General features: G+C 46.5%; 2 protein-coding genes across 2 annotated transcripts; one reads left to right on the top strand and one right to left on the bottom strand.

The window, feature by feature from the left end:
* Positions 1-37,777: 37,777 nt before the first annotated feature.
* Positions 37,778-78,885, top strand: slc9a2 (solute carrier family 9 member 2). Its single transcript, XM_084313874.1, has 13 exons — positions 37,778-38,324; positions 39,205-39,419; positions 40,191-40,439; positions 49,386-49,636; positions 50,592-50,809; positions 59,809-60,008; positions 61,247-61,336; positions 61,422-61,492; positions 65,477-65,644; positions 65,778-65,880; positions 67,974-68,090; positions 68,622-68,715; positions 77,692-78,885. Exons 1-13 carry the CDS (start codon positions 38,051-38,053, stop codon positions 78,108-78,110), a joined length of 2,469 nt encoding a protein of 822 aa, XP_084170000.1. The 5' UTR covers positions 37,778-38,050; the 3' UTR covers positions 78,111-78,885.
* Positions 78,886-82,471: 3,586 nt separating this feature from the next.
* Positions 82,472-104,975, bottom strand: mfsd9 (major facilitator superfamily domain containing 9). The gene is made up of 6 exons (XM_084313982.1): positions 104,778-104,975; positions 103,101-103,188; positions 94,857-94,900; positions 92,873-93,002; positions 85,181-85,390; positions 82,472-84,152 (listed from the first exon to the last, which is right to left on the bottom strand). Exons 1-6 carry the CDS (start codon positions 104,871-104,873, stop codon positions 83,290-83,292), a joined length of 1,431 nt encoding a protein of 476 aa, XP_084170108.1. The 5' UTR covers positions 104,874-104,975; the 3' UTR covers positions 82,472-83,289.
* Positions 104,976-144,179: the final 39,204 nt, after the last annotated feature.

Raw genomic sequence — 144,179 nt, 5'->3', positions numbered from 1 at the left:
TGTGTAACTAAAATAGACCAGAGCAATTATTATACTGAAAAAAATTACTTTTTTTAACATTGGTATTTTCAGGACTCCATCACCATCCACCAGAAAATGACAAATAAAGGTTTGATGTTGATTCCTCCGGCTTTCTATTATTGAGACTAGCTACTGTATGAGTCATGTCCTATGAGTCATAATATAACATGGTCCCCACACACATACGCACACGCTTGCATGCACGTGGCTCGGGAGATAGAGCAGTCGTCTGGTAATCCGGAGGTTCCCGGTTAGATTCCCGCTCCTCCCGGGCAGCGTGTCGAAGTGTCCTTGAGCAAGACACTTAACCCCTAATTGCTCCCGATGAGCAGGTTGGCACCTTGCATGGTTGCCTCCGCCATCGGTGTGTGAATGTGTGAGTGAATGGGTAAAATGCGAGGAACAAATAGTAAAGCGCCTTGGATAAAAGCACTATATAAATGCAGCCATTTACGCACGCACGCACACACAAAGACAACATGTTTAAAGGGTCAAGAGTCAGGCCAGATTCTGTGTCAAATTGTGCTCTAGTCTTACCCAGTCCAGGTGCACTCGCTCCATCTCTCCCTCTCTCTATCCCTCCTCTGTCTCTGTCTCTCTCTCCATCCCTCCCTCTCTTTCTCCCTCTCTCTATCTCTCTCTCCCTCCCCCTCTCTCTCTCTCTCTCCCTCCCTCTCTCTATCTCTCTCCCTCCCTCTCTCTCTCCCCCTCTCTATCTCCCTCCCTCTATCTCTCTCCCTCCCTCTCTCTCCCCCTCCCTCCCTCCCTCCCTCCCTCCCTCCCTCCCTCCCTCTCTCTCTCCCTCAAAATATCTGTCATTCACAGTCACACGTCGTTATGTCACTTCTCACACATCACTTCTCACACACTTCTCACATTCAGCTGATCGATGCTTTTCAGTGGTGGAAAGTAACTATGAATTTTTTTTTTTACTCCTTGAGCAAGACACTTAACCCCTAATTGCTCCCGATGAGCAGGTTGGCACCTTGCATGGTTGCCTCCGCCGTCGGTGTGTGAGTGAATAGGTAAGATGTGATGAACAAATTGTAAAGCACTTTGGATAAAAGCAGTAAATAAATGCACCATTTACCATTACATACCACTTTAACATAACCTTACATCAGAGCAGCATAACTGGACCACATACCACTTTAACATAACCTTTAATCAGAGCAGCAGAACTGGACCACATACCATTTTAACAAAACCTTTAGAGGTCAATGGTTTGAGGGTTGAATGCTCGAAAGCACTGGAATACACAAACATCATGTATAATGCATACTTTTACTTGAGATACTTAAGTACATTCAATAACAAATACTTCTCTACTTTTACTTTGGTAAAAGTAAAAGTCATCCATTCAAATTCCTTTTACCAGAGTACTCATTTATCTGGGTATTTCTACTTTTACTTACCCCTTTCACTGCCGCGCTACCAAAACGGTTAACCCCCTTTCACTGCCACACGACAGCCGGTTAACCCTTTCACTGCCACACGACAGAAGGTTAACCCTTTACTATCACACAACCGACGGCGACTGCCATCATCACACCGGTAAACCATATAGATTTAGACAAGATCACACTAGTAAACCATATAGATTTAGACAAGAACACACTAGTAAACCATATAGATTTAGACAAGAACACACTAGTAAACCAAATAGATTTAGACAAGATCACACTAGTAAACCATATAGATTTAGACAAGATCACACTAGTAAACCATATAGATTTAGACAAGATCACACTAGTAAACCATATAGATTTAGACAAGAACACACTAGTAACCCATATAGATTTAGACAAGATCACACTAGTAAACCATATAGATTTAGACAAGATCACATTAGTAAACCATATAGATTTAGACAAGATCACACTAGTAAACCATATAGATTTAGACAAGAACACACCAAGTTTCAAGTTTCTTTAATAGTTGTCATACAGAAGTACAGAATACTTTCATACAAAATGCTTCTTACTGTTACGCTCCAGAGACTGTGCTAGACAAGATAGTATCAAATAACATAGTTGTAACTGAGGGGTACAATTCCCTGACTGTATTGTTAGATATGATACTTACTACCACTACCTCTTGTACTTTAGACTCTGGCCACCCAGTACTAGGCATAAATAATTATGGTAAACACTCCCACGTAGATGAAACGATCCAACACAAATGTACCAAGTCGAAAGTCTGCGTTTAATAATAATTAATACATAGCAAAAGGTATGTAGAGCAATCACTTAATTACATTTATGATTTGAAATAGGATGCACTTTTATGGCAAATGAGTATTCGTTGGTATATCAATAGAGAACGTCCAATCTCTGGTGGCGCAGGCGGTAAATATACAACCTGGAATATTTAAGGAATAATAGCAATGATACTTTAATGATTATAGAACTGGATACACTAGGGGGGAATTCCGGTCGCTTGTAAGACAACTGGAGAAGGGGGGGGGGGGTAGAGTCTGGCTGTATCCGTCTGGCCGAGGGTATCCTGGGAGAACCCACGGTTGTGCGGCTCGGTGCCTCAGCGATCCTCGATCCACAGATGAAAGCAGTTGGACTCTCTGTGGGCCGGCTTCCTCACAGTCACACGTCGTTATGTCACTTCTCACACATCACTTCTCACACACTTCTCACATTCAGCTGATCGATGCTTTTCAGTGGTGGAAAGTAACTATGAATTTTTTTTTTTACTCCTTGAGCAAGACACTTAACCCCTAATTGCTCCCGATGAGCAGGTTGGCACCTTGCATGGTTGCCTCCGCCGTCGGTGTGTGAGTGAATAGGTAAGATGTGATGAACAAATTGTAAAGCACTTTGGATAAAAGCAGTAAATAAATGCACCATTTACCATTACATACCACTTTAACATAACCTTACATCAGAGCAGCATAACTGGACCACATACCACTTTAACATAACCTTTAATCAGAGCAGCAGAACTGGACCACATACCATTTTAACAAAACCTTTAGAGGTCAATGGTTTGAGGGTTGAATGCTCGAAAGCACTGGAATACACAAACATCATGTATAATGCATACTTTTACTTGAGATACTTAAGTACATTCAATAACAAATACTTCTCTACTTTTACTTTGGTAAAAGTAAAAGTCATCCATTCAAATTCCTTTTACCAGAGTACTCATTTATCTGGGTATTTCTACTTTTACTTACCCCTTTCACTGCCGCGCTACCAAAACGGTTAACCCCCTTTCACTGCCACACGACAGCCGGTTAACCCTTTCACTGCCACACGACAGAAGGTTAACCCTTTACTATCACACAACCGACGGCGACTGCCATCATCACACCGGTAAACCATATAGATTTAGACAAGATCACACTAGTAAACCATATAGATTTAGACAAGAACACACTAGTAAACCATATAGATTTAGACAAGAACACACTAGTAAACCAAATAGATTTAGACAAGATCACACTAGTAAACCATATAGATTTAGACAAGATCACACTAGTAAACCATATAGATTTAGACAAGAACACACTAGTAAACCATATAGATTTAGACAAGAACACACTAGTAACCCATATAGATTTAGACAAGATCACACTAGTAAACCATATAGATTTAGACAAGATCACATTAGTAAACCATATAGATTTAGACAAGATCACACTAGTAAACCATATAGATTTAGACAAGAACACACCAAGTTTCAAGTTTCTTTAATAGTTGTCATACAGAAGTACAGAATACTTTCATACAAAATGCTTCTTACTGTTACGCTCCAGAGACTGTGCTAGACAAGATAGTATCAAATAACATAGTTGTAACTGAGGGGTACAATTCCCTGACTGTATTGTTAGATATGATACTTACTACCACTACCTCTTGTACTTTAGACTCTGGCCACCCAGTACTAGGCATAAATAATTATGGTAAACACTCCCACGTAGATGAAACGATCCAACACAAATGTACCAAGTCGAAAGTCTGCGTTTAATAATAATTAATACATAGCAAAAGGTATGTAGAGCAATCACTTAATTACATTTATGATTTGAAATAGGATGCACTTTTATGGCAAATGAGTATTCGTTGGTATATCAATAGAGAACGTCCAATCTCTGGTGGCGCAGGCGGTAAATATACAACCTGGAATATTTAAGGAATAATAGCAATGATACTTTAATGATTATAGAACTGGATACACTAGGGGGGAATTCCGGTCGCTTGTAAGACAACTGGAGAAGGGGGGGGGGGGTAGAGTCTGGCTGTATCCGTCTGGCCGAGGGTATCCTGGGAGAACCCACGGTTGTGCGGCTCGGTGCCTCAGCGATCCTCGATCCACAGATGAAAGCAGTTGGACTCTCTGTGGGCCGGCTTCCTCCGGTCCACGATGGAGAGACGTGAAGCGACCTCGTCGTGTAGAGCGTCTCCTCACCTGTCGTCCTCTCCGGGGGGGGGGTTTCCAACACACGGCAGTGTTGGTCTTTATCCATAGAATAATCACTGTATACAAAGCATAATCCGTGCCTGGGAAGGCGGGCTGTCGTCGGTAGAATAATCCGGTATGCAGGTCCACTCGCTCGTCGGCTCTGGGGCTCCTCGGGTGCAGCCTCACATGGGGTCGGCCACCCTGGATAAGCAGCCAGTTCTCTGCCCGAAACGATGGGGTACTGACTACGATAGTATTCTCACCGCACGAAGCACTACATATGAATAGACTATTATTAGCTTAATAGACTACGTCCAACTCGACGATATAGTGCCAAATATGACTATTCAAATATTAATATACACGATGTCTCAATACCGATGGTAGGCCGAACTTGGCCTTACTCCCACACGTGGCGTCGCGGGGAGGCTTTACGTCTGTCACTCTATTGGAGGGTAAGAAACTGGACTGAAAAGGAAGTCCTACTTTAGTAGCGCAGTATATATACGCACTATGAACAAATAGTACCGTTAGTGGTGCGGTAGCCAGATTCCTACGCGGAACTAGGACTTGTTCGTACATGTTGAGCGGTACGTTTGAACTGGGTCTGGGGGGTATGGCAGCCTGGCACCAAGGTCTCGACCAATAGTAGAATGGAGACTATATGGGATGTTCAGTAGGCTAGAATGGATATTCAATGCATATTGTACAAGGAATATACAAGGGATATCAGGGAATATTAGAGAATATACAAATATAATTAAATATATATATATAAATAAATATATATATTCGGTTTAATCTGGCCCTTCACAACAGCCACCCCCTGATTGGTCCCAGACCTAATCAGTTAAGCAGAGACAGATTAATCGTGTTGTCTATTTACACATAAGGGTTTGCTGTAGGGGTCAGTCAACTTCACAAAGTCATAGGGTTATAGGGTCATGGTCATCATCGATTGTGTCTGGGAGTCGGGGCAGTTCTATGAGCCTCGCCACGGGACGGGTGTAAGTGCGACCCTGGACAAGCACTTCAGCTGCTCGGACCTTGCCGTCGGCACCGGTGATCACTTTGCTTACGCGGCCGGCCGGCCACATAGCTCTGGGCAGTGATTGATCAATAATCATGACGACTGTTCCTTCTGTCAAATTGTCTCTCTCCTTTACCCACTTCTGGCGGGTCTGTAGAGACGGTAGGTAGTGCAGTAGGAAACTGCTCCAAAACTTGTCGGCTAATACTTGGCTGTACCTCCCCATTCGTCGGCCGTTCGCTTCTTCAGGCCGGTACATTGTCTGGGGTAACGCGGGATCTAGCCGCCCCATCAGGAGTGTGTTGGGGTCTGCGGAGATAACAGTGCTCAATCCACAGAACACAGGCTTCTTATTCTCAGCCTCCTCCTGACTGGCTTCCCTCGGGATAGGCGTGGGCCACTCTCCTTCCGGGAGCTTTAGGAATGCTGGGCCGTCACTGTAGACATTGCGACGGGTGAGGTCATCTAGGGGCATTCCCCGGGTGATGACGTCAGCTGGGTTCTGTTTTGTATCAACGTAGCGCCACTCTGTTTCTCCGGTTAACTCTTCGGTTAAGTCTTGAATCTCGGTGACTCTGACTCCCACGAAGACTTTGTACTTGCATGAGTCCGATTTGATCCAGGCGAGTACTGTCGTGGAATCTGACCACAGGATTGTTCTAGACACCGGTATGGTGAGCTCACGTTGGATGAGCGTGGCTAGGTGCGCTCCGGCTAGGGCTGCGCAGAGCTCTAGGCGTGGGATAGATTGTTGCTTGCGTGGGGCTATTCTCGAGCGGGCGAGGACAAATGCTGTGTAGATCTCTCCCCCCTCTTCTTGGGCCCGCAAGTAGGCTACTGATCCGTATGCGACCTCTGAGGCGTCACTGAAGACGTGTAAGTCCATTTTACATGTCTCTGGCCTCACCGTGGGTGGGAAGTAGCTTCGGCGCATATTAACGCCTGGGAGTGAGTGGAGCTCCATCTCCCACTCTCTCCAGGTGGATGCAAGGTGTGCGGGAATGGGGTCGTCCCAGCCCTGGTCCTTGTCCCACAATGCTCGTACAATCATTTTTGCCCTGGTGGTGTACGGTAGAATACATCCTAGCGGGTCATATTGTCGGGCGAGTGTTGTGTACACACTCCGTCTGGTGGTCGGCGCCGCCGCCGGCCTTCCCTGCTCCGTAGTCAGGGGCTTGTGTCTGTAGTGAAGCGAATCTGTTTTGAATCGCCACACCAATCCCAGGGTCATCTCCTGGGCTTCTCCCGGGATTGTAGCCATCCAGGTCTCGCTGCTGGCTGCCTTGTCCTCGGAGGAGAGGCTGCGCAGTACTTGCGGATCGCTGCTGGCCCACTGCCTGAGATCAAAGCCGCCTTTGATCAATGAGGCGCGGAGTTTAATCAGGAGAGCCTCGGCTTCTTCCTGGGTTGAAAGGCTTTGTAGACAGTTGTCTACGTAGAAGCTGTTCTTTACGCTGTGTCGGACCTCTTCGTCCGCTGCTGGGTCCTCTGCTACATGTTTCTGTAGTGCAAATGTAGCACAGCAGGGGCTGCACGTCGTTCCGAAGGGGAGGACTTCCCATTGGTAGATGGCTGGGTGCTCATCTCCTGGCTTCTCTCTCCATAGGAACCGTAACAGGGGCTTGTCCTCCTCTACTAATCTCACCTGCAGGAACATTCCTTTAATGTCCCCGCTGATGGCCACCTTTTCCTGGCGGAAGCGGAGTAGAACGCCGAGTAGGGAGGGGCCGAGTGTGGGACCGGGCAGTAACTCTTTATTCAGATTTTGGGATCCGATCTGGTAGCTGCAGTTAAATACTATGCGGTCTTTACCGTTGTGATGGACCTTGTGGTGAGGCACGTACCACGATTCAGTGGTCTGGTCAGCCTCTTTAATGTCCATCTTTGTGACGTGTCCCGCTGTGATGAGCTTCTCAATCTCAGCGCGGTATACACTCTCTTGGGCGGGGTTCTTGGCTAAGCGCCGCTCCGTGTTCAGCAGGTACCGTTCTGTGGCGTCTGTCTTGGCGTGGAAAGTAGGCATTCCTTCTCGCCGCAGGAGTGGCGTGGCGTATCTCAACACGCCGTTGACCGGGACTCTCTTGGTCCCTGTCTCGAGGAGGTGAATGGCGTAAATGTCATCTTTAGAGCGAATGTCTTTCTTTCCGTTCTTAAAGGGCATTTGTTCCAAGGTCCATAGCCGCTCTACGTGTTGCAGGAGTGCGGTTTCTCCCTCTGTGACTCGGGAGTGGAGACATCTAGTGGCTGTACTTCGGTTGAGAGATTTGGCGAGCGGGCCTTGGAGAGTCCATCCCAAACGGGTCTCGACTGCTGCAGGACAGCCTCGGGGTCCGGTATGAACCCGGTCTATCGGGACAATGAGGTCTGCATGGTCGGAGCCTATCAACAGGGTCGGCATAGCATTGTCTATGAGCGGGATCGGTAACTTGCGCAGATGTGCATATTTCTCCATCAGCTTGGCGACGGGGTATGTGTACCGCGACAGTCCTATTTCTTGGCTGGTGAAAGCGTCTGTAATCTGGTACCGTCGCTCAGGCTGGCCGCTTGCTGCGATAGAGAATGAGACATTCTCGCCCTTTATCGTCTTCAAATCTCGTCTTATTGTCAGAATTGTCATTTGGGTTTCGCTTCCCCGCAGCCCTAGCTGGGCCGCAGCGGAGGCGAGCAGAAGGGTCTTCTCTGACCCGTCATCGAGGACGGCGTAAGTGTCCAGGACTTTATTCTGGTAGCTTAGTGTCACACGCACTACTTTTAGGAGTACTCGGGCTCCACTGCTGCTGGCGGGATCGATGTACATGACGCTCGCTTTGCTGCTGGATGGTGCGGGTGAAGGGCGCCGTCTGTTACTGTCGTGAAGTATGTCCAGATGGGCTCCATCGCACTTGGTGCACCTTTTCTTTAAGCGGCATTCGGCTGCCATGTGTGAGCGCGCACAGCGAAAACAGCGCTTGTTGGACTTTATCCATTGACTTGCTTCCTCCGCGTTCAGCTTGGGGAAGGAGTCACATTGCGCTAGCCAGTGTTCTTTCTCACAGTAGGGGCACACTATCTTCCACTTCTCCGTTCTGGAGGGGGTACTGTGGCTCCTGCTGCTCGGTACTGACTCCGATTGGTGCATCACAGTCACCGATCTTCTTCCATCATTTAGTCGTCTGGTTCCTTCTCTGGAGCCAGGGGTGCTCCGTCCGAATGTATCTAGCCGTAGGCTGCTGACTTCTCTCGCCAGGAAGTCTGCTAGATCGAGGAGGTTCGGTTCGGGGCCTTTCGGGTCTCGGTGGTCTCTCTGCCGCCTAAAACGCTCCTGTCGAGCGGGCAGCAGCTTCTCCAAGATCCTTTCCACATTTGAGTTGGCGTAAAGTTCATGCCTCCCCTTCTCTCTCTGCGCTCCCAACATCCCTACCAGGGACTGCACTCTGATGGACAGGTCGTCCAGTGCTCGATTGTCTATTGCTGGGGGTAAGCGGTCGATGTGTCGGATCTCCTGGATCACGTAATCCCATATGCGCCCATACCTCTGGTCCAATGCTGTGTATGGGGTGGTGGAAGTCGCGTAGGCGAGCGCTATATTATGTGCGCGGGGTACCTTTAAGTGCTTCTGTAGGATGGCGTATTTATGGCGTTCATCCAATACATCCACCAACATGGTCTCCAGACACATGCGGAGTTCTGTATACTGGGCCCGGTTCTCTTGGGTGAAGTCGGGTACCATAGGCGTGCCAATGTATGACGCTGACTGTGGATACATCAGCGAGCGTTGGGGGAGAGGCCTCCTAGGCGAGTCTCCTCCCGCTCCTTGGTATGGGCTGGTACCGGCAGTGTACCATGGCCCGCTTGTCCAGGTGCTGTTCCTCGGTGCGGGTCGTGCGTCGTGCTCACCCGGGTATAGAGTCGGGGGTCTGTAGCGCAGCTCCGCGGGAGTATAGCCTGGGCTGTACCGGACCTCCTGGTCCGGTAGAGTACTGTGCTGTCGTCGGGCGTGGTTCTCCTCCTCTTCCTCTTCGTCTTCAGTTAGGTCATCCAGTGCTTGTAGTCTCTGGTTTAGCCTCTCCACAGGATATGCTGCTCCTTCCCGGTTGCTAGGTCTCGCTTGGACCGGTGGGGGGAGGTGGTCTGTGGGGGGTATAGACCTCGTCTGTTGGTCAAGTTCAGGGTTGTTTACTCGGCTAGGGGATGCCGCCCTGGAGGTGTGTCTAGACGAGTTCCTGGAGCCTCTGGCGGAGGGAGAGGGTGTTGTCCGTCTGATCAGCTGTTCTATTAGTTGCGCTTGCTGTCTGTCGCGCTCTGCGTCCCGTAGAGCACCAGCAGCTGCTCGCTGGCTGTCTGCTCGGTCTCGGGCCACATTCTCTTCCCTCTGAATGCGTCTTATTTCTAGACGTATATGCTCTTCTTCGCTCCGCTGCTGGATCTGCAGTCGGTCGCGTTCAGCAGCGGCGTTCAGGCTGATGAGGAAGGCCTGCTGTAGGGTCCTCTCTGCCTCGCTGGGAGAAGGCGGTTGTATAGGGGAGCCTTCCCTCGGGGTACTCCTTGCGGAGCCTTGGAGCTCTATCTCCACGGTGCTCTCCCCGTCTTCTTCCGTGCCGAGTTCTCTCTCGGTAGCGTTGTATTCCTCCCGGGACTCATCGGGGACTACTTCTTCAGTACTGGCGGGGTGTGAAGTCATGTCTGGTTCCCACTGGTCCCCACCGTGAACTTGGTCAGTTACATTAGAACCCGTAGGGGCCTCTATGGTCGGGGTAGTCTGGGCGTTGGGGTTAGACATACTTTTACTTTCTAGTTTTACCGCGTTTACTGTTAGTAGAAGACTAGGTTGTTGACTGACAGCGTAAGCCTCTAAGTACTGAGGGAGCCGTCGTTCGCGCTGCGGGCGTTGGTTAGGAGGATCGTTTCGTGGAGTGTTCATCATAGGCCATTTCAATATTAATAACACTATATTAATATTACACTAATTACCATCCGGCTCGAAGGACCAATTGTAACTGAGGGGTACAATTCCCTGACTGTATTGTTAGATATGATACTTACTACCACTACCTCTTGTACTTTAGACTCTGGCCACCCAGTACTAGGCATAAATAATTATGGTAAACACTCCCACGTAGATGAAACGATCCAACACAAATGTACCAAGTCGAAAGTCTGCGTTTAATAATAATTAATACATAGCAAAAGGTATGTAGAGCAATCACTTAATTACATTTATGATTTGAAATAGGATGCACTTTTATGGCAAATGAGTATTCGTTGGTATATCAATAGAGAACGTCCAATCTCTGGTGGCGCAGGCGGTAAATATACAACCTGGAATATTTAAGGAATAATAGCAATGATACTTTAATGATTATAGAACTGGATACACTAGGGGGGAATTCCGGTCGCTTGTAAGACAACTGGAGAAGGGGGGGGGGGGGGGGTAGAGTCTGGCTGTATCCGTCTGGCCGAGGGTATCCTGGGAGAACCCACGGTTGTGCGGCTCGGTGCCTCAGCGATCCTCGATCCACAGATGAAAGCAGTTGGACTCTCTGTGGGCCGGCTTCCTCCGGTCCACGATGGAGAGACGTGAAGCGACCTCGTCGTGTAGAGCGTCTCCTCACCTGTCGTCCTCTCCGGGGGGGGGGTTTCCAACACACGGCAGTGTTGGTCTTTATCCATAGAATAATCACTGTATACAAAGCATAATCCGTGCCTGGGAAGGCGGGCTGTCGTCGGTAGAATAATCCGGTATGCAGGTCCACTCGCTCGTCGGCTCTGGGGCTCCTCGGGTGCAGCCTCACATGGGGTCGGCCACCCTGGATAAGCAGCCAGTTCTCTGCCCGAAACGATGGGGTACTGACTACGATAGTATTCTCACCGCACGAAGCACTACATATGAATAGACTATTATTAGCTTAATAGACTACGTCCAACTCGACGATATAGTGCCAAATATGACTATTCAAATATTAATATACACGATGTCTCAATACCGATGGTAGGCCGAACTTGGCCTTACTCCCACACGTGGCGTCGCGGGGAGGCTTTACGTCTGTCACTCTATTGGAGGGTAAGAAACTGGACTGAAAAGGAAGTCCTACTTTAGTAGCGCAGTATATATACGCACTATGAACAAATAGTACCGTTAGTGGTGCGGTAGCCAGATTCCTACGCGGAACTAGGACTTGTTCGTACATGTTGAGCGGTACGTTTGAACTGGGTCTGGGGGGTATGGCAGCCTGGCACCAAGGTCTCGACCAATAGTAGAATGGAGACTATTATGGGATGTTCAGTAGGCTAGAATGGATATTCAATGCATATTGTACAAGGAATATACAAGGGATATCAGGGAATATTAGAGAATATACAAATATAATTAAATATATATATATAAATAAATATATATATTCGGTTTAATCTGGCCCTTCACAACAATAGTATAGCATGTAATTTAGAAGTAGAAAATGAGGTCACAGTGTTCAGTATAGACATATGTACAATGTTCGATGCAGAATAGACGTAACTGAGTTACCATATAATATACAATACTATGCAGTGTACTAATGTACAGTACTATATAGTGCAAAGCAGAAATGGGATGAGGTACAATTTAGGTACAATTTACAGTAAGGTGTACAAGTTGTAGTGCAATCCTTCATCAATAAATATAAAGTGTGGGGAGTGGGTGCTACAGTGTGTTTGTTTAAAGTGGGTGTGTGCTATAAAGTGTGTGGAGTGGGTGCTACAGTGTGTTTGTTTAAAGTGAGTGTGTGCGTGTGGATGTGTGTGCTATGTGCGTTTGGTGGTTGTTGTTGTGTAGTGTTCATTGTTCGTTTAGCAGCCTGATGGCCTGGGGATAGAAGCTTCTTCTGAGTCTTTCTGTGCTCGCCTTGAGACTCCGGTATCGCTTGCCTGACCGCAGCAGTTCAAAGAGGCAGTTGTTCGGGTGACTGGAGTTTTTAATGATTCTCTTAGCCTTGCCCTTGCAACGCTTGTTGTAAATGTTCTGGAGGGTGGGGAGCCCCCCTCCAATTGTGCGTTCGGCTGAACGTGTCACTCTTTGTAGTCTGCTTCGGTCTTGTGCAGTGCTATTCCCAAACCAGGAGGTGATGTTGCCAGTCAAGATGCTCTCTATTGTACATGAGTAGAAGTTCTTAAGGATCTTCTGACTGACTTGGAACTTCCTTAGGCGCCTGAGGAAGTAGAGGCGTTGTCGTGCCTTCTTCACAACACTGTCAATGTGTGTGGTCCATGAAGTCCTCGGATATGTAGGCTCCGAGGTACTTAAAGCTGTTGACTCTCTCAACCGGTGCCCCGTCGATGCTGAGGGGGCTGTAGTCCTTGACCCCCGACCTCCTGAAGTCCACAATCATCTCCTTTGTTTTGCTGACGTTCAGGGAGAGGCTGTTTTCCTGGCACCATCCCGCCAGGACGCGTGAATATTAAAGGCAACCAACTTGTGTTCGGCTTTTCTCTGATTGGCCGCGCCCCCCCGCCCCCACGCGCAAGCAAGCGCACGTCCCAAATGAAAACCAAGGAGCAAGCGAGCGGCAGCGCGGCAACCAACTACGCGTTGGGCTGCTGTTCCAAGTCCAACCAACTTGTGTTCAGCTGCGGTAGCAGTGGACATACAGTACACCTCCTATCTATGTTGGGATTATGTTTGGTCATGACAAAACAATAAAAATCGCTACTGTTAGTAATGCTGCCACCACCCACTTCAATGACAGAGCTCTCATATAGTTTATGCATTCGCAAAATATGAGAGCGCGCCGACGCCGCTGTCGTTGAAGGGCTTCTACAACAGAGCACCGCTGCTGCGCTGCTGCTGAAGCTGTATCAAGCCGGCGGCGGTGCACGGACGCCGGGGAAAAACCACCGCGTCGCCCCGCTGGCGCTTCAGGCTCAGCAGCCTCCACGGGCGAAATAACATATAACGTTACAGTTCCACACTGATGTACAGTGACTCGTGAGTGTCTAATATGGCTGTCGCGAAGTCATGCCTCTCCCTCTGAAAGCCGATCCACGCTGTGTATCATAGACTACCAGATTCACTCGTGTATAAAAGCCCACACAGTTATGAAATGCGCTGAACTAGAAAGCGTAACGTTATTATGTTTCGCGTTCCATTGATTAACGCCATTACCTGCTGTGCTGTAGGAAGCAGAGGTACAGTAAGTTACAGTAGGTGTAGGTTACATGTTTAATCAAAGCCCATACAATTTTTTAGATGAATGATTGTGGATATAATATAGAAAACACATCATTATGATATTGTCAGAGGGAGAGGCATGACTTCGCGACAGCCATATTAGACACTCACTGTACATCAGTGTGGAACTGTAACGTTATATGTTATTTCGCCCGTGGAGGCTGCTGAGCCTGAAGCGCCAGCGGGGCGACGCGGTGGTTTTTCCCCGGCGTCCGTGCACCGCCGCCGGCTTGATACAGCTTCAGCAGCAGCGCAGCGGCGGTGCTCTGTTGTAGAAGCCCTTCAATGACAGCGGCGCGCTCTCATATTTTGCGAATGCATAAACTATATGAGAGCTCTGTCATTGAAGTGGGTGGTGGCAGCATTACTAACAGTAGCGATTTTTATTGTTTTGTCATGACCAAACATAATCCCAACATAGATAGGAGGTGTACTGTATGTCAAATGTCGGTCATGTGGTGGAAGTGTTTAGTACAGTCACACAACAGAACACCGCTGTAGTACAGTCACACAACAGAACACCGCTGGTTCGACCAGCGCTTTTGCCGCGTCTCTCTTTGCGCGAGGGCGTGTGCTAGTGGATTGATTGATTGGCCGTGTGGCCAATCAGAGAAACGCTGAACGAAAAGCTGAACACAAGTTGGTTGCCTTTAATATTCACGCCGCCAGGACCTTGACCTCTTCCAGGTAGGCCCTCTCGTCGTTGGCAGAGATCAGGCCCACCACCACTGTGTCGTCAGCAAATTTGATGATTGTATTGCTTCTCTGCTGAGCCACACAGTCGTGTGTGTACAGGTAGTATAGGAGGGGACTCAGAACACAGCCCTGGGGGGCCCCTATGTTGAGGGTGATGGATGAGGAGGTGCAGTTGCCTGCTCTCACCACCTGGGGTCTGCCAGTCAGGAAGTCCAAGACCCACTGGCAGAGGTCATAGTTCAAGCCCAGGTCCCTGAGCTTGGCTATGAGTATGGAGGGGACTATGGTATTGAATGCCGAGCTGTAGTCGAGTAGACAGTAGACAGTATAGATCTAGCTAAATGCAAAGTACCGATGGGCATTCATTTGAAATGAACAGAGGGTAAACAAAGAAAGAGAGAGCGGACAATGTGAGGGTTAAGAGGAAGAGAAGCAGCAAGTGGTCTTGTGGCGACTGATCTAACCTGAAGGAAGCTTGAGAGCGGGGGAGGGAGAGAGAGCGCCCCGAGACGCAAACGCTTACATTTCCTGTAACCTGTCTGACATTTCCTCTTACACACACACGCACACACGCACGCACGCACGCACACACACACACACACACACACACACACACACACACACACACACACACACACACACACACACGCACGCACGCACACACACACACACACACGCACACGCACACACAGTAGCCTGCCTTCTAGGGCTGACCTTCGAATTTTTTTTGGCAATCGAAGCTTCGGGGCCGAGCTTCGATTTTAATTCGAAGCTTTGAATAAAAAATAATTAATAAATTTTTTTTATCTTATGTTGTGGGACTTGTACAGCACTTTGGTAAACTTTGTTGTTTTTAAATGTGCTCTATAAATAAAGTGGATTGGATTAATGAATTAAGTAGCCCCTTTCGTGACTGTGACGCAGCCAACACGGCTGTGTGATTTAATTCAAGGTGGATCGCTGTTGTCGTTTGAACAACTTCAGATTTCATGGGAACTACCAATCCCCCAAATCAAGAATGTTTAAGATGAATGAAGTAAGATTTTGATTATTTGAAATATGGCCTGTGTAGACTAAACTATGCACAGAATTATGTCAGTCTACAAGGTCCGGATTCTACATGGTCCGGCAATGTAGACCTTGTAGACTCCACTACAGACCAATTATCAGTGAATGTTCATGCATTTTTAAGAAGGGCTACTTCCACAAAAAAACAAAGAACTCACCAAAACATCTCAGTAGCACCTTATCTAAATGTTCTAATTCATATATGGATATCCATATTTATTTATGTATTGCATGCATTTCTACATTTTATTTCCTATTTTGTTTATTCATCCCAGTATCTTTCTTTCTTATGTGTGGAATTCTACAAGGCATTTACATTCACATTTACATTTAGTCATTTAGCTGACGCTTTTATCCAAAGCGACTTACAAGTTCTGTACGACAGGTCATCAGGAAGGATACAACTCTATCAGCTGAGTAACAATATTCATCAAAGTGTTGCGTGTTACAGTGTAGGTTAGTTTATTAGGACAAGTGCATGACAGTAAGGTTAGTCACGGTTAGATTTTTTAATTTTATTTTTTTAATTTTATTTCAGATAATGGTTGAAGAAGTGCGTCTTTAGTCGACGGCGAAAGATTGGACGGGATTCAGCTGTCCTAACTGGGGTGGGTAGTTCATTCCACCATTGTGGGGCAAGGACTGAGAATAGGCGTGTAGGTGGTGTATATGTGTTTGAGGATGATATCCTTCAAACAGGCAATAGTGATGATATAATTTGGGCAGTGCTGAACTGGGTTACTTTCCTCCAGTGTATTTGTCCCCCGGCCCCGGATTTTTTTTTTAATGTTCGAAGCTTGTGCCATCGAACGAAGCTTCGAAGTATTTAAGACAGCCCTACTGCCTTCACACACAGAAGGATAAACTTGAGTTCCTGTCCCTTTCCAACAGTGATGATATATTACTCACCATCTAAACACATCCGGTGGAGGGATGGTGCACCTGGGACTGTGTGTGTGCATAATGTGTGTGTGTGTGTGTGTGTGTGTGTGTGTGTGTGTGTGTGTGTGTGTGTGTGTGTGTGTGTGTGTGTGTGTGTGTGTGTGTGTGTGTGTGTGTGTGTGTGTGTGTGTGTGTGTTTATCTTTGGCAAATCCTGTTTGTTTATGTGGCATTGTGTGCGCGGAGGCACACTGATGAATAGCCTGCTGCGTGAATGCCTGTGCACTCATGCGTAAGGACCTCAGCAATGGAGGTCTATTTTTACACGTGTTCATCTGTGTTGACATCACGCACCACGCACTATGATGAAGTCATACTGTATGTACTGTACATGTTGATAAGGACACAGACACACGCCGCACGCTTCCATGAAGTTTTCTAGATTCCATTATGCTCGCTGCCAGTTTAATCTCTGCTTTGGCAGCTTCTGAGTGAAACCACACAGTAGACATTAATGCTCTGGCTCATTAAACTGTGTAGGAGTCGGTGACAGTGGGAACCGGCTTTAACATGCTATAATCCCCCTCTGTCTGGGGGGGGGGGGGGAGTGTGGGAATCTCTCTGGGAAGCCTATATTTGATCTGAGATGGAGCCATGGGGGGTCAGCCACTCAGCATCATCAACATCACTACATGCTTGTGGCCTTCAGCAGATATCATTGCGGTCTACACGGAGGGGCCACTGGTGAAGAGACGGTCGGTCTTGATGATGAGATTAAAGTTATAATAGCCAACCATTTCACCTCAGTCTGTAGTTGTTCTTTAATCGAATTACTTTTCTGTTTCTATATTGTTTTTGTATTATGTATTGTTCCTCACAACGTCATTGTAAATGAAAGCTTGCTCTCAATCTTTCGAGATTAAATACAAATGTATTGAATGAATGAATGAATGAATGAATGATGGGATTTTGGAGAAGACCAAGGAGATCCTGTTGTCCTTGTACCATGTGGATCAGTATGTACTGTAATCATCAATATGTCTCAGTCTATACCAAGAAGACTGAAATACACTTTAAACTTTTCATTTTCTCAAAGGGGAGGTGCCATGTTACCGTGCCCATGGTCAGACTGAGAAGAAGGGAACCATGGAGTATGTACAGAAGGAGGCTATGTAGTAAGTACAGAAGGAGGCTATGTAGTAAGTACAGAAGGAGGCTATGTAGTATGTACAGCAGGAGGCTGTGTAGTATGTAAAGAAGGAGGCTATGTAGTATGTACAGAAGGAGGCTATGTAGTAAGTACAGAAGGGGGCTATGTAGTAAGTACAGAAGGGGGCTATGTAGTATGTACAGAAGGAGGCTGTGTAGTATGTAAAGAAGGAGGCTATGTAGTATGTACAGCAGGAGGCTGTGTAGTATGTAAAGAAGGAGGCTATGTAGTATGTACAGCAGGAGGCTGTGTAGTATGTAAAGAAGGAGGCTATGTAGTATGTACAGCAGGAGGCTGTGTAGTATGTAAAGAAGGAGGCTATGTAGTAAGTACAGAAGGGGGCTATGTAGTATGTACAGAAGGAGGCTATGTAGTATGTACAGCAGGAGGCTGTGTAGTATGTAAAGAAGGAGGCTATGTAGTATGTACAGCAGGAGGCTATGTAGTAAGTACAGAAGGGGGCTATGTAGTATGTACAGAAGGAGGCTGTGTAGTATGTAAAGAAGGAGGCTATGTAGTATGTACAGCAGGAGGCTGTGTAGTATGTAAAGAAGGAGGCTATGTAGTATGTACAGCAGGAGGCTATGTAGTAAGTACAGAAGGGGGCTATGTAGTAAGTACAGAAGGAGGCTATGTAGTAAGTACAGAAGGGGGCTATGTAGTATGTACAGAAGGAGGCTATGTAGTATGTACAGCAGGAGGCTGTGTAGTACAGTATGTAAAGAAGGAGGCTATGTAGTATGTACAGCAGGAGGCTATGTAGTAAGTACAGAAGGGGGCTATGTAGTATGTACAGAAGGAGGCTATGTAGTAAGTACAGAAGGGGGCTATGTAGTATGTACAGAAGGAGGCTATGTAGTATGTACAGAAGGAGGCTATGTAGTATGTACAGAAGGAGGCTGTGTAGTATGTACAGAAGGAGGCTATGGAGTATGTACAGCAGGAGGCTATGTAGTATGTACAGAAGGGGGCTATGGAGTAAGAACAGAAGGAGGCTATGTAGTAAGTACAGAAGGAGGCTATGGAGTAAGTACAGACGGAGGCTATGTAGTAAGTACAGCAGGAGGCTATGGAGTATGTACAGAAGGAGGCTATGGAGTATGTACAGCAGGAGGCTATGTAGTATGTACAGAAGGAGGCTATGGAGTATGTACAGAAGGAGGCTATGTAGTAAGTACAGAAGGAGGCTATGTAGTATGTACAGCAGGAGGCTGTGTAGTAAGTACAGAAGGAGGCTATGGAGTAAGTACAGAAGGAGGCTATGTAGTAAGTACAGAAGGAGGCTGTGTAGTATGTACAGCAGGAGGCTATGGAGTATGTACAGAAGGAGGCTATGGAGTATGTACAGAAGGAGGCTATGGAGTATGTACAGAAGGAGGCTATGTAGTATGTACAGAAGGAGGCTATGTAGTATGTACAGAAGGAGGCTATGGAGTATGTACAGAAGGAGGCTATGGAGTATGTACAGCAGGAGGCTATGTAGTAAGTACAGAAGGAGGCTATGGAGTATGTACAGCAGGAGGCTATGTCGTAAGTACAGCAGGAGGCTATGGAGTATGTACAGAAGGAGGCTATGTAGTAAGTACAGAAGGAGGCTATGTAGTATGTACAGCAGGAGGCTATGTAGTAAGTACAGAAGGAGGCTATGTAGTAAGTACAGAAGGAGGCTATGTAGTATGTACAGCAGGAGGCTATGTAGTATGTACAGCAGGAGGCTATGTAGTAAGTACAGAAGGAGGCTATGTAGTAAGTACAGCAGGAGGCTATGGAGTAAGTACAGAAGGAGGCTATGTAGTATGTACAGAAGGAGGCTATGTAGTATGTACAGAAGGAGGCTATGGAGTAAGTACAGCAGGAGGCTATGTAGTATGTACAGCAGGAGGCTATGTAGTATGTACAGCAGGAGGCTATGTAGTATGTACAGCAGGAGGCTATGTAGTATGTACAGAAGGAGGCTATGGAGTATGTACAGCAGGAGGCTATGTAGTATGTACAGAACGAGGCTATGTAGTATGTACAGAACGAGGCTATGTAGTATGTACAGCAGGAGGCTATGTAGTATGTACAGCAGGAGGCTATGTAGTATGTACAGCAGGAGGCTATGTAGTATGTACAGCAGGAGGCTGTGTAGTATGTACAGAAGGAGGCTATGTAGTAAGTACAGAAGGAGGCTATGTAGTATGTACAGAAGGAGGCTATGGAGTAAGTACAGCAGGAGGCTATGTAGTATGTACAGCAGGAGGCTATGTAGTATGTACAGCAGGAGGCTATGTAGTATGTACAGCAGGAGGCTATGTAGTATGTACAGCAGGAGGCTATGGAGTATGTACAGAAGGAGGCTATGTAGTAAGTACAGAAGGAGGCTATGTAGTATGTACAGAAGGAGGCTATGGAGTAAGTACAGCAGGAGGCTATGTAGTATGTACAGCAGGAGGCTATGTAGTATGTACAGAAGGAGGCTATGTAGTAAGTACAGCAGGAGGCTATGGAGTAAGTACAGAAGGAGGCTATGTAGTATGTACAGAAGGAGGCTATGTAGTATGTACAGAAGGAGGCTATGGAGTAAGTACAGCAGGAGGCTATGTAGTATGTACAGCAGGAGGCTATGTAGTATGTACAGCAGGAGGCTATGTAGTATGTACAGCAGGAGGCTGTGTAGTATGTACAGAAGGAGGCTATGGAGTATGTACAGCAGGAGGCTATGTAGTATGTACAGAACGAGGCTATGTAGTATGTACAGCAGGAGGCTATGTAGTATGTACAGCAGGAGGCTATGTAGTATGTACAGCAGGATGCTATGTAGTATGTACAGCAGGAGGCTATGGAGTATGTACAGCAGGAGGCTGTGTAGTATGTACAGCAGGAGGCTGTGTAGTATGTACAGAAGGAGGCTATGTAGTAAGTACAGAAGGAGGCTGTGTAGTATGTACAGCAGGAGGCTGTGTAGTATGTACAGAAGGAGGCTATGTAGTAAGTACAGAAGGAGGCTGTTTAGTATGTACAGAAGGAGGCTATGTAGTATGTACAGAAGGAGGCTATGTAGTATGTACAGCAGGAGGCTATGTAGTATGTACAGAAGGAGGCTATGTAGTAAGTACAGAAGGAGGCTATGGAGTATGTACAGAAGGAGGCTATGTAGTAAGTACAGAAGGAGGCTATGGAGTATGTACAGCAGGAGGCTATGTAGTAAGTACAGAAGGGGGCTATGTAGTATGTACAGCAGGAGGCTATGTAGTAAGTACAGAACGAGGCTATGGAGTATGTACAGAAGGAGGCTATGTAGTATGTACAGAAGGAGGCTATGTAGTATGTACAGAAGGAGGCTATGGAGTAAGTACAGAAGGAGGCTATGTAGTATGTACAGAAGGAGGCTATGTAGTATGTACAGCAGGAGGCTATGTAGTATGTACAGCAGGAGGCTATGTAGTATGTACAGAAGGAGGCTATGTAGTATGTACAGAAGGAGGCTATGTAGTATGTACAGCAGGAGGCTGTGTAGTATGTACAGAAGGAGGCTATGGAGTATGTACAGCAGGAGGCTGTGTAGTATGTACAGCAGGAGGCTGTGTAGTATGTACAGAAGGAGGCTATGGAGTATGTACAGAAGGAGGCTATGTAGTATGTACAGAAGGAGGCTATGGAGTATGTACAGAAGGAGGCTATGTAGTATGTACAGAAGGGGGCTATGGAGTAAGAACAGAAGGAGGCTATGTAGTAAGTACAGAAGGAGGCTATGGAGTAAGTACAGACGGAGGCTATGTAGTAAGTACAGCAGGAGGCTATGGAGTAAGTACAGAAGGAGGCTATGTAGTATGTACAGAAGGAGGCTATGTAGTATGTACAGAAGGAGGCTATGGAGTAAGTACAGCAGGAGGCTATGTAGTATGTACAGCAGGAGGCTATGTAGTATGTACAGCAGGAGGCTATGTAGTATGTACAGCAGGAGGCTATGTAGTATGTACAGCAGGAGGCTGTGTAGTATGTACAGCAGGAGGCTGTGTAGTATGTACAGAAGGAGGCTATGGAGTAAGTACAGAAGGAGGCTATGTAGTAAGTACAGAAGGAGGCTATGTAGTATGTACAGCAGGAGGCTGTGTAGTATGTACAGAAGGAGGCTATGGAGTATGTACAGCAGGAGGCTATGTAGTATGTACAGAAGGGGGCTATGGAGTAAGAACAGAAGGAGGCTATGTAGTAAGTACAGAAGGAGGCTATGGAGTAAGTACAGACGGAGGCTATGTAGTAAGTACAGCAGGAGGCTATGGAGTAAGTACAGAAGGAGGCTATGTAGTATGTACAGAAGGAGGCTATGTAGTATGTACAGAAGGAGGCTATGGAGTAAGTACAGCAGGAGGCTATGTAGTATGTACAGCAGGAGGCTATGTAGTATGTACAGCAGGAGGCTATGTAGTATGTACAGCAGGAGGCTATGTAGTATGTACAGAAGGAGGCTATGGAGTATGTACAGAAGGAGGCTATGTAGTATGTACAGCAGGAGGCTATGTAGTATGTACAGAAGGAGGCTGTGGAGTATGTACAGCAGGAGGCTATGTAGTATGTACAGAACGAGGCTATGTAGTATGTACAGAACGAGGCTATGTAGTATGTACAGCAGGAGGCTATGTAGTATGTACAGCAGGAGGCTATGTAGTATGTACAGCAGGAGGCTATGTAGTATGTACAGCAGGAGGCTGTGTAGTATGTACAGCAGGAGGCTATGGAGTATGTACAGAAGGAGGCTATGTAGTAAGTACAGAAGGAGGCTATGTAGTATGTACAGAAGGAGGCTATGGAGTAAGTACAGCAGGAGGCTATGTAGTATGTACAGCAGGAGGCTATGTAGTATGTACAGAAGGAGGCTATGTAGTAAGTACAGCAGGAGGCTATGGAGTAAGTACAGAAGGAGGCTATGTAGTATGTACAGAAGGAGGCTATGTAGTATGTACAGAAGGAGGCTATGGAGTAAGTACAGCAGGAGGCTATGGAGTAAGTACAGAAGGAGGCTATGTAGTATGTACAGAAGGAGGCTATGTAGTATGTACAGAAGGAGGCTATGGAGTATGTACAGCAGGAGGCTGTGTAGTATGTACAGAAGGAGGCTGTGGAGTAAGTACAGAACGAGGCTATGTAGTATGTACAGCAGGAGGCTATGTAGTATGTACAGCAGGAGGCTATGTAGTATGTACAGAAGGAGGCTATGTAGTATGTACAGAAGGAGGCTGTGTAGTATGTACAGCAGGAGGCTATGGAGTATGTACAGAAGGAGGCTGTGGAGTATGTACAGAAGGAGGCTGTGTAGTATGTACAGCAGGAGGCTATGTAGTATGTACAGCAGGAGGCTGTGTAGTATGTACAGAAGGAGGCTATGTAGTAAGTACAGAAGGAGGCTGTTTAGTATGTACAGAAGGAGGCTATGTAGTATGTACAGAAGGAGGCTATGTAGTATGTACAGCAGGAGGCTATGTAGTATGTACAGAAGGAGGCTATGTAGTAAGTACAGAAGGAGGCTATGGAGTATGTACAGAAGGAGGCTATGTAGTAAGTACAGAAGGAGGCTATGGAGTATGTACAGCAGGAGGCTATGTAGTAAGTACAGAAGGGGGCTATGTAGTATGTACAGCAGGAGGCTATGTAGTAAGTACAGAACGAGGCTATGGAGTATGTACAGAAGGAGGCTATGTAGTATGTACAGAAGGAGGCTATGTAGTATGTACAGAAGGAGGCTATGGAGTAAGTACAGAAGGAGGCTATGTAGTATGTACAGAAGGAGGCTATGTATTATGTACAGAAGGAGGCTATGTAGTATGTACAGAAGGAGGCTATGTAGTATGTACAGCAGGAGGCTATGTAGTATGTACAGCAGGAGGCTATGTAGTATGTACAGAAGGAGGCTATGTAGTATGTACAGAAGGAGGCTATGTAGTATGTACAGCAGGAGGCTGTGTAGTATGTACAGCAGGAGGCTGTGTAGTATGTACAGAAGGAGGCTATGGAGTAAGTACAGAAGGAGGCTATGTAGTATGTACAGCAGGAGGCTATGTAGTAAGTACAGAAGGAGGCTATGTAGTATGTACAGCAGGAGGCTATGTAGTATGTACAGCAGGAGGCTATGTAGTAAGTACAGAACGAGGCTATGTAGTATGTACAGCAGGAGGCTATGTAGTAAGTACAGCAGGAGGCTATGTAGTATGTACAGCAGGAGGCTATGTAGTAAGTACAGAACGAGGCTATGTAGTATGTACAGCAGGAGGCTATGTAGTAAGTACAGAAGGAGGCTATGGAGTATGTACAGAAGGAGGCTATGTAGTAAGTACAGAAGGAGGCTATGGAGTATGTACAGCAGGAGGCTATGTAGTAAGTACAGAAGGGGGCTATGTAGTATGTACAGCAGGAGGCTATGTAGTAAGTACAGAACGAGGCTATGGAGTATGTACAGAAGGAGGCTATGTAGTATGTACAGAAGGAGGCTATGTAGTATGTACAGAAGGAGGCTATGGAGTAAGTACAGAAGGAGGCTATGTAGTATGTACAGAAGGAGGCTATGTAGTATGTACAGCAGGAGGCTATGTAGTATGTACAGCAGGAGGCTATGTAGTAAGTACAGAAGGAGGCTATGGAGTAAGTACAGAAGGAGGCTATGTAGTAAGTACAGAAGGAGGCTATGTAGTATGTACAGCAGGAGGCTGTGTAGTATGTACAGCAGGAGGCTGTGTAGTATGTACAGCAGGAGGCTATGTAGTAAGTACAGAACGAGGCTATGGAGTATGTACAGAAGGAGGCTATGTAGTATGTACAGCAGGAGGCTGTGTAGTATGTACAGCAGGAGGCTATGTAGTAAGTACAGAACGAGGCTATGTAGTATGTACAGAAGGAGGCTGTGGAGTATGTACAGCAGGAGGCTATGTAGTAAGTACAGAAGGAGGCTGTGTAGTATGTACAGCAGGATGCTATGTAGTATGTACAGCAGGAGGCTATGTAGTATGTACAGCAGGATGCTATGTAGTATGTACAGCAGGAGGCTATGTAGTATGTACAGAAGGAGGCTATGTAGTATGTACAGAAGGAGGCTGTGTAGTATGTACAGAAGGAGGCTGTGTAGTATGTACAGAAGGAGGCTGTGGAGTAAGTACAGAAGGAGGCTGTGTAGTATGTACAGCAGGAGGCTATGTAGTATGTACAGCAGGAGGCTGTGTAGTATGTACAGAAGGAGGCTGTGGAGTATGTACAGCAGGAGGCTATGTAGTAAGTACAGAACGAGGCTATGTAGTATGTACAGCAGGAGGCTATGTAGTATGTACAGCAGGAGGCTATGTAGTATGTACAGCAGGAGGCTATGTAGTATGTACAGCAGGAGGCTGTGGAGTATGTACAGAAGGAGGCTGTGGAGTATGTACAGCAGGAGGCTATGTAGTAAGTACAGAACGAGGCTATGTAGTATGTACAGCAGGAGGCTATGTAGTATGTACAGCAGGATGCTATGTAGTATGTACAGCAGGAGGCTATGTAGTATGTACAGAAGGAGGCTATGTAGTATGTACAGAAGGAGGCTGTGGAGTATGTACAGAAGGAGGCTGTGTAGTATGTACAGAAGGAGGCTATGTAGTATGTACAGAAGGAGGCTATGGAGTATGTACAGAAGGAGGCTATGTAGTATGTACAGCAGGAGGCTATGTAGTAAGTACAGAAGGGGGCTATGTAGTATGTACAGCAAGAGGCTATGTAGTATGTACAGCAGGAGGCTATGTAGTAAGTACAGAACGAGGCTGTGTAGTATGTACAGCAGGAGGCTATGTAGTATGTACAGAACGAGGCTATGGAGTATGTACAGAAGGAGGCTATGTAGTATGTACAGCAGGAGGCTATGTAGTATGTACAGAAGGAGGCTGTGGAGTATGTACAGAAGGAGGCTATGTAGTATGTACAGAACAGAAGGCAGCCTACTGTATATGTACACCGCACATCCCCCGGGTGTCAAACAGCTCGGTCCAGTCGGACATTTTATGTCTGCATCAATCAATCAATCAATCAATCAATCAATCAATAAAATGTATTTGTATAGCATATGACACTTGTCAACCAAAGTGCTTCACAGTAAGTCGCATAGCTAAAAACAAAGTGCTAAAGTATAGAATAAACTGAAAATATAAACAACCAAAGGACAGACAAAGAAACAAAACAACACGTCAACAAGCAAGGCAAGACAGAGTGAGTCAGGGAAGGCCAGGGAGTATAGATGGGTTTTGAGTTTAGATTTAAAAGACTCGATGGGCGGTCGGGTGGCGTAGCGGAGATTGCGCTCGTCACCAATGCAAGAGGCTGCGGTCTCGACTCCCGGAGTCAGCATTGCCTGCGGCTTGGCCCGATCGTCATACTAACTCATTTGGCTGAGTTAGCGGGAGGGAAGTCGTGGGTGGTAATCTGGCGTTGTGGACAGCGACGCCTACAGGTCAGGTCTGGGCGCCTGCTCAGCGAAAGGCAGGAAATGGTGAAGGCAGCATGACCTCCCACGCGTTACACTTCACCAATGAGAGTCCTCGCTGCCAGGTGAAAAGAGAGCCGCTGGCTGTCTCCGCATGTGTCGGAGGAAGCATGTGGTAGACTTCAGGGTTCCCTTGTACCGACCAGCAGGGGGAACATGCGCACAACGACCAGGTAGGGGAGGGGGGGAATTGGCATAACGACAAAAATTGGGATGGGGAGAAAAGCATAGAAAATCAGGCGGAGAAAAAGGATTAAAAAAATATATATAAAAAAAAAAAAGACTCGATGGAGGGGGCAGATTTGATGGACATGGGGATGCTGTTCCAGAGGTCAGGGGCTGCGACAGCAAAAGCACGCCCCACCCCTAGACTTGAAATTGGACCTTTTCCAGTTAGGAGACCCTTGTCAGCCGATCTGAGGGCCCTGATGTTGGTATAGGGGGTGAGGAGGTCTGCTAGTGCTAGGTAAACAGGGGCCTTACCATTTAGGGCTTTATAAACTAATAGGAGAACCTTGAATTCTATCCTGTAACGCACCGGGAACCAGTGAAGGGAGGCAAGAACAGGGGTGATGTGAGCTCTCTTCTGGGTACCTGTGAGCAGTCTAGCAGCAGCGTTTTGGGGTAGTTGTAGGCGGGCTATGGTTGACTTATTAAGCCCCAGGTACAGGGAGTTACAATAGTCTAAACGTGAGGATATGGAGGCATGAATTACTCTTTCAAGGTCTGAGGGGGAGAGAATGGCCTTGATCCTCCTAGCTATGGACCGGAGCTGGAAGAAACACCCCTTCACCACCGAGTTTACCTGCCTATTGAAAGTAAACTCGGGGTCAAAGAGCACGCCCAGGTTTTTCACAAAGGGCTGGACTAGGGCAGACAGGTTACCCAGGCTGCTGGCGATGACACTGGTTTGGTTTGGGAGGCTGAAAAGGAGGATTTCACATTTTGACTGGTTAAGCTGTAGGAAATTGTGTGCCATCCAGCATTTTATGTCGTCTAGACAGGATCGGAGACTGTCAAGATTGGATTTATTGTTAGGTTTCATGGGGAGATAGACCTGAGTGTCATCGGCATAAAATGGAAAGAGATATTGTGTTTTTTAATGATCAGACCAAGGGGCAGCATATAGGGAAAATAGAATAGGGCCAAGGATGGAGCCTTGTGGAACCCCGCAGGAGAGAGAGGCAGAGGGGGAGGAGCAGTTTCCGATGTTAACGGAGAAGCTTCTATCACTGAGGTAGGAGGTGAACCAGGATAGGGCTGTGCCACTGACACCAACTGCCTGGTGGAGACGATCAATAAACATAAACATAAACATAAACATATTGTGTCGAAAGCTGCACTAAGGTCTAAAAGCATAAGGACAGCACAGTCGCGATTGTCAGTGGTGAGAAGCAGGTCATTGGTGACCTTAACACTTTGTGCGCAAACAACAACGAGTATACTCGTTATTGCCCGCCAATCGTTGTGCGCCAACAACGAGGGAACTTGTTTTTGGGAGCAATATTACATTTTTTAGCCATCCAGCCTCCCTCCGGGACGCAGCTGGACCCTGGTCTGATATTGCAACGCCTCAATACCGCCCCCTGGTGGATTTCGGGCGAGTTACACTCCACGGCAAACTGGGAAGTGGCGCTCGGTGCATCGGGGAAATTCCTCTGCCAGAGATATATTGTAACGTGGGTCTAGATACACACTCGAGTGCATTGGATCGCTTTCGAAACGGAATAATCAATATGATTTCGGCGTTTATTGCGTCATACAAACGGGAAATGGATCTAGCAAGTTTCAAGTTTCTTTATTAGTTGTCATACAGAAGTACAGAATACTTTTATACAAAATGCTTCTTTCTGTTACGCTCCAGAGACTGTGCTAGACAAAAGGATAAGTATAAAATAAAATAAGTATAGCAAGTATAAAATTGAAGTCACGTATGTAGACACAAGTGTTCAGTATGTACATATGTACAATGTTCAATGCAGAGTAGAAGTAACTGAGTTACCATACAATATACTATACAATATACTAATTACAATCTACTATATAGTGCAAAGCAGAAATGGGATGAGGTACAATTTAGGCAGATCGACGTCAAATAATTGGAATATTTTTCCTCCAGTCTCATCGGCGAACGGTAAGAGGAATCTAACGTTATTTTCAGCCCGATTGTTTATTTATTTCACTGCAATCCATCTGATTAACCCATACTAAAGAAAGACATTACTGACAATCAAGGAATTATAAACGACCCTGCCCCCTTTCCTTCATGCATGATGAAGCATAATGTATACCGATCTAGGGCTGTCTTAAATGCTTCGAAGCTTCGAACGTTCGATTCGATGGCACAAGCTTCGAACATTAAAAAAAAAATCGAAGTTTAAAAAAAAAAAAAAAAAAAAAAATTAATTTCTTTTTTCAAAAATTTTTTTTTTCAATTTTTTTTTTTTACTTCGATTTGTGTGTGTGTGTGTGTGTGTGTGTGTGTGTGTGTGTGTGTGTGTGTGTGTGTGTGTGTGTGTGTGTGTGTGTGTGTGTGTGTGTGTGTGTGTGTGTGTGTGTGTGTGTGTGTGTGTGTGTGTGTGTGTGTGTGTGTGTGTGTGTGTGTGTGTGTGTGTGCTACCCATCCCAGTTAGGACAGCCGAATCCCGTCCAATCTTTCGCCGTCGACTAAAGACTCACTTCTTCAACCATTATCTGAAATGATAAAAAAAAAAAAAAATATCTAACCGTGACTAACCTTACTGTCATGCACTTGTCCTAATAAACTAACCTACACTGTAACACGCAACACTTTGATGAACATTGTTACTCAGCTGATAGAGTTGTACCCTTCTTGCTGTCTTGTCGTACAGAACTTGTAAGTCGCTTTGGATAAAAGCGTCAGCTAAATGACTAAATGTAAGTGTGTGTGTGTGTGTGTGTAGGTGTGTGTGTGTGTGTGTGTGCGCGCACCTTGTAGAATTCCACACATAAGAAAGAAAGATACTGGGATGAATAAACAAAATAGGAAATAAAATGTAGAAATGCATGCAATACATAAATAAATATGAATCTCCATATATGAAATATAACATTTAGATAAGGTGCTACTGAGATGTTTTGGTGAGTTCTTTGTTTTTTTGTGGAAGTTGCCCTTCTTAAAAATGCATGAACATTCACTGATAATTGGTCTGTAGTGGAGTCTACAAGGTCTACATTGCCGGACCATGTAGAATTCGGACCTTGTAGACTGACATAATTCTGTGCATAGTTTAGTCTACACAGGCCATATTTCAAATAATCAAAATCTTACTTCATTCATCTTAAACATTCTTGATTTGGGGGATTGGTAGTTCCCATGAAATCTGAAGTTGTTCAAACGACAACAGCGATCCACCTTGAATTAAATCACACAGCCGAGTGAAACCTTGTTGGATGCGTCAGTCACGAAAGGGGCTACTTAATTAATTAATCCAACCCACTTTATTTATAGAGCACATTTAAAAACAACAACGTTTACGAAAGTGCTGTACAAGTCCCACAACATAAGATAAAAAAAAAAAAAAAAATTAAAAAAAAAAAATTAAAAAAAAATATTTTTTTTAATTTTTTTTTAATTTTTTTTCGAAGCTTCGAATTAAAATCGAAGCTCGGCCCCGAAGCTTCGATTGCCAAAAAAAGCTTCGAAGGTCAGCCCTATACCGATCATATACATTTGAATTTTTTAATATAGCGTGTATATAGGAAAGAAACGCCCATCGATAATCTATCATAGCGTCGGGGCCTATAACTCGCGTTTTAGGAATTACTGCAGAAAACCTTAAAACATACTTATATTCTCGACAGTATTAACACGACAATGTATGAATGAAAAAATATAACGTTCCCACATCCGGAACGATAGATACCCGATGTTGAATGGGCCATAGTAATGTCGATATAGCTATAATATTTAAAAAGTTATAGCCCTAGGGGCGGCTAAGTGGCGCAGTGGGCGAGGCACTCGCCACCAACGCAGGAGACCCTGGGTTCGAGCCCAGCTCTCTGCGTTGCTTCCGGCTTGGCTGGTCGTTCATTCTAATACAATTGGCAGTATTAGGGGGTGGGAAAGCCGGTGGGTGAGGATCGGACGTTGTGGACAGCGACTCCCACAGGTCGTTGGTGCGCCTGTACAGCAGAATCAGGAAGTATCGGGGGCAGCGTGAGCCTCCCACGCCCTACTCCTCGCCACTGAGAGATCGCGCTGTGCAGGTGAAAAGATGCGATGGCTGCCTCCTCGTGTACCGGAGGGGACACGTGATGCAAGGCTTCGTCCACATTGCAGCCGACCTGTGGGAGGCATGGTCTAGCGACGTTCGAGACAGGGGAGGGAAGAATTGGATAATACGAAATTGGGATGGGAGAAAAATAGAAAATGGGGAGAAAAAGTAGATAAAAAAAATGATTATAGCCCTGCAAAGAAGGTAAACATCTCCATAGGGTTACAGCGCTGGCAGACTGGGCCCAAAGTTGGGTACAATGCATGGCGGCCAATGTGTTAGGCAGGGCAGATTCTGTGCTGTGGTTGGCTCTGAAACCTGACTGAAATGTGTCCATCCCACACCTCCCCTTGGTTCAAGTCACCTTAACCCCTACAGAATCACAACGTTTGACATTTCCCTTTTTTGCATCTTTTCTCCAGATTCCAGTGAGTTTTCACTCCCATCTGTTTTACGCTTGAAAATAAAACTTTCCAAAATGTGAGTACTGTTTGCTGATGAAATGAATGTACCCACAAGTGAACTTGACTCCAGAGTTATGGCTTGGTCACCTTTTTTTTATCCACTTTTTCTCCCATTTTCTATTTTTCTCCCATCCCAATTTCGTATCATCCAATTCAACCCTCCCCTGTCTCGAACGCTGTTTCTTGCCTCCCACAAGCTGGCTGCAATGTGGACTAAGTCATACATAGCACGAGTCCCCTCCGATACTCTAGGTAACAGCAGTCGCATTTTTTCACCTGCGCGGCGCGATCTTTCAGCGTCAGGGGTCTGCGCTTTGGAGGGGCGCCGCCCCCATCGCTTCCTGATTCTACTGCGCAGGCGCAACAACCGACCTGTAGGAGTCGCTGTCCACAACGCCCGATCCCCACCCATCAGTTTCCCACCCCCTAATACTGCCAATGTGTATTAGTACGGACGACCAGCTAAACTGAAAGCAATGTGGAGCGCTGGGCTCGAACAGGCGAACCCAGCATCTCCAGTATTCGTGGTGAGCGCCTTGCCCACTGCACCACGTAGCCGCCATGGCTCGGTCACCTTAAAGGGGAACTCCACTTTTTTTGGAAATTAGCTTATTTAACATCTTCCCTGGAGTTAGACAAGAAGATGCATACCTTTTTTGTCTCTGTGCGTGCATTTTAGCTTTGGGAATAGACGCTCCGTTAGCATAGCTTAGCTTCATCACTGGAAGTGAGGCAGGACAGTAGCCTTACAGTGCCTTACAGTGTATTGCAAGGTCTGACATTGACCAAACTTGATATGCATGACCTTGGTGGGCTCTAGGTCAACTCCTGAAAAGGGGCTCAATGTCAGACTTTGCAATCAAAAGTTAGGGGGCTAATAACCCTTGCCATAATTTCAGTGCGCCCCCTAACTTTTGATTGCAAGGTCTGACATTGACCCCCTTTTCAGGAGTTGACCTAGAGCCCACCAAGGTCATGCATATCAAGTTTGGTCAATGTCAGACCTTGCAATACACTGTAAGGCACTGTAAGGCTACTGTCCTGCCTCACTTCCAGTGATGAAGCTAAGCTATGCTAACGGAGCGTCTATTCCCAAAGCTAAAATGCACGCACAGAGACAAAAAAGGTATGCATCTTCTTGTCTAACTCCAGGGAAGATGTTAAATAAGCTAATTTCCAAAAAAAGTGGAGTTCCCCTTTAAGCACAAATGTTTTCTTGTCTCTGATTCACAACCGCTCAAAACCGCATAAAAAAAAAGTTGTTGCACACTGCTGCTCACCTTCCGTTGCATAGGAACGCTGCCTTGTTTGCTCTGTCAAAGTTCAAATGACTATTAGTTCAACTTTAACCTGCAAAATCGCATGACACAACTATGCTCAACCAATGAGAGGATTTGTGCTGATGAGCAGTGAATGTGATTGGTCCAATGCAACCTGCAAAAGCGCACAACACAATTATGCTCAACCAATGACACTATTTGGGCTGATGAGCAGTGAATGTGATTGGTCCAGTACAACCTGCTAAATTGCTCAACACAATTATGCTCAACCAATGAGAGGATTTGGGCTGATGAGCAGTGAATGTGATTGGTCCAGTACAGCCTGTAAAATCGCACGAGTCAACACAACTATGAGAGGATTTGGGCTGATGAGCAGTGAATGTGATTGGTCCAGTACAACCTGCTAAATTGCTCAACACAATTATGCTCAACCAATGAGAGGATTTGGGCTGATGAGCAGTGAATGTGATTGGTCCAGTACAGCCTGTAAAATCGCACGAGTCAACACAACTATGAGAGGATTTGTGCTGATGAGCAGTGAATGTGATTGGCCCAGTACAGCCCACTTTCACACCAGCATGCGGAGGAACTCGACATGGCCAGAAAACAGTGTGACTGCGCCGTGATTAAGACACAATTTGGCAGGCCATGAAGAGATGGTTCTTATTCATTTCCGCCGAATCTGCACATACTATTAGATTGTTCTATGCCCCAGGTTGTAAGTATCTTTTAAGTAGACATTTGTATTTAACTGTATTTGGACTATTCTGATTTATAGGTCTGTTGTCCTATAAATACAAGTACAAAACTTGTTTCTACTGTATTGGAAACATTAATTGCATCTATCCCATTTGATAAAGATATCTGTTGGACTTGATGACAGATTATTTTGCACCATATAAAAGTCATCCATGTTATCCATCCAAATGATGTGGGTGCACTGCAGATAGAGGCGAGGGGTTGGTGGGGGGAGACTGTATGGAAATTCTGAAGCCAAGAATAATAATAATCAGGACTCTAAAGGTGGTCCTCAGACATCTGTACGAGAACGGTAAGACAATCCCACGGGGCAAGGCGGAGGAGTGCGGAGCAGACTGACCCAGATAGGAGGCCTGCTGCCTGGCACCAGAAACCAGGCTCCCTGCAGACGCTGTCATCCCCGGCTGCACTGCAGTGACTCTCCTCGTATATTCTTTTCCAACCATCATCTGTCAACCTGCCCCCCCCCATCTCTCCTCCCCTCTCCTCCCCCTCCTCCTCACCCAGCTGATGTCTAACCCTCAACTCTTTCATCCTGCAAACCTCTCTCTTACCAAGTGTCTCATCATCATATATATCTCCATCCCTCCTCCTCTCTCTTCTGCTCTGTCATCTCTACCCTCTCCTCCCTATTCCTCTCCTCCTGTCTCCAGTGACCCCCGCCCCCCCCCCCCCCCCCCCACCCCCAACGCCCAACCCTGCTGTTCTGCTATATGACCCCCGTGGGTGCTCTTCTCCAGTTCCACCCATCGATCCCTCCTGTGTCCTGGTAGGGGGCTGATGCTCTGAGCCGATCCTATAAGGTTGTGAACCCCCATATAACTGACGATGTGATGGAGGAATGTTTGCTGTAACCATGGATACCAAGGCCGTCTGTCATTAGTTAGTCAGAGACCTGATTTCCCAGGAGGACTGGGATCAATCAATCACTTACATCGATCAGAAAGGGTGCAAAACGGTTAGTTCTAAAGCATTTGAACACGTTGTGCGCTAGTACACACACGTGCACATACACACTCACAGGCACAAAGTGTGGGGGAGGAGTCACGATGAAAACAAATAAGCTCTTGTTACCGTGACGACCGGGAAATTGTCAGTGTGAGAAATAAACCGTTGGTGGTGATGATGAACCCTTGGCAAGGAAGTTACAGAGTGTCACACACACACACACACACACACACACACACACACACACACATAGGAGGATATTTTAGTATCAAAAGATGGATTTGAGACATAGAGTTATCATAGAAAGACAGTAAACACAAGGAGCGAGAGTGAAGCCTCTCTCATGCTAAGATTCATATATAAGCCACCACTACACACACACACACAATGAATCATGGGATAGGAGGATTGTCATTAACCCTTTCACTAGCACACTACCAAAGGGTTAACCCTTTCTCTGCGACAATACAGACGGTCAACCCTTTCACTGCCACCCGACAAAGGGTTAACCTTTCACTACCACACTACAGACGGTTAACAGTCTGTAGTGTGGTAGAAAGGTTAACCGTCTGTAGTGTGGTAGTGAAAGGTTAACCTTCTGTAGTGTGGTAGTGAAAGGGTTAATGTAGCTCCCTCACCCTGTGACAACCAGCAAAAGGAGTGATTCAACAGATCAAACCTAATCCTCTATCTCCTACGCTGAACATCTGCCAGGCCTCCAGGCAGAGAGATGCTCGGCTGCTTGCCGAGTGCAACAGCAAACCTACAGTACGAGGTATTACAAATGATATGAAAACAAACGTAAATCATAGCCTAATAATCCCATGAAACATTGCACATCCCCATTATGCTTATGCCTGTCTGATTGAAGACTATACTGTAGGTGTCATCCTGTCTGTGAGTCTAGAAATAACAATACAATACATAAAGGATGGGCAAACACAACAGGCTGGGGCTTGGTTATTTGTGGACTTCGCTTTGGACAACATCCGTATAGTCTATGGCTCAGTTTGAATGCATGCTTATGGTTTGATTTGACCACACAGACAATAACAAAGATTGCGTCATGGTATCTATTTGCTGTCCTGTCGATGCTCATTCAATAAGAGCTGCTGATTTAAGCTGCCTTATCATCATAAATTCCCTCATCACAGAGGCAGACGCACAAGCTATTGGAATGCTTTGAACACAACACATATACAAACGGGTACTTGAAATCATGTAGCATAAATCAACGTCATAATATATGGAACCTGCTGCGAGATGCTATCTTCATGCATCCAATCCATATCATTGTAAACAAACAACCTCTAGTGTACAAGCCATATGAGACAAATGCACATGTCCACAGAGAAACACTTACAATTAGAGTCTTGCAATAGTCCGTCCCAGTGAAGGAAATGTAAAGGTCGAGGTTTATTTTGATAGTGATGCGCATCTCGATCAAATATTCGACGATGTCTGCAGTGGTAATAGGACTCGCCCTATAGCCCACTATCCCCAGTGACACATCTAGACGTAATAACGCGCTCCTAAGCACCGCCTTCTCTCTCCATTGAGCGACGCGCTGTGTCTGGTCCAAAGTGAGCAGCTTGTGCTATTAATACATCAGCGATTCTGTAGTAGCGCTGCTCTGAAAGATGAATTGAAATTATGTATACAATAAAGATATGTTTTAAATTATTATATATATATATATATATATATATATATATATATATATATATATATACAGAGAAAATAATATACTGTATATTATCTTTTTTAACAGCTCAGTTCCCTTGAAAAATAGTCGTTAGACCCCCCCATGCACTATAGAAGGTATGAATTTTCATCTTAGATTCATTTTTAGATATTTGTTTTCTTAGACCCCAGGCGTTTAGGTATTTATTTTCTTAATGTGCCGCTTTTAGATGATAGGCTCGGCGTTATGTATACAATAAAGATATGTTTTAAATTATTTTTAAATTATTATTATTATTATATATATAGAAAATAATATACTGTATATATATATATATATCAAATCTTTTTTAACAGCTCAGTTCCCTTGAATAACATAAAAATAGACGTTAGACCCCCATAAACATCTTAGATTCATTTTTAGATATTTGTTTTCTTAGACCCCAGGCGTTTAGGTATTTATTTTCTTATTAATGTGCCAGGCTTTTAGATGATAGGCTGGGCGTTTGGACTTGGTGTTTGGAGGTCTGTTGCCATCTTGTGGTTGAGAGGTTGCTTGCTCTTCTTTCGTGCAGATGTTGGATGTGCAACAAGCTGATGATGACGTCTTTCTCTTGACGCACTTCTGTGTCATTATGTGTAAATTATCTGTAGGTTATATCTGTTGTAGACATATGTTTCTGTCAATATATAAATAGGACATCCGGAGCAAGATTTGATTTCTGCTTTGTTATTATTATTTTTTTTATCTATAATTAATTGCTCTTTTAGGGTTCTCTTTATTGTATGTCATAGCCTATGATATCTAGGCCGTTTGGTGTGTTGCTAGGAGGGGTGGGTGGGGGACACTGTACATCTGTACAAGCAAAACTGTACATTGGAATATTGACAAAACCACCCAGTGAGCAAAAGACGTCTTTTCAACCAAGCGTTTTTGCATAGCTCTCGTATAACCGAGCCAAATCGTGTTTTTTTGTAGACGTATTTTAAACTATGCACTAAGTATATTATTTCAATGCATTAACATCTCCAAATATGAAAAATATTAACCACAGACGTCCTGTAAACGCACCTACAAATATATGAGCATGATATTTTCGAAGATTTTATGTGACGTATATCCATCGCTCGCATTTAGCCCAGGATAATCTTGTCTAAGCTTAGACGTATTTTAAACTATGCACTAAGTATATTATTTCAATGCATTAACATCTCCAAATATGAAAAATATGCACATGCAGATGTGACCCAGATGTCCTGAGGGGCGTGAGTTTATACTTGGTCATTTACTGTACATTTACAGGGGCCAGTTTCTAATTGCAGTCTCCCGTAGCCGTGTTCTTTGAGAGTGGTTTTGAAAGTGGGTAGTGATTCACATTCCTTTACAGCTTTGCGTAGGGCGTTCCACATTGATGTGGCATAATTGCGAAACGTGTTTAGTCCCTTGTTTGAGCCGAATCTGGGTTTAACATGATTTGTGGAGCTCCCTCTGGTGTTGTGATCGTGGTATTCACTGACCTTTGGGAAGTATTTTGACATGTACATGGGTACCTTGGTCTCTCTATCTCTCTATCCTTTCGTCACTGCACGTGTGGAATGCACACGGGAATGACGCAAAGTCCGTAAAAGTCCATAAATAGATGTGAGACTTTATGTGTAAAAATAACATACAAACGTTATTTATGACGTTTTATATCGTAGATTATAAATTAACATAAATCTACCCAAAGCCCAAAATTCATTGTTAGGCTTTATTTTTTTATTATTATTTAGTTTTACATGATGAGCAGCAGCTGTTGCACAATGGTCGCTACTCGCTATACACACAGCTCTGGTGGACGGTTCTGGTTGGTCTGGGCCCGGCCTACTCATAGAGGTCTAAAAGTCCTATAATTAGACCTATAATTAGCTTATTGTCAACTACCTATTCTGCATTACATTGATTGACTATACCTGGCTGCCAGTATATACAGCTGAAATTGTACGGGTCTTTCACTTGTTTCGGTCATAATTTCAATGGTTTTGGCAGAGTAATAATTTGGCGCTCTTGGCGGTTCTGTAGTTTCACAGAATGAACGAATGAATGAATGAATGAATGAATGAATGAAAACTTTATTTAACAGATTGCAGAATGGGTACAATACAGTACGGCTCAATACACACAATTGTTAAGGGGATGCAGACCAGAGAAAGACTTTCGTCTTGTTTACATCAGGATCCCCCATTTTCAATTCATAGTGAATTGTAGTACCACCCTTTCATGTCCTTATTAAAAATGACATCCAATGAGAACAGCGCTACAGGTGTTTCTGTCACCTCCCCACCTCAGCTTGAAAGAGACCCAGCATGCAGCAGGTAGCTAGAGACCTACAGGTGTGTGTTGTCACCTCCCCAATTCACTTTGAAAGACTCGCACAGACTGAAGGATTGTTTGACAAAGGGCTCTCGAGAAAAGTTAATTCCAATAGACCTTTCACTGATTTTTTTGTTTTGAATGAGAACATGAAGGCATTTGATTGATTGCTAGGCGGCAGGAGTTCTCAGCTCAAATGATTCCCCCACCCCCTGACTTTTTAGGTTGGATGATGGAGTGACAGAATCTACGGATCTGATATCTGGGGTGCAGCGCAAATTCACAAGTTAACCTTGGTAGTAACTCTTGGCTTGGGACATTCTGGGATTTCGTACCACGATGGAACGCGTTAGCAACGTGAAAGGAACGGTTGTTCTTCTTACTATTTGCACAGTTTTCTTAAGTTTTCCACATGGGTCAAATGGAGAGATCCCACCGAAGCCGACGCCGGGGAGCGTCACTGTTCTCCCCCCGGTCAAGCCCGCTGGGGGCCCGCAGGCCTTTCCTGACGCGGAGAAGGCGAATTTACCCGTGTTTACTATGGACTACCCCAGGATACAGATACCCTTTGAAATCACCCTGTGGGTGCTTCTCGCCTCATTCGCCAAGATTGGTAAGAACATTTGTCCTTAGTTATAATAATAATAATAATAATAATAATAATAATAATAATAATAATAATAATAATAATAATAATAATAATAATAATAATAATAAACGTTATTTGTATAGCACCTTTCATACAGACAAAGCATAAAATGATCAAAATAGACAAAGTTATGAGGGGATCTTCAAATCCTCATTGGAAATCCATATAGCTCTTCTTTAATTCTGGGGTCTTGGGGCCAAAATCCCCCCGAATGTTAAGCAAAATGAATCAAAAACAAAGATTAAGTACTTTATCGTATTGTGTCAACATTTTCAAGATTCAATATTCAAGATTCAAGATGGTTTGTCATGTCACTATGAATTGAAAAGGGGGGACCCTGATGTAAACAAGACAAACGTCTTTCTCTGGTCTGCATCCCCTTACAATTGTGTGTATTGAGCCGTACTGTATTGTACCCATTCTGCAATCTGGTAATAAAAGTTTTCATTCATTCATGTGCACAGCACAGACAGTTTGCCATACAATGAAAATCTTACTTTGCTAGTCCGCCCTTCACACACAATACTTAACTAAAACATATTTAAATACAAGAGATATAGAGAATAAGGTAAAAATAGATAAATATAATATCTACAAGGCACAAGTAATCTTGTTCCCATTGTGAGTTTGTGTTTTGTTTTAAGTGACCCCATAGATCCCGACAACGTAAAAAGTCACTACCAGGGCAAAACAGATCCCTATGAAAATATTGTCCTATTATGCATAATAATGCAGAAGAGCCAAAAGCAGGGCCTGGGCCGCTCCTCACTGCAGCTCAAGATGGTTATAATAAATTATTTTGCAACAATTAATCTCCCGAACCCCTTTCATCTCCCCCCGTCAGGTTTCCATGTGTACCATAAGATCACAGTGTGGGTGCCAGAGTCCACCCTGCTGATCACCATCGGTCTGGTGGTGGGTGCCATCATGCATTCCGTGCACGAGGAACCCCCCGCCGTGCTCAGCTCCAACGTCTTCTTCCTCTACATGCTGCCCCCCATCGTCCTCGACTCTGGATACTTCATGCCAACCAGGCCCTTCTTTGAGAACATCGGCACGGTATGCCCTCCGATAAGTCCCACTTTAACACAGAATTTCCGGCATGCCGTCAAGACTGTAGATCACCAGAGTGAGGGCCTCATCCACCGCCACGACCACGAAATAATATTAAAACAATCATATTTCACGACAAACAGCCAAAAGATCTATCCTGAGCTGAATAGGCGCAGCTACACAGCTCCTCAACCATACTCTACCTGGCTGCTGTATGCATGTTCTCCTACAAGTCGGTACAAGGGCGTCCCGAAGCCGACCGCACGCTTCCTCCGATGCGTGTGGCGACTGCCAGTGACGTCTTTTCACTTGGCAGCGAGGACTCATTGGTGAAGTGTAACGCGTGGGAGGGCACGCTATCTCCACCAAGTCCTGCCCCTGTTGAGCAAGCGCAGAGACCTGACCTGTAGGCGTCGCTGTCCACAACGCCAGATTCCCACCCACCAGCTTCCCACCCCCTAATACTGCCAATTGTATTAGTATGAACGACCAGCCAAGCTGGTAGCAACGCAGAGAGCTGGGCTCGAACCCAGCATCTCCTGCGTTGGTGACGAGCGCAATCTCCGCTACACCACCTGACCGCCTAACCATACTCTATTTTAACCTCACGTTCCCCATGTCACCTTACATTAGCTTCATTGTGCTTCTTGGCGTCACAAAAGACTTAGGGTAAGAAACACTGGTGTCAGGACGGTTGAATGTATAGTAGAAAGAATGGAGCTATAGCTTGTTAGATGTTCATCTTGTTATCCCCACGTCTGGTGTGTGTGTCTGCAGGTGCTGTGGTTTGCCGTGGTGGGGACCCTGTGGAACAGCATCGGCATAGGCATGTCTCTGTACGCCATATGCCAGATCGAGGCCTTTGGCGTGCAGGACATCAACCTCCAGGAGAACCTGCTGTTTGCCGCCATCATCTCGGCTGTGGACCCCGTGGCCGTGCTCAGCGTGTTCGAGGACGTGTCCGTCAACGAGCAGCTCTACATCGTGGTGTTCGGGGAGTGCCTCTTCAACGACGCCGTGACAGTGGTGAGTCAGGGTTCGCACAAGGTCCTTAAAGTGCTTAAAGTGCTTGATAAAAAAGAAAAGAAAAAAAAGTCAAGGCCTGGAATTCATTGAAAACGGCCAATTTTGCAAAGGTGCTTAAAAAGTAATTGAAATTCAAATCAACCATTCACATTGAAAGTTTTGTTCATCCATGATAAAATAGTTCTGAATCAAGAAATACATTTATTTTTATTTAAAGTGTAACTAATTGTCGGAAATAGGTTTTTAACTCTTTCAATGCCATGCCTGGTTTTCCGTTTTACCGCTTGAATGCCACCATCGGCGCCAATGTTAACGTTAATATCGCCTAATCTATGTTTTAAATTATGGCTATGTGTCTAATCTGCCCATCGCATTATCAAATACTATTTTCCAGTCAGTGCTGTGAAGGCAGATTCTTTTTTTATCGCGTCGTTTCCGTTTCAGAGCAGTTAGAAAAGCCCCCGTTTTGATATAAAAAACAGCTCATTCTGGAGCATTCTATGAAAATCGTCTTTTAGTGGAATATTCCACAACGTTGATATTCGTCGGCCTTTTTATGAATCGTTTTCAAATAAACGCTAGATGATCAATATTATACGTGCACGCACGCACATTACGGCCGCGCACTGATAATCGCCCCGTTGATTTCCTCTTGGACTTTTACAATGAAACCGAAAGAAGACATTTCACAAAACAGCTTATAACTTCATCAAACTTACTCTGATTATCCTAACACTGATAACATAGAGTCCTTACCTGACATCAGATGGTATCCAACTGGTATATTCCAATTCCTGATCACCATTCGAAAAAATCGATAAGTGTATGGATCCAACGCGACACAGTAGATCTCTATGATCCGCGGGGATCTGAGGCTCCAGAATGAACTGTGGTAACCCCGGCTGGATCAGTGAACTGGAAAATGTGGAGTACCGGATTTTTTTCCCCATTCATTTTCATTGAGTCCATTCCAAAATCACTTATGTCATCTGGGAGACGACAGGGGGCGTTTTTTTCCACAGTGATCGTCGGCGCCCCTCGGCTATACTCGGGTATGCTCGGGTGATGCAATAATTTTTCAGATCGCAAAAAAAAAAAAAAAAAAAAAAATCCGAGAAATCTCGTGAGTGGCTAGCAACCACCTATAAAAAAACACGAGAAATCTCGTGAGTGGCACTGAAAGAGTTAAGCCATAAATATTTGATCCGGTTTTTTCTTCTATAAAAAAAAACTGCATTTAAAAGTGAATTGTATCCTTTTAAATGCCATTTTTTAAATGAAAAATAGTGCTTGGAAAAGTACTTGAAAGTCCTTGAATTAAATTTTGCAATGTCTGTGGGAACCCTGGTGAGTGTTCTGCTCGGTTCGGGGCGGGGGGGGGGGGGGGGGAGAGTTCTCGCCGGTGTGTATTCCGGTTCACCAATTGATGTACACAATGCTGTGTGTGACCCAAGAGTTCAGTGGATGACATTGTGACATTCACGGAGGCTTCTTACCTAACCAGACCGTGGCAAAACAGAGGGACGTGCTGCTACAAGTTAGTCTGTTTGCATTCGTCTCCGGCTAAGCCTCAAGACTTTACATATACTTATAGATGGATGTGGTATACTCCTGACAACCTTCTTGACCGTGAACCGCTAACCCGTCTTCCGCCTAGGCTCCTACTTTGACTTATTTGCCGAACACAATGATGAGACGGTTCCTGAAAGGATTCCTTGCCAATGAGGGAGGGGGGGGGGGGGGGGGGGGGGGGGGGCGGTTGTCTCAACTGAAAATCTCTCCGGTTATTGTTGTGTTCACACTCCCCTCAGCTTATTGTTGTGTTCACACTCCCCTCAGCTTATTGTTGTGTTCACACTCTAAAAAGGGTTAGGATCAGGTTTCAACAGATACTTGTAGTGTGTCGTTCGTCCGTTGTCTCTCTCTCTGTGCGTTCCAGCGTGGTCCAGCAATGTGCCATTATATGAGTCATTCGCATGAGTGGGATGTTTTTCCTGGATCTTGTGAAAGATATGTTGCTCAAAGGAGGAAGGAAGTTTAGGAATGCAAGTTGAAAATGCACCAAATTAATGTGTCGTTCAAATGTTGGTATTATTGGTTCAGAGATGTCACCAAACCGGTTCCTGGGGGTCAGTTTTGTGTCTGGCTTCGTGGGAGTGGTTTACACAAATCATAGTCTGAATTTCCCCCTCTCTTGTCTATTATGCACACAGACACACACACAGACACACTAAGGTTATTATAGTTAACTAAAACTAGGTGTAGAATACAACATTTTTGTTGAATGGAAAAAAAAACTAGACTTTAGAAAAAAGCTAAAACGAACTATATTGTGTACTTGTAAAACAAACTAAAATACAATTTTAAAATATACATAAAATGTCTAATTTAGTTTTAGTCCTAGTGAATTTGGTGAAATTTGTCAACAAGGCAAGCTTGAGGTGCATACATTTATTGAGACTGTGAGGTCTACACAACGAAGTCATTTTGCCTTCATAAAGTGATGTGTTTGTATTACACAATACCTTCTGAACATCTTTAGTATTGTCCCTGACAAATACCACCCAAACTAATATAAACAAATACTAAACATTTTCAAACAATAAAAACTAAACAAAACTAGCAAACCCCCACTCTGGAAAGTAACTGCAACTAAACTGCATTGAAAATGAACACACACAACCACCCACACACATTCTTACACACCTAACTATCGATACTTCCTTCCCTGTTCTGAGCCTAGCGGTGGGAGTGGTTGGGACCCTTTGTTTAGTACACAGTGGCTGATTCTGGAAGTAAAGACAAACATTTACCCTAGAGACTGGGAATGACGAGGCGCGTGATCTCTGCCAACGACGAGAGGGCCTACCTGGAAGAGGTCAAGGTCCTGGCGGGATGGTGCCAGGAAAACAGCCTCTCCCTGAACATCAGCAAAACAAAGGAGATGATTGTGGACTTCAGGAGGTCGGGGGTCAAGGACTACAGCCCCCTCAGCATCGACGGGGCACCGGTTGAGAGAGTCAACAGCTTTAAGTACCTCGGAGTGTATACCTCGGAGGGGGGGGGGGGGGGGCGGTTGTCTCAACTGAAAATCTCTCCGGTTATTGTTGTGTTCACACTCCCCTCAGCTTATTGTTGTGTTCACACTCCCCTCAGCTTATTGTTGTGTTCACACTCTAAAAAGGGTTAGGATCAGGTTTCAACAGATACTTGTAGTGTGTCGTTCGTCCGTTGTCTCTCTCTCTGTGCGTTCCAGCGTGGTCCAGCAATGTGCCATTATATGAGTCATTCGCATGAGTGGGATGTTTTTCCTGGATCTTGTGAAAGATATGTTGCTCAAAGGAGGAAGGAAGTTTAGGAATGCAAGTTGAAAATGCACCAAATTAATGTGTCGTTCAAATGTTGGTATTATTGGTTCAGAGATGTCACCAAACCGGTTCCTGGGGGTCAGTTTTGTGTCTGGCTTCGTGGGAGTGGTTTACACAAATCATAGTCTGAATTTCCCCCTCTCTTGTCTATTATGCACACAGACACACACACAGACACACTAAGGTTATTATAGTTAACTAAAACTAGGTGTAGAATACAACATTTTTGTTGAATGGAAAAAAAAACTAGACTTTAGAAAAAAGCTAAAACGAACTATATTGTGTACTTGTAAAACAAACTAAAATACAATTTTAAAATATACATAAAATGTCTAATTTAGTTTTAGTCCTAGTGAATTTGGTGAAATTTGTCAACAAGGCAAGCTTGAGGTGCATACATTTATTGAGACTGTGAGGTCTACACAACGAAGTCATTTTGCCTTCATAAAGTGATGTGTTTGTATTACACAATACCTTCTGAACATCTTTAGTATTGTCCCTGACAAATACCACCCAAACTAATATAAACAAATACTAAACATTTTCAAACAATAAAAACTAAACAAAACTAGCAAACCCCCACTCTGGAAAGTAACTGCAACTAAACTGCATTGAAAATGAACACACACAACCACCCACACACATTCTTACACACCTAACTATCGATACTTCCTTCCCTGTTCTGAGCCTAGCGGTGGGAGTGGTTGGGACCCTTTGTTTAGTACACAGTGGCTGATTCTGGAAGTAAAGACAAACATTTACCCTAGAGACTGGGAATGACGAGGCGCGTGATCTCTGCCAACGACGAGAGGGCCTACCTGGAAGAGGTCAAGGTCCTGGCGGGATGGTGCCAGGAAAACAGCCTCTCCCTGAACATCAGCAAAACAAAGGAGATGATTGTGGACTTCAGGAGGTCGGGGGTCAAGGACTACAGCCCCCTCAGCATCGACGAGGCACCGGTTGAGAGAGTCAACAGTTTTAAGTACCTCGGAGCCTACATATCCGAGGACTTGACATGGACCACACACATTGACAGTGTTGTGAAGAAGGCACGACAACGCCTCTACTTCCTCAGGCGCCTAAGGAAGTTCCAAGTCAGTCAGAAGATCCTTAAGAACTTCTACTCATGTACAATAGAGAGCATCTTGACTGGCAACATCACCTCCTGGTTTGGGAATAGCACTGCACAAGACCGAAGCAGACTACAAAGAGTGACACGTTCAGCCGAACGCACAATTGGAGGGGGGCTCCCCACCCTCCAGAACATTTACAACAAGCGTTGCAAGGGCAAGGCTAAGAGAATCATTAAAGACTCCAGTCACCCGAACAACTGCCTCTTTGAACTGCTGCGGTCAGGCAAGCGATACCGGAGTCTCAAGGCGAGCACAGAAAGACTCAGAAGAAGCTTCTATCCCCAGGCCATCAGGCTGCTAAACGAACAATGAACACTACACAACAACAACCACCAAACGCACATAGCACACACATCCACACGCACACACTCACTTTAAACAAACACACTGTAGCACCCACTCCACACACTTTATAGCACACACCCACTTTAAACAAACACACTGTAGCACCCACTCCCCACACTTTATATTTATTGATGAAGGATTGCACTACAACTCGTACACCTTACTGTAAATTGTACCTAAATTGTACCTCATCCCATTTCTGCTTTGCACTATATAGTACTGTACATTAGTACACTGCATAGTATTGTATATTATATGGTAACTCAGAACATTGTACATATGTCTATACCGAACACTGTGACCTCATTTTCTTCTTCTAAATTACATGCTATACTATGTTGTTTGATACTATCTTGTCTAGCACAGTCTCTGGAGCGTAACAGTAAGAAGCATTTTGTATGAAAGTATTCTGTACTTCTGTATGACAACTATTAAAGAAACTTGAAACTTCTTACTGAGAGAACAGTTACTGATCGAGAAGAGATCATAACTCATTGCGCCAAAGTAGTAAAAGTATTATCTTATATTCACTCTTTTGGAGCCTACACAAGCATGTGTATAGAAATCAGGGGTGTAAAGTACCAGAGTAATTGTACTTTGTTACAATACTTAAGTACTGTTTTTGGGGATTTGTACTTTACTTGAGTATTATTAGGTTTGTATACTTTTACATTTACTCAATTACATTTAAAAAAAAAAAAAAGAAAAAAAACCTACAAAGTACAAATCTCGCAGGTCCAACCATTTTAATTAGTATATTATTTGTTTCTCTGGCCGAATTAATGTTAACGTTATAAATCCTTAGCGGCCGCACTTTATTTAAGAACAGCCAATCAAATCCCCATCAATGGAAAATTAACCCGCCCATACCCATGCTGATTGGTCCTTGTGCAAGACTAGAAAGCGGCGATCTTTGATTAAACACCTGCTATCAGAAGAATAGACAGTCAGAAAAAAGTTTTTTTACTTTAACTTTTTAGTACTTACCGTAATTCCTCTAATAGTAACCGGTATTCAATTAAAAACCGGGTCTCTATTAATGACCGGGTGCGCTGTTGAGCTAAGCAATTATAAGCCGGCCTCCTAATACAAGCCGGGTTTAATGTATATATTTTTTTAATTTTATTATTTGCAGCTGAACTTGACTGTTATTAGCCTAACTGTATATAGGCCTATATACAGGTATTTGAATGGGCAATAAATAGGATGGACCACAGTATTGTGGTAGTCTACCTCAGTTGAAGTTAAAGTTAAATTGACACTGTTGCACTGTGTTGATGTTTTTATGGTATTTACCATAGGCAATATATTTTGTTATTGTTGTTATATGCTGGCCTGGCTGTGCAGTAAATACCATATAATGGTATGGTGTTAATGTTTACCAAGAGAGTAAGCCTACCTCAGAATTGTATAAAACGAAGTTATTATTATACCAGTATTGTGATTGCACTATTTTACTTTATTTAACTTTTTTTGACCACCTGTAATTGCACTGTTTACTACCGTATTTCATACAGTACTTGCTTGGTTTCAATAAATGAAACCAGTACATTTTACTGGGTTCAAACTGACACAAAATGTTGATTTATTCATTATGATCTGTTTGAAAATTAGAAATATAGGCCTCTCTCTTATACATGCCTCCTCCTAATACAAGCCTGGTATCCGCTACAGTTGAAACAAATACAAGCCGGGGTTACTATTAGAGGAATTACATTTTAAAAGTAGAAACTTTTTGACTTTTACTCGAGTGTGTTTTTAGCCAGATACTCTGACTTTTACTTGAGTACAATTTTCAGACTGTACCCATACCTTTACTTACGTATAATTTCTGGGTACTTTTTACACCCCTGATAGAAATGCTGAGAAAATTGTCATGCTAGCCTGTCAGAACTGTCCCAATATGAGCAGAGGCTGCCCAGAGAGACACCTCTAGAGTTACTCGACCCTCCCCAGGGCTAACCTTTGATGCACCCACGTTCTTTTATCCAATAGTTTTGTTGTTGCTTGGGGGCGATAGTGGGGGACAGTGGCTCAGGTGGTAGAGCAGTCGTTTGGTAATCCGAAGGATCCGGCCCCGGTAAATGTCCAAACTTCCCCCCCACCCACCACCCACCCACCCAACCCCCTCCAATGTACAGTTTCTTCCCCCTCGAATGTATATATATTTTTTTATGATCCCTTTCTCTTAAACAGTACTGTATATTTGTATATCTTGTATGTCATAAATGTCAGGATGAAACGGTACTGTATATCTGTATGTCATAAATGTCTTGATGAATTGAAAATGGGGGACCCTGATGTAAACAAGACTAAAGTATTTTTCTGGTCTTCATCACCTTAACAATTGTTTGTATTGAGCTGTACTGTATTGTACCCATTCTGCAATCTGTTAATAAAGTTTTCAATCAATCAATCAATCTCGGTAAAATTCCGGCTCCTCCAGCAGTGTGTCTAAAGTGTCCTTGAGCAAGACACTTAACTGCTCCTACTGCTGTGAGTGAATGAATGTGAGGCACAAGTTGTAAAGCGCTATATAAAGGCAGTCCATTTACCATTTACCTTTAGCTGAAAGATGTGGGCACTAGAGAGAATACCTTCAGTTTGAAGTTTGTGAAGGAACAAGATAACATTCTTGGATATATTATCTGCCTTTCAGGTGACCCACTTTCTTAACCACCTTAAAGTCCCCAATCTGTGATTTAGTTTATAAATCTTTTTAAAATTTTAGTTTAAATATATGTGAAGTATTTATATTCATCCTGCAGAGGTTGATCTATAGATGTAAAAGAAGCTTTTTGTAACTTTATTTAGCCCTCATAAAGCATGCCTGTTTCACTCTACAGCCACAAAATATATCGAATACAATGAAATATTCATATTGACCTGTTGTCCGGTGTTAGTCCTTGCATCATGAGCCCAGACGGTCAACTAGAAAATGAAAGCATGTCTCCATTCTTACTTGCTTCTTATCTCTGGATGGCGCGCTACTCATTTGTTGACATTTGGATCACGGATTGGGCCTTTGATGTTAAATATACAACTTGTTTACTCACTCTTAAGTCCTGTTTACACCATTCTCTTTGCTCAGTGTTTCTGAATGGGTCACAATAACTTAAGTTTGTTTTCTCAACATGTGCTCTGAATGAGACTTTAACCCCCCCCACACACACACAGCCCAACCTAGATGAGGTTGATATCCATAATTCGAAACCACTCTGAAAGCCAGAGCTCTCCAACATTACCAGTGGCTGCAGATATTTTAGAAGCAATACACCAACATCTATTCTACCATGTTCAGTGTTCCTGTATGCGGTGCAAAATCAGATTATCACATTGCAAACAGTGCCGTGCAAATAGAAGTGAGTTGGGACAGGGGTTAGAGAGTTCCCATGTTTGTAGTGGGCGGAGATGGAGCAATAAATACATGTAGTGAGCATATGCATACATGGTGACAGTAGAATCATAGTATATAAGAAAATTGTGAAATAGAGTAATAGATAGAACTACTGCAAGCGTATGGATACAGGGTGAGATACAAGACAATAGCTCAGGGCCGTATGCCCCGAGGGGGCAGGAGGAGTCACTCAGAAGGTTCAGCACTGCAGGCCAGACAGAAGGTGGTATGAAGCTGTTCCATGGGACCGGTTGAGACAGAGACCGAGGTTAAAAGGTTCTCCCATGTCTGCAGACATGGGAGAAAATAGACATCCTAACTAAATTAGACAGATTAATCTAAAGGTCAGTCCCCGACCAGATGAGATCAGGGTAGGTTGAAGGAGAGAGAGAAAAGATGGGTCTTAAGCAGGGATTTAAAAGCTTCGACAGAGCAGGCGCCCCTGACGACGGCAGGTAATTTGTTCCACAGGTGTTCATAAAGTCACTGTTGGGCCTCGAGCATTGCAGGCCTATGGAGGAATAGGCCCAAACAAGCTAGCAGGTTTCTGATCAGTCTCTGCTCTAATAGGAAGCCAGACCATGTGGTGGAGATGATGCTTTTTGTGTCTATTGATGTGGCTCAAATGCATATTGAACCTCTGCAACATATGAGCCTCATGCTGTATAAATGAATATTTATGATTATCAAAATGTCTCCTCAGGTGCTGTACAACATGTTCAACTTCGTGGCCGAGATGCCAGTGGTGGAGCCGGTGGACGTGTTCCTGGGGGTGGCGCGGTTCTTAGTGGTGGGGTTCGGAGGCATTGGCTTTGGCATGCTGTTTGGCTTCGTGGCCGCCTTCACCACGCGCTTCACTGCCAACGTACGGGAGATAGAGCCTCTCTTCATATTCATGTACAGCTACCTGTGCTACCTGGTGGCTGAGCTCTTTGCCATATCGTCGATCATGGCGTGAGTACATTAACACACCCTCTCACGTCGAAATATATGAATGGTTTGATTTCAAAGGGACGTGCAGTGTAGATGGGAAGCTCTTTACACAAAGTGCATTTCCTGTGGGCCGCCACTAGGGGCAGAGCGGCTAACCACAAGTGAGTGAGCTACTGGTTTACCGAATGGAGACGGAGCTCAACGAGTCATGGCAACACTTCCGGTATTCTGAAATCATGGGAGAGAGAGCGGGGGGAGAACATGAATGAATGTGGATGAGAGCCTTGACATTAAGTGGTTGTAGCTAGTAGCTACGGCTGTGGGGGTGCGGGAGACATGATCCAATAGAGTTTTATACGCCTGAGTCTCTTGGACAAGGAACGACCAATTCCAAGTCGATTGGCACTTTCTCTGCCGAGCTATAGTCACTTTTCCGCATCTACTCCCGAACTGAGATTGCCCACGGAGTCTTATGTTAATCAATCTGCGCATGCGTAGTTCGGGAGTAGGTGCGAAAAAGCAACTATAGCTCGGCGGAGAAAGTGCCGATCGATTTGGGATTGGTCGCGCCGGAGGCACTGTCGCACAATACAAAGTTAATGGAGAGCGATGGAATGTTTCCCCCTCTGTGTGGGCGGGACCTATTTGTGCTCTCTCTGAGTGAGTTAGTGATATATAGGTATCCTTCACATCTAAAAAATAAATAAAACATAGCCTACCTATAACTATTTTCGGCCATTACTTACTATTTCCAAAAAGTTATTTGTGAATACATTTGTGAGCTTTTGAAATCCGTTATTTGAATTTTCCTTTTAACACCAGCAATTCATTTGTATGAGTAGATGACACTTTTTCAGAAGTTAGAACATTTAAAAAAAAATTGCAAAACATACATCAAACACAATACATCATGGATAGTTCCACCACAACAAAAGCATAGAAACGGACATATAATCTGCATCTTATATCTTCACAGCATCGTGACCTGTGCCCTGACCATGAAGTATTATGTGGAGGAGAACGTGTCTCAGCGTTCCTGCACCACCATCCGACACGTGATCAAAATGCTGGGCTCCATCTCTGAGACCCTCATCTTCTTCTTCCTGGGCGTGGTCACTGTGACGACGGAGCACGAGTGGAACTGGGGCTATATCCTCTTCACGCTGCTGTTTACCTTCGTGTGGAGAGGATTGGGTAAGGAGAGAGCTGGTTGAGGAGAGAGCTGATTGAGGAGAGAGCTGATTGAGGAGAGAGCTGATTGAGGAGAGAGCTGATTGAGGAGAGAGCTGATTGAGGAGAGAGCTGATTGAGGAGAGGGCTTATTGAGGAGAGAGCTGATTGAGGAGAGAGCTGATTGAGAAGAGAGCTGATTGAGGAGAGAGCTGATTGAGGAGAGAGCTGATTGAGGAGAGGGCTGATTGAGGATAGAGCTGATTGAGGATAGAGCTGATTGAGGAGAGAGCTGGTTGAGGAGAGCTGGTTGAGGAGAGAGCTGGTTGAGGAGAGAGCTGGTTGAGGAGAGAGCTGGTTGAGGAGAGAGCTGGTTGAGGAGAGAGCTGGTTGAGGAGAGAGCTGGTTGAGGAGAGTGTTGGTTGAGGAGAGAGCTGGTTGAGGAGAGTGTTGGTTGAGGAGAGAGCTGATTGAGGAGAGAGCTGGTTGAGGAGAAAGGTGGTTGGGGAGAGTGTTGGTTGAGGAGAGAGCTGATTGAGGAGAGAGCTGATTGAGGAGAGAGCTGATTGAGGAGAGCGCTGATTGAGGATAGGGCTGATTGAGGAGAGAGCTGATTGAGGAGAGGGCTGATTGAGGAGAGAGCTGGTTGAGGAGAGAGCTGGTTGAGGAGAGAGCTGGTTGAGGAGAGAGCTGGTTGAGGAGAGAGCTGGTTGAGGAGAGAGCTGGTTGAGGAGAGAGCTGGTTGAGGAGAGGGTTGGTTGAGGAGAGAGCTGGTTGAGGAGAGGGCTGGTTGAGGAGAGAGCTGGTTGAGGAGAGAGCTGTTTGAGGAGAGGGCTGATTGAGGAGAGAGCTGGTTGAGGAGAGAGCTGGTTGAGGAGAGAGCTGGTTGAGGAGAGAGCTGGTTGAGGAGAGAGCTGGATGAGGAGAGTGTTGGTTGAGGGGAGAGTTGGTTGAGGAGAGAGCTGGTTGAGGAGAGTGTTGGTTGAGGAGAGAGCTGGATGAGGAGAGAGTTGGTTGAGGGGAGAGCTGATTGAGGAGAGAGCTGGTTGAGGAGAGAGCTGGTTGAGGAGAGTTGGTTGAGGATAGAGTTGGTTGAGGAGAGTATTGGTTGAGGAGTGTTGGTTGAGGAGAGAGCTGGTTGAGGAGAGTGTTGGTTGAGGAGAGAGCTGGATGAGGAGAGTGTTGGTTGAGGAGAGTGTTGTTTGAGGAGAGTGTTGGTTGAGGAGAGTGTTGGATGAGCAGAGAGCTGGTTGAGGAGAGAGTTGGTTGAGGAGAGTGTTGTTTGAGGAGAGTGTTGTTTGAGGAGAGTGTTGTTTGAGGAGAGTGTTGTTTGAGGAGAGTGTTGTTTGAGGAGAGTGTTGTTTGAGGAGAGTGTTGTTTGAGGAGAGTGTTGTTTGAGGAGAGTGTTGTTTGAGGAGAGTGTTGTTTGAGGAGAGTGTTGGTTGAGGAGAGAGTTGGTTGAGGAGAGTGTTGGTTGAGGAGAGTGTTGGTTGAGGAGAGAGTTGGTTGAGGAGAGTGTTGGTTGAGGAGAGTGTTGGTTGAGGAGAGAGTTGGTTGAGGAGAGTGTTGGTTGAGGAGAGAGTTGGTTGAGGAGAGTGTTGGTTGAGGAGAGAGTTGGTTGAGGAGAGAGTTGGTTGAGGAGAGAGTTGGTTGAGGAGAGTGTTGGTTGAGGAGAGAGTTGGTTGAGGAGAGTGTTGGTTGAGGAGAGAGTTGGTTGAGGAGAGTGTTGGTTGAGGAGAGTGTTGGTTGAGGAGAGAGCTGGTTGAGGAGAGAGTTGGTTGAGGAGAGTGTTGGTTGAGGAGAGAGCTGGTTGAGGAGAGTGTTGGTTGAGGAGAGTGTTGGTTGAGGAGAGTGTTGGTTGAGGAGAGTGTTGGTTGAGGAGAGAGCTGGTTGAGGAGAGTGTTGGTTGAGGAGAGTGTTGGTTGAGGAGAGTGTTGGTTGAGGAGAGTGTTGTTTGAGGAGAGTGTTGGTTGAGGAGAGAGTTGGTTGAGGAGAGAGTTGTTTGAGGAGAGTGTTGGTTGAGGAGAGTGTTGGTTGAGGAGAGTGTTGGATGAGGAGAGAGTTGTTTGAGGAGAGTGTTGGTTGAGGAGAGTGTTGGATGAGGAGAGAGTTGTTTGAGGAGAGTGTTGGATGAGGAGAGAGCTGGTTGAGGAGAGTGTTGAGAGTGTTGTTTGAGGAGAGTGTTGTTTGAGGAGAGTGTTGTTTGAGGAGAGTGTTGTTTGAGGAGAGTGTTGTTTGAGGAGAGTGTTGTTTGAGGAGAGTGTTGTTTGAGGAGAGTGTTGGTTGAGGAGAGTGTTGGTTGAGGAGAGTGTTGGTTGAGGAGAGAGCTGGTTGGGGAGAGTGTTGGTTGAGGAGAGAGCTGGTTGAGGAGAGAGTTGGTTGAGGAGAGTTTGTTGAGGAGAGTTGGTTGAGGAGAGAGTTGGTTGAGGAGAGTGTTGGTTGAGGAGAGAGTTGGTTGAGGAGAGAGTTGGTTGAGGAGAGTGTTGGTTGAGGAGAGAGTTGGTTGAGGAGAGTGTTGGATGAGGAGAGTGTTGGTTGGGGAGAGAGTTGGTTGAGGAGAGTGTTGGATGAGGAGAGTGTTGGTTGGGGAGAGAGTTGTTTGAGGAGAGTGTTGGTTGAGGAGAGAGTTGGTTGAGGAGAGTGTTGGATGAGGAGAGTGTTGGTTGGGGAGAGAGTTGTTTGAGGAGAGTTTGTTGAGGAGAGTTGGTTGAGGAGAGTTGTTTGAGGAGAGAGTTGGTTGAGGAGAGTGTTGGTTGAGGAGAGAGTTGGTTGAGGAGAGAGTTGGTTGAGGAGAGTGTTGGTTGAGGAGAGAGTTGGTTGAGGAGAGTGTTGGATGAGGAGAGTGTTGGTTGGGGAGAGAGTTGTTTGAGGAGAGTGTTGGTTGAGGAGAGAGTTGGTTGAGGAGAGAGTTGGTTGAGGAGAGTGTTGGATGAGGAGAGTGTTGGTTGAGGAGAGTGTTGTTTGAGGAGAGTGTTGGTTGAGGAGAGAGTTGGTTGAGGAGAGAGTTGGTTGAGGAGAGTGTTGGATGAGGAGAGTGTTGGTTGGGGAGAGAGTTGTTTGAGGAGAGTGTTGGTTGAGGAGAGTGTTGGATGAGGAGAGAGCTGGTTGGGGAGAGAGCTGGTTGAGGAGAGTGTTGGTTGAGGAGAGAGCTGGTTGGGGAGAGAGTTGTTTGAGGAGAGTGTTGGTTGAGGAGAGAGCTGGTTGAGGAGAGTGTTGGATGAGGAGAGAGCTGGTTGAGGAGAGTGTCGGTTGAGGAGAGAGCTGGATGAGGAGAGTGTTTGAGGAGAGTGTTGGTTGAGGAGAGTGTTGGTTGAGGAGAGAGCTGGTTGAGGAGAGTGTTGGTTGAGGAGAGTTTTGGTTGAGGAGAGTGTTGGTTGAGGAGAGTGTTGGTTGAGGAGAGTGTTGGTTGAGGAGAGTGTTGGTTGAGGAGAGTGCTGATTGAGGAGAGTGCTGATTGAGGAGAGAGCTGGTTGAGGAGAGTGTTGGATGAGGAGAGAGTTGTTTGAGGAGAGTGTTGGATGAGGAGAGAGCTGGTTGAGGAGAGAGTTGTTTGAGGAGAGTGTTGGATGAGGAGAGAGTTGGTTGAGGAGAGAGTTGTTTGAGGAGAGTGTTGGATGAGGAGAGAGTTGTTTGAGGAGAGTGTTGGATGAGGAGAGAGCTGGTTGAGGAGAGAGTTGTTTGAGGAGAGTGTTGGATGAGGAGAGAGTTGGTTGAGGAGAGAGTTGTTTGAGGAGAGTGTTGGATGAGGAGAGTGTTGGATGAGGAGAGTGTTGGATGAGGAGAGTTGTTTGAGGAGAGTGTTGGATGAGGAGAGTGTTGGTTGAGGAGAGTGTTGGTTGAGGAGAGTGTTGTTTGAGGAGAGTGTTGGTTGAGGAGAGTGTTGTTTGAGGAGAGTGTTGTTTGAGGAGAGTGTTGTTTGAGGAGAGTGTTGTTTGAGGAGAGTGTTGTTTGAGGAGAGTGTTGTTTGAGGAGAGTGTTGTTTGAGGAGAGTGTTGGTTGAGGAGAGTGTTGTTTGAGGAGAGTGTTGTTTGAGGAGAGTGTTGGTTGAGGAGAGTGTTGGTTGAGGAGAGTGTTGGTTGAGGAGAGTGTTGGTTGAGGAGAGAGCTGGTTGAGGAGAGTGTTGGTTGAGGAGAGTGTTGGTTGAGGAGTGTTGGTTGAGGAGAGTGTTGGTTGAGGAGAGAGTTGGTTCAGGAGAGAGTTGGTTGAGGAGAGTGTTGTTTGAGGAGAGTGTTGGTTGAGGAGAGTGTTGTTTGAGGAGAGTGTTGTTTGAGGAGAGTGTTGGTTGAGGAGAGTGTTGGTTGAGGAGAGTGTTGGTTGAGGAGAGAGTTGGTTGAGGAGAGTGTTGGTTGAGGAGAGAGCTGGTTGAGGAGAGAGTTGGTTGAGGAGAGTGTTGGTTGAGGAGAGAGTTGTTTGAGGAGAGTGTTGTTTGAGGAGAGAGTTGTTTGAGGAGAGTGTTGTTTGAGGAGAGTGTTGTTTGAGGAGAGTGTTGTTTGAGGAGAGTGTTGTTTGAGGAGAGTGTTGTTTGAGGAGAGTGTTGTTTGAGGAGAGTGTTGTTTGAGGAGAGTGTTGTTTGAGGAGAGTGTTGGTTGAGGAGAGTGTTGGTTGAGGAGAGAGTTGTTTGAGGAGAGTGTTGTTTGAGGAGAGTGTTGTTTGAGGAGAGTGTTGTTTGAGGAGAGTGTTGGTTGAGGAGAGAGTTGGTTGAGGAGAGAGTTGGATGAGGAGAGTGTTGGTTGAGGAGAGAGCTGGTTGAGGAGAGTGTTGGTTGAGGAGAGTGTTGGTTGAGGAGAGAGCTGGTTGAGGAGAGAGTTGGTTGAGGAGAGTGTTGGTTGAGGAGAGAGTTGGTTCAGGAGAGAGTTGGTTGAGGAGAGTGTTGGTTGAGGAGAGTGTTGTTTGAGGAGAGTGTTGGTTGAGGAGAGAGTTGGTTCAGGAGAGTGTTGGTTGAGGAGAGTGTTGTTTGAGGAGAGTGTTGTTTGAGGAGAGTGTTGGTTGAGGAGAGTGTTGGTTGAGGAGAGTGTTGGTTGAGGAGAGAGCTGGTTGAGGAGAGTGTTGGTTGAGGAGAGTGTTGGTTGAGGAGAGTGTTGTTTGAGGAGAGTGTTGGTTGAGGAGAGAGTTGGTTGAGGAGAGAGTTGTTTGAGGAGAGTGTTGGTTGAGGAGAGTGTTGGTTGAGGAGAGTGTTGTTTGAGGAGAGTGTTGGTTGAGGAGAGTGTTGGATGAGGAGAGAGTTGTTTGAGGAGAGTGTTGGATGAGGAGAGACCTGGTTGAGGAGAGAGCTGGTTGAGGAGAGTGTTGAGAGTGTTGTTTGAGGAGAGTGTTGTTTGAGGAGAGTGTTGTTTGAGGAGAGTGTTGTTTGAGGAGAGTGTTGTTTGAGGAGAGTGTTGTTTGAGGAGAGTGTTGGTTGAGGAGAGTGTTGGTTGAGGAGAGTGTTGGTTGAGGAGAGAGCTGGTTGGGGAGAGTGTTGGTTGAGGAGAGAGCTGGTTGAGGAGAGAGTTGGTTGAGGAGAGTTTGTTGAGGAGAGTGTTGTTTGAGGAGAGTGTTGTTTGAGGAGAGTGTTGGTTGAGGAGAGAGTTGGTTGAGGAGAGAGTTGGTTGAGGAGAGTGTTGGTTGAGGAGAGAGTTGGTTGAGGAGAGTGTTGGATGAGGAGAGTGTTGGTTGGGGAGAGAGTTGGTTGAGGAGAGTGTTGGATGAGGAGAGTGTTGGTTGGGGAGAGAGTTGTTTGAGGAGAGTGTTGGTTGAGGAGAGAGTTGGTTGAGGAGAGTGTTGGATGAGGAGAGTGTTGGTTGGGGAGAGAGTTGTTTGAGGAGAGTTTGTTGAGGAGAGTTGGTTGAGGAGAGTTGGTTGAGGAGAGAGTTGGTTGAGGAGAGTGTTGGTTGAGGAGAGAGTTGGTTGAGGAGAGAGTTGGTTGAGGAGAGTGTTGGTTGAGGAGAGAGTTGGTTGAGGAGAGTGTTGGATGAGGAGAGTGTTGGTTGGGGAGAGAGTTGTTTGAGGAGAGTGTTGGTTGAGGAGAGAGTTGGTTGAGGAGAGAGTTGGTTGAGGAGAGTGTTGGATGAGGAGAGTGTTGGTTGAGGAGAGTGTTGTTTGAGGAGAGTGTTGGTTGAGGAGAGAGTTGGTTGAGGAGAGAGTTGGTTGAGGAGAGTGTTGGATGAGGAGAGTGTTGGTTGGGGAGAGAGTTGTTTGAGGAGAGTGTTGGTTGAGGAGAGTGTTGGATGAGGAGAGAGCTGGTTGGGGAGAGAGCTGGTTGAGGAGAGTGTTGGTTGAGGAGAGAGCTGGTTGGGGAGAGAGTTGTTTGAGGAGAGTGTTGGTTGAGGAGAGAGCTGGTTGAGGAGAGTGTTGGATGAGGAGAGAGCTGGTTGGGGAGAGAGTTGTTTGAGGAGAGAGCTGGTTGAGGAGAGTGTTGGTTGAGGAGAGTGTCGGTTGAGGAGAGAGCTGGATGAGGAGAGTGTTTGAGGAGAGTGTTGGTTGAGGAGAGTGTTGGTTGAGGAGAGAGCTGGTTGAGGAGAGTGTTGGTTGAGGAGAGTGTTGGTTGAGGAGAGTGTTGGTTGAGGAGAGTTTTGGTTGAGGAGAGTGTTGGTTGAGGAGAGTGTTGGTTGAGGAGAGTGTTGGTTGAGGAGAGTGCTGATTGAGGAGAGTGCTGATTGAGGAGAGAGCTGGTTGAGGAGAGAGTTGTTTGAGGAGAGTGTTGGATGAGGAGAGTGTTGGATGAGGAGAGAGTTGTTTGAGGAGAGTGTTGGATGAGGAGAGAGCTGGTTGAGGAGAGAGTTGTTTGAGGAGAGTGTTGGATGAGGAGAGAGTTGGTTGAGGAGAGAGTTGTTTGAGGAGAGTGTTGGATGAGGAGAGTGTTGGATGAGGAGAGAGTTGTTTGAGGAGAGTGTTGGATGAGGAGAGTGTTGGTTGAGGAGAGTGTTGTTTGAGGAGAGTGTTGGTTGAGGAGAGTGTTGTTTGAGGAGAGTGTTGTTTGAGGAGAGTGTTGTTTGAGGAGAGTGTTGTTTGTGGAGAGTGTTGTTTGAGGAGAGTGTTGGTTGAGGAGAGTGTTGTTTGAGGAGAGTGTTGGTTGAGGAGAGTGTTGGTTGAGGAGAGTGTTGGTTGAGGAGAGAGCTGGTTGAGGAGAGTGTTGAGACTGTTGTTTGAGGAGAGAGTTGGTTGAGGAGAGTGTTGTTTGAGGAGAGTGTTGTTTGAGGAGAGTGTTGTTTGAGGAGAGTGTTGTTTGTGGAGAGTGTTGGTTGAGGAGAGTGTTGGTTGAGGAGAGTGTTGGTTGAGGAGAGTGTTGGTTGAGGAGAGTGTTGGTTGAGGAGAGTGTTGGTTGAGGAGAGTGTTGGTTGAGGAGAGTGTTGGTTGAGGAGAGTGTTGGTTGAGGAGAGAGCTGGTTGAGGAGAGAGCTGGTTGAGAAGAGTGTTGGTTGAGGAGAGTGTTGGTTGAGGAGAGAGTTGTTTGAGGAGAGTGTTGTTTGAGGAGAGTGTTGGTTGAGGAGAGAGCTGGTTGAGGAGAGTGTTGGTTGAGGAGAGTGTTGGTTGAGGAGAGAGCTGGTTGAGGAGAGTGTTGGTTGAGGAGAGTGTTGGTTGAGGAGAGTGTTGGTTGAGGAGAGAGCTGGATGAGGAGAGAGCTGGATGAGGAGAGAGCTGATTGAGGAGAGTGTTGGTTGAGGAGAGTTGGTTGAGGAGAGTGTTGGTTGAGGAGAGTGTTGGTTGAGGAGAGAGTTGGTTGAGGAGAGTGTTGGTTGAGGAGAGTTGGTTGAGGAGAGTGTTGGTTGAGGAGAGTTGGTTGAGGAGAGTGTTGGTTGAGGAGAGTGTTGGTTGAGGAGAGAGTTGGTTGAGGAGAGTGTTGGTTGAGGAGAGAGCTGATTGAGGAGAGAGCTGGTTGAGGAGAGTGTTGGTTGAGGAGAGTGTTGGTTGAGGAGAGAGCTGGTTGAGGAGAGTGTTGGTTGAGGAGAGAGCTGGTTGAGGAGAGTGTTGGTTGAGGAGAGTGTTGGTTGAGGAGAGAGTTGGTTGAGGAGAGTGTTGGTTGAGGAGAGAGCTGGTTGAGGAGAGTGTTGGTTGAGGAGAGAGCTGGTTGAGGAGAGTGTTGGTTGAGGAGAGTTGGTTGAGGAGAGTGTTGGTTGAGGAGAGTGTTCGTTGAGGAGAGTGTTGGTTGAGGAGAGAGCTGGATGAGGAGAGAGCTGGATGAGGAGAGAGCTGATTGAGGAGAGAGCTGTTGAGGAGAGAGCTGGTGAGGAGAGAGCTAGGTGAGGACTGGTTGAGGAGAGAGCTAGGTGAGGACTGGATGAGGAGAGAGCTGGGTGAGGACTGGTTGAGGAGAGAGCTGGGTGAGGACTGGTTGAGGAGAGAGCTGGGTGAGGACTGGATGAGGAGAGAGCTGGGTGAGGACTGGTTGAGGAGAGAGCTAGGTGAGGACTGGTTGAGGAGAGAGCTGGGTGAGGACTGGTTGAGGAGAGAGCTGGGTGAGGACTGGTTGAGGAGAGAGCTAGGTGAGGACTGGTTGAGGAGAGAGCTGGGTGAGGACTGGATGAGGAGAGAGCTGGGTGAGGACTGGTTGAGCGTTGTGCACCAAACAAATAAAAAAGCTAAATCAGTCCTGAGGAGTGTGTGGCCCCTTCTTTTGAAGGTTTTCTACTTTTAGCTTTATACATCTCTCTTGCGCTGACCTGCACCTCCAGTCGGGGTCCAACTAGATGTGCACGAGTCTTATTTAGTTGAACTACATTTTGTTTGTTTACTTGAGCCACCTCTATGTTTAATGTCCCAATACCGAGTGAGCCATACTGTGGAGTGGAGGAAAAGTGGAGGCAATCAAAGAGCTTAAAAGCAAGAATCCAAGCTTTGCTGTCCCAGCATGCATTGCGATACCAAAATAATGTGGGGAGCGCTTAGTGGTCCAATTGGAGACTTTGGTTTGACTAAAATGTCTTTGTCTTACTTATATTATTTGTATGTGTTCCTTTAACTGTAAGGAGTTGTGAGAGAAACCGTTCTGGTCGAACATGGAATTGAAAGTAAACATGTTTGTTGACTGATCTGCCTCTTCCCTCCCAGGTATCCTGGTGCTGACTCAGATCATTAACCCTTTCCGCACCATCCCCTTCAACCTCAAAGACCAGTTTGGCCTGGCCTACGGTGGCCTGCGGGGAGCAATCTCCTTCGCCCTGGCCTTCACACTCCCTGATAACATTGGCCGCAGACAGCTCTTCATCACCGCCACCATTGTGGTCATTCTCTTCACTGTCTTTATTCAGGTAAGGGAGGGTTTGTGTGTGAATTCTTTATGAATTTGCCGCAAATAGTGTACGCAGAAATGTCTTAGTGACATTTCATACGTTGTCTTGTTGCGTGGTAGGTCGGTTTCATGCAGGACTGGGCAATTTACAAATATTTACCATTCATTGTCTATCTGTGTGATCGCATTGCTGGATTTCTTTCATATTGTGAATGGCGAAAGTATTGCAGACTTTTTGCTTCTGCTGGCCACGCATTAGGCTCTGCCAAGAGGGCAGCTGGGTCTGGAGAAATATAATAATATGGCTCATTCTCGCTACCTTGCCGTACCATGTCAAAATCGGTGCTCCCACTTTGTTTACCTTTTTCCACTTCCAATGGACCAGTGCGGAGCACACCACCGCATGCTCATTTAGCTATAGCTCTGGGGGTAGGTACAACACACGCTACCCGTACTGCAACCCCATACTGCTGACCGTCACTACACATGTCGGCTGACGTCAGCCCATGTTGTGGTATTTCACCGCACTATACCAGCAGTGAAATGCGGCATATTATAAACTGATAAATCTAGTGATCTATGCACAAAAGCAATTATTTTATTTTTTTTACCTACTTTTTCTCCTCCTTTTTCTGTGATTTTTCTCCCATCCCAATTTCCTCTTGTGCCAATTCTCCCTCCCCTGTCCTGATCGTTGCTTGCATGTTCCCCCCACTGGCCGGTCGTAGGGAGGATAGAAGCCCATCACATGTCTCCTCCGAATCACATGTGGAGGCAGCAGGCCACTTCTTTTCACCTGCCAGCGCGGACTCTCATTGGCGAGGTGTAACGTGTGGGAGGCTCACACTGCCCCCGCCATCCCCTGTCTTTGTTGTGCAGGCGCCCTGACCGACCTGTAGGAGTCGCTGTTTACCATGACCAGATTACCACCCATCGACTTCCCTCCCGCTGACTCTGCCAATTGAGTCAGTATGACGGCCGGCCCAAGCCGGAGGCAACGCTGACAGCCGGATTCGAGACCGGTGTCTCTTGCGTTGGTGACAAGCGCAATGTCTGCTGCGCCACCCAGCCGCAAGCGATTATCTTTTCCAGTATTTTCAAGTATGAACGAAGCAGGTAAAATGTTGGCAGGTCAAGTATTTAACGATCGTAATTTGCGTTTTCGCGCCGCCACGCCTCGGCTCTATACATTCTGTTCAGTCACTAAGATGAACTGTACGCTCTATTGTGACACTAACCTGCGTCTCTGCTCCACAGGGCATCAGTATCCGACCCCTGATCGAGTTCATCAATGTCCGCAGAACCAACCGCAACCTTGACACCATCAACGCGGAGATCCACTGCAGGGTATGTCACAGGTTGTGATTTATCTGCATCAGTGGACAGTCTGTTTCTGTATACAGGATGAACAGCTGTTTCTTTCTGCCCTCAGCTCATAGAACATACCGTCGCTGGCATAGAGGACCTCTGTGGACAGTGGAGTCACTTCTACTGGAAAGACAAGTAAGAGAACGCTTCCCTTTTATCGCATTCTGCTCATTAACACACCGGTACTAGTCGTAAAACTGCAATACATTTAACTGCCCCACTACACTTTGAAAGGTATTAAATTTCTTTCCAGTCGTTAGCACAGTTGGTACAAATTAGGTACTTAATGCGAAGCTGTTACTTCCTTCAGATCATTTAATTCGAATAAGATAAAATAAGGTATTCCTTTGTTGATCCCCTTGGGGAAATTCAGGAAATGGGAAGGAACAGCCGTTTGAGGTAAAAACCTGTTTTTCAAATGACACTGTAAACGAGACGCCTGCTTCAAACAGACCAGCTCACGTGGTGTGCTCTAGATTTCCCTCTTTGTGGTTTTGTTTGGCGATACCATTGTTAAGGGTGGGAATGTTCGGCCGATGGTTCTCTAGAATTTGGTGTCGGGTTCAACTTCTTCCCAATGACAGAAAGGCATATACTTTTCTCTCTATAGCTCTAAAACCCGTTTCTTGGTCTCTCTCAGCTCCCATGACTCTTTCACCCATATGCTCCTCTGTTTCAGGTGCACACAGTAGCCTACCAGCTTCCTCATTCCCTGTTACTTGTCACTTTACTTCTACATAACCTCCCCTTTTTGCTCTTTGTATTTTTGCTGACACACATAGTGGTCGGCTAGTGGAACAGGTTTCTCTAGTAGTCTGCATTTAGATGTTAAGTCGGGTTATATGTTGTCAAAACATGTTGTGGAAAGAATAGTTTGCTCTTTTCTGCCAGAGGTATTTTTTTCACTCTCTCTCCCTACCCCCAATTTAGTCGTTATAATAATAGTAATAATAATAAAAATAACTTGGTTTTATATAGCACCTTTCATGAAAACTAAGGTCGCTTTACATAGGGCAATAACAGACAAGAGACAAACATGGTAGACAGACACACAACATTAAATATAGCAAGCTAGGGGTCAAATGGCGTGTTAAAGAGGTGAGTTTTGACGTTTTTTTGAAGCAGTCCAGAGTTCTGCGGGGTGGGAGCTGCCACGCTGAAAGCTCTGTCCCCAAAGGTCCGCAGTCTGGTTTGGGGAATGGAGAGCTGACCAGTGTCTGAGGATCGCAGGGACCGTGACTGAGTGTAGGGGTGGAGGAGGTCAGTGAGGTACTGAGGTGCCAGAGCATGGAGGGACTTGTAAGTGATGAGGAGGGTTTTGTATGTGATGCAGGATTTGATGGGGAGCCAGTGAAGGTGGATGAGGGTGGGGGTGATGTGCTGCCAGGATTTGGTGCGGGTGAAAACCCTGGCAGCTGGGCTTTGAACGTACTGGAGCCTGTCCAGGGTTTTGCTTGGAACCCCGGACAGGACCCTGTTACAGTAGTCCAGGCAGGAGGTGATGAAGGCATGGATGAGGGTCTCTGCTGTGGAGTCGGAGAGTGATGGTCGGAGTCTGGAGATGTTTCTGAGGTGATGGAAGGCGTATTTGGTGATGGAACTGACGTGGGCTTGGTAGGAAAGGGTGGAGTCCAGGATGACGCCCAGGTTGCGGACCTTTGGTGAAGGGCAGATGGAGTAGCCATCAATGTCCAGGGTGAGATCTCCAACCTTATGCCACTTCCCCCCCCCTGGTCGTTGTGCTGCCCTACTGTCAGTCTGGGGAGGGTGTAGACCACCCTACTGTCAGTCTGGGGAGGGTGTAGACCACCCTACTGTCTGTCTGGGGAGGGTGTAGACCACCCTACTGTCTGTCTGGGGAGGGTGTAGACCACCCTACTGTCTGTCTGGGGAGGGTGTAGACTACCACACGCTGCCCTACTGTCAGTCTGGGCAGGGTGTAGACCACTACATGCTATCTCTCCCAGATCCTCTCCCTGCTGAACAGGCACCCTGACCGACTAGTATGAGTCACTGTTGCAACTACCAGGACTCGTAAACCCACTGGCTTCCCACCTGTGAACACTGCCGATTGTGTTCGTAGGGACTGACCAAGTCAGAGGTACTGCTGCTGGGAATTGTACCCGGGTCTCTGTGGTGGTAGATGAGTGCTTAGACCTCTACACTACCCAGCCGCTCCCCTGCCAGAGGCATTTAAAGGATAGAACCTGAATTGGGAAGGGGGGGGGGGTGAGTGAGTCTATCGCCGAATGTGCTCCTCATCTTAGCTAGCTCCTCGTAGGGGGGATGGGAGGGGTTCTCCAGGATACTGTCCAGTCCAGCTTATTTCTCGTCCTACTCTCGGTTGTCCAGTTTGACTCCCACTACTAGCCTTCCTCACCAGCTTGTTCAGTTTGTTAGTGTTTCTTGAGTTGATGTTACCCTCCACAGCATACAATGACGAGAAAGAGAACACTGACTACTACAGACTGGTAAAATGACTGCAGCAGCAGCCTATTGCACACGTTGAAGTAGGGCTGGGCGATATGGAAAAAAATCATATCGCGATAACGATATGATAATTTTATTTTATTACTCGATATCGATAATTATCGAATTGTTATAAGTATTAAATTATTATTATTTTTTATTTTTTTTTAACAACAGATGTATGTTTATTTTGCAGCAATTCTTTGTCGTTGCCGCCATCTTTAGTGTTACATCCCCTCACACTCCAGTTCTCAGGCTGCAGCTGGTTTAAAAGCTAAAGTAAACCGGCTTCTCTGCTGGCTGTGGCTCCAGAGGAGTTGAACAGTTCTGGCTCTGTTAGTTTATTTTCGATCTTTTGGCGCTTTTTTGGTGGACAAACCACCGCACATGTGCACTGTGACTCGTGACTGGAGTCTAGTTCTGCTAGCACACATAGCCTACTGTGTACAGACGGTTTCAAAATGTATTTTAAATTAGAAAGCAAACAAAATAAATGGACAAGAGAAAAATAAATCTCAATTTGGTCAGTATTGTCATTTGGACAAGCAAAGCCATTACTTTAAGTTGCAGGCAAGAAAGACAAGTCTGTCCACTGCCCTGTTGCAGGTCAAAAAAAAAAAAAATATATATATATATTATAAAAAAAAAAAAAAAAAAAAAAAAAAACGATTTTTTTTTTCGATATTCGATATTCGATATCGATTATTAAAATATATCGCGATATTTATCGTTATCGTTATATCGCCCAGCCCTACGTTGAAGGACCAGAGTTGTCTCAGGAAGAACAGCCGTCCCCTGATTGACTTCATCAATGTCCGCAGAACCATATTTATGCCGCATTTCACTGCTGGTAGTGCAGTGAAATACCACAACATGGGCTGACGTCAGCTGATGTGCGTAGTGGAGGTCGGCAGTATCGGGTTTCAGCGGCTATGCCGGCTAGGGTGTTCTGTACCCACCCCAGAGCTGTAGCTAAATCGGCATGATATGGCTCACTACGGAGTAGGGGTGTAACGATGCGACCTCGCAACGATTAATTTCGATTATGATTATTCAGGCAACGATTCAATGCATCATGAAATCTCTTCATTTGACCACGATTCGATTTGATTAATTTTCAATTCATTTCATCAGTTAATTCCCCAAAAAAATTTGAATACACAAATGTGGCTTGGGGAACTGATTCACTCAGCATGAACAAAACAAAAAAACAATACACAAAAAAAACCATTAAAATAATCAATTCTAACATTTTCAAATGGATGCAGTTGAATCGTCACATTAGAATCAATGCATTTAGATTAATCGATGCATCGTTACACCCCTACTACGGAGCTAGCCTTCCTCACCAGCTTGTTCAGTTTGATAGTGTTTGATACTGTACCATACTGAAAAAGGGGACACTGGTTGAAGGACCTCCTCAGGAAGAATAGCCTGCTCTGACCCATCCTGTAGAGGGCTTTAACAATAAACCAGTCCAATTTATTGTTCATGTGAACTCCCAGGAACACCTCCACCTCCTCCCCTCGGAGAGTGATGGTAGTCGGAGGCCTCTCTCTCCATGCTCTGCTCTCTCCATGCTTTTCTCTCTCTGTATCATCCATGCAGTGAAATTGATCAATGTAATCTCCCCTCTCTGTGCTACGCCAGGTTTCTCAAGTTCAATAACCTGATCCTGCGTAAGATCCTGATCAGGGACAACCGGGCAGAGTCCAGTATCGTGGCGCTGTACAAGAAGCTGGAGCTGCAGAACGCAATGGAGATCCTGGACTCTGTGTCTCCAGACCTCAGTGCTGCTGTGTCCATCGCCTCCCTGCAGTATGTCTCTTTCTTTCTCTCTCTCGCTCTCCTCGTCCACACTATCCTCTTCTCCACCTCATTACCTGTTCAGGTCATAAGGGGCGGAGTAACTAAGCAGCACAGCGTTCATCTCTGTTATGTTGCCTTTCAGCGAGGATAAGAGTCCTGCCAAACCCAAGAAGAAGTTCAAGGCTACTGACCTGAGGGGCATGCACGACATCCTGAGCAAGAACATGTACACGATCAGACAACGGGTGAGACACACTGAGCCAGAGGATTTTAGGATTACCGTATTGTCCTGAATATAAGACTAAATTACAACTGAAAAAAATTGGGGTCATCTTATATTCGCACTCTAGAGATTGAAGGTGTCACAGTAAAGAGAGTTAGATTTATCGATATACTAATCTAGTATGATATTTGGTATCAATGGATTTGTCACAATCTCAAGATTGACTGTCGCGCTAGCCTAAAAACTGAGCTCGCTACGGCCTTCAAAAGACAATGATGTTGATGTCGGATGATCCACCAGCTCATCATTAGGTTTCAGCGGGTCCCTTTCACATTAAGATGTACATTATATTAGAAACGGGCCTATCCCTAGGCTACAGTTAAAAACGATCTAAAACAAACTACATTTTGGAGCAAAATTCAAACTAAATTAAATCTGTGAACACAAATGTTGTAGCTTTAATTGTGAACGTACACAACACCACCGCTTACCATCTTTAGTTAATCTGATTTGAAAACATTGGTCATCTGAAAATTTTAAACAGGAGTTATGGTTCTTTGTCTGAAGGATTATATTCTATATATATATATATTGCAGACAGTAGTTTCTGTGAAACCTTCCTCATGCATACTATAGCATGCGTTCTATTTACTGAAACTCCCCTGCTGTTTTGCATAGTACATAATGTGGCTGGTGGTAGATTTACATGAGTGACATCACCCTCGGAAAGCCACCTGCTGATGCTTTGAAGTAGACAAATAGGAGTTTTTTTTGTTTCTTTCATGGTGAGATTGTCTGGTCCTACCTGTTTATCTCTTCTACCACCCTACTATTCACAAACTTACTTACAGTCCCCCTCTCTTTCTCTCATATGCACGCACACAAACACACCCTTGAGTCTTTCTCTCTCTCTCTCTCTTTCTCGTTTTACTGGTTTTAACATTTCATGCACGTGATGAGAGTTTTGGATTTGTCATCTGATTAACAAGCTAGTCTAGTCCAACAACATCTGATCAGTGGAGCTGGTTGCTGTTGCCCTCGAAGCGGTTTGTCTGACGTAGTGCTTGTTTCAGTCACACACTGTGTGTGTGTGTGTGTTTGTGTGTTATCACTAGATCTGAAAACAAAACGTAACAATCCATGGCTAGGAAACGCTTGACTTGGTTGGGTAAAATCCCTCTTTCTAACGGTGTTGTCAGCCTCACGTGAGACGGCCGACAACATAACAGGAGACGGAGAGGTGAAGAGTTATTTCTCGTTTTGTTAGTACAAAGGATTTAGTGTTGGTAGTAGCGTTTGTAAAGGGCAGTTGTGTTTGTTTTTGGGGCTAATTAATAGCTGCAGGGCAGAGCTTCTGATAACATTGTTAAAATATCAGCAGTGCTGCTCCATGACATGACTAACGCTGCGGCGGAGAGGCTGGCGTGGCAGCTTGTAAAGCCCACAGACGCGGCTTGAACCTGGGATTCTCTGAGCAGACGGGTGGAGTCAGTGGTGGTCGGGCAACCCGGGCTAGTAGTGCATGTTGTAAAAGAACATTAACAAAGTCCATAAAGGCTGTTTAGAGTGCTCTGTCGTCGTTAAAGCATCTGTTAATTTCAGGATCTGTCTCTGTGTTTTGTCGTCTGAGGAGCAGAGTGTCCCCTGTTGGGTGTTAACCCCATGGTGTGAGGCGAGTCCGTTTGGACGGTTAGAGGAAATGCTGCCACCTGGTGGTCTGAAACGATGGTGGAATGTTTGCACCATCACCAACACCACCATGCTTCTAGCTCCACCATGCTGTAGTAATTGTTTACGTATTACGGTCCATCATGTAAATGGACTGCATTTATATAGCGCTCTTATCCAAAGCGCTTTACAACTTATGTCTCACAATCAGCCATTCATTCACACATTCACACACCGACGGCAGAGGCATGCAAGGTGCCAACCTGCTCATCGGGAGCAGTTAGGGGTTAAGTGTCTTGCTCAAGGATATTTCAACACACTGCTGGGAGGAGCCGGAATCGAACCGGGAACCTTTCGATGACCAGACAACCGCTCTACCTCCTGAGCCACTATCGCCCCATAACGCATCTCATCATGCATCTCTCTTTTGATTTCCCTCTTGTTCAGACAGTGGCGTACACTGGCAAGCACTCCCTGCCCAACGACACCCAGACCAAAGAGATCCTGATCAGACGCCACAGCAGCATACGGCGCAGCATGCGGCCCGGCAGCTTCCAGACATCGGTATGAGAGAACTCTGGGATGTGGTGGAAAATAGCCGAAGCTGAATAACTTAACTCAGTCAAAAGAGACCTGGTTAACAAACACACTTTGTACACACTGGAGGGGGAAACTGCTTCTGGTATGGATGTTTATATTTTACTACTGTGGACACTGGTGATTTTCTTATCTAATGTCGCACACATTGTCAACATACCTAGTACTACACAACAAGAAGTGTTTATTTTAGAGTAATGTTCCATGTATTGTCTTCATTGCTATTCTATTAACACGGTTTATTAATTGAATCAAAGTATCAATGCAAAATAGTCAGATTTAGGCTGGATGAGTGTTTAGCTATAGGACACCAGGAAAGAGATCTGGATCTTGAAACATACAAATTGGAATTCAGTTGTGAGGTTTGACGTTCACGTTCAGTGTGAATCATTTAGATTTAGATTATAAATAAAAATAAATATTTCAGAAATTTCAAGGGGTTTTCATTCCAATCCTAATTCACTTTCTTTTCCCCAATCGTTTGTCTCGATCCTATAGACTCAGGCGGCAGCCAAGTCCCATAAATACTTCTCCTTGCCTGCTGGGAAGAATCTGGAGTCACAGTTCCCTCCCAAGAGACTGAATGGTGCAGGTAAGCTTTCCGTTCATTAATTCATTCAACGTTTATTTAATTCTCAGGAATACCTTGAGGACGGCCCCTCGTTTTTAATGATGCAGAGATTACATTAGGCAATAATAAAATGTAACACTGATAGGAAAACTACTTCCACAATCTTTTTTCTACTAAACATAGGAATGCTGTTTCTGTAAAAGAAGCCAATTTTGTGTTGCAGTTTGCTAACAAGATCATCTATGTGGTATTTCTCATCAAGCCAGATGCCAAGATATTTATATTCAGTAACTCTCTGTGTTAGATCCATTTGCAGTGGATTATAATCGGCATGGATTTTGTTTTATAAATTGCAAGTTCTCAATGGCTAGTTGCACAGAATCGGCAATAAAATACACAATAGTGTCATCGTTATATAGATGGACTTGACAGCCACATTACCAATATGCCAGTTCTGTTTCATTATGGCTTACGCTCAGCATCATTCTGCACTGTACTTCACTTCGTGCACGAGCACTGAATAAAAAATTCCACCATGTACCTTTACATCCCAACATTCGTCTGGCCACACCCCCATTCTCTTACCTTCATAAGCAGGTGTGTGGTCACCTACTCTCCTCCTTCTTCACTTTCACCACAAGGAAGTGCCTTCGGTAGATCCCACACTTGACGAGGTTGTTAGCTGAAGAAAGTTGAGACGTGTTTACATTGTTGCTTGTTTTTTTCTTCTCTCATATATTCGAAAGAAAAAAGCTAAGTCATAATGTCTACTTCGGAGGGTCGCGCTCGCAACGCCACTCTTCACCAGCGGTTCTCCATTGCCGCCTCCGTCGTGCGTCTTGGAGCGGGGCTGAGGTCTCTCTCGTGGTCGGCAGCCACGCCCGGTAGGCGTCCGATGGGTAGTTTGCCTCTCCAAGGAGCTGGTGCACCAGTGCCGTCTCCTGTGCGATGGCCTGGTTCCGGCTCTGGTTCCTCTGCTTCCGGGGAATCGTCCGCTGTTGGGTGGCCGGTTCCCTTGGTTGCGGGGATTTGAGATGCAAACTGCAAATGCTCGCTCCCGTCGCAAGATGGTGGCTTGCAGACGCGAACGGCCTGGTTTTGGTGAGTTGCTGGAGCCAGATGAGGATGCGTCGGTCTCTACATGCCCGATGGAGACAGAGGACTACATGATAGAGGCGGACGGGTTCTTGTTTGAAGGCCCGGTGGAGACATCTTCCCTGCCTGTCCAGGTAACACTGGAGGGGGGTGAGATGTCTCCTTGGGGTTCCCCGTCCGAAGATGTTGGGTTAGAACCTCCGACTCGTCGGCGGGATGCCCTGCTATCGGCCACATCAGAATGTGGCTCCTTGACCAGTAGTCTGCTGTATGTGAGGGACGCGGGCTCGGAGGAGGAAAGTATGCAGGGGGAATTGCGTGCTTAGTTTCCCGAGCTCATGGCGGCGGCGGCAGTCGCAAACGGCGTGCCGCTGCCGCAGCCACTGCCTGTTCCTGTCCCTGATGATCTCATAGGTCATCTATGGCAACGTCGCCCGGTGAGAGGGGTGGACATTGTCTACCCATTTTTCCCCTCAATGGCGGCCTATGTCCGTCAGGGTCAGGTGGTCTCCCACATCATAGGCCTTACTCCTGCCTACGTGCAAGTCACGCGGGTGGCGGGTTTGGTCAACGGTATGAAGGAGGGCGTGCCACGGCTTGATAGGCAGATGGCGGCGCTCCTTTGTCCGGAGGTGGTGTGGGAGCCGTTACGGAAGCCGGTTCCCCAAGGGAAATCGGCGAGGCGGTTGGCATATTGGAGCGACCAGTCATTTATCACCGGAACACAATCTCTAGCTGCCGCGTCTAACATCGCGCAGCTGGCGAGATTCATGTCCGGGATATTGACGGGCGGCACGGAGCTGACTGATGTACAACATGATCAGCTCGCCCAGTCGGCAGGAGCCATCCTGCATCTGACTCAGCCGCAGGCTATAGTCGCTGGGAAAGTGCGCGCCCTGGCCACTCTGACCCAGCGCCACCTTTGGCTGGAGCAGGCGCGTGTGCCGGAGAAGAAGAGGACTCCACTTCTGACGGCACCCCTCTCCGATGCTGGACTATTCGGGACGGCACTGCAGCTGATGACCTCAACCTGCAGAGAGATGCAGGAGGAGCGCTCCGTGCTCCAGCCTCATTTCCCCCCTCCCGATGTCGCCGGTGGAGTCAGACGGCTGCCACGTCGTCGAGGATCCTCCGCCGTGGCCGCCGCTGCCACCACCGCCACTGCTGGACCTTCAGTGAAGAAGGCCAGGAGGAGAGAGGGCGCCTCCGCTACTGCAGCCGGCCCATCTACGCCCGGAGGCGACGGTAGGGATCGTCGAGACCAGCCGCCGATCGTTTACCGTCCCTCCGGGGCTCCCCGAGGTGGCAAATCCCGAGCGGCTCGTGGCAGGTGTCGCTAAGACCCAGTGACTTTTTCCCCCTGTGGTCTCCCCCTGTTCCCTTCCCGGCCCCGCTATGATTTTGTTCAAAAATAAAGAGTCCCCTCTAAAGGGGGACTGTATTTTTTGTTAACAAACTGTGTTTATTCACCAAACATATGATGGGGTTGCAACGTGTGAATCTTCGCTAGTATGGGTTGATAGGAGGGTTACATTCATGTTAGAGCTTAAGCAAGGCCTGCAGCCTACACTCGGTTGAAAAAGGGTTTTTTCTGCCTCGACCTGAATCTCCACATAAAGGTAGAGGCTAGTTGTGTGCTCTGTTGCTTACACAGTGATATTGAGCTACAACACTATTGTGTTGGGTTTGCAGTAATGCTCGTATGAAAACGTACCACGGCTCAGCCGTTCTCTCTCTCTATCAATGTTTTCTGTGTTACAACATGGATTCACACACACACGCGACTTGGTCTTACTATAAACCCTGTTCACAGATTGTCTGTGGTTAGCGTGCATTGTATTAGCTTGCGCTATTCATTAGAATTGCTACTAAAGGTATCATATGGCTATCATTGTTATTGTATGCAAGGGTTGGGCTTGTGAGGGGGTACCGGATAAACCCCTCCTTCCCTCTTCTGATTGGTCAGGGGGTTTATTAGCCTCTCTTGTTAGTTCAGTCAGGGCCAAGCTGTTAGGCGGCTTGGCAGGGAGGGGGGGGGGGGAAGGGTTTCCCAGACTCTGCACCCATCACAGGCGTTGAGTCTTGGGTTTCCCCCCGTCATAGCACACGTCACTACGCACGTTGCTATTGGACGATGGCTTCCGTGAGTTAGACCCGTATGTAGGGTCTGTTATTGTCAAGTGTCGGGATGGAGCGTAGGAATTAAGGTTCCACTACGCTCGATATACGAGTAACTTGAGTCGGTTGGTCACATGACTCAATGTTACCGTGGCTTTTCAATCTATGGCTCACGTGGGAAGTCTCTCTGGGGAGTTCCGTCTATCCTCTGGTAGGGATGACGGGATATAAAAATGTAAACGGTTTTTATCCTCTGCTGCGTCAAGTGAGATTCATGTCAGTCTGTGTTTTTTTCTTTTTTAATAAAAAAGTGTGGAGAATGTGAAGCACCACACCCTTCTTGTCGTTCTCCCATGCGCCTTGAGGGATCGATGTGGGGTCTGGTTAGACTGTCCATTGATATGTTTTTGTGTCCCGACACATACATAGTGCTGGCTCGGGGTGTTTCTGATAAGAATCATGCGGGTGGCTAGTACGCCTTGGTTACTTGTTATTAAAACAGCGTTTTTATAAAGCAACTGGGATGGGTTCTTTTTCCTCTTCCGAGACCCTGTTACTGGGTCTCGACGGATTCTCATTCATATCTGGGGGATGTTAACGGAATAGATTAGAACATAGGTAGAGGGGTCTCACGCCCTTGGGGTGGGCCACCGAGCGCGGTTCAAACCGGCCCGTCTGGGTGGCGCCCTCTTTTCATGTTTTAGATCAACACGCATATCTGCCCCTTCTCCTGGAGTAGGCATGTCGGCGTGGTTAGGGCACGGGACTGGTTCTGGTCGCGCTGGTCCAGGTCAGTTAACCCGTTTGTCCGCCGGGGATGCAGATCTGCTGTTCTGGTACCCTGAGGGACTTGGGCTTTTTTCGGGGGAAAAATGCCGGGTCGGCCCGGGTGTCACAGGGTTAGGCGTTATGGAGACCCTTTGTTGAGTACTCTTTTGTACCTGGCACTATTGTAAGGGGCTGGTTCTCCTTCTTTCGCTCCTCTCTCATGCATGGCGAAGAGGGGGCTGTTGGGGTGGTCTTTTGGACCCCCTCTGGTAATCCTGTGTGCTGCCGGGCCCGGTCCGAAGTAATGTTTCGTTGATACCGTAGGCCTGGGATAACCATTTTTTGGAAACTGAAATACTTGTACTGCGGTATAGCTGGTGTATATCCGCAGGTGTATTTTGGAGTTTTTTCTTGAGGGGTTATAGGAACAACCACCGTCTGTGTACCGAGAGGGTGGTTGATTCCCTGGTGTGTTGGAGCAGAGTCAACTCCCGGGTTACCTGGTTGAGTGTGCCCCTGCACGTTCATGATGTCTGCCAATCGTGTCAGCCTTCTCTGCCTCGACCCCTCTGGGTGTTTTTTTTTTAATGGAGGCTTTGTCATGGTGCTCAACAACGCCAGCATGCGCCCCTTCCGCCGGGGGGGCTGTTTTCAGTTGACTCCTTTGGCGCCTGTCTCGTCCGCAGTGCTCCAGGCTCAGGTTACAGCCTGCTGCCTGGTTTCCCCGGTGTGCTGCCTGCTTCCGTTGGTTGAACTTTTTGAGTGCTTACGGCCATGCTGACTGCCTGTTCTGCAGGGTCAGTGTGCCAGGCGGTGTACTATTGGGGGGAAAGGGCCCGCTCTTGGAGGGGCCCTATCCGAATACGCTGGCGATGTGGGGGACGGTGTCACTAAGTGACCGCCTGGTGGGGTCTTGATGCCTGGCGTCATTGACCTCTCCGGGCCCCCCTTTTTCCAGGGGATCCAGTCCCTTCAGTGGGTCTGGGTCTTCCTTCGCGCTCCGCTGCTACAGCCTTGCCACGGGGTTGGGTTTGCTCTTGACCCCGTGATTTTGGGGGCAGTAACGAGGGTTGTTCCTTCCGTTCGTTCCCTGGTGGCATGCGGGTTGTGCGTGTGCGTAGTCGTGGGGTCAAGCCACGGTCTGCTCACCCTGTCCGTTGAGTTGCTTGAGTTCCTCTTCGCACGGTCGGATCCGTCTCCCTCCCGTAAGCCTCCAATAGGGAGGGTATCCTCCAAGGCGGCTACGTGGCGTAGTGGGCAAGGCGCTCGCCACGAATGACGGAGACGCTGGGCTTGCCTGTTCGAGCCCAGCGCTCCACATTGCTTTCAGTTTAGCTGGCCGTCCATACTAATACACATTGGCCGTATTAGGGGGTGGGAAACTGATGGGTGGGGATCGGGTGTTGTGGACAGCGACTCCTACAGGTCGGTTGGTGTGCCTGCGCAGTAGAATCAGGAAGTGTCGGGGGCAGCGTGAGCCTTCCACGCGTTACTCCTCGCCACTGAGAGATTGAGCTGCGCAGTTGAAAAGATGCGACTGCTGTTACCTCAAGTACCGGAGGGGACTTGTGCTATGTATGACTTAAGGCCTCTACATGCTACAGCAACTTCAAAGCAACTGCACCACAACATCGACAAAGCAACGGTGTTGTAGACACTCTGCATTTATGCTTCTGCAACATCGACGCGCAAAGTTAGTTTAACTAAAGTTAGTTTAGGTTCGTGTTAACGTTAGATAATGTACAAAATAAACGTATTTCCGGTGCTTTTAGACGTCGCTCTTTTATTTTGAAATCCCCCGACCGGAAGTATTTGTGATGTATTCTGCTTGTGTAACTTTAGGTTAGTTTTAACGTTAGCTGGCAGCTACAGGCACTCGAGGTCGAGGAAGAGCTGCTGAATTTAATCGGCAGGAGGAGAGAGAGCTCGTCAAAGCTGGATATATCCCTGTGGCTGTGGTTGTAGGCACGAAAATGCAGCTCGAACTACCTGTTATATTAAATTAATTGATTGCTGTTTAACAACTTGTCCGTGTCCAGTCCTTTCGAACTGCCCCACCGTCCGTTCATTGTAAACAATGATGCATGTAATTATATTAACGTTACTGTGTGTTGTTGTAGCTATGTTAATCAATTCTGAATGGCATTAACGTTAGTTGGGTATGATGGAGCATTGAATAGCATCAAGTTCAACGCTAGCTGGCTGGCTACAACAATGGCGGATGGTATTCCTCGCTGCGGGACCAATATTATTGTATGACAGCCCCGCCCCCATTCACTACCAACCAATCACTGCTACGCAATATCAACGCAACGGTTGTTTAGATTAGATTTGGGTGAAAGGTACGCAACGTCCTCGCAACACAGTCTACAAGACCCTCTAAAACAAGCGCGTTGAAATCGCGCTGATGTTGTGTTGAAGTTGCTTTGAAGTTGCTGTAGCATGTAGAGGCCTTTAGTCCACATTGCAACCGGCTTGTGGGAGGCAAGAAACAGCGTTCGTGACAGGGGAGGGTTGAATTGGATGATACGAAATTGGGATGGGAGAAAATATAGAAAATGGTAGAAAAAAGTGGATCAAAAAAAAGGGAGGGTATCCTCCATTAGGGAGGGTCGGGGGGCTCGGTCCTCCCCGGTCTGATGGTTGTGGGGGGCCTCAGCGGGGTACATTTGTTGAGCTATGGATCCCGCTCAGCTCCTCTTGTGCAGAATGATGCTGAGCGTAAGCCATAATGAAACAGAACATAAGGTTATGTATATAACCAAGTTCTGTGAATTATGGTGACGCTCAGCATCAGGACGCCGCTGCGGCCCTTGATCTCGCCTTGTGGTGAAAGTTTGGGAAGGAGGCGAGTAGGTGACTGATGACACAGTAGTGGTGGGCCTGATCTCTGCCAACGACGAGAGGGCCTACCTGGAAGAGGTAGAGAATCTGTCACAGTGGTGTCAGGAGAACTGCCTCTCCCTGAACGTCAGCAAAACAAAAGAGATGATTGTGGACTTCAGGAGGTCGGGGGTCAAGGACTACAGCCCCCTCACCATCGACGGGGCACCGGTTGAGAGAGTGAACAGTTTCAAGTACCTCGGAGCCCACATATCCGAGGACTTGACATGGACAACACACATTGACAGTGTTGTGAAGAAGGCACGACAACGCCTCTACTTCCTCAGGCGCCTAAGGAAGTTCCAAGTCAGTCAGAAGATCCTTAAGAACTTCTACTCATGTACATTAGAGAGCATCCTGACTGGCAACATCACCTCCTGGTTTGGGAATAGCACTGCACAAGACCGTAGCAGACTACAAAGAGTGACACGTTCAGCCGAATGCACAATTGGAGGGGGGCTTCCCACCCTCCAGAACATTTACAACAAGCGGTGCAGGGGGAAGGCTAAGATAATCATCAAGGACTCCAGCCACCCGAACAACTGCCTCTTTGAACTGCTGCGGTCAGGCAAGCGATACCGGAGTCTTAAGGCGAGCACAGAAAGACTCAGAAGAAGCTTCTATCCCCAGGCCATCAGGCTGCTCAACGAACAATAAACACTATGCAACAACCATCAAATGCACACAGCACACACACCCACACGCACACACTCACTTAAATAAACAACACACTGCAGTACCCACTCTCCACACTTTAGATCACCTAAACACACTTTACACTTTATGTTTATTGGTAAAGGATTTGCACTACAACTCGTACACCTTACTGTAAATTGTACCTAAATTGTACCTCATCCCATTTCTGCTCTGCACTATATAGTATTGTATATTAGTACATTGCATAGTATATTGTATATTGTATGGTAACTCAGTTACTTCTATTCTGCATCGAACATTGTACATATGTCTATACTGAACACTGTTACCTCTATTTTTACTTCTATTTTACATGCTATACTATTTTATTTCATACTTATCTTGTCTAGCACAGTCTCTGGAGCGTAACAGTAAGAAGCATTTTGTATAAAAGTATTCTGTACTTCTGTATGACAACTATTAAAGAAACTTGAGGTAAGCGGATGGGGGTATGGCCAGACGAATGTTGGGATGTAAAGGTACATGGTGGAATTTTTTATTCAGTGCTCGTGCACGAAGTGAAGTACAGTGCAGAATGATGCTGAGCGTCACCATAATTCACAGAACTTGGTTATATACATAACCTTACGTTATGGATGTAACGGTATACTGTTTTAAGGTTGTTTTCTTTTTTTTATATCCAAATGAGCTTCATTCTATAGCAGTGTTCTCTGTTCTGAAACAGAAAATGTACCTGTAACATTCCCCTAGAAGCTCTCAGTGTAATCTATTAACATATTTCCCAATTCACTGTCTATAGATCGGCTCAAGACTTTATTCCTGATCAATATTATTCATGACTGTCTTAGACCATATTAATTCTGAAAATGGGCATAGTTGCCTTTTTAAATCTAGCACTTAATGAATAACCAAGACACATTTGTTCATAATCTTTGATGCCAGGTGCCAGGTGCTTTGATGCCCATTATTTTCCATAACTGAACTAAAGTCTACTAGGACCCTAAGAACTGATTTGTCGACTTACCCCATGCTTATGATTTGTTTTATAACGTAGCCTACAGTTAATGTATTTGTCGTATAATTGAATATCTAATGAGGGATGGGCCACCCTTGTGTGAAACGACATAACGTCATCCATGATTAACTTTGAACAGGTTCTCGAACTCTTTTATACCACAACCCCATTTTATTTAGGAATTTTTCTTTTGGCGACCCCACACTTAATGTATTGCGTAATTTCAACGTGGAATTAAGGAATATCAAAATAAAAGCACACGTTGTTGAACTTGATCATGCATATTTATTAGAAAATGTTATTACAGCGCTGTTATCAATTACACTTTTAGCCAAAATATGTTGCCAGAAGATAACCTCGACCACCTGTCACCTACCCACCACGACCCCACTTTGGGTCGCGACCCGTAGTTTGAGAACCGCTGTTCTAACACCTTGTGGTTCCTTCCTCCTGTGTTCCAGACGAGACCATGTCCGAGGTGAGCTGCTCCTCTGCTCGGTCCCGGTCCTCCGTCAGGGCCATGCTTCCTCTACACCGGCTGGACACCCTGACGGAGGTGCCTTCCGTGAACGTGGTGAACGAGAACGAGAGCAGCAGGGGGAGAAGGGGGCGTGGCACGGGCAGAATAAACTCCTCCTCCAGCGATTCCCGTCTCCCCCTTCCTCGACGAGTCCAGTTTGGTGCCGGCTCCGCGGGTGACCATAGAAACGGCCATCACGAGACGAAGGAGGAGGAGGAGGAGGAGGAGGACGAGGAGAGGCAGCAGCAGCAGCGGGCGTCTCCCTCGCCTCCGACCTGGGCTCCAGAGCCTAGTGAGCTGGACCACCGTGGAACGCGAAACCCTCTGCTCAGGCCTCAGTGGAACGATAAGAAGCTGTGATGAAAAGCCCAGAGAACTCTGGATCTTCAGTAGCAGCCGGACTGCTATATGGACTGTGCTTCCAAGTTCCGAAGCAGAGCTGGGATCTCCCCCCGGCATGTGTTCAGACCCCCAGGCAACTTGGGACTAACTAATCGCCGGCTGTCTGTTGATTTCCTCCTGAGAGCTAAACATCCAGCCATGGCTTTCAAGTTTGTTTTCAAAAGGAAAGGTTTGGCCACAGCGTCACGTCTGGGTATCGTCGTTTGTCATCAGCACCCATGTGTCAGTGCTGGCAGTACTGCAGAACTGACGGCTGTCGGATACTTCAAAAGCACAATGCACTATGAAGGGGAAGACTATAGATTCTGTCAACCCCCCCCCCCCCTGTCTTTCTTTATCCTCCAATCGCAACTGTTGCTTCCCTCTGGGAAAACATTTAAAATGTTCTTACTTTTGTCCAAAAATTCTAAGTTAACGTAATTTAATAATTTTTTTATGTACTGGTAATTGAATGAAAGTAAATGAATCAATTTTAAGAGTGAACTCTGTTCTTGTTTCTGTTTATCAGTGTATGTGATGTATATATTGTATTTTTTGTATTTTTATTGCACGTTATGACCATTATGATTGAAGATATAGGTACTGTAAATATTAATGTGTTGAAAAGCCAGAATTGCTCCTGCAGACAAACACAAGTCCTGGAGGCATGCTACAGTAAGTCTGTTACACTACTGGCCTTTATGAAAAAGAGGCCTACTTTGATATTTTATCACTCCGTAATAAAATTTCTATACTGCTCAAGCTGTGTCAACATTTCATATAACCTATTATGATGGTTATAATGCGTCTGTTGACAACCTCGTTGTCCTGTATGTGCAGAGAAAGTGATTTTCTTTCAACCAAAACCTAGAGCGCTGGGTTTTCTTTGGCATACATCAGACCAATACGTCATCTGCACTGAATTTTGATCGCCACGCCTCTTTTTTGGGGGAAAACAAGGAATAAATGGGGATTAGACAACGTTAGGACAGATGAACACCACAGGGAGACTGCCAGGGTGCTGCGTCTCGGCTGTCTCCAGATGGCCGACACTGTCCGGGTAGCAGGAGCTCAACAGCAGGTCCCACATCTGTGTCGAGCTTCATCAGAAGGCTCACATGGAATGTTACTCCTACCATTATAGTCTGAATGAATGAATGAAAAACTTTATTTAACAGATTGCAGAATGGGTACAATACAGTACGGCTCAATACACACAATTGTTTACCAGAGAAAGACGTTTGTCTTGTTTACATCAGGGTCCCCCATTTTCAATTCATAGTGACATTTATGACATACACAACATACATGACATCATGACATTTATGGCATAGGGACATACATGACATACAGGTATATAGTACTGTTACATTTGTGATATATACGATATGCAAATATACAGTACTGTTACCCATAGATCCTAACGGAGAATATACATATGGGGATGAGACTGTACATTAGGAGGGGGTGGGGAAAAAATATATACATACGGTGGGGAGAGAATATATACATACGGTGGGGGGGAGACTGTATTAGGAGGGGGTGGGGGGGTTGGACATTTACGGTGGCCAGTTTTGAATTGCAGCCTCCCGTAGGTGCTCTTTAAGAGTCCAGGGGCCAGAATGGATTTCGGTACCACTCAAGGGGGCAAAATCTAGTTAAATGTTTTGAAGGCTTGTTTGGGGTGATTATGGGCTTTAAAGTAGATCATGGGAAACATCCTGACAACGTCCTAATTAGTATTAACTCAGTTTTAATTCCAACATTCCCAAATGTCAAATAACCCTGACACAATGGTGCCTTTAACCTGCGTGCCCTCAAAACATATACCAGTGTCTTAGGTTGGGTAGTGTAGAGGTGTAAGCACTCGCCTACCACCGCAGAGACTCTGGGATCGAATCCAGCTGTACCTCCGGCTTGGTCAGTCGTTCCTACGAACACAATTGTCAGTGGTCGCAGGTATCTGGTCGTTGCAAACAGCGACTCCTACTGGTCGGTAGGGCTGCTGGGGCCTAGGCCTGGCCTGGTGGTAGGTGGCATTGTAATAGCTGTGCTGCTACTGCTGGGGCCTAGGCCTGGCCTGGCCTGGTGGTACAGTAGGTGGCATTGTAATAGCTGTGCTGCTACTGCTGGGGCCTGGCCTGATGATAGGCGTGTTGGTGGCAGCTAGGCTGATGGTAGTTTGCCTACTGCTACTGGAGCCTGGGCCAGACCTGATGGTAGCTTGGCTGGTAGCGGCCAATTGCTACTGGGGCCTGGTCTGGTGGAGAGAAAGGGTTGGTGTATCTCTTCCAGCGGCTGCAGAGTAAAGCCACTAATGCTGTGTTGCCAGCAGTCCGGGGGGGAGGGCATGTGTTTGTTCAATCACTCCAGTAGAAACATGCCTTGCCAAATCACAATTCTGGTCTAAATGAGGGTTCCCTAATGGACCAGGGTTCAGCTGAATATCCACACATAAGATTTGCACTACATCCATACCTCATTTTTGCATTTAGCATTTCTATTTTTTAAGGTTGCATTTTTATACCTCGGTCTGCATTTTAGGTTGTACTTTAGTTTGTATAGTGTTTGGGACTTTATTCCTCTTTTACCTTTTTCTTTTTTTACAGCATCAAGCATTTCACTCTAATGTACATGTACCGGTACTTTATACATGACAAATGAAACAAAACTTGGAACTTGAAACCAGCAGGATTTTATTATTATATTTAACCATTTGCTTCTCTTGATCTGTTGTTTCGTTTCGTTAGAGCTTCCAAACAATGCTTTCTGCCAGAATATGTATATAATTAATTGTCCAAGTCCAAAATATACTAGTATTCAGAGGTGCAAAATGTCCAAGAGAGGTTGATTTGATTTCTGGCCAAACAAAGACCTTGAACATGTGGAGCATCAGCAACCACAGGCAGAATAATGGAATAAGAACACGTCCATTTTCTACCTTTTGGTCCTTAATCAAAGTACTTCCTTGATTTGCAGCGTTTGTTGAAAAACACCAGCAAAAACGGATCAAATCTGTGTTTCTTCATTAGTGTTTGGGTCATTGTATACAATACCACTTACTCGGAATTAGGGGTGTAACGGTACACAAGGTTCGGTACGGGTTTTCGGTACAGTGGGGGAAAGTTTTCCATGTTCCACTCAGGGGTGATGTGTGCAGTAACTAATTGTACTTGTCAACGAATATTCTATATTGAAATTATTAATAATCGACTTGTAAAATAAAAAAATTACAATTATATTTAGGATGTCCGATATTATCAGCCTACCGATATTGGCATAAAAATGTGATATCAGAAAATATTGGTTTAATTTTTTTTTTTTTACATTTATTTAACTTATTTACCCAGGCAAGCAAGTAAGAACTAATTATTTTATTTATTGTCAAAGTATGCATAATGTGGTGTTAATTAGAGATATGTTGTGTACGAAGAGATATGTAATGTTAATTACCTGAAATTCTTCAGTTTTTTGGGGGGGGGAAACCCTGCATATATCGGTATCGGTTGATATCGGTATCGGAAATTAAGAGTTGGACAATATCGAGCATCCCTAATTATATTAGATTGTGAAAAAAAACAGCCCCCGGTGGGCGGTCGTTAGTGGTTAACATACCGTTGTATTCGTTCGGTACACAGCCGTTAGGTACGGTACGGTACACACTGAATCAGTTCGGTACGGACACGTGTACCTTTACACCCCTGCTCGGAATACCATTACATCTTACAAAACAACTGAACAAATTCCAACTTAAACTTAATCCAGACAAATTTGTATTCGTTTTTTTTTTTTATCCACTTTTTCTCCCATTTTTCTATATTTTCTCCCATCCCAATTTCGTATCATCCAATTCAACCCTCCCCTGTCACGGACGCTGTTTCTTGCCTCCCACAAGCCGGCTGCAATGTGGACTAAGTCATACATAGCACAAGTCCCCTCCGGTACTTGAGGTAACAGCAGTCGCATCTTTTCACCTGCGCAGCTCGATCTCTCAGTGGCGAGGAGTAACGCGTGGGAGGCTCACGCTGCCCCCGACACTTCCTGATTCTACTGCGCAGGCGCACCAACGGACCTGTAGGAGTCGCTGTCCACAACGCCCGATCCCCACCCTTCAGTTTCCCTCCCCGTAATACGGCCAATGTGTATTACTGTGGACGACCAGCTAAACTGAAAGCAAATGTGGAGCGCTGGGCTCGAACTGACGAGCCCAGCGTCTCCAGCATTTCGTGGCGAGTGCCTTGCCCACTACGCCACGTAGCCGCCCTACAAATTTGTATTAGTTGTATTAAAAGTATTAACACAAGGGACAAATAATGAATGAATGCTAAAATGAATAAATTGTAGTAAAGAATTTTATTAAAAGTTTATTAAAAGTAACCAGGCCTTTATACCACCAGTTGAACTCATTGATAAGCAGTACAGTGACATAAATGAGTGGCATAAAAGGACAATGGAGGTACAGTGTGTGACCAACTTGGCAAAATTGTGTCCAAATTAAAAACATTCTTAACTACTGCGGTTGATCCGAGACCTGTGTTTGACAAAAATACCTGGTCTGCAGGTGCGTGTGTGGGGGATGGCGGTTGTTCCTGGAGTTGGGGAGAAAGGTGTATTCTGGGAATCGTAGTGCATTTATCAGTGCAACAAAGTCAAGAGACCTTTGGACTGTAGTGGTTATAGTTTGAGGGGTAAATTTCTTTATCAATGCTAAGCTAAATAACATACTTTATCTTACGGTCTCCGACGAGACGCGTACAAAATTTACCTTACTTGGTGTGCCGGTAACACATGACCCATACATTGATATCTGACCCAACTCCTCACAGAGGGAGGCAGGCCAGATTGTTCAGCGTTGTTCTGTTCCAATGCTGAACTCTTGGGTTTCTCAATCCACTCTTCTCGAAAGAAGGACCATACCATGGTGCCCGTGATGACCAGCCCTTTTGACCCTGTGATGTCTTCGTGTACCACCTGGGTCAGGACAGCCAAGGCACAGATCTATCAATAAAAACACACTCCACCAAGAACCGCTGCTTCCACTACGAATGTGTTGTTAGTCTCTCCAGTGCCGCCTTCCTTCAGACGCAACCTCTTCTTCCTGCGAGCGGTGGTTCTGCATTGGCACCATATTTTAATCCCAGTCGGCCCTCTCTGGAGCTCAGAGTTTGGCCTCCTTCCCCTTGGTGCCCCTGTCCCACTTGGGGATCCTGACGAGCAGTAGTCCCACGGCCGCGAGGGCCAGGACCACCCCCAGACTGGGGGGTCCGCAGGGGCTGAACTCCTGGGCCAAACCCGAGAGGAGAGGGGCCGCGATGCGACCCACGGCAGTCACCGACTGCCCCGCTCCGATCAGAGTGCCGCTGGCCTGGGCGCCTCCCCGCTGCAGCTCCATGTCCGTGATGCAGGTGCGTCCGATGGAGGTGGAGATGGCGAAGAAGGTGGAGCTGAGCAGCACTTGCCAGACGTTGGGCGCGGCGGCGTACAGGAGGATGAGCGCGCAGGTGAGCACGGTGGAGTGGAGCAGCAGGCCGGGCATGTCCTTCCCATACAGATGGGTGACCGGCCCCACCAGGAACCCGGCCAGGGCCCCCAAGGTGCTGCTGTAGCTGATCAGGTACCCCGTCGCCTTGGGCTTGAGGAGGAAGCGCTCCTCCATGGCTAAAGAGAAGTTACTGTAGTACAGCATGATGGCTATGGCCATGAGCAGACGCACCAGGAACAGGTCCCACATGTCGGAGGAGGCCACCGTGCGAATCTTAGAGCCCACCGAGGACAGCTGTCTCCAGGCAGGCTGGAACAGGGACACCTCCTTCCAGCTGAGACATCTCCAGCGCCGCCGTGGAGCTTTTGACGCGGCTCCGTTCCCCGTCGCCAACGCGGGATGCTGGTTGTTTCCGAGGGAACAGCTGTTGTGTGTAGAGTTACGGTTGTTCTCCTGACAGGGTTCGCTCACGTTGCTGTTGGAGTTGGCGTCGGTGCGGTGGACTAGCGTCTCGCTCCAAGGAAGCATCCACACCAGGCCTGCAACCAAACAAACACTGATTCAGGTGCCTTCTTACTTTACATTGGACACCCCCCCTTTGCTTCCCTCTAGGGGTGTAACGATGCATCGATTAATCGAAATGCATCGATTCTAATGTGACGATTCAACTGCATCGATTTGAAAATGTTAGAATCGATTATAATAGAAATGAATCTAAATACATATTTATATATATATTTTTTGTTGTATGTATTGTTTTTATTTACCTATAGTCTATTTATGCTGAGTGAATCAGTTCCCCCAGCCACATTTGTGTATTCAACATTTTTGGGGGAATTAACTGATAGAAAATGTATCGAAAATTAATCGAATCGTGGTCAAATGAAGAGATTTCATGATGCATTGAATCGTTGCCTGAATAATCGTAATCGAAATTAATCGTTGTGAGGTCGCATCGTTACACCCTTACATCTGCAATAGCCCACATATGCCAGGCCGCAAAGATTCAAGATTTGTATTTGTCATATGCACAGTTAAAAGGACAGTTATACCGTACAATGAAAACCTTACTTTGCTAGTTCACACAGAATCACAAAATATAGACTTAATAGAATAAAAAAATATTAAGAAAAAGTTGAATGCTAAAATAAAGAATCTTAAAAAAAAAACATGGCAAAAACGATAATGTAATTAATAATTCCAATAATGCATCAACCAAGACAAATTCCTGTGCATTATTTCAGCTCAATTCGACCCCCAACACTCTGTTTAAAACTAACATTTTGGGTGTTTGAATTGAAAATGGTGGACCCTGATGTAAACGAGACAAACGACTCTCTCTGGTCTGCATCCCCTTATCAATTGTGTGTATTGAGCCGTACTGTATTGTACCCATTCTGCAATAGATCTGTTAAATAAAGTTTTCATGAATCCATTCTGTTCATTCATTCAAGCATGTCCCAATACCGAGCGGGGGCCAACCTGATCAAAGGGCCGTTGGCTGTTCTTTAGCGAATCAAGTGTTTTCTGCAAGCCTCATTTGACCCATATCTCCTCTCCCACCCACCTGCATTGAGGAGGAATATGGCTGAGCACGTGAAGGAGGAGGTATAGAAGCCGCCCTCGTGCTCAGTGAGGTAGCCGCCCACCACTGGCCCCAGGATGAAACCCACACTGGAGGCTGCATTGAAGTGTCCCATCACCAGGGGGCGCTCTGCCTCAGACACCAGGTCGGACAGCAGGGCTCTGCAGATGGACAGCGAGTGCTTAAACAGTCCTAAAGTGGGGAGAGCAGTCATGCACGTGATCAGGATCATCAGCTGATGGATAGGGAGCTCAATTCTGCACGTGCACGTGCACTCCCTGTGTCTAGTGGAAACATACGGTATGGGTGAAATGCTGAGCCCATTTATGAGACCATCTTGATGCCATCGGTTATCGCCTGATTCACTTCGCCATCTTCTAGACACCACACATCAAACTGCAGAATCAAACTTTAGAGATTTTCAACACTATATCAATAATATAATCCATGGAGATCTGTTCTTATTGTTGCTCGTTTGTTATGTGTGAATGCACTCCATGGCATGTCAGGATTGCTACTAAATTCCGTTATACATTTCTATGTATTGCATATCATATGGTTTGACTTGCTTGTTCATCCCATAATTGAAGAAACACACTCCTCAATGTCAGTTTCAGTATTTAATAAACGACAAAGATGAAGACACCCTGAAACAGACACAGGCAGCACAGTCAGCTGACAACTTATATCATGAATACACAGTAACACTATAGTAACACATAAATATATATATCTATATAATGCATATATAATATAATATATAATATGTATGAACAGTAATAGTGCATCAAGCATCTCACGTGAATGAGTGAACGAACGTCTGTCTCTCCAGGAGGCGAAGTGAGGAATGAGGACTAAGATGGCCGCTCAGCAATACCAGCGCAGTGCAAGGCATATCCGGTTGGATGCTGGTCAGACGCTGCCCTCTAGTGGCTGGCGATAAACTCTTCATCCCCCCCAGACCGGAAAGCTAAGGGTCGGAATAGATTAACGGTCTAAATCCCGTATCCAGCTGCCGGACTCGGGCTCATAACGTGCAGGCGGCCTCTTCACGCGGCCCGGCCGAGCAGGCAGGGGCAGCGTCGGTGGCGACCGCGGCACCGGGAGCGGCGTGCCCAGGAAGGCACCGGCAGGAGCGGTGAGGTCAGAGGCCGCCCCATCTGCAGGCGCCGTAGGGAAGGCGCCCATAGCCGCGTCGCGGGGCCCATCAGCCGGCTGCTGAGCAAACTCCTGGGGCATCGCGGGCGGGGGCTGACGGGTGGGGGCCAGGGTGGGCACAACGGGTGGGGGCAGACGTCCCAGGGCAGTAGGTGGCGGCGACGGCGCAGCCGACTGCTGATGGGCGCAGGGTGTGGCCGGTGTGTAGGCGCGGAGGAAACGCCGGTTGCGCAATGTCAGACGTCCCGAACCGTCGACCCTGACCCGATACTGGTCGTGGCCCAGTGACCACCACACCTGACCTGTCCCATTTGTGAGGGCTCGGGCCCTGCTGGTTCTGGAGGAATACTCTCTCACCGAGTGCCAACGGGCGGAGCGGTCTCGAGTGAGTCCCCAGAGACTCGGTGGTACGGGACATACGGGTCCGAAGGGCGTCCTCCTTTGCCGCCCATGCCTCGCGCCACAGCAGGCGGATATGCGGGTTCGAGAACTTCTCGAGGCGGTTCACGAAGGAGAGCGAGCCCCGAAGGGGGCGGCCGAAGATGATCTGCGCTGGCGAGAGGTTGCAGTCGGGGTCAGGTGTGTTTCTCAACTGCAGCATCGCGCGCAGGAAGCGGTCCTGATCAAGGCTGCCCGACGGGCCGGTGTTGGACATCAGGAGGCGCTTAGCAGCCTTCACCGCCACTTCTGCCCTCCCGTTCGACTGCGGAAAGCTGACGGAGGACACACGGTGCTTGACGTGCCATAGGCGGAGGAAGTCCTCAGTGTGGCTCGCCTTGAATTCCGGACCGCCGTCGCTCGAGAGCTCCTCCGGTACGCCGAAAGTGGCGAAGAATGAACGGAGGTGTTGGACCAGGCCTGCTGAGCCTGCCAGGGCAGTACCAGCCGTAGAGCTCAGGACCTCTACCCAGCCCGAGAGCCGGTCCCCGACAACTAGGTAGTGGCGGCCCCCATAGTCGAAGAAGTCCGCAAACACTGCCTCGAACGGAGTGGATGGGGGCGATGATGGCAGGGGGGGTGTAGCCGCCTGTGACGGAGCATTGCGGTTGCAGTCTGCACACCCGTCCCTGGTGGCTTGAATGTCCCCTGACATCCCGGGCCAGTAGACTATCGCTCGGGCATGCTGCCCCATCGCTGAAGTCCCCTGGTGGGCGGCGTGGAGATGCCGAAGGACTCTCTCACGGAGGGATGGGGGAACCACGACGCGGTCCTGATAGAGCAGAACGCCGTCCTGTACGTAGACGGACTCACAGACCGATGACAGGCTCGCCAGGGCGGGGTCGTTGACGTCAATCCCACCCTCCTGCTCGATGAGGCGGAGGAGGTGGCCAAGGCCCTCGTCAGCCGCTGTCTCCCGTGCGAGGAGGGGCCAAGAGACGGCACCGAGCTCTCGTGCATCGTCACGGATGGAGGCCATGAGTGCTGACTCCACGGCATCAGGCTCGCTCGGCAGCCACAGTGAGATGCCGTCCGTCGAGCCAGAGGGGGAAGGGTGCCTTGAAGTGGCGTCAGCGGCATAGTTGCTCTTGCCAGGCAGATGCACAATGTCAAAGCGCCACGGGAGGGTGCGCTGCTTGAGTCTAAATAGACGCGAGTTCGTAATCTCATCCAGCGTGCGGTCGCCAAAGATCTTCACCAGCGGCTTGTGGTCGGTGACCACGACGAGGTTGTCGGACCCCTGCGTGAAGTACCGCGTCTGTTCCAGACCCCAGGCCACGGCCAGGGCCTCTCCTTCGACAGCCGCATAACGCTGCTCCGCAGGGGACAGGAAACGCGACCCTGCAAGGGTGATCCTCCATCCTCCTGAGCAGCAGTTCGGTATGCCCGAGGCACAGTGACAGTGTTGCTGGAGCAGGAAGTAGCCAATGCCGAGCTTGGACCAGTCAGGGCGGAGGCAGGTACGCTTCTGCATGTCGTAGATCTCCACGCCCTCACGGATGGCCCCAATTATGGCCTGCTTGGACGTCTGGAAGGCCTCCTCCAGAGCGGGGGACCATCGGAACACACAACGTGGGCTGAGGAATGGCTTGAATGGAGCCATCGTTTCACGCAGCTGGGCATAGTTAGCCACCTGGTTAACAAGGCCGAACCAGCTCCTGATATCCGTCGTGGAGCCCGGTGTAGGGAAGTCCCGGATGGCGTCTAAGTATTTCGGGAGTGGTTCGATGGTAGACTCCGACACCCTGAAGCCAGCGAAATCGACGCACCTCTCCGCCAATTGAAGCTTATCCGGGTTCAACACGATGCCCGACCGGCCGACACGCGTGAGGAAGTCGATGGTCCTCCACCAGTGTTGCTCCAGGTCAGTGTCATAGTGGATGACGTCATCCACACAGCGTTCCTTGCGCTCATAGTCCGAGAGGACGGCGTCGAACCGGCGGTTGTAGCCATCCCCTGACGACAGGAAGCCCTGTGGTGCCCTGGTGTAGCGCCAACGGCCGAAGGGCGTGATGAAGGTAGTGAGGTGGCGATCCGACTCACACAGGGGGACGCTGTGGTAGCCGTTCCAAGCGTCAGTGACGGTCTTCCAGGTGCCCTTCGGGACACGACGTGCGAGGTGGAACGGGGACTCTGTGGCGAAGGTTTCACGTTGGCAGAACTTGTTGAGGGGGGAGAGGTCCACGGTTCTACGGGGGGAACCGTCGTGCTTCCGAGTGACTACCATACGATGGCACCACGTGACAGGCTCGCCGTATGGCACACGTTCAATGACCCCAAGGGCCTCGTCCCGCAGGAGGTCATCGTGGACCCTCCGCTGCCAGTGTAGAGGCACGTTGGCCGCGGTGTGGCATGCCTTGGGTGTAGCTGCGGGATCCACGTGCATCTCGATAGGCGGTCCTTCCATGCATGGCAATGCCCGATGAGGGCAGGTGTTGAACGTCGACGAGGCATATCTCCCGAGTAGCCAACCTTTCATCCGGCTGTTGTTCTCTGGCGTACAGGGGAACGGCAGTGCCGCGGGGCGTGCGGGGGGGACCGTGCGCTGGGGGCATGAGCACTGTGCGTCCTGGGGGTCACCTGGCCCTACGCAGCCGCCGTTGGTTGACCTAATAGCATTGACGGACAATGGTCGGTCTGGCGTGTCAGCCGTGTCAGGGCTACGCCCGTCCCTTGGCCCCCCTGTAACGTCGTCCGACGGGAAGTTCGTAGGCAAGAGGCCGAGGTTGAGCAACGACTCGTAGGAGAGGAACATGGCCCGGACTGAGCTGCTCACGTATACCATAGAACGGCAGGACGTAACGCGCCCCCCGCTGCAGGTCGTCGAGAGCCTAGCGAAGAACGCTCCCTCGATGGCTATGGGGGATCGATTGGCGGCTGACAGGCTGAGGCTGACGGGTCGCAGGTCATCCTGCGTGAAACCGCAGGCCAGGAACTCCTCCAGAGACCAAAGGTCCGACTACGCGCCAGTGTCTGCGACGGCAGATATCCGAGCCCCGTTGGCTGAGCCCCGGTTGCTGGTGCCATCTCCCCGTCCGACTGGCATGTCCACCGAGATGGTGATCAGTGCTCGGGGGTGGTCTCTCAGCCTGGCTCGTCTCCATTCGCCCTTGGAGAAGATGTGGTGCTCGAGTCTGACAGGTGCAGGCCTGTTGACACAGCCATGCGACGTAGGGGCGTGGCGTCGGCGATGGCTCCCGCAACGCCGGCCAGGGCGGGCTCCAGCTTGCACCGATGAGACCTGGGAGATCAGCTCCGACCCCACGGCGGCCTGTTGACCGTCGGATGGTGGCTGTTGACGCCTCTGTTGTCGGCGGGCCCTGTAGCAGCCGATGCACACTTGGTGAGGCTTAGGATTCCACCCGCGAGGCCCCTCCGTGAAAATGTTAAAGATGCTCTTGCATTCCGGGCATGACGCACGTTTAGCCCCGTCCGCAGGGCTCGGGGCGGGGCTCGTCTGTGGAGTCGTCTTAAGGCGCCGGAATGACGACATGGCTGACAGGGAGGACGACGGGAGAGCGTTACGGGCCATCTCCTTGTTCTCGACGAGCGCGATTACCTCGTTAACTGGCTTGACTAGGATGTCAGTCGTCCCCAGCGTCTCGCGGCGTATGTCCGAGTCATAAATGCCATTGAGCAGGACATCGCGGACAATGTGGTCGGTGTAGTCGACGTTCGCACCACATACGCATGCCGCACTGTATGCGCATGTCTCTGCTTTGCCCCGCACTCTGGCAGCGAGCGCGCGGAATGTCTCGTCTCGTTCCTGTCGCAGCTGAAGTAGCTCGGTGCGCAGGACACATGTAGCGACCGGGATGACAGCCAGAGAGCGCATGACTGCGATCAGGTCCTGCAAAGGTCCGGTAGCGGCGCCGGGGGCGGCTTTCAGCAGGCTGTCTCCAAGCACAGGCCCGGCGCACTGAAACAATTGGACGGGGGCCTGGGCATCCTCTATGCCTGAGCCGGTGCAGAATACATCCCAACGTCGGATGAACACATTCCATTCCTCTATTGACACGCCCACGTCAACCCTGGGCCGATCGAGTCTCGGGCCGCGAGGGGCTGGGGCCTGGGCCGGCGCGGCCATGACAGGCGCTGCGCGCTGGTGGGCAAGTCCATGATTGTTCAACATAGCAATGGCGAGTGCTTCAGACACGTCGCCGGATGTGAACTCACAGGCGGGGACAGAGCATCCAACGACGACCATGGTGTCTTCATGAAGAAACACACTCCTCAATGTCAGTTTCAGTATTTAATAAACGACAAAGATGAAGACACCCTGAAACAGACACAGGCAGCACAGTCAGCTGACAACTTATATCATGAATACACAGTAACACTATAGTAACACATAAATATATATATCTATATAATGCATATATAATATAATATATAATATGTATGAACAGTAATAGTGCATCAAGCATCTCACGTGAATGAGTGAACGAACGTCTGTCTCTCCAGGAGGCGAAGTGAGGAATGAGGACTAAGATGGCCGCTCAGCAATACCAGCGCAGTGCAAGGCATATCCGGTTGGATGCTGGTCAGACGCTGCCCTCTAGTGGCCGGCGATAAACTCTTCAATAATGTATTTATGTAGTCAGTTATATTAATGTGTTGGGGATTGGGATATATTTTTGTGAGGTGTTTTTAGATGTATGTATGCTCTCTCTAGACTGTGTGCATGTGTATATGTATTCTTGCAAAATTGCATTTGTTTTTTTGTTCTCATCTCTGCAAAGCACTTTCAAACTTGTTTTGTTTTTAAAGCGCTATATAAATACACTTGAAAATACACAGGTGCATTCATTATTTCTGGCACATAGAAATAGAGGTCCCAAGCACTTGTATCTAGTATCAACTTGGTTCTAATAAGTATATATTGAAAGGCAGAATGTGCCATTTCACGTGCCATGAATAATCAGTGCCTCTGTGTTGTATTGCCAGGTAGCTGTGTAAACAACTGTAATTAATAGGTCGGCCAAGAATGAAAGTGAGTGAAAGTGATCAAACGGAACCACACGGGCAAATTCATAACCTCACAGTTTCAGGAGACCAAAACTGATCGCATCTATGTTGCACGGTGCTTACATTCGTTGGACCTAAAGGTTTCTCTATGGAGTTTTCGCCGACTGTACATATAGCACGAGACTGGCCAATGACCATACAGGAGGGTCTACCAGCTAAAATCCACCATGCCTTATAGTTTGCAGTCATTATTGGGTCAATCTTCACCATCACTTCATTCTGTGATGTTTTACTCTTTTGCTAGTTTCCAAATGATCCCTCTTACATTTACATTTAGTAATTTAGCTGGCACTTTTATCTAAGGCGACTTTCAAATTGTGAACAACAAGTCAGCAGGAGGGGTATTTATGGCAGCTAAGGGTCAGTGGCATTGTTTGTCAAATATTGTTGAACTTGAGTGTTACACTCTGAGTGCATAGTAGTATAGACATATTAGCATGATATGTAGTAGCATAGTAGTAAGGTACATAATAGTAAAAGACAGTAAGAAGGTTCTTTTTTATTTGATTTCAGATATTGTTTGAAGAGGTGTGTTTTTCTCCCCTTTTGTGAATAGACCACCGCAACACTTCCGGTATTCTGAAATCATGGGAGAGAGAGAGCGGGGGGAGAAAATGAATGAATGTGGATGAGAGCCATGACATTAAGTGGTTGTTTCTACGGCTGTGGGGGTGCGGGAGACATGATCCAATAGACCTTTATATACGCCTGAGTCTCCTGAACACAGAGAGACCAATCCCAAGTCGAGCGGCACTTTCTCGGCCGAGCTATAGTCACTTTTCCGCACCTACTCCCGAACTCCACATGCGCAGATTGAGAAACCTAGATCTCTGGACAATACAGAGAGACTCCGTGGGAAATCTGCGCATGCAGAGTTAGGTAGTAGGTGCGGAAAAGTTACTACAGCTCGGCCAAGAAAGTGCCAATCGACTTGGGACTGGTCTCTCCGTGTTCAGGAGGCTCTCATCCACAACATTAATAAATTTTCTCCCCCCGCTCTCTCTCCCATGAGCTCAATGTAACGCGGAAGTGCAGTGGTCTATAACTTACCCACGGGTATCCTGGCGAGGACAAACAGTGCGATGCTAGTGGACATTCCCAGCAGGCCATAGCCCAGAGCGCTCAGCAGCAGACAAGTCAGCAGAGAGTCCCGCCTCCCGATCACATCACTCCAGCTGCCCTGCCAATCACAAACAGGAGGTGACTTTTTTTAAACCACAAAACTTAAAAAAGGAAATTCCATTTGATTCCACTGTGTATTTGGAGGGAGGGTGCGTCCCATGACTTGTCTCTCTTTCCATGGGGAAATGCAGGTCAGGTCAGGGCTGGTCAGGTGAGGTGGAACGCAATCAATCAGCCAGTCTATCATTAAAGGGTCAGTTCAGAATTTTGGACCACTAGAAGTAAATGTAAAGTAAGAGGGGTCACTGTAAAAAGCGCTTAAATAGCTTCTTAACTGCTTTGCTTTGGGTGCACTGTAGTGTGGAGTAGGTCTCATGGCTTCTTGTAGAGACTGAAGAGTGGCCCCATTACTTTACATTAGCTAGCAGTATGATAGGTGCGTGACTAAGACTTGACAAAAACCTTTAGTAACACACAAAAAGACAAACTGCTTGAACCTGTCTCCCTGTCACCTGTCACCTCACATGTCTCCCTGTCACCTGTCTCCCGCCACGGTAGGGAGAGAGAGAGAGCAAAGGAAAAGTGGCCCATATATACCACAAAAGCACAATGTCTGACATTAAGAATGGAAGAAATTAGATCTAGTTTGTTCTGTTTCGGTAGATGAACCATGTGGTTGTGAGTGTTAAGAGATCAGGTGAGGAGACCAAAACCCCACGCTCTCTCAGTCAGGCTCCACTTGTTTCTCATGACACTGCGCTGGGGGGGGGGGGGGGGGGGGGGGGGCACGCACACACACATACACACAGACACACACACACACACACACACACCCTGATTAGTGATTACATAATCAAATTATGGACCAATTGAATTTGCCATGTTCTGGAGGCAGCATGTGGGGGGAATACCATAGAGACCTGGCTGTTGCCCCCCCTCCTCCCTGCAAGCCGGCACACAGGAACCACAAATGGCTCCTTCTCTCTTTAATTTGTCGCATGACCCCTTGAGATTTAAACCAATTTCAGGAGCCGCAGGCGGAACGGAGAGTGCGTTTCGGAGCTGGGAGAGTCTCTCCCTTCAGACGCTCATTGTAAACTTCACTACAGTAGATTGTAGAGGAATCTGATGATGTTATGATAATTGACTTATTAATTGCTAAGATGTGATGGTGAGTCAGGTGGTGTGAGTCAGGTCTTATATAGAGTTTTATCAGACCATCTGACCGGTGGTCATCGCCGTGGGGACAAAATGTCCAACAACACACAGGCAGTGAAGGTGAAAGAGTAAAAAATATATGTCCCCATCTCAAGAATATGATATTGCGTGTCTGACTGGGTAGTTTGGTGTTGCCCACTCGTGTTTGTAGGTCAAACTATTTATATTATATATACTGATGTCCGGGTCCACTGGATTTGGAAATTGTATGTGAAAACAAGTAAATATGGTAAGAATTCAACAAAAAGGTTCACCGTGTACCTCCACTGTCTGCCTCCACCTTGTTTCGTTTATATTTTTATTTCATTCTTGTCTTGATTATAATGGATCACAGAAAAGGAATAGCACTTTTATTGATAAATGTGATCTAGCAGAGGTAAATGGCAAATAATAACTAAATGCTGTCTATATTGTAATTGAGATAAAGTTGACATCTGTTAAGTATTTGTACATGAATTGTTATGGCTTTATTGTTTTAAAATCCCAATAATGTTGTGGGTCCACCAGACCCATGAACACCGGGTGAGTGACAAAAACACAAACACAACACGAGGGTTAAAGGTCGAGTGGAAGTGGTTCTTCCCATTGTTCTCATAGAATACCAGAGATGACTGGAATGTGTCCTCCAGTATGCCTGAGTGAAAGAGTTAAGACATCAAGGTTATTTCAAGCAGAAACAAAAGTCAATTCTTACCATGATGGTGCTGGAGAAGAGTTGTAAGACCCCATATGTAGATCCTGAAACAAACAGTTTCCCATTAGAACACATTCATATGTACAATATAAACTATGATGCCGGTACTAATGTTAACAACCGCGATGGTGCTATCATAAGCAAACTAATACTAACGACCTAAAGAACAGATACTAGAGCTGCAGAGGAGAATATGGAGATATAAATACAGTCAAATAAAACAAGGAGGGTGGTTATAGAATACTTTCACTTTCCCATTATGAATATATATATTTATTTATTTGTAATTTATTTAAACTCGGGAGTCAATTGAGGGAGACCTTCATTTTCAATGACGCAGAGTTTACATGATGTCATCAACAAATCCAAACACATACACAGATGTTAAAATAATACCAATAAACAGTAAACAAATATATATATAAATACAGTCGTCGTAGCAGCATCGTGCAATAGAACAGAATCAATCAAAACAACTACAGGTCGACAGTGGGAGGCCATTGATCAAAAATGTACAACGTCCAAGAGAGACCATGGAACTACATTTTAGGTCAAGTTGCAAGTGATTCCATGATGCCGCTATACATCGACACACAGAAAGCAGTCTTTCCAGGCTCAGTCCTGCATGAGGCACGTCAAGAACCAGACAGTCACCGGAGCGTGTTATTATGACCAGTATTCCAGTGTAACATAGATGAGATATAAGATGGTACTTTACAGAGCAGAGCTTTATAAATGTACAGATACCAATGATTATCACGTCTATCAGTTAGTGAAGAAGACCAACCGACCGTATCATACAAAATACAGTGGTGAGTGTTGTAGCTATCAGCGATAATAAACCCCAGGGCAGAGTGGTATACAGAGTCTAAGTAATAAACCCCAGGGCAGAGTGGTATACAGAGTCTAAGTAATAAACCCCAGGGCAGAGTGGTATACAGAGTCTAAGTAATAAACCCCAGGGCAGAGTGGTATACAGAGTCTAAGTAATAAACCCCAGGGCAGAGTGGTAAACAGAGTCTAAGTAATAAACCCCAGGGCAGAGTGGTATACAGAGTCTAAGTAATAAACCCCAGGGCAGAGTGGTATACAGAGTCTAAGTAATAAACCCCGGGGCAGAGTGGTATACAGAGTCTAAGTAATAAACCCCAGGGCAGAGTGGTAAACAGAGTCTAAGTAATAAACCCCAGGGCAGAGTGGTAAACAGAGTCTAAGAGCTGAGTGTGATGACAGCAGAGAGGTATACAGAGTCTAAGAGGCTGAGTGTGATGACAGCAGAGAGGTAAACAGAGTCTAAGAGGCTGAGTGTGATGACAGCAGAGAGGTAAACAGAGTCTAAGAGGCTGAGTGTGATGACAGCAGAGAGGTAAACAGAGTCTAAGAGGCTGAGTGTGATGACAGCAGAGAGGTAAACAGAGTCTAAGGGCTGAGTGTGATGACAGCAGAGAGGTAAACAGAGTCTAAGAGGCTGAGTGTGATGACAGCAGAGAGGTAAACAGAGTCTAAGGGCTGAGTGTGGTGACAGCAGAGAGGTAAACAGAGTATAAGGGGCTGAGTGTGATGACAGCAGAGAGGTAAACAGAGTCTAAGAGGCTGAGTGTGGAGACAGCAGGGTGGTAAACAGAGTCTAAGGGGCTGAGTGTGGAGACAGCAGAGAGGTAAACAGAGTCTAAGAGGCTGAGTGTGGAGACAGCAGAGAGGTAAACAGAGTCTAAGGGGCTGAGTGTGATGACAGCAGAGAGGTAAACAGAGTCTAAGAGGCTGAGTGTGGAGACAGCAGGGTGGTAAACAGAGTCTAAGGGGCTGAGTGTGGAGACAGCAGAGAGGTAAACAGAGTCTAAGAGGCTGAGTGTGGAGACAGCAGAGAGGTAAACAGAGTCTAAGGGGCTGAGTGTGATGACAGCAGAGAGGTAAACAGAGTCTAAGAGGCTGAGTGTGGAGACAGCAGAGAGGTAAACAGAGTCTAAGGGGTTGAGTGTGGAGACAGCAGGGTGGTAAACAGAGTCTAAGAGGCTGAGTGTGGAGACAGCAGGGTGGTAAACAGAGTCTAAGAGGTTGAGTGTGGAGACAGCAGAGAGGTAAACAGAGTCTAAGGGGTTGAGTGTGGAGACAGCAGGGTGGTAAACAGAGTCTAAGAGGCTGAGTGTGGAGACAGCAGGGTGGTAAACAGAGTCTAAGAGGTTGAGTGTGGAGACAGCAGAGAGGTAAACAGAGTCTAAGGGGTTGAGTGTGGAGACAGCAGGGTGGTAAACAGAGTCTAAGAGGCTGAGTGTGGAGACAGCAGAGAGGTAAACAGAGTCTAAGGGGCTGAGTGTGATGACAGCAGAGAGGTAAACAGAGTCTAAGAGGCTGAGTGTGGAGACAGCAGAGAGGTAAACAGAGTCTAAGGGGTTGAGTGTGGAGACAGCAGGGTGGTAAACAGAGTCTAAGAGGCTGAGTGTGGAGACAGCAGAGAGGTAAACAGAGTCTAAGAGGCTGAGTGTGGAGACAGCAGAGAGGTAAACAGAGTCTAAGAGGCTGAGTGTGATGACAGCAGAGTGTAAATGACATCCCCAGAGTCCAGAATTGCTAAGAAAGTTGAATCAACAATCCCCTTTCTACAGAATAAGTTCTACAAAGTTGCAATTTACTAGTAAGGTTACCAATGTGGTATTTAAAATGTGAATTTGTCCCAGATATTTGTATTCTGTGAGACCCTTATATGTAGGTTACCGTTGTTTTTGGATCTTGAGAAGACCATGACTTTTGTTTTATTTGAGGTTCATAGGAGCTTTCTGGAGGGCATTCAAAGAACGCTGCAGCGTATCTATACCTATAGCTGAGCAGTGTCAGCGATACAGTAAATAATTGTATCATCCGCATATAAACGGTGCTGAGAATCATCCAATAAGGAGACAATATCATTTATATAAATGGTGAAGAGGACTGAACCCAGGACTGCACCCTGTGCAACACCCTTTGTTATCTGTAAGGATTCTGAATGGGCACCTCCGGACTCCACACACTGAGCAAAGGATGAGGTTGATTTTTTATTTCTGTAAGAGCAAAGGATGATCCACTGTATCAAATTTGGGTGATAATTTTTCAAAGTCATTTCCATCTCCACCCTTATGGGGGGGGGGGGGTCACCTGGGCCGATTTCCAAGCATAAGGAAACTCACCCGTTGAAATAGAAAGATTAAATATATGCGCCAACTGCTCTGTAGGGCTGTCTTAAATACTTCAAAGCTTCGTTCGATGGGTATGGGAAAATTAAATTCGAATATATATATAATAAATAAAAATAAATTTCTTTTTTTTGCTAAATCAACTCTGCCTCTCTTTGTTAACTACAACAAGCAATGCTGTTTGTTATTTAAGATGAGGTCGGACTCGGCACTGACAGATTTGTGTTCATTGTGCTGCTTTTATAAAGCCTCAAATGACGGCTTACAATATTTCATGAAAGCAAAGTGTTTCGTTTGTCTAAGATTTAAAAAGGTTTAAACTTTACAGCACTGACAAAGTTGAACAAAGTGCTGTACAAGTCCCACAACATAATTTTTTTTTAAGTTAAAAAAAATACATTTACATTTTTTTTTTTTATCTCGAAGCTTCGAATTAAAATCGAATCTCGGCCCCGAAGCTTCGAATCCAAAAATAAATTCGAAGGTCAGCCCTACTGCTCTGCAATAACTGGAGCAGTTTTAGTAGAAAAGCATCCAATCCATCTTCTCTGGTGGCACACAGAGTCCACAGAGCGCAAAGTGCATCACCATGAGAGAAGGGATGAAAACAGAATGGAGAAGCATGGCTCATATTGTGCACACATTCCTTGTCGTCACTAAGAGGGGGCCCTGGGTATTCTTTTTCAAATAGAATAAGTGAAGGAACGGTATGAATACACATACAGTAACAGTACAGAGTGATATATGATATAAACGGCTAAAGATGATGCATGGTAAGGCTGTACTGAATTCCTATACTGTGGTAATAAGCCACCCGATAATTGTGGTTTGCAATATTGTGATATTTACATTTCTTTTATGTAATTTTTTTTCAGTCAGAATTCAGATATCTCGCACATTTTATCTAGATGTGAAACACCTATAACCCGGCCATGTCAAATTTGGGTGATAATTTTTTAAGTCATTTCAATCTCCACCCTTATGGGGGGGGGGGGGCACTGTTTATACTGTATAGTCCTGTATAGTATATGTACATCGTGTCCCATATGTTACTTATGTTTATAGTGTCCTATATGTTACTTATATGTTTATAGATCTTTTTTCTATTTTTCTATGTACAGTATACACTGTGGGAAGGGGGAAATGTAATTTAATTTCTCTGTATGTCTTGCACATTATGAGAAGCGACAATTAAGCTGACTTTGACTTTGATGTCACTACCCAGCCACACCAAGGTGGTTATGTTATGGCAGTATTGTGGCCAACCCCATAGTATGTCTCCTAATACTGCTGTATTAATGGTAGTTAATGTTGAAGTCTAGTTCATGGATGAAGACATTTGGAATATTCAGGCATCCTATGGTGGTTCACATCATGTGCAACACTGTGTTTGATGTCGGTTCTCTACATCTGCACGTCACATGTCACCCACTAGTGGACCAATACATTGATCACAGAAATTATGATAGCATATTGTTTATTCTTATTTGCACTTACAAACATATATTCTGGAATAAAAGAAGTAAAAGAAGAACAGTTCAAATGTGCAGGAAAGGTAAAAAAGCCCAAGGGCTTATAAGCGACCTCCCCTCTTAAACCTATATAGGATAACTACACAGAACCCCCCCCCCCCTCCCCACACACACACATTATGAACAAACACACATGCACATATCCCTCTCTCATACACACAGACATGGCCGCCTAGTTATAGTTGAAAGTGGGGGTGCAATTTTTTTTTTTTATTCTTTTTTTTTTTTACATTTTTTTTTTTTTGCAAGGGGTGGTTTGGAGGGGGTCCGGCACGACCCCCTACACGGCAGATTTTTTTTACATTTAATGAACACCTGTATGTGCAATTTCCTGCAATATAGAGCCTTCAATCTTGACCAAAATAAAGCTGCTCTTTTCACTATAAAACTCAGTTTATATTGCAGTATGATAGCTATAATAATAATAACTTCACTGCGAGGGCTCTTTTAGCTAACGCTAGCTAGGCACGTATGATAGCCAATTACTATTATAATAATAATAATAATAACTTTCCCATCCTCCCAAAGCCCCTCCAGCCCCGTTCACATCCGCAGCACCAACAACAACAACAACAACTAATTGACGCTATCAATAGCCCCAGTGAGCGCGGCGGCTGAATGAATGAAAACTTTATTTAACAGATTGCAGAATGGGTACAATACAGTACGGCTCAATACACACAATTGTTAAGGGGATGCAGACCAGAGAAAGACGTTTGTCTTGTTTACATCAGGGTCCCCTTTCGTGACTGTGCTGCACCGAGTGAATCCACAGTCACTTGCTCCTCAATGGGAAACCAACCTAGATTTACCATGAAGGACTGGTTCTGGCCGAACCGTTCGTTATACAAGTATCACAGAGACATTACAAAGGTGCTCACAGTTGCACGAGGGGTTCGCACAGAGATACGGGATGGTTTGAAAGCTCTGCGTTGCTAATAAATATTTTTAATATTTTTTTATAAACTGCTCAAAGCGGCATTATTTCCGCCGTTGGGTGATCACAGCGCCTGCGCACCATCCTGTATCTCTGGATTCACTCGGTGCAGCGCCGAGGCTCACCATACGAGAAATATTCAGTTTCAATCTGTTTGCGCATTTAGTATACAGTCACAGTGTTCGACTTACGTGATGATTTGCTCCATTTTGATGTAAACGCCGAAGAATAATCCTCACGAGTCACAATGTTATCCAATATCCAGCCTGAATTTTTCAAGGGCTTTCGAAAAAGCCGCCTCCCCTAACATGTCGTATACGTCATGCCGACGAACCGTGGCCCGTGGGCACTGGATCAAACCATTAAAGTGGGGGGTCACACAATCTTTGGAAACTTAAAAACTTGCTATTAAGTGTCATTGCGTATTATTAATTTGATTGAAATTACGTAGTTATGGTTCGATAAGATTTATATATTGGGGGGGGATATTTATATCATATGATATGATCAAAAAGTGAGGGAGCAAAGAGACAAGCTTGCTCCCCCAAGTTCAATAGTCCTGGAGCACGTGCATCGTCTGCTCCGTTAAGTGGGCGCCTATGCACACAGATACATACAATACAGCATTATACAACAATTATAATGTTGGGGGGGAAAAAGACTACTCACAAATACACATGGATACTAAAGACTACAGGATCTGTAGTTCTTTTTTAAGCTTGCTTTTAAATGTATGTGGAACATGTTTCTGTTAGATTTTGTATATCATTCCACATCACTGCACCTTCACCTTGATAGACAAATGAGAATTTGGCAACAGAGGTCCTACAGAAAGGAATGCGTAAGTCATTATTTCTTCTTGTGAGATGTGCATGATAATGAGAATTAAACTCAAAATAACATTGAAAGAAGTTAGGTAAAGATGAAGGAAGACCAATTACTTTATACATAAGAACCCCTGTTTGGTACTTGTTGACCTCATAAATTGTGAGTAGTTGCAGTTGTTTAAACAATGGTTTGGTTGGGGCTAAATAAGAAGAGTTGGTTGCAATTCTTACAAAGGATTTCTGAGATCTATGGATTGCTTGTAAGTAAGAAGGGTAAGTGTTGGCCCAAATTATATTGCAGTAAGAGATGTGAGGATAAATGAAACTGTAATACAAAGTTAGTAATGATGATAGCATATGAAACTAGAGATCATACGGAACCCGTTGATATCAATCACTTCATGCTAGCTTACCGGGAAAAGGGTTAGATAGGGCTCCAAAGTTCACCGGGAATAAATACTGTGATATTTTATATCCAGATATTAGCAATATTTTGTCAGGCTAAATTTAAGCTAAATCCATGTTTATATTAGGCTAATATTAGCAAGTGTAAACCTAGCTGTCCTCAACCAGCTGAGGTAGCTCGCTCAAGTTCAGCAATCCTGTGTCTCATTTGTTGCTCGTTATACTTAGGCAACTAACAATGCATACCTATGTCTATTTTAAGAAGACATGTGGTGGGACCGGTACTGCTTAATCTGTTCATTTACACCGGGGTAAACTAAGACTCAGTACTGCACATTAGTCAGCTATATATATATACTACAAGGGGTTGACTTAGGATATAATCTGTATATGATACCAAGTGTACATACAGTACATAACCTTTATTATTATTATCGAGTATACATATGTCTCACCTGTCCAGCGGATTAGACCATCATCTTTATTTCTATTTCATATTTTTAAGCTTATATTTGCATTACTATTTCTACTACCCTGCCTGTACCTCCCCTGTACTGCTATGACCCCTGCATTTCCCCAAGGGGCTTAATGACGATACATCTCACGTCAAAGGCATCCTAATACATCGCTCTGCTCACGGCCCCCCATGCTTTATTGTCACTTAACTCTGCTGATGTGGAGGACCTTCTTCCTCACACAGTTAGATAGAAAACTTTATTGCCATTTCAACACATGGTTGATTGGGATTTGTCTTGGTGCCAGCACATACAGTACATACATTATAAAAACATACAATATAAAAACACAAGAATACATGCAATACAATCCCCACAATAAAAGTTTTACACAAACAATTAAAAAGAAGAAATGCTACAGTACCTAAAATAAATAGCTCAGTGTTCCAGTTTAAAGTGCATATTGCCTTAAAGTGCCTGTCGGCTGGTGCTAGCCCTAGTGGTGCAAAGTGCCTGTACATTTGTACTTGAGTTCAGGTGAAGGACAGCCTCGGGATATGTACTGTTTTTAAAACGGGATGTCCTGCACCTGAGACTTTGGAGTCTTCTGCCCGAGGGAAGGGGGTTAAAGAGGTCGTAAGCAGGGTGAGAAGGGTCCCTGATCACCTTCTCCCCTTTCCGCCTGATTTGTGTGGCATAAATGGAGGCCACAGAGGGGAGATCACAGCCGATGATTTTTGACGCTGTGCGTACAGTTCTTTCTAGATGTCCCCTATCATGGACGGTGGTGTTTCTGTCTCTAATTATGAGGCTGGTGTTAACAGTTTTCAACATAGAAAAGATTGGGAATAGTGCCGAGACTCCCAGCTCCCAAATGCACAAGTCAATATATCTGGGGAGTGTGAGTCCTCCATTACCTACCTACAATACCAGCCACAGTGGGACCGGCCCCGAGAGCCTTCACATGGTGGCTCAGCAGAGGGATGATCATGCTAACCCCAAACAAGTCCTGTGGAACACAGAAGGTCAAAGGTCATCAAGTCAGTTACCAGTGGTGGAAAGTAACTAAGTATTTTTTTCACTCAAGTACTGCACATTTCGAGCTAACTTTATACTTTTACTCCACTACATTTCAAAGGAAATATTGTACTTTTTACTCCACTACATGTATCTGAACCCATTAGTTACTACTAGTTACTTACTAGTATTAGTTATGTCATGTATGCATACTTTTACTTTAGACACTTAAGTATATTCAATAACAAATACTTCTCTAATTTGAATGGAGGACTTTTACTTTGACCAGGGTACTCATTTATCTGGGTATTTCTACTTTTACTTAAGCAAAGGAATTAAAATTCACAAGGTCCCGATTCAATTAAATTCAGTTCGATACTGATTGAATCAGGTTTGATGCCCCTGGTGTCAGAGGGGCTACCCCCTGCCATTATTGTCCAAAGATGTAATTTGGTCAGCTGAGTTTCCATAATAGTCAGACATCTGCAAGACAGGACCAGCGTGCTATAAATAATGTTCAGCAAAAATATTCACAAATCCACTTGAAAAAAGGTATAGATTAAAAGATCAATCTTGGGATTTTAAGAATCGATATTGGATTGTTCAAATTCAATGATTCAATATTGTTTTTTCTTTTCTATTGCTTTTTTTCTTTACCCGACCATACTTACAAAGTCTCTGGCAGAGAGTTGCTCTGCCTAAAAAATTTAGATAAACAAGTCAGGCAGATTTTCAGTATTGTAAGTTACAATACTGCAAATCTGCCTGACTTGTTTATCTACATTTTTTGAGGCAGAGCAACGCTCTGCCAGAGAATTGATTGAAGTCACACTGTGGCCCCATGCAGCAATGTCACAACACAACCCACTAAACAAACTTTAATTGTCAGTTAAACCATACCTCTGCAAACAAGCTGAGCACAAATATGCAGTATTTTTACTCTCTGTATGTCACAATTGCTGTGATATTTAGCAACCTTATGCTAGCAGAGCAGAACTATTTCAGGTCCTGTAGAATATTTGAATCATTTCACAATTATTAAAAATGAATAAAAACACACCAAGGCTATGTTCAGTGCCCACTTGGTATTCAATGTCTGTATAATGACTTTGATAACCAGAGCAAATCCCAAACATAAACTACCTGCTGCTTACATCTATCAAATATGTCCATCATGTCCTGAATTTCAACTGGACTACAAGTACACAATGTCAACAACTCTTTATTTACATTGACCATAGACTGCTGTGCGGTGCACACCCCCTTCGAGGTTGTCAAGACAACCTGTCGTAGCGTTAAATACATTTATATTCTTCAAACATGTCAAAAGAAATAGCAGCAGTTGGAACAGTGAGTTGAACCTGGGATCAATATCCTATATGTCCACATAATAATTAAGAAAACCATGACTGCAAGCACAACTTAATCCAGAACCACTCCGCAAGCCAACAACGACACCAGCTAAACATTACATTTTGAGTGAATGATTGATTGATTGAAAACTTTATTAACAGATTGCAGAATGGGTAATACAGTACAGCTCAATACACACAAGACACTTGAGTCACAAGACACACTTACCATGAACCCCACTACATAGATACAATGGATCATCCGCGTGCGCCCTCTTGTTTTTTGATATAATGATGAGCTACATTTCGCGTTATTAATATTCATTCTCCCGCGATGACAGCTCACCTACAGCCAAGGCGGAAGCGCTCATCTGCTATTATTACTGTAATGTAATCAAACAGTCCCACCGATCAACACTAACGACGTCCTCTGGTTGATGCGATCGTCAGACTCATTAGGGGGTGGTAATAAAAAGGGTGGTCTTCTACGACTTCAAAAAGGTCCTTGCGTGAATGAGGGCGATCGCATCGATGTAAATATCACTGACATTCGACCGGTGATTCGAATCGAAGCTTCCCTTATTTCTAAAGGCGCTGATTTTCCGTTGCCTTCCGATTGGACGACCCTCCGGCAGCGCTGCCATTTGGTATCGACCGATGACGCCAGATGGCCGATTTTTAAGCGCTCTATTCGAATGGCTTCTTGTAAGAAATTCTCTTATATTAACGTTTTTTCTTCATTATTCTATATTTGCGGCCGGACTCACACAGCAAAGATGTACATGTTTCCGTTTGGGTGTAGTAGCTGTTGTAAGATATTAATGGTTTGATTTCAGTGGCGGACTCAGGCTGTTTGAAGGCCGGGGCGAAAATAAAAAAGGGCACCTACTGCACAACATGGGACCCCATCAGTAAGCAAAAAGCTATGATGCGTCATGTATGATGAAATAGTCTGCATCCGATTAACATTAGAATAACATATTAATTAATTAATTAATAGTATAACCACACCTCTATGATAAAAACACACAGGGAACAATACACCTTTAACATTTTTATTTCATAAAACAGTTTAACAGTTAAAGTTAATTCGAGTGCCGTTGAGCTTCTTCCTTTCTCTCTCCTCCCCTTCTCTCCTCATGTCCTCTCCTCCTGTACTCCCCCTCTCCTCTCATTCTCTAGTCCTGTCCTCTCCTCCCCTTCTATCCTCCTATACTCCCCTACTCTCCTCATATACTCCCCTACTATCCTCCTGTACTCCCCTACTCTCCTCCTGTACTCCCCTTCTCACCTCCTATACTCCCCTACTCTCCTCCTGTACTCCCCTTCTCTCCTCCTATACTCCCCTTCTCTCCTACTGTCCACTCCTTCTCTCTTCCTGTACTCCCCTTCTCTCCTCCTATACTCCCTGTAGAATGATCGTCTGGAGGCTATGACTTGGTGCAAGCTCGTTTATTGACAACTTCAGTATGTAGTAACAGACATACTCCTTCACGTTCCGTGTAACAATATATATATCTCCAGATCAATGCGCAGCCTTAGAACTACCCCTGCATCTCTTATATACTTCCGTATATGACATCTCCCCTTTTCAGCATGTTATCTCTAACATCATAGGAACATTCCAAATGAAAAGTACTATAGGCTGAACATACCTTTTTAACTTAAATCTGAGACATCATCACACATTCTGGTCTCTGTCTAAAACAATGAACTGTTTAAGCTTTCAAGTGTTATTGTAACTGAGGGGTACAATTCCCTGACTGTATTACTAGATATGATACTTACTACCACTACCTTTGTACTTAATATTCGGCCACCCAGTACACGGCATAAATATATTATGATGAACACTGTCACGTAGATGAAACGGATCCAACACAAATGTACGAATTAGAAATAGGTCTTTATTTCTACACAGCGATGGTGTGTAGAGCAAGCACTTAATCAAATCAATCACATTTATGAATGGAATTAGTATGCACTTTTATGGCAAGAGTACTCGTCGGTATATCAATAGAGAATGTCCAATCTCTGAAGGCGCAGGTGGTACATATACGACCTGGAATAGTTTAAGGAATAACAGCAATGATACTTGAATGATTATATACTGGATACACTAGGGGGGGTTAATCCGGTCGCTTGTAAGCCGACAGGAGTAGGAGGGGGGGGGGGGGGTAGAATCCGGCTGCCTCATCCGGCCAAGGGTATCCCAGGTGAACCCACTGTAGTGCCGTTCAATGCGCCGGCGATCCTTGGACCACAGATGAAAGCAGGTGGACTCTTTGTGGGCCGGCGTCATCCGGTCCACGGAGGAGAGACGTGAAGCGACCTCGTCTTGCAGAGCGTCTCCTCACCTTGCGTCCTCTCCAGGGGGGGGGGGGTTCCAACACACGGCAGTGTCGGGGGTCTTTATCCATGGAATAATCAAAGTATACAAAGCATAATCCGTGCCTGGGAAGGCGGGCTGTCGTCGGTAGAATAATCCGGTATACAGGTCCACTTGCTCGTCGGCTCTGGGGCTCCTCGGGTGCAGCTTCACGTGGGGTCAACCACCCTGGATAAGCAGCCAGTTCTCTGCCCGAAACGATGGGGTACTGACTACGGTAGTATTCTCACCGCACGAAGCACTATATATTAACAGACTATTATTAGCTTAATAGACTACGTCCAACTCGACGATATAGTGCCAAATATGACTATTCAAATATTAATATACACGATGTCTCAATACCGATGGTAGGCGAACTTGGCCTTACTCCCACACGTGGCGTCGCGGGGAGGCTTTACGTCTGTGACTCTATTAGAGGGTAAGAAACTGGACTGAAAAGAAAGTCCTACTTTAGTAGCGCAGTATATATACGCACTATGAACAAATAGTCCCATTAGTGGTGCGGTAGTCAGATTCCTACGCGGAACTAGGACTTGTTCGTACATGTGGAGCGGTACGTTTGAACTGGGTCTGAGGGGTATGGCAGCCTGGCACCAAGGTCTCGACCAATAGTAGAATGGAGACTATTATGGGATGTTCAGTAGGCTAGAATGGATATTCAATGCATATTGTACAAGGAATATACAAGGGATATCAAGGAATATTAGAGAATATACAAATACAATTAAATATATATATATAAATAAATATATATATTCGGTTTAATCTGGCCCTTCACAACAGCCACCCCCTGATTGGTCCCAGACCTAATCAGTTAAACAGAGACCGATTAATCGCGTTGTCTATTTACACATAAGGGTTTGCTGTAGGGGTCAGTCAACTTCACAAAGTCATAGGGTTATAGGGTCATGGTCATCATCGATTGTGTCTGGGAGTCGGGGCAGTTCTATGAGCCTCGCCACGGGACGGGTGTAAGTGCGACCCTGGACGAGCACTTCAGCTGCTCGGACCTTGCCGTCGGCACCGGTGATCACTTTGCTTACGCGGCCGGCCGGCCACATAGCTCTGGGCAGTGATTGATCAATAATCATGACGACTGTTCCTTCTGTCAAATTGTCTCTCTCCTTTACCCACTTCTGGCGGGTCTGTAGAGACGGTAGGTAGTGCAGTAGGAAACTGTTCCAAAACTTGTCGGCTAATACTTGGCTGTACCTCCACATTCGTCGGCCGTTCGCTTCTTCAGGCCGGTACATTGTCTGGGGTAATGCAGGATCTAGCCGCCCCATCAGGAGTGTGTTGGGGGTAACTGGGTCGATATCCGCCACATCACTGGAGACATATCCGAGGGGCTTCGAGTTAAGTACTCCCTCAATCTCCGTGAGGACTGTCATTAGGACTTCTTCCGCCACAGTCTGGGCCCCAAGTACTGCGTACAGGGCTGTCTTTATGGAGCGCACTTCTCGTTCCCAAGTGCCACCGAAGTGGGGTGCGTTTGGGGGGTTGAATTGGAAATCAACCTGTGCTGGAGCGAGGTGGGTCTTAAGTTCTGGGCCCATAGCTTGGAAGCTCTCTCTCAGCTCTCTTTCGCCGCCTTTGAAGTTTGTCCCATGATCGGACAATAGGGTAGACGGTCTTCCTTTCCGTGATGTGAATCTACGGAAGGCCATAAGGAATGAGTCTGTGCTCATGGTCGGGAGAAGCTCGATGTGTATCGCTCTGGTGGTCATGCATTTGAATACAATACCCCACCGCTTCTCGGTTCCTCTTCCTTTCTTTATGTGCAGCGGGCCAAAGCAGTCCATACCCGTTGAGTGGAATGGCTTGTCACCGATTCGGAGGCGACATGGGGGAAGGTCAGCCATCCTTGGTATGCTGGGCTGCGCGCGCCACTTGCGGCAGTCTAGACATGTTCGCTGGAAGCGTCGTACCGCCTCTCTTCCTTGTAGGATCCAGTAACGACGTCTGATTTCCGCGAAGACTCTTTCTGCTCCTGCGTGATGTACATCCTCATCGTATTTCTTTATAATCAGCTCTGTGACCTTGTGTCGGCTGTTCAATACGATCGGGTATTTAATGTCATCCGGTAGATTGGGGGCTCTGCGTAGGCGACCACCCACTCTGATGAGGGTATGAGCGTCGCTCTCGGGGGCCAGATGAATTAATCTGCTGTCGGATGGGACGGGCTTTCCTCCCTGTAGACAGGCCAATTCATCGGGGAACGAGTCTCTCTGGGCTCGCTGCAGTAGAAGCAATTCTGCTTCCTCGTAGTTAGCTGCTGACATATCAGCGGGGGACTTGCACTCCGGGTGGTACCGCAGGAATGTTCTTTGTTGTGCACTCTCTATGGACGTGCAATCGTCTATGTTAGGGTCGGTGGAGGCTACGGTGCTCAATCCACAGAACACAGACTTCTTATTTTCCACCTCCTCTGGACTTGCTTCCCTCGGGATAGGCATGGGCCACTGTCCTTCCGGGAGTCTTAGGAATGCGGGGCCGTCACTGTAGACATTGCGACGGGTGAGGTCATCCAGGGGCATCCCCCGGGTGATGACGTCAGCTGGGTTCTGTTTTGTATCAACGTAGCGCCACTCTGTTTCTCCGGTTAACTCTTCGGTTAAGTCTTGAATCTCGGTGACTCTGACTCCCACGAAGACTTTGTACTTGCATGAGTCCGATTTGATCCAGGCGAGTACCGTCGTGGAATCTGACCACAGGATTGTTCTAGACACCGGTATGGTGAGCTCACGTTGGATGAGCGTGGCTAGGTGCGCTCCGGCTAGGGCTGCGCAGAGCTCTAGACGTGGGATAGATTGTTGCTTGCGTGGGGCTATTCTCGAGCGGGCGAGGACAAATGCTGTGTAGATCTCTCCCCCCTTCTCTTGGGCCCGCAAGTAGGCTACTGATCCGTATGCGACCTCTGAGGCGTCACTGAAGAAGTGTAAGTCCATTTTACATGTCTCTGGCCTCACCGTGGGTGGGAAGTAGCTTCGGCGCATATTAACGCCTGGGAGTGAGTGGAGCTCCATCTCCCACTCTCTCCAGGTGGATGCAAGGTGTGCGGGAATGGGGTCGTCCCAGCCCTGGTCCTTGTCCCACAATGCTCGTACAATCATTTTTGCCCTGGTGGTGTACGGTAGAATACATCCTAGCGGGTCATATTGTCGGGCGAGTGTTGTGTACACACTCCGTCTGGTGGTCGGCGCCGCCGCCGGCCTTCCCTGCTCCGTAGTCAGGGGCTTGTGTCTGTAGTGAAGCGAATCTGTTTTGAATCGCCACACCAATCCCAGGGTCATCTCCTGGGCTTCTCCCGGGATTGTAGCCATCCAGGTCTCGCTGCTGGCTGCCTTGTCCTCGGAGGAGAGGCTGCGCAGTACTTGCGGATCGCTGCTGGCCCACTGCCTGAGATCAAAGCCGCCTTTGATCAATGAGGCGCGGAGTTTAATCAGGAGAGCCTCGGCTTCTTCCTGGGTTGAAAGGCTTTGTAGACAGTTGTCTACGTAGAAGCTGTTCTTTACGCTGTGTCGGACCTCTTCGTCCGCTGCTGGGTCCTCTGCTACATGTTTCTGTAGTGCAAATGTAGCACAGCAGGGGCTGCACGTCGTTCCGAAGGGGAGGACTTCCCATTGGTAGATGGCTGGGTGCTCATCTCCTGGCTTCTCTCTCCATAGGAACCGTAACAGGGGCTTGTCCGCCTCTACTAATCTCACCTGCAGGAACATTCCTTTAATGTCCCCGCTGATGGCCACCTTTTCCTGGCGGAAGCGGAGTAGAACGCCGAGTAGGGAGGGGCCGAGTGTGGGACCGGGCAGTAACTCTTTATTCAGATTTTGGGATCCGATCTGGTAGCTGCAGTTAAATACTATGCGGTCTTTACCGTTGTGATGGACCTTGTGGTGAGGCACGTACCACGATTCAGTGGTCTGGTCAGCCTCTTTAATGTCCATCTTTGTGACGTGTCCCGCTGTGATGAGCTTCTCAATCTCAGCGCGGTATACACTCTCTTGGGCGGGGTTCTTGGCTAAGCGCCGCTCCGTGTTCAGCAGGTACCGTTCTGTGGCGTCTGTCTTGGCGTGGAAAGTAGGCATTCCTTCTCGCCGCAGGAGTGGCGTGGCGTATCTCAACACGCCGTTGACCGGGACTCTCTTGGTCCCTGTCTCGAGGAGGTGAATGGCGTAAATGTCCTCTTTAGAGCGAATGTCTTTCTTTCCGTTCTTAAAGGGCATTTGTTCCAAGGTCCATAGCCGCTCTACGTGTTGCAGGAGTGCGGTTTCTCGCTCTGTGACTCGGGAGTGGAGACATCTAGTGGCTGTACTTCGGTTGAGAGATTTGGCGAGCGGGCCTTGGAGAGTCCATCCCAAACGGGTCTCGACTGCTGCAGGACAGCCTCGGGGTCCGGTATGAACCCGGTCTATCGGGACAATGAGGTCTGCATGGTCGGAGCCTATCAACAGGGTCGGCATAGCATTGTCTATGAGCGGGATCGGTAACTTGCGCAGATGTGCATATTTCTCCATCAGCTTGGCGACGGGGTATGTGTACCGCGACAGTCCTATTTCTTGGCTGGTGAAAGCGTCTGTAATCTGGTACCGTCGCTCAGGCTGGCCGCTTGCTGCGATAGAGAATGAGACATTCTCGCCCTTTATCGTCTTCAAATCTCGTCTTATTGTCCGAATTGTCATTTGGGTTTCGCTTCCCCGCAGCCCTAGCTGGGCCGCAGCGGAGGCGAGCAGCAGGGTCTTCTCTGACCCGTCATCGAGGACGGCGTAAGTGTCCAGGACTTTATTCTGGTAGCTTAGTGTCACACTCACTACTTTTAGGAGTACTCGGGCTCCACTGCTGCTGGCGGGATCGATGTACATGACGCTCGCTTTGCTGCTGGATGGTGCGGGTGAAGGGCGCCGTCTGTTACTGTCGTGAAGTATGTCCAGATGGGCTCCATCGCACTTGGTGCACCTTTTCTTTAAGCGGCATTCGGCTGCCATGTGTGAGCGCGCACAGCGAAAACAGCGCTTGTTGGACTTTATCCATTGACTTGCTTCCTCCGCGTTCAGCTTGGGGAAGGAGTCGCATTGCGCTAGCCAGTGTTCTTTCTCACAGTAGGGGCACACTATCTTCCACTTCTCCGTTCTGGAGGGGGTACTGTGGCTCCTGCTGCTCGGTACTGACTCCGATTGGTGCATCACAGTCACCGGTCTTCTTCCATCATTTAGTCGTCTGGTTCCTTCTCTGGAGCCAGGAGTGCTCCGTCCGAATGTATCTAGCCGTAGGCTGCTGACTTCTCTCGCCAGGAAGTCTGCTAGATCGAGGAGGTTCGGTTCGGGGCCATTCGGGTCTCGGTGGTCCCTCTGCCGCCTAAAACGCTCCTGTCGAGCGGGCGGCAGCTTCTCCAAGATCCTTTCCACATTTGAGTTGGCGTAAAGTTCATGCCTCCCCTTCTCTCTCTGCGCTCCCAACATCCCTACCAGGGACTGCACTCTGATGGACAGGTCGTCCAGTGCTCGATTGTCTATTGCTGGGGGTAAGCGGTCGATGTGTCGGATCTCCTGGATCACGTAATCCCATATGCGCCCATACCTCTGGTCCAATGCTACCAGCGCTGCTGTGTATGGGGTGGTGGAAGTCGCGTAGGCGAGCGCTATATTATGTGCGCGGGGTACCTTTAAGTGCTTCAGTAGGATGGCGTATTTATGGCGTTCATCCAATACATCCACCAACATGGTCTCCAGACACATGCGGAGTTCTGTATACTGGGCCCGGTTCTCTTGGGTGAAGTCGGGTACCATAGGCGTGCCAATGTATGACGCTGACTGTGGATACATCGGCGAGCGTTGGGGGAGAGGCCTCCTAGGCGAGTCTCCTCCCGCTCCTTGGTATGGGCTGGTACCGGCAGTGTACCATGGCCCGCTTGTCCAGGTGCTGTTCCTCGGTGCGGGTCGTGCGTCGTGCTCACCCGTGTATAGAGTCGGGGGTCTGTAGCGCAGCTCCGCGGGAGTATAGTCTGGGCTGTACCGGACCTCCTGGTCCGGTAGAGTACTGTGCTGTCGTCGGGCGTGGTTCTCCTCCTCTTCGTCTTCAGTTAGGTCATCCAGTGCTTGTAGTCTCTGGTTTAGCCTCTCCACAGGATATGCTGCTCCTTCCCGGTTGCTAGGTCTCGCTTGGACCGGTGGGGGGAGGTGGTCTGTGGGGGGTATAGACCTCGTCTGTTGGTCAAGTTCAGGGTTGTTTACTCGGCTAGGGGATGCCGCCCTGGAGGTGTGTCTAGACGAGTTCCTGGAGCCTCTGGCGGAGGGAGAGGGTGTTGTCCGTCTGATCAGCTGTTCTATTAGTTGCGCTTGCTGTCTGTCGCGCTCTGCGTCCCGTAGAGCACCAGCAGCTGCTCGCTGGCTGTCTGCTCGGTCTCGGGCCACATTCTCTTCTCTCTGAATGCGTCTTAGTTCTAGACGTATATGCTCTTCTTCGCTCCGCTGCTGGATCTGCAGTCGGTCGCGTTCAGCAGCGGCGTTCAGGCTGATGAGGAAGGCCTGCTGTAGGGTCCTCTCTGCCTCGCTGGGAGAAGGCGGTTGTATAGGGGAGCCTTCCCTCGGGGTACTCCTTGCGGAGCCTTGGAGCTCTATCTCCACGGTGCTCTCCCCGTCTTCTTCCGTGCCGAGTTCTCTCTCGGTAGCGTTGTATTCCTCCCGGGACTCATCGGGGACTACTTCTTCAGTACTGGCGGGGTGTGAAGTCATGTCTGGTTCCCACTGGTCCCCACCGTGAACTTGGTCGGTTACATTAGAGCCCGTAGGGGCCTCTATGGTCGGGGTAGTCTGGGCGTTGGGGTTAGACATACTTTTACTTTCTAGTTTTACCGCGTTTACTGTTAGTAGAAGACTAGGTTGTTGACTGACAGCGTAGGCCTCTAAGTACTGAGGGAGCCGTCGTTCGCGCTGCGGGCGTTGGTTAGGAGGATCGTTTCGTGGAGTGTTCATCATAGGCCATTTCAATATTAATAACACTATATTAATATTACACTGATTACCCTCCGGCTCGAAGGACCAATTGTAACTGAGGGGTACAATTCCCTGACTGTATTACTAGATATGATACTTACTACCACTACCTTTGTACTTAATATTCGGCCACCCAGTACACGGCATAAATATATTATGATGAACACTGTCACGTAGATGAAACGGATCCAACACAAATGTACGAATTAGAAATAGGTCTTTATTTCTACACAGCGATGGTGTGTAGAGCAAGCACTTAATCAAATCAATCACATTTATGAATGGAATTAGTATGCACTTTTATGGCAAGAGTACTCGTCGGTATATCAATAGAGAATGTCCAATCTCTGAAGGCGCAGGTGGTACATATACGACCTGGAATAGTTTAAGGAATAACAGCAATGATACTTGAATGATTATATACTGGATACACTAGGGGGGGTTAATCCGGTCGCTTGTAAGCCGACAGGAGTAGGAGGGGGGGGGGGGGGTAGAATCCGGCTGCCTCATCCGGCCAAGGGTATCCCAGGTGAACCCACTGTAGTGCCGTTCAATGCGCCGGCGATCCTTGGACCACAGATGAAAGCAGGTGGACTCTTTGTGGGCCGGCGTCATCCGGTCCACGGAGGAGAGACGTGAAGCGACCTCGTCTTGCAGAGCGTCTCCTCACCTTGCGTCCTCTCCAGGGGGGGGGGGGTTCCAACACACGGCAGTGTCGGGGGTCTTTATCCATGGAATAATCAAAGTATACAAAGCATAATCCGTGCCTGGGAAGGCGGGCTGTCGTCGGTAGAATAATCCGGTATACAGGTCCACTCGCTCGTCGGCTCTGGGGCTCCTCGGGTGCAGCTTCACGTGGGGTCAACCACCCTGGATAAGCAGCCAGTTCTCTGCCCGAAACGATGGGGTACTGACTACGGTAGTATTCTCACCGCACGAAGCACTATATATTAACAGACTATTATTAGCTTAATAGACTACGTCCAACTCGACGATATAGTGCCAAATATGACTATTCAAATATTAATATACACAATGTCTCAATACCGATGGTAGGCGAACTTGGCCTTACTCCCACACGTGGCGTCGCGGGGAGGCTTTACGTCTGTGACTCTATTAGAGGGTAAGAAACTGGACTGAAAAGAAAGTCCTACTTTAGTAGCGCAGTATATATACGCACTATGAACAAATAGTCCCATTAGTGGTGCGGTAGTCAGATTCCTACGCGGAACTAGGACTTGTTCGTACATGTGGAGCGGTACGTTTGAACTGGGTCTGAGGGGTATGGCAGCCTGGCACCAAGGTCTCGACCAATAGTAGAATGGAGACTATTATGGGATGTTCAGTAGGCTAGAATGGATATTCAATGCATATTGTACAAGGAATATACAAGGGATATCAAGGAATATTAGAGAATATACAAATACAATTAAATATATATATATAAATAAATATATATATTCGGTTTAATCTGGCCCTTCACAACAGTTATTATTATTATTATTAAATCACCAACCAACATTTCAACATCCAATACAACATTCCTTTTTTTTTTTGTTTTTTTTTTTAACATTGTACCCAAAACTCTGAACAGTCCATTTTACCTGACCGATCTACAGGTCAAGTCTCTTGACTGGCTTACTCAGTCGTCCCGATCGGGTCACCGTTTGACCAGACAACGGGGTTGTATAGGTGTAGCTGTAGCCACACTCTGACTGGCAGGAACAGTCTCTAACAAGGTGTGTCTGTCAGAGTGGGAGTCTGTCCCTGCGCACTCACCAGGCGTTGCTGGGGTTGGCTGCATCGCAGGCACTGGTTGGAGGTGGCGGCGGTTACGCCGCAGCTCTGTTCCTTGCTGTGTCTGGATGACGAAGGATCTCGGGGTGCTGCTCTCGCTGGAGATCACTGCTGGCAAGGACCACTTCTTGTCATGGTCCAGCTTGGAGAGTACAACGTCTCGTGGTCGCAGGGCGGGTAGGGCCCTGGCCCCATGACGGCGGTTGAAGTAGAAGGCCTGTTTAGCTTTTTCCTTCTGATCCTTCTCTCGCACAGCTGCCTTGCTGGGCCATTTTGGGGTGAGGTTTTTCTCAAGAGTGGGGAGGGTGGTTCTGAGTTTCCTCCCCATCAAGAGCTCCGCTGGGCTGTAGCCTGTGGAGGAGCACGGAGTAGACCTGTAGCTCAGTAGAGCCATAGCTGGGTCATCTTGCTTGAGGATTTTCTTTGCCGTCTGCACGGCTCTCTCTGCGTGCCCGTTGCCTTGCGGGTGATGAGGGCTGGACGTGTAGTGTTTGAAGTCCAGTTCCCTAGCCAGCTCCTTGAACTCCATACTTGCAAACTGGGGTCCATTGTCGCTCACCGCTTCCTCAGGAATTCCGAATCTCGCGAACACGGCCTTCAGCCTCTGAATGACTTGTGTACTGGTTGTGGAAGACAAGTGGAGTATCTCGATGAACCTAGAGTAATAATCTGATATTACTAGGTAGTTGTTGTGCTTGTACTCACAGAGGTCCATGGCGATCCTCTTCCAGGGTCGCTCTGGGAGTGGCGTGGAGAGGAGAGGCTCTTTTTGTTGAGTTCTTTTCAGTTCACAGCACACCTGGCACAACGCCACGAGCTGGCTTAACTCTGTGGAGAGACCAGGCCACCATACTGAGGAACTCGCTCTCTCTCTACATTTCACTAGGCCCTGGTGCCCTTCATGGATTCTCTGAAGGATCTCTACTCTCATCTGTCTCGGCATGACAATCCTGTTCCCTCTTAGGACAAGTCCATTTAGCTCTGACAGCTCTGATTTCACTGGGCCATAGGGTCTCGCCTCGATAGGCACCTCGGCCAGGTGTTCAGGCCATCCCTTTTTTATGAGTCTGGCGACTGACAACAGTTCGGCGTCAGCTGCTGTGGCCGCTCTGATCTCGTCCATCTTGCTTGTGGACGCTGGGATCCCCTCCATTACACTAGCCACATAGCATGCCACCTCACGCTGTGTGTCCAAGTCTGCATCTGTGTTGGCCATTGGGCTGCGTGACAGAGTATCTGCGACAACCAGAGTCTTTCCAGGAGCATACTCTGCCACCGCGTTGAACCTCATGAGCCTCATGAGGAGTCGCTGGCATCGGAGAGGCACATTGTCCAGGCTGCGAGTGTTAATGAGAGGTACAAGGGGCTTGTGGTCAGTTATTAGCTTGAACTGGCCCAGTCCACTGAGGTACCGGTCGAACCTCTCGCACGCCCACACGCCCGCCAGACCTTCTTTTTCAATCTGGGCGTAGCGCGTTTCTGCTTCGGTGAGGCGTCTTGAGCAGTACGCCACATGTTTCCACTGCTCGCCATGAAGTTGAAGTAGCACGCCCCCTAACCCGTAACTGCTTGCGTCGGCAGACACGGCGGTGGGCTTGCTCACGTCGTAGAAGGCGAGTACTGGTGCTGTGGTCAACAGCTCTTTGATCTTCTGAAAAGCTGTTTGCTGGGCATGGTTCCATGTCCATGCATTCTTGTGCTTCAGGAGCTCATACAGCGGTTGTCCTACTGTTGAGAGGTCTGGGACGTACCTGCCGAGATAATTCACCATTCCCAGCACCCTCCTCAGCTCCTGCACATCTGTTGGCGGCGCCAGCTGCCGGATAGCCTCCACTTTTGCTGGGTCAGGCCGGATCCCGGACTGGTCGATGATGTGCCCGAGAAACCGTAGCTGACTTTGCCTGATGGAGCACTTTTCTCTATTCAGCTTCAGGCCAGCCGTCTCTATGCGCTGCATCACCTTCTCCAGGCGACTGTCATGCTCTTTTTCTGTGGCCCCATAGACGAGAATGTCGTCCATGAAGATCTCGACGCCCTCTAACCCGTCCAGGGTCTCCATCATCTTCCTCTGGAAGATTTCCGGCGCGCTTGTGATCCCGAATGGCAGTCGCTTGAAGTTGAACCTGCCAAACGGCGTGATGAAGGTGGTGAGCTTACAGCTGTCTGGGTGCAACGGGATTTGGAAGAATCCACTGGCGGCATCGAGTGACGTGAAGACTGTGGCCCCGCTTAGCTTTGCTGTGATCTCGTCGGTAGTGGGCAGGGTGTACTGTTCTCTTTTAACAGCCTCGTTCAGCCTCTTGAGATCCACACAGATGCAGGCTTTGCCTGTGCTCTTCAGGACCGGCACTATGGGTGCACACCAATCGGTAGGCTGTGTCACCTTCTCAATGATGCCATTCCTCTCCATCCTTTGGAGCTCCTCCTTGACCTTCTGCAGCATAGGGAGAGGTACACGTCGCGCTGTGTATACCGCGTACGGCTGGGCGCCATCTTTCAGCAGTATTCTTACTGGTTCCGTTTGTAATGTCCCATGCTCCCCGTATGCCTGCAAATGTTCATTTTTCCCGCTGCTGCTCACCGTTTCCTCCACCCTTCTCACTAAATTCATTTTCACTGACATTGGCCTGCTGAGTAGGTTGTTTACTGTAGGCCCCCGGATGACATAAGCTGTGAGTGGGTGTGTCTTACCCTTGTAGGTCACAGTGCTCTGGATCTGTCCTATGCAATGCAGCTCGCCACCTGGGCTGTCCAGTGGTATTTCCGCAGGCTCCAGCGGTCTGTTTGGCATGAGTGAGTGGTAGGTCTCCTCGCGAATGATGCTCACATCCGCCCCAGTGTCGATTTTAAACTCGACCGGTGTGGAGCCCATCAACACCTTGACGGCCCACCTCTTTGGCGACCCACCTGCTTTACTCACTTCCCCCATGTAGTACCCATCTTCTGACCCAGAGTCCTGCTGTTGTTGCTGCACTTCTTTTTGTTCTCTGACCTCACGTACTGCTTTCCTATTTCTACACACTTTACTCCAGTGCCCTACTTTGTCGCAGGTATTACATGTGGACTTTTTAGCTGGACAGTTCTCATCTCTACTGTGCCACGCTCTCCCACATTGTCTACATTGTCCTCTGTCGCCCCCTTGTGGCTTACCCTGGCGGCCATTTCCTTTGTAGCGCTTGTTGTGAGTCACCTCGTGTATCGCCCCGCCTCCGGCTGTCTCTCCTTGCATGCTGATCTGCGCGGCAACCTCTTCAGACTGCCTGACAGTCTCTATGGTCAGCGCGAGTGTCAGATCTCTCGTCATCTGCAACTTACGGGAGACTTCTTTGTCGAGGACTCCAACGACGATTCTGTCACGGATGTTCTCATCCTTGCTCGCGCCGAAATCACAATGCACAGCCAGTTCATACAAAGCCCTAATAAAAGTCTCTGCTTTTTCTCCTGCTCTCTGTACCCGTTGATGGAAACATGCCCGTTCGTGTATGACGTTCCGTCGCGGTACAAAGTAGTCATTGAACTTCACTAGCACTCTTCCAAAGTCATTTTGATGTGCTACTTCTTCAAATTCAAACGAACGGAATATATTCTCCGACTCGTTTCCCATAGCGTATATCAGACTGCTAACCTGCACGGCACCCTCTTCCTTATCCAACTTGGTAGCCGTTCTGAATCTTACAAAACGCTGCTTCCATTCGGGCCATTCTCCTGGTTTGTCGAAAGGAAAACTCGCCGGCGGTTGAAATTTTGCCATCTTTTGTCTACTTTGCTTCTGACACCATGTAGAATGATCGTCTGGAGGCTATGACTTGGTGCAAGCTCGTTTATTGACAACTTCAGTATGTAGTAACAGACATACTCCTTCACGTTCCGTGTAACAATATATATATCTCCAGATCAATGCGCAGCCTTAGAACTACCCCTGCATCTCTTATATACTTCCGTATATGACACTCCCCTTCTCTCCTCCTGTACTCCCCTTCTCTCCTCCTATACTCCCCTTCTCTCCTCCTATACTCCCCTTCTTTCCTACTGTACTCCCCTTCTCTCCTCCTGTCCACTCCTTCTCTCTTCCTGTCCACTCCTTCTCTCCTCCTGTCCACTCCTTCTCTCCTCCTGTCCTCTCCTCTCATAGGCGGCGGGTATATATAGGCTAGGGGGGGCTATGCCTACCCAGAATATTATACTCGGAATCTTGAAATGTATATAATATATGCGCAGGCTGCTGGCTATTGTGTGTGTCTGATTGATTGATTGATTGATTGATTGAAAAGTTTATTAACAGATTGCAGAATGGGTACAGTACAGTACAGCTCAATACATACAATTGTTAAGGGGATGCAGACCAGAGAAAGACTTTCGTCTTGTTTACATCAGGGTCCCCCATTTTCAATTCATCATAACATATATGACATACATGACATACAGATAGACATCTGCTACATCTATATATTTATGACATATCAGATTTGCAAATACAGTACTGTTTGTGATACAAAAGTGTCCAGAAAAAGAGTGTATATACATTTGACGTAGAAACTGTACATTGTAGGAGGTTGGGTGGGTGGGGTGGGGTTGGGTGGGTGGGTAAGGGCTGTACATTGGAGGTGGGGGGGGGGGGGTTGGGTAGGGGACACACACACATTTTACACTGTACATTGGAATACTGACAAAGCCTTACTTGGTCATTTACTGTACAACTAGGTTAGGACATTTGTAGGGGCCAGTTTCGAATTGCAGTCTCACGTAGGTGTTTTTTGAGAGTGTTTTTGAAAGTGGGTAGTGATTCACATTCCTTTACAGCTTTAGGTAGGGCGTTCCACATTGATGTGGCATAATTGCGAAACGTGTTTAGTCCCTTGTTTGAGCCGAATCTGGGTTTTACATGATTTGTGGAGCTCCCTCTGGTGTTGTGATTGTGGTATTCACTGACCTTTGGGAAGTATTTTGACATGTACATGGGTACCTTGGTCACGTAGTGTATCTTGTAGACCAGGCCCATTGCAAGTTGCTGTACTCTGTCGTCTACTCTAAGCCATCCTAGGTTGTCAAAGTGGGCAGGGGTGAGGTGGGTTCTAGGAGTCAGGTCAAGCAGTAGTCTGACTAGCTTGTTTTGATATGCTTGTAATTTGTTTTTTAGTGCCTTTGAGGTGCTTTGGTACCATGAGGTGCAAGCATAGTCGTAGTACCCTTGAATGAGTGCTCCTGCTAGAGTCTTCAGGGTATTCTTGTTTACCAGAGAGGAGATCCGGTACAAAAATCGCGTTCGTTGGTTGACTTTTTTTATTACATTGGATGCCATTTTGTCACAGGAAAGATTAGCCTCTAGGATGGAACCCAGGTAGGTCATTTCATCTTTCCTTGTGACAATATTGTCACCCACTGTAACCGAGAAGCCATCTTGTGCTGCAGCCTGCTGGCCGAGGTGTCAACGACGAAGGTGTCAATCGGTGGCAGCGTTTAACATTCCAGGTACAGGCAGTAACCAATCACGCATAGGCTCAGGTTAAATAATGTAGCCAATCACATCATTCACATGATCATCCTGATCCCGCAGGCAGAGTAAAGCAAACATCTGTGTTCTGAATTTCAGCCCGCCGATCGCTTTGTAGCGAACACCAGCGCACTATTTTGAGTCAAATTTCAAAAAGCAAAATGGATATATACAGTATTTTTCCAAGGCATAAACAAAGTAATTTAGAAGCTGCACCGGGCTGGCCCTGGGCATAACTACCGATCACCTGAGGCTGTATGTTGTTTTATCTTGGCAAACAAGGGCTTGCTCTAAGAGGACATGATGAGAGTCCGAGTTCATCAAATCGTGGAAACTTTTTAGAGCTACTGTATGTACATTGTTTTCAAAGCATGATGAGATCTAAATTACGAAAAACTTTCACTTCATTGCAACTTGTGATTCAAGTTGTGAACGGTCTTTCTCACCAAGACGAAACGTCGCATTTATCTGCATTAAGGTAAGACAATGGTTAATATATTATTGGATGCCTTCATTTGAACACTTAATTTGCACTATATATAAATGAGTGGGGCTCGCTGTAGTATAGCCTAGTAGTGTGTGTGTGTATATGAAATCAGAACCTGGCCAGTTTGCGTGCAACCAAAAATAAAAGGTCAAATTTTTCACACTGCGCACGGGGGGCGTTTTCTTTACAGCCTTCCCTGACCTAAAGCCCACGCGCCGCCTATGTCTCCTCTCCTTCTCTCCTCCTGTCCTGTCCTCTCCTTCTCTCCCTCTCTTTCTCTCCCTGCCCCTCCCTATCTTCAGAATAGAGCAACAAAACTCAACAAATCTATAGTGGTGGTCTATGCTGTGCTTCTGAACATGGGCTGGATCAGTGGGATATTTTAATGGCAACAGGAGAGCATTCAAGTTATTTGTTGTTGTGTCACCATAATTTCTCTCCATAGCATTATCAGCATTCTCTCTTTCCTCCACTTCTTCATCGTTTCTCTCCATACAATCATCTGCATTTTCTCCTTCCTCCACTTCTTCACCATTTCCCTTGTGAATATCTCCATCTTCATTGTCTGTACTGTCTTTATCTAAGGTGGAGCAAATAATATTAGTTTTATAATAGTAATATAATTGTACTGTATATAATATTTGTACTGTAGCCTACAATGTTGTATTATAAAATAATATGTCATATAGCACTACCACTAGCCTTCTTGCCTTGATTGGAATAAAAACGGTCTATGGATGGTCAATTTAAATGTTTAAGACACATTTTTCTGTCCAAAATAAGCATTATTGACCATGTTAGCACCAGATTCTCAGTTATAATCCAAACTATGGCTCTGTGAGACAAGCAGCTTGTACATGTAGCTAGTAGTGAGGACTTACAAATACATAGGCTACCTGTATCCTTATCTCCTCCCTTACTATTATTGCTTTGGACCCAATTCTTCAAAGAGAAGCTGCCTCTCGCAGCATTTCTCAGATGCTTTTTAACATTCTTCCGATTTCTCTCTCTCCTTGGCATTCTGTAATCATAGAATATAGGCCAATGCTAAACCCACTTTTAAGTTTACTACCACTCTTAAATTAACTTTAAAAGGCAATCCACACTGAACTTTAAAGTGCTATGGGTATATTTTGTGCAAACTATCCTAAAGTAATGTGTACACTTTATTTCTAAATTGAGAACACAGGTTAGCATTATAGCATATAATCAGCTAAGCAAGGTACCTGTTTAGTTAGCTATCTCCAGTAAAGGGGTTATAGCATGCGGGTTAAGTGATCATTACATGATATTCTGTACCCGCAAAAAGCTAAAACTAAAGGCTGGCTGTCACAAAACAGTCACATCTAGAGACCTCAAAACCTACTCTAGCGAGGCCTTTAACCTGGAACTGGAGAGTCTGGACTGGTCAGATGAACTCAATGGTACACTGGTTGAAGAAACTTGGCTTGGCTTCAAAACCAAATTTTCATCAATACTAAACAAAATGGCCCCCCTAAGAACCACCAGGGTAAAAAATCGCGCTGAGCCATGGATGCACACTGAAATACTGACCGCTATGAAAGCCAGAGACAAAAAATGCTCTGAGTTTCGTAAAAGTCAGTCAAAGCTTACCAAAAGCACGAGCAGTGAACTCCAAGACCACGTGACTGAACTCAAACTAGAAAGAAACAGACTAAGAAATGACGTAAACTCCATGATCAAAACTGCTAAAAAAAATTTCATCAATGACAAAACCGAGGAAAACAAAAATAAACCACGTGAACTTTGGAAATTACTCAACAATCAACTAGGCTGCAGTAAAAAACTCAAAACCAGGTTCTCAAACATAAACATAAAGACGGACAACACGCTCATCACAGACAAGCTGGATGTAGCCAATTACTTAAACACTTTCTTCACAAACATAGCCACAACACTGGTAAACAAACTACCCTCCAACTCAGGGCAGTATGGGGTAGAACACATAGTAGCATACTACATGAACCTAGGCGTCCACAAAGACGACTTCAAACTGGAAATAGTAACTACAGATGAGGTACTCAAAAAACTGAGCGCCCTCCAACCAAACAAGGCCACTGGCCATGACAACATCCCCTCCAAATTCCTCAGAGACTCAGCAGCAGCCATCACCCCAGTCATCACACAGATAATAAACCTCTCCATAAAACAGGGACACGTCCCCAAGGACTTCAAAATTGCGAGAGTAACACCCCTGCACAAAAAGGGCAGCAAATTAGACCCGGGTAACTACCGCCCTGTTTCTATCCTTACATCCATCTCGAAAGTCATGGAAAAAATAGTATACGAACAGATCGAAAAGTACCTCGCGGAAAAAAATCTAATCTACGAATTCCAATCTGGCTTCAGAACATCCCACTCCACTGACACATGCCTTCTCTACTTGAACGACCACATCAAACAAGAGGTGGACGCGGGCAAATACTGCGGCATGGTCATGCTGGACCTACAAAAGGCCTTCGACACTGTCAATCACACCATTCTGATTGACAAGCTAAAAGCAATTGGTTTTGATAGTTTATCAGTGAGCTGGATACAATCCTACCTGGAGGGGAGGGAACAGATGGTGGAAGTAAATGGTACCCTATCCCCCCCCTCACAGTGAGCTGTGGTGTTCCACAAGGAAGCATACTAGGACCGCTACTATTCCTAATTTATGCAAATGACATGTCGTCAGCTTGTGACTGCAACTTGTTCCTGTTCGCGGACGACTCAGCCCTGCTGGTCTCTGACAAGAACAAGTTACAGGTTGAAAAAGCCCTCAGCTCGGAACTAGGCAAAATCTGCATATGGCTCGCCGACAACAAACTATCATTACACATGGGCAAAACAGAGTCCATTCTCTTCGGTTCAAATAACAAACTCAGCAAGACCGACGGCTTCTCGGTTACAGTGGGTGACAATATTATCACAAGGAAAGATGAAATTACCTACCTGGGTTCCATCCTAGAGGCTAATCTTTCCTGTGACAAAATGGCATCCAATGTAATAAAAAAAGTCAACCAACGAACGCGATTCTTGTACCGGATCTCCTCTCTGGTAAACAAGAATACCCTGAAGACTCTAGCAGGAGCACTCATTCAAGGGTACTACGACTATGCTTGCACCTCATGGTACCAAAGCACCTCAAAGGCACTAAAAAACAAATTACAAACATCTCAAAACAAGCTAGTCAGACTACTACTTGACCTGACTCCTAGAACCCACCTCACCCCTGCCCACTTTGACAACCTAGGATGGCTTAGAGTAGACGACAGAGTACAGCAACTTGCAATGGGCCTGGTCTACAAGATACACTACGCGACCAAGGTACCCATGTACATGTCAAAATACTTCCCAAAGGTCAGTGAATACCACGATCACAACACCAGAGGGAGCTCCACAAATCATGTAAAACCCAGATTCGGCTCAAACAAGGGACTAAACACGTTTCGCAATTATGCCACATCAATGTGGAACGCCCTACCTAAAGCTGTAAAGGAATGTGAATCACTACCCACCTTCAAAAACACTCTCAAAAAACACCTACGTGAGACTGCAATTCGAAACTGGCCCCTACAAATGTCCTAACCTAGTTGTACAGTAAATGACCAAGTAAGGCTTTGTCAATATTCCAATGTACAGTGTAAAATGTGTGTGTGTCCCCTTCCCAACCCCCCCCCCCCCCCCCCCCCCCCCCACCTCCAATGTACAGCCCTCACCCAACCCACCGAACCCCACCCCACCCAACCAACCTCCTCCAATGTACAGTTTCTATGCCAAATGTATATACACTCCTTTTCTGGACACTTTTGTATCACAAACAGTACTGTATTTGCAAATCTGATATGTCATAAATGTATAGATGTAGCAGTACTGTCTATCTGTATGTCATGTATGTCATATATGTTATGATGAATTGAAAATGGGGGACCCTGATGTAAACAAGACGAAAGTCTTTCTCTGGTCTGCATCCCCTTAACAATTGTATGTATTGAGCTGTACTGTACTGTACCCATTCTGCAATCTGTTAATAAACTTTTCAATCAATCAATCAATCAATCACAGTAGTAATAAAGCTAGCCTACACTAGCCTATAGGCTAAAACATACTGCCATCAATAAAAACACTTGCAGTGTAGGCCTACATACATTAGTAATGCATAATTGGTAAAACAAACTCAATCTTTGCAACTTCAAAGAAAGCTTGCTGTATTACCTACCTACCTCACACAGCAGTAGGATGCAGGGTTACAGCCATCTGGCATCTGAACATTCAAGAGGGGGTGTGTCTAAAACTTAACCCTCCATTCACCCTTGTTGCAATTCTCTGCAAATAGCCTTTTTTTCATGTGTTTGTGGATAGCGTTGGCTATATTTTATGTATATGCCAAGAAAGTATCTCAGTATCACATCTTTGACTCACGTTACAATAATCCATATATATTTTTTTTTCAAAAATCACTATTAAGCGTGTGGCATAAAAGTGTCACGCCATCCAGGGCTGGGCAATTAATCGAAATAAAATCGCGATCTCGATTCATAGACCTATGCAATCTCATTTCAAAATTATGAAGATATTTTTTATTAAAAAAGATAAAAAAAAGTTAAGTTAACTTTTTTAAATGATGACGATTCTGACTTGAGTTATTTTGTATGTTACAATAGACTTTTAAGTTTAAGTCAAGCACTTTCATATATGTTATGTTTAAGTTTAAGTCAAGCACTTTGATGTTATGTTGTCTGTTAAGAAAGAGTGCAATAAATTATTTTATTGAAAAAATAAGAATCATGTGAGAGAATCGTGATCTCAATTCTTAGAGAGAAAAATCGTGATTCACATTTGAGCAAGAATCGCCCAGCCCTACAGTACCATCCACCCTAGTTGCAGAAATGAACAGGTTAATGCATGTGTGCGTGCGTGTGTGTGTGTGTGTGTCTGGCTTTGACCCCAGCCTGGCTGACTATTCTGCCCAGAGACCCAGATGCAGGTGCAGATGCAAGTTTCAAGTTTGTTTATTTGTTTATGCACCATTTGTTTAACCATTAGAGGGGCACCAATAGGGCATGTCCTCTAATTTTCTCCACTCAAAAGGGCACTTTTGCGTGACATTATTTAACCGTCGGGGCACATGGTCAAGTTTAGACCATTGGAAGGGCACCAATGGGCACGTCCTCTCATTTTCAACACTCAAAAAGGGCATTTTAACGCAATGTTTTCAACTGTGGGGGCACATGGTCACGTTTAACCATTAGAGGGGCACCAATAGGGCACGTCCTCTAATTTCTTTCAATCAAAAGGGCACTTTTGCGTGATATTATTTAACCGTGGGGCACATGGTCAAGTTTAGACCATTGGAAGAGCACACCTTAGGGCACACCTTCAAATTTTTCGCCACTCAAAAGGGCACTTTAGCGCGCATTTTTCAACCGTGGGGGCACCAATAGGGCACATCCTCTAATTTCTTTCACTCAAAAGCAGGGGCGGGGCTAGGGGGTGGCTACTTGGGCTCAAGCCCCGAATGTTTTCTGAAAAGTCCTGAATCTATTTTCAATTTTTTTTTTCATTTTTTTTTTTTTTTTGACAATTAATCATTGTTACATGAAAATATGTTTGCACCAGATTTAGCAGAAGCTAATTTCCATCTGTAGTCTATCCAGCTGCTAACTGTGTTATGGTAGACTCAGACCTAAGCTTTAAATCACAATCAACAAGTTGACAAAAACATAATTCTTCCACCTTAGAAACATAGCTTTTGAGATATGTGATAACACAGGCTGCCGGCATGTCTTTATGAATGGAAATATCGAATAAAAGAAACAACGATGAAAACCCGACTATACTCTGGTTTTCGGGGGTCCTGCCGCTCAACGTTGGGCGAGTTAACCCTAGATCTTAGATCCTAATATGAAAAACGATGTGATTTAATGTTCTATGTTTTACCTTGACTTTGTCTATTTTACTGCTATCTATTTTATGCTTTATGTCTGCACTTTATGCATTGCTCTTGATCTGCCAATGTTGTGCTCATTTTATGCCTGTCTTTTTGTACTGCTGTGAAGCACTTTGAGCTGCAATTCTTGTATGAAAGGTGCTATACAAACACAGTGTATTATTATTATTATTATTATTATTATTATTATTATTATTTATTATTATTATTATTATTATTATTATTATTATTATTATTATTATTATTATTATTATTATTATTATTATTATTATTATTATTATTATTATTATTATTATTATTATTATTATTATTATTATTATTATTATTATTATTATTATTATTATTATTATTATTATTATTATTATTATTATTATTATTATTATTATTATTATTATTATTATTATTATTATTATTATTATTATTATTATTATTATTATTATTATTATTATTATTATTATTATTATTATTATTATTATTATTATTATTATTATTATTATTATTAGTGTGGGTGACCTGGTGAAGCCAGGTTGCCACCCACACTGTAGTTATTGTACGTCTTTTTATTCTTTCTTTCTTTATTCCACCGATTTTGCAAACACAACTCGTGCCAGAGCGTTCGCGCCCCATACACGTGAAAGGTATCAAAACGAGCGGCCTGCCTATGGCAACAGCGATATTCGAACTCGTAAAGTTTCACCTCACCGTCTGGCTACGAATCGACTTTAAACGGTAAAATGTCGGTCCCATTGGAAATGCATTGCAATTTAGAGTGCGAGACCTGAAATAATCTTTTTTCCACTACCTTGGGTGAATTGCGAGTGTGATCTCAATTTTGGACATAGAAATAAAACAAAACGATGACACGGCTGTCAGCCCGCTCACAAACGAAAAATAAATGGAATTGGACATTTATATCTCAACTGACGACCATTTCTTTGAAGGTTCTCCTCCCCATTGACTGCCATGCAAATCCACTCTAGGAATCTCTTTTTTCCCACTATTTTTTCCCCTTCTGTTCCGATCGCCGAAGGAGTGCCACAATATCGCACGAATGCCACAATATCGCACACAACCCTTCGCCTACTCGTTGTAGTGCTCCTGTGCGAGTCACAACACTTCATCTCTTATAGTTTTCTTTTAATCAACGTGCCAATGCAGTCATGCAAAGAAAATCCTGAATATGCAAGTCATTGTGATTCAAGTCATTGTGATTGCATCACCTGTGTGGCTCGTGGCTGATTGGTTCAGCCTAACAGCTGTGAGGCTCAGGGCTCATGGCTCAGCTGACCTGCCAATGACCTCATCCACTTAACCCATCATTGCCCATCACTGTGTTGCAGTACTGAATTGCTGGACAGCGCCTTCTGTCTTGCGGGTTGTGTCATTGTACTCAGTAGGGATATCCTCTTTCATTTTTCATTTGTCGATGTTGACCACCTTTCATTGGTCGATGTTGACCACTCCCCCGATCCTTAGACCACGCCCCCTTAGGCCACACCCCCTCAGTGTATCTCTTGAACCGTTTGTCGTAGAGACTTGCGGATTGTGCCATTGGTCGATGTTGACCACCTTTCATTGGTCGATGTTGACCACTCCCCCGATCCTTAGACCACGCCCCCTTAGGCCACACCCCCTCAGTGTATCTCTTGAACCGTTTGTCGTAGAGACTTGCAGATTGTGCCATTGTACTCGGTGTAATAGTGTAATAGTGTGTAATAGTGTAATAGTGTAATAGTGTGTAATAGTGTAATAGTGTAATAGTGTAATAGTGTGTAATAGTGTAATAGTGTGTAATAGTGTAATAGTGTAATAGTGTTGTGAAGGATCAGATTAAACCGAATATGTATATTTATTTATATATATATATTTAATTGTATTTGTATATCGTTTGATATCCCCTGTATATTCCTTGTACAATATGCATTGAATATCCCTTTAGTCTACTAAACAGCCCATAATAGTTTCATTCTACCATTGGACGAGAACCTGGCGCCAGGTTGCCATACCCCTAGGTCCAAGTTCAATCGTGCCGCCTAACATGTCGTGGCAAGCCCCGGTTCCGCGCAGGAATATGTCGGGCGAAATACGAATGGTACTATTTGTTCATAGCGCATATATATATGGCGCAAGTAAAGTAGAACTTTCTTTTAGTCCAGTTCTTTACCCTCCAACAGAGTGACAGACGCAAAGCCTCCCCACGACGCACGTGTGGTGTAGTAAGGCCTACTTGGCCCAGAATAGGCATTGAGATATCGTGTAGATTAATAGTTGAATAGTCATAGTTTGGCACTATACCGTCGAGTTGGACGTATTCTATTAAGCTAATAATAGTCTATTTATGTATGGTGCATCGTTCGGTTAGAGTTCTAAAGTTATCAGTACCCCCATCGTTCCTGACGTTATCTGGACGCTTAACCAGGCTGAGCAGACCCCTAGTGGTGCGTGCATCCGAGGAGCTCCGGGCCAAGAGCGACTGGACCTGCATATTGGATTACTCTACCCGGACGACGGCGAGCCTTCCACGGCTTGGATTATGCTTTGGGTGCTTTGATTATTCCATGGATAAAGGCCAACACTACGGAGTGTTGGAACTACCCCCCGGAGAGGACTCCAGGTGAGACGGCGCTCTACACCAGTGAGGTCGCCTCACGCGTTGTGGACCGGCAGCTATCGTCCACAGAGGGTCCAGCTGTATTCGTCTGCGGTCCGAGGTTCTGTGGGCACCGTGTCCAAGACTTTGGATTCTCCCAAGACACCGTCGGCCAGATGGGATACCGCCAGCGGCTTCTCTAACCCCCCCCCCTCCTACTGTCTTACAACCAGCGGGACACCCCCCCCCCCTTAGTGTATCCATCTATAATCATTTAAGTACCATCGCTATCGTTTCCTAAATATTCCAGGTTGTATACTTACTCCCTGCGTAACCAGAGATTGGACATTCAATGTTGATTTACCTACGAATACTCATTTGCCATAAAAGTGCATATTTCATATTTCAAATCATAAATGTAATTAAGTGATCGTTGTATACACCTTTTGCTGTATTAAACCTTCGATTTGGTACATTTGTGTGGATTCGTTTCATCAGGTGGGAAAGTGTTCATCATACTTATATCTTGTACTGGATGGCCAGAAGTTAAAGTACATGAGGTAGTGGTATTAAATATCATATCTAACAATACAGTCAGGGAATTGTACCCCTCAGTTACAATTGGTCCTTCGAGCCGGATGGTAACTAGTGTAATATTAATATAGTGTTATTAATATCGAAATGGCCTATGATGAACACTCCACGAAACGATCCTCCTAACCTAGAACGCCCGCGGCGCAGACGACAGACACCTCAGTACTTAGAGGCTTACACTGTCAGTCAACTACCTAGCCTTCGACAAACGGTAAACGCGGTAAAAGTAGAAAGTAAAATTAGGTCTGACCTTAACGACCAGGTTTCCCCGACCACAGAGGCCCTAGTAGGTCCTAATGTAACTGACCAAGCTCACGGTGGGGACCAGGAGGGAGCGGACATGCCTTTACCCCCCGCCACTACCCAAGAAGTAGTCCCCGACCAGCCCCGGGAGGAAGACAACCCTACAGAGAGAGAACTCTGCACGGAAGAAGAGGAGGAGAGCGCCGAGGAAATAGAGCTCCAGGACTCCCCAACGAGTACCCCCAGGAGCGGCTCACGCAGGAGCGGCTCACCTCCACTACCGCCTTCCCCCAACGAAGCGGAGAGGATACTACAACAGGCGTTCCTCGTCAGCCTGACAGCCTCTACCGAACGCGATCGTCTCCAAGCACAGACGCTTAGCGAGCGCGAACAACTCCAAGTGCAACAACGGAGCGAAGAAGAGCGCATACGCCTGGAGATGAGACGCCTTCAGATGGAAGAGAATATGGCAAGAGACCGAGCAGACACCCAGCGTGCCGCTGCCGGTGCCCAAAGAGACGCAGAGCGCGAACTCGCTCTCATCCAGCGCGAAGCCGAGCGCGACAGACTACAAGCCGAGCGCGACAAGATACAAGCGCAGCTAATGGAGCAGCTGATCCGCAAGGCAACACCCTCTCCCTCCGCCAGGGGTTCAAGGAACTCGTCGAGACAACAGTCAAGGGCAGCGTCACCACAACGAGCAAGCGACCCTGAACTTGACCAACAGACCGAGTCTATACCCCCCGCAGACCCCCTTCACAGACCGGTCCAAGCGAGACCCAGCTACAAGGAAGGAGCGGCATACACTGCGGAGAAGCTAAATAAACGATTACAGGATCTGGAAGATCTGATAGAGGAAGAAGAGGGAGAGGAGGAGAACCAAGCCCGACGACAGCACAGTACTCCACCGGACCAGGAGGTCCCATACAGTCCAGGCTATACCCCCGCGGCGCTGCGCTACAGACCCCCGACTCTATTCACGGGTGAGCACGACGCACGACCAGCCCCGAGGAATAGCACCTGGACCAGCGGGCCATGGTACCCTGCCAGTACCAGCCCACAGCGAGGCGCAAGAGGGGACTCGCCCAGGAGGTCTCTCCCCCAACGCTCGCCGATGTATCAGCCATCCACGGCGTCATACAATGCCACACCGTCATTCCCAGACTTCGCCTATGAGAGTCGAGCACAGTACACGGAGCTCCGGATGTGCTTAGAGACAATGATGGTGGATGTCGCTGATGAACGCCACAAGTATGCAATATTACTGAAGCACCTGAAAGTACCGCGAGTGCACAATATAGCGCTAGCCTATGCTACCTCTTCGACCCCATACACAGCGGCCCTTGCAGCGCTGGATCAGAGATATGGACGTATATGGGATTACGTAATCCAAGAGATAAGGCATATTGATCGCCTACCCCCAGCCACAGACAATCGCTCACTAGACGACCTGTCAATCAAAGTGCAGTCCCTGGTAGGGATGCTGGGAGCGCAACAGGAGAAGGGCATGCATGAGCTATACGCCAGCTCTAACGTCGAGAGGATTTTGGAGAAGCTGCCACCCGCAAGACAGGAGCGCTTTAGGCGGCAGAGGGATTACCGGGATCCCAACGGCCCCGAGCCATCCCTCCTTGATCTAGCCGACTTCCTGGCGAGAGAAGTCAGCAGCTTACGACTGGATACATTTGGGCGGAGCACGCCAAGCTCCAGAGAGGGACCCCGGAGAATAAATGATGGAAGAAGATCGGTGACTGTCATGCACCAATCAGAGTCAGTACCGAGCAGTAAGAGTCACAGCACCCCCTCGAGAAAAGAGAAGTGGAAGATAGCGTGTCCCTACTGTGAGAAAGAACACTGGCTGTCACAATGTGACCTATTCACAAAGATGAATGCAGAAGAAGTGAGTCAATGGATAAAGTCCAACCGGCGCTGTTATCGATGTGCGCGGCCCCACATGGCAGCCGAATGCCGCCTAAAGAAAAGGTGCAGCCGGTGCGATGGAGCCCATCTAGATATACTACACGAAAGTAACGGAAGACGGCCTACACCTGCACCACGGAGCGGCACCAAGGCAAGTGTCATGTACATTGACCCCGCCAGCAGCAGCGGAGCCCAAGTGCTCTTAAAGGTAGTCCGTGTGACATTGAGCTACCAAGATAAAGTCATGGACACTTACGCCGTCCTTGATGACGGGTCAGAGAAGACCCTTCTGCTCGCCTCCGCTGCGACCCAGCTGGGACTGCGGGGGAGCAAGAACGAAATGACGATTCGGACAATAAGAAGAGATTTAAAGACGATAAAGGGCGAGAATGTCTCCTTCACCATCGCAGCAAACGGGCAGCCAGAGCGACGGTACAAGATTACAAATGCTTTCACCAGCCAAGAAATAGGACTATCGCAGTACACCTACCCTGTCACCAAGTTGATGGATAAATATGTGCACCTGCGCCAATTACCTATCCCGCTCATAGATGGCGCTACCCCGACCCTGCTGATAGGCTCCAACCATGCAGAACTCATAGTCCCGATTGACCGGGTCCATACAGGCCCCCGAGGCTGTCCTGCAGCAGTCGAGACCCGCCTAGGGTGGACCCTACAAGGCCCCCTCGCTAAATCTCTCAACCGAACAGCAGCCACTAGCTGCTTCCACTCCAGAACGACAGAAGAAGACACCACTCTCCTGCAGCATGTCGAGAGGCTATGGACCCTAGAGACAATGCCCTTTAAGAACGAAAAGAAAGACATTCGCTCTAAAGAAGACATTTACGCCATCAACCTACTCGAGCAGGGGACAAAGAGAGTCACAGTCGGCGGAGTGATGAGATACGCAACTCCACTCCTAAGGCGAGAGGGAATGCCCACCTTTCACGCAAAGAAAGACGCCACGGAGCGCTATCTATTGAACACGGAGCGGCGCCTAGCCAAAGACCCCGCTCAAGAGAGTGTGTACCGAGCTGAGATTGAGAAGCTAATCACAGCGGGACACGTAACAAAGATTGACATTAAAGAGGCCGATCAGACGACCGAATCATGGTACGTGCCGCATCACAAGGTCCATCACAACGGCAAGGATCGCATTGTGTTTAACTGCAGCTACCAGATCGGATCCCAAAATCTGAATAAAGAGCTCTTGCCCGGCCCCACACTCGGCCCCTCCCTACTAGGCGTGCTACTGCACTTCCGCCAGGACAAGGTGGCTATCAGCGGGGATATCAAAGGGATGTTCTTGCAGGTGAGACTAGTAGAGGAGGACAAGCCTCTGCTACGGTTCCTATGGAGAGAGAAGATCGGAGATGAGAACCCATCCATCTACCAGTGGGAAGTACTCCCCTTCGGAACCACATGCAGCCCGTGCTGTGCTACATTTGCACTACAGAAACACGTCACAGAGGACCCAACATCAGATGAAGAGGTCCAACACAGTGTGAAGAACAGTTTCTACGTGGACAACTGTTTACAAAGCGTTTCGACTCAAGAAGAAGCCGAGGCTCTCCTAATCAAGTTACGCGCCTCCCTGATCAAAGGCGGCTTTGATCTCAGGCAGTGGGCCAGCAGTGACCCGCACGTATTGCGCAGCCTCTCCTCCGCGGACAAGGCTGCCAGCAGCGAGACCTGGATGGCGACAATCCCAGGAGAAGCTCAAGAAATGACACTAGGACTAGTCTGGCGCTTCAAAACAGACTCGCTCCACTATAGACACAAACCCTTGGCTCCAGAGCAGGGAAGGTCGGCGGCGATACCGACCACCAGACGGAGTGTGTACAGAACACTCGCCAGACAATATGACCCGTTGGGATGTATTCTACCTTACACCACCAGGGCAAAGATGATTGTACGAGCACTATGGGACAAGGACCAGGGCTGGGACGACCCAATACCCGCACACCTTGCCTCAACATGGAGAGAGTGGGAGACGGAACTCCGCTCACTCCCAGGTGTCAATATACGCCGCAGCTACTTCCCATCCACAGTGAGGCCAGAGACATGCGAGATTGATCTACACGTCTTCAGCGACGCCTCCGAAGTAGCCTACGGATCGGTGGCCTACCTGCGTGCCCAAGAGAGGGGAGGAAAGATACACACTGCTTTCATCCTGGCCCGCTCAAGAATATCCCCACGTAAGCAACAATCTATCCCACGTCTAGAGCTCTGCGCAGCCCTCGCAGGAGCGCATCTAGCCACGTTAATCCAACGTGAACTCACCATTCCGGTGCATAGAACAATCTTGTGGTCAGATTCCACGACAGTACTCACATGGATCAAGTCTGATTCATGCAGATACAAAGTCTTCGTGGGAGTCAGAGTCACCGAGATTCAAGAGTTAACAGAAGAAGCAAGCTGGCGGTATGTGGACACCAAACACAACCCAGCTGACGTCATCACCCGGGGAATGTCTCTGGATGACCTAACCCGTCGCAACATCTACAGTGACGGACCAGCATTCCTCAAGCTCCCGGAAGGAGATTGGCCTACGCCCACCCCGAGGGAAGCAAGTAACGAGGAGGCTGAGAACAAGAAACCTATGTTCTGTGGACTGAGCACTGTCGCCTCCACAGACCCCAACATAGATGACTGCATTATACTAGAGAGTGCGCAGCAAAGAACATTCCTGCGGCACCACCCAGAGATTCAGTCCACCACTGACATGTCAGCAGCTGACTACGAAGAAGCAGAACTTCTTCTACTACAACGAGCCCAGAGAGACTCGTTCCCCGATGAGCTAGACTGTCTACAGGGAGGAAACCCCGTCCCATCAGACAGCAGACTGATTCACCTGGCACCAGAGAGTGACGCCCATAATCTCATCAGAGTGGGTGGTCGCCTGCGGAGAGCCCCCGATCTACCAGATGACATTAAGTACCCGATCGTCTTGAACAGCCGACACAAGGTCACAGAGCTGATCATAAAGAAATACGACGAGGATGTACACCACGCAGGAGCAGAGAGAGTCTTCGCGGAGATCAGACGTCGTTATTGGATATTGCAAGGGAGAGAAGCAGTACGGCGCTTCCAGCGAACCTGTCTAGACTGCCGTAAGTGGCGCGCGCAGCCCAGCATACCACGGATGGCTGACTTACCCCCCTGTCGCCTCCGAATCGGCGACAAGCCATTCCACTCCACAGGCATGGACTGCTTTGGCCCGTTGTATATAAAGAGAGGAAGAGGCACCGAGAAGCGGTGGGGTATTGTATTCAAATGCATGACCACCAGAGCGATACATATCGAGCTCCTTCCGACCATGAGCACAGACTCATTCCTTATGGCCTTCCGGAGATTCACATCACGGAAAGGAAAACCGTCTACATTGTTATCTGATCACGGGACCAACTTCAAAGGCGGAGAAAGAGAGCTGAGAGAGAGCTTCCAAGCTATGGGCCCAGAACTTAAGACCCACCTCGCTCCAGCCCAGATTGACTTCCAGTTTAATCCCCCGAACGCACCCCACTTCGGTGGAACCTGGGAACGAGAAGTACGTTCTATAAAGACAGCCCTGTACGCCGTACTTGGGGCCCAGACTGTGGCGGAGGAAGTCCTAATGACAGTTGTAGGCGCCGTAATGGAGGTCTCTTTATTATGATTCAGTATTCTAGTTTTGTTGTATTATTAGTTGTACTGTCACTTTAGGTGGTGGGCGTGCTCACGGGGGTGTGGCGCTAATGGGAGCGTCTTATGGAATTTCATTCACCTTTTCACGTTGACAGTTCACAGAGGTTGACAGCTCACGGAGAGAGGGGGTGAGAGTTAGGAGAGCATATTATCTTTTGACCGCAATAACGCAATGCCGCAAAGTGCAAATCGTATTTTGTTTGTCTCATGATGAAGCGAAAGAATAAATGCCTTAAAAGTATTTCCTGGACGTGGAACGGAGTTATTTCATGTCGCGCGTCAATTGTTTGAACTCCTCTACTCAGCCCCTCGGCACTACCTGTCAATGACAGTTTACTGCCGCAACATAGTCAAAAGATACTTAAGCAAGCAAACAAAAGCGTTGATAAAAGGAAATCAACAATATTGACATTACGGATTCCTCGAGTTGCCTCGGGGCGCTGATCTTGAGGGCATCACTGAGACGCTCGAATCATCGCTGCATTGGAGGAGCGCGCCATCACTTCTGAATGCCTGACACGCAGACCAGCAATAAGAAGCTAAGTAAATTGTTTTATTCAACTGTGAAGCCTTTCGTGTTAAAGAACACAGTGTGAATTAGTTACTTTGCTTGTCCATTGGGGATCGGTTTGTTGACTGGCTGCGTCGTCTTGCGCTCATGGACGTTGCGCGGCCTAAGCGGCAGCTAATTGATTGATGGATTGATTGTTCTTTAAAGAGGACTGTGGATTATGAATAATTGCACCTGAGCACATTGAAAAATGGCATCGGGAGGATCAATTGTTGATACTAATGGCTCATCAAAAACGGATGGGAAGAAAAGAGAAATTAGACTCACTGCCAAAGGCATGGCCTATAAATTGGAGACACTTCATAGTGAACGTCACGCAAATGATCGCAAAATGAAAGGTCTTATGAAGGTATTAAAGCAGCTTATGGACGATAATGACAATGCTTCACAGGTGCAGTCTGAATTGGACAATTTGAACCAAATGGTTGAAGATACCACTCTGTTACACAGATCTGTAATCTCTTTAATTTCTGAAGAGGAACATGAAAAACAAAACGAATGGTTTGAAACAATATTAAAATGCAAAAAGGGATTCACGGATGATGTAAGGCAGTGGCTTTCTGAAACTGGGAGACAAAAATACAGTACAAGTGCCAATGTTTGTGTACATGATTTCCCCATACCTGTAACACAGCAAGCTGTTGAAATACCTGATGAACACTGTGATGTAATTAAAGCTGATGATGATGAAATCAAACCAAGTGACAGTGTGTCAAATTCTGGAAGCAGAGGTTCAGCCTATCGAAGCCCCGTTGGGCCTAGGTCTAACATCTCAACCACGTCTTCCGCACGCAAAGCTGAATCTGACATGGCCGCTCTAATTGCAAAACAAAGGCTATTAAAAGATAAGCACGCAATAGAGCAAGAGGAAGAAGAAGAAGAGGAGCTGCTAAGGAAGAAAAGGGTACAATTAAGAACGCAGGAAGAAGAGCAAGAGGAGCAGCTAAGGAAGCAAAAGGAGCAAAGAAGGAAAGAGGAAGAAGAGCAAGAGGAACAGCTAAGGAAGCAAAAGGAGCAAAGAAGGAAAGAGGAAGAAGAGCAAGAGGAACAGCTAAGGAAGAAAAAGGAGGAACTAAGAAAGAAGAAGGAGCAACTTGAACTTGACATGGAAATAGCCTCAGCAGCGGCTAAAGTCAATGTGCTAAGAGGCTCTAGAGGATCTCGTATTTCAACTAATATGTCTGTTGTATCTGATGGCATGAGCTCTTATTTCCGAAGAGGACAAAGGAATGTTCAGACACTCAGTACTGAAGCACAAACCGCCACAACCACAGATCAGAATCTAAAACCACAACCCGAATTGTCAAGACACACAGGGGTCAAGGGACAAAGGACGTTACAGTGCCCTCAAGCACAGCCACGGATTCAGCACCAAAGCGTTCACCCTGCACCACAACAAGCAATCAGCAGCAGCAACATAATCACTGTTTTAGAGAAACAGAATGAAATAACAGCTTTGCTAGTCCAACAACAGTCTCTTTCATTCTTGCCTAAAAGAGACATTCAAATTTACGATGGTGACCCTTTACATTTTCACACCTTCATAAAGTCATTCGAGCACAGCATTGAACAGAAGACTGACAACCATATGGACTGCCTGTACTTCCTTGAACAGTTCACTAGGGGGCAGCCTCGTGAGCTTGTCAGAAGCTGTCAGCATATGGCTCATGACCGAGGGTATGTGAAAGCTAAGGCTTTGCTACATGAGCACTTTGGGAATGAACATAGAATTGCTTCTGCCTACATGGGAAAGGCTCTTTCATGGCCACCAATAAAATCAGAAGATGTCAGAGCTCTGCAAGCATACAGTCTCTTTTTGAGAGGATGCTGCAACGCCATGGAAGAAGTGGAAATGATGTACGAGTTGGACATGTCTGCCAACATGCTAGCCATCATTAGAAAATTACCTTACAAGCACAGGGACATATGGAGAACTGTGGCCTGTGACCTGCAGGAAAGGCGTGGCCATAGAGCTAGATTTCCTGACATTGTTGACTTCGTTGAACGACAGGTGAAAATTGCAAGTGATCCAGTGTTTGGCAATATACAGGACACACCATCAGCAGCAGCACCTAAGGATGTGAGGAAGTCCAGCAATCAACCATATACAAGGGCAAAGGAAAGTAGCTATGCTACCACCATTGCAACAATTGAAAGGAAAGAGGAACCTGGAACAAAGATGGAGAGAAGCTCATCTAGTACAACGACTTGTTGGTTTTGCGGAGGTGGACACACATTGGATATGTGCTCTCTATTGGAAAGGAGGGTGCATAGCGAGAAGATTGGCTTCTTGAAGAATCATAATGTATGTTTTGGCTGTTTGTGCACTGGGCACTTGAGTAAAGAATGTAGGCAACGCCTCTATTGCAAAATATGCAATCTCAGGCACCCTAGCATACTTCACATGTACCACAAGGAGGAGGGAACCGATCAAAGGCCAGCCAAAAGAGAATCGGAGACAGCAGTGGGCAGTGCTCCGATCTCTGTACAATCCAGTGGTCTTACAGGGGCCGGTGAGCAGGACTGTACACTCTCTATAGTACCAGTACAGGTCAAATCTAAAAAAGGACATGTTACAATGACTACCTATGCCTTCCTGGATCCTGGTAGCTCAGCATCTTTCTGCAATGAGCGGCTGATGAGCAAGCTGAACGTCACCGGAAGAAGAACAAGTATTCTCCTTAGGACTATGGGCCAGGAGAAAGTGGTTGAAAGCCACATTATTTCAGACTTGGAAGTGGCTGCGTTAGATGGTGACTGGTTTTATGAACTCCCTGACATTTACACACAGGAAAGCATGCCAGTCCACAGAGGCAACATTCCGAGACAGAAAGACCTTCGAAGATGGCCTCACTTGGAACACGTTTACATTTCTGAGATTGACTCTGGGATTGACCTGTTGATAGGAGCCGACGTTCCCAAGGCATTGGAGCCTTGGCGAGTTATACGGAGTGTGGACGAGGGTCCATACGCAGTCAAAACTGTGTTGGGTTGGACTGTGAACGGACCTCTCGGAAGAAAATTGGACAACCAGAATCGTCCAAAGAACGGGAGTTTGGCAAGAGACAAATCAAACCTAGCAGAGGACAGACAAGCTGCCACTTCAGAGAAAGAGCTACAAGAGGATTTGAACCGAAAATTGGAAAAGAAAGAAGAGCAAACAGACGATTCTGTTGCTTCCAAGGGAGCGAGGCGGCGTGACAGAAACGTAGACAATAACATTAAGTTTGAAAGCAACAATTCTGAGGATCATCACATGGATTTCAAGCCTGTGTCCCAGGAAAAATCGAAGGACAACATTGATACAGGAAAGAAATTCAGAGCTAAAAGAGAATCAAAGAAGGAAGCACTGGCGAGTCCAAAATCAAAATGGCCAGTTGAAGATTCATACACAACTGACTCTAGGGACAAAGCAAACGATGACACTACTTCTGAAATGCCCCGTGGCTATAAGGGCCAAATTAAAACGAAGAGATGTCCAAGGAAGAGGAAGCGGTGCCGGCTCAAAGACAAAAGGTTTGCCTTCAACAGGAAAGAGAGGTAAAAAGAAAAGAGAGCCGTGAGAACGCCAGAAATTGAACTTCATCAGGAAGCGGAAGAGCCATGAGGACATCAGATGTTCATATTCATTGGACCCCATAGACTGATACATAGATATACACCCATAGACTGATACATAGACATACACCCATAGACTGATACATAGACGTACACCCATAGACTGATGCATAGATATACACCCATAGACTGATACATAGACATACACCCATAGACTGATACATAGACGTACACCCATAGACTGATGCATAGATATACACTCATAGACTGATACATGGAGATATACACTCATAAACTGACCTTGCCACTTTGGATTACAGTTTTGTTTTTTCTGACTTGACTGACCTAGTGATCATAAAGATCCCTCCTTAAGGCTATGTGCTAGTAACCTCTGGCCCTAGGATACGATTAAGAAAGAAGAAAAGGACATTTGCGAGAAAATTATAAAAAAAATCGAAAAAAAAAAAAAACTTGTCAATAATTGTGCCTTATATTTAATGTTTTTCTTGTATGCTCCTACATAATTTACAATTGTGTAGTTATTACATGTGGATAATTAGGGGCCGGTAACGAAAAAAGCTATTGTTTGAGTAATTAGAGGCCGGTAACGAAAAAGAACTATTGTTTGAATAATTTGATGTTTTTTCTTGTAGGCACCTACATATTTTACAATTGTGTAATTATTATATTTGAATAATTAGGGGCCGGTATGTAGGCGCCGTAATGGAGGTCTCTTTATTATGATTCAGTATTCTAGTTTTGTTGTATTATTAGTTGTACTGTCACTTTAGGTGGTGGGCGTGCTCACGGGGGTGTGGCGCTAATGGGAGCGTCTTATGGAATTTCATTCACCTTTTCACGTTGACAGTTCACAGAGGTTGACAGCTCACGGAGAGAGGGGGTGAGAGTTAGGAGAGCATATTATCTTTTGACCGCAATAACGCAATGCCGCAAAGTGCAAATCGTATTTTGTTTGTCTCATGATGAAGCGAAAGAATAAATGCCTTAAAAGTATTTCCTGGACGTGGAACGGAGTTATTTCATGTCGCGCGTCAATTGTTTGAACTCCTCTACTCAGCCCCTCGGCACTACCTGTCAATGACAGTTTACTGCCGCAACAACAGTCCTTACGGAGATCGAGGGAGTATTGAACTCAAAGCCCCTCGGTTACGTCTCCAGTGATGTAGCAGATGTCGACCCAGTCACCCCCAACACACTCCTAATGGGGCGGCTGGACCCCGCGCTACCCCAGACAATGTACAGGCCTGAAGAAGCGAACGGCCGAAGAATGTGGAGGTACAGCCAAGTACTAGCTGACAAGTTTTGGAGCAGCTTCCTACTTCACTACCTACCGTCTCTACAGACCCGCCAGAAGTGGGTAAAAGAGAGAGACAATTTGACAGAAGGAACAGTCGTCATGATTATTGACCAGTCACTACCCAGAGCTATGTGGCCGGCTGGCCGCGTAAGCAAAGTGATCACCGGTGCCGATGGCAAGGTCCGAGCAGCTGAAGTACTCGTCCAAGGGCGCACCTACACACGTCCCGTGGCGAGGCTCATAGAACTGCCCCGACTCCCAGATACTATCGATGATGACCATGACCCTATGACTTTGTGAGTTGACTGACCCTTACAGCGGACCTTGAGTGGTAGACAGTGCGGTTAATCTGTCTCTGTTTAGCTAATTAGGTGGGACTAATTAGGGGGCGGCTGTTGTGAAGGATCAGATTAAACCGAATATGTATATTTATTTATATATATATATTTAATTGTATTTGTATATCGTTTGATATCCCCTGTATATTCCTTGTACAATATGCATTGAATATCCCTTTAGTCTACTAAACAGCCCATAATAGTTTCATTCTACCATTGGACGAGAACCTGGCGCCAGGTTGCCATACCCCTAGGTCCAAGTTCAATCGTGCCGCCTAACATGTCGTGGCAAGCCCCGGTTCCGCGCAGGAATATGTCGGGCGAAATACGAATGGTACTATTTGTTCATAGCGCATATATATATGGCGCAAGTAAAGTAGAACTTTCTTTTAGTCCAGTTCTTTACCCTCCAACAGAGTGACAGACGCAAAGCCTCCCCACGACGCACGTGTGGTGTAGTAAGGCCTACTTGGCCCAGAATAGGCATTGAGATATCGTGTAGATTAATAGTTGAATAGTCATAGTTTGGCACTATACCGTCGAGTTGGACGTATTCTATTAAGCTAATAATAGTCTATTTATGTATGGTGCATCGTTCGGTTAGAGTTCTAAAGTTATCAGTACCCCCATCGTTCCTGACGTTATCTGGACGCTTAACCAGGCTGAGCAGACCCCTAGTGGTGCGTGCATCCGAGGAGCTCCGGGCCAAGAGCGACTGGACCTGCATATTGGATTACTCTACCCGGACGACGGCGAGCCTTCCACGGCTTGGATTATGCTTTGGGTGCTTTGATTATTCCATGGATAAAGGCCAACACTGCGGAGTGTTGGAACTACCCCCCGGAGAGGACTCCAGGTGAGACGGCGCTCTACACCAGTGAGGTCGCCTCACGTCTCTCCGTTGTGGACCGGCAGCTACCGTCCACAGAGGGTCCAGCTGTATTCGTCTGCGGTCCGAGGTTCTGTGGGCACCGTGTCCAAGACTTTGGATTCTCCCAAGACACCGTCGGCCAGATGGGATACCGCCAGCGGCTTCTCTAACCCCCCCCCCCCTCCTACTGTCTTACAACCAGCGGGACACCCCCCCCCCCCCTTAGTGTATCCAGCTATAATCATTTAAGTACCATCGCTATCGTTTCCTAAATATTCCAGGTTGTATACTTACTCCCTGCGTAACCAGAGATTGGACATTCAATGTTGATTTACCTACGAATACTCATTTGCCATAAAAGTGCATATTTCATATTTCAAATCATAAATGTAATTAAGTGATCGTTGTATACACCTTTTGCTGTATTAAACCTTCGATTTGGTACATTTGTGTGGATTCGTTTCATCAGGTGGGAAAGTGTTCATCATACTTATATCTTGTACTGGATGGCCAGAAGTTAAAGTACATGAGGTAGTGGTATTAAATATCATATCTAACAATACAGTCAGGGAATTGTACCCCTCAGTTACAAATAGTGTGTAATAGTGTAATAGTGTAATAGTGTGTAATAGTGTAATAGTGTAATAGTGTGTAATAGTGTAATAGTGTAATAGTGTGTAATAGTGTAATAGTGTGTAATAGTGTAATAGTGTGTAATAGTGTAATAGTGTGTAATAGTGTGTAATAGTGTGTAATAGTGTAATATTGTGTAATAGTGTAATAGTGTAATAGAGTGTAATAGTGTAATAGTGTAATAGAGTGTAATAGTGTA

Source organism: Notolepis coatsorum, assembly GCF_963971535.1.
Source record: "Notolepis coatsorum genome assembly, chromosome: 5".
NCBI classification, from domain to species: Eukaryota; Metazoa; Chordata; class Actinopteri; order Aulopiformes; family Paralepididae; genus Notolepis; species Notolepis coatsorum.
This window is presented reverse-complemented; position numbering and strand designations above follow the sequence as displayed.

Coding starts and splice junctions, on each gene's coding strand:
- mfsd9 (XM_084313982.1), bottom strand. CDS start 104,873: ATGAATATTAATAACGCGAAATGTAGCTCATCATTATATCAAAAAACA. Junction 103,189..104,777: donor TCTATGTAGTGGGGTTCATG/GTAAGTGTGTCT, acceptor TGTGTTCCACAG/GACTTGTTTGGGGTTAGCAT. Junction 84,153..85,180: donor CATATTCCTCCTCAATGCAG/GTGGGTGGGAGA, acceptor GTTTGGTTGCAG/GCCTGGTGTGGATGCTTCCT.
- slc9a2 (XM_084313874.1), top strand. CDS start 38,051: ATGGAACGCGTTAGCAACGTGAAAGGAACGGTTGTTCTTCTTACTATT. Junction 61,337..61,421: donor ACGCGGAGATCCACTGCAGG/GTATGTCACAGG, acceptor TTCTGCCCTCAG/CTCATAGAACATACCGTCGC. Junction 68,091..68,621: donor CCGGCAGCTTCCAGACATCG/GTATGAGAGAAC, acceptor TCGATCCTATAG/ACTCAGGCGGCAGCCAAGTC.